The 144,179-nt window shown below is 39.9% G+C and overlaps 2 protein-coding genes across 4 annotated transcripts; both read right to left on the bottom strand.

The window, feature by feature from the left end:
• Nucleotides 1–14,667: 14,667 nt before the first annotated feature.
• SPATA48 (spermatogenesis associated 48) lies at nucleotides 14,668–47,664 on the bottom strand. The gene is given in 9 exon segments (XM_032106511.1): nucleotides 14,668–14,775; nucleotides 29,582–29,663; nucleotides 29,933–30,040; nucleotides 39,999–40,184; nucleotides 46,911–46,940; nucleotides 46,942–46,983; nucleotides 46,985–47,174; nucleotides 47,177–47,278; nucleotides 47,281–47,664. Coding segments are annotated over 9 exon segments (921 nt in total). The 5' UTR covers nucleotides 47,354–47,664.
• Nucleotides 47,665–82,604: 34,940 nt separating this feature from the next.
• Nucleotides 82,605–140,056, bottom strand: VWC2 (von Willebrand factor C domain containing 2). 3 transcript variants are annotated; one of them, XM_032118455.1, is made up of 4 exons: nucleotides 139,978–140,056; nucleotides 138,087–138,868; nucleotides 131,256–131,385; nucleotides 82,605–83,154 (listed from the first exon to the last, which is right to left on the bottom strand). In XM_032118455.1, the coding sequence occupies exons 2-4, from the start codon at nucleotides 138,798–138,800 to the stop codon at nucleotides 83,003–83,005; spliced, it is 996 nt and encodes a 331-aa protein (XP_031974346.1). In that variant the 5' UTR covers nucleotides 138,801–138,868; nucleotides 139,978–140,056; the 3' UTR covers nucleotides 82,605–83,002. The 3 variants fall into 3 exon arrangements, with proteins under 3 accessions (XP_031974346.1, XP_031974352.1, XP_031974362.1); XM_032118461.1 differs by lacking the exon at nucleotides 139,978–140,056 and adding an exon at nucleotides 139,619–139,715; XM_032118471.1 differs by lacking the exon at nucleotides 139,978–140,056 and adding an exon at nucleotides 139,067–139,307.
• Nucleotides 140,057–144,179: the final 4,123 nt, after the last annotated feature.

Raw genomic sequence — 144,179 nt, 5'->3', positions numbered from 1 at the left:
AGCCCAGTAGAGCTTGATTCATATACAGACTCACAAATGTTCCTTGAATTCTAAAGCCACCAAAGGAAGGGTTTTTTCACCTAAGAAAAATTTGTGTCCAATTCCTCACTTAGCTCTACTTCTGTGAACAAAAGCATTTTCCCTTTGCAAAATTAGATGATGAACATTCCTTCCTCACAGAAGGAATCTCTGCTTGAGAAAAAACTTTGAAAAGTGCATGCCAAGTTACATAGAAGCTGCTCTAGTCCTTGTTCAGTGGTCATGGTTAGCCCTCAGACTTAACATATCATCTAAGGGGAAAATAAATTGTAGGTCCCATTCAAAGCTGTGTGAGATTTCCCCTGCAATTTCTCTGTTTAATGTCTTTAATTTAAACTCCCTATCTAAAAAAAATATTAACACACCACTCATTTTCCCCCAAAATAGATAATTTTTCCCTGAGCTTCCAAGGCTGAGAGATGCTTGGAGCAGGCTCTCCTTTGCACCTCTTTATGGAGCACTCAGCCCTACAAGCTAGATCTCAGCGCAAGTAAGAGTCAATCATTAGTGCAGATAAACACTTCCAATTAAAAAAACCCCAACTTTGTTAAAAAAACCCCAAACCCCCAAAAACCAATCCACCAAACTGTTAAAAAAAAAAAAAGGTCACTTGAAATTTGTGTCTTTCTCCATTACCAGATTTCAATTTGAGGGGAGGAAAGTTCTGAGTGTTGAGGAATATTGTCTGGTTGACTATATAGATTATAACAACAATACCTACTACGAGAGACAGACAAATCCAGTAATGACAAAGTTTTCAGCCATGGGAAATTTCCTATCATAAATCACTGGAATATATAACTCTTCCTACATCATTTCTGCGCAGCCTATTTGGAGATTGTCCCAGTACACACTCTGCCAGCTCACAAACGGGATCTGCAAACATATTCACAATTTCCTCTATCTGGCATCTTTCAGTCCCACCTTTCCCCTCAGCTTCATTTAGACAGCTCAAGCTTCTCATTTAAAGCAAAAGCCCCACTCCACCTCCACATGAGTATTAACAACACTTATTTTTGCCACCAACTCTTTCCCTTGCGCCACCACTGAGACGTTTTGCTGGATGTGACGGCCGAAGCCGACCCATCTCTTCCCAGTGCCTCCCAGGTTCAGGATGCACCAGCTCACTCCCACACAAGCTCATTTCCTCCCCCATCACAGTTTCAGCACCTCCCACTGACCTCGGCAGGAGAGGTAAGAAGCCTTGACTATATATAGTAAGGTGCTGAACGTTTCTCACATAATCTGTGTGGGCAGGAGGTGGGAGAAGAGAACATTGAGAATTGCACCCTGCTTGGAAGGAAGCACATTCAGACTTGCCTCAAAAGAGTTGCTCTTCCTAAACATCAACAGTTTTAATGTAAATACTTTGGAATATACCCTCACTTACTGGGGTGACTTGTAAACTTGAGCCATTATGCATCTCTGAATGGTCTTTTCGCTATGGACACAATGTTTTAGTATCTCCACAGGGAAAAGGCAGTAAAAACAAAAACTACATATTACTCTAAATTTGAAGTTGACCTTAAACATCAATTACTGTAAGTGTCATATAACTAATGCCAATTCTCATTGTACCACTCATCTTCAAACCTTACTGAGAAACTGTTTTCCTTCTGAGGAACTAACAAAAAAAATCCAAAACAACCAGCCAATAAATGCCCACCACAAAGTAAAAGGTTTTTAATAACATTTCAAAACTTGAAATTTTTCATCTGTCTTGTGTTTCCTTTTTCAGCCATTCTCTCTCACCTACTCCATGCTCCAAATATTCACCAGACATGAACAATTTGCATATAATTATAATTCTTAATAATTCAGCAACAGAAATCCATGGGGTTTTTTCTTTTTTTAAACTACTTTCTCCAAAATGATTTTTTATCATTTTTGTAAATCCTCCAGCTGCACTGGAAACAGCCTTGGCTGACAGAGACCACTCCTAAACTGCCCTTCTCATACACCGCATACATTGCCAAAAAATGGACTTCAAGTGGTTGTTTGCAGCAACCCTGGCACATATATGTGGCAGTGCTGGAGTTAGTTTCTCACCTTAGCTAATGCAGCAATAGTGGTAATTTTGGAAGTGACGGCCTTCCTCAGCTCAAAAATGCTCCCATTGAAGCAGACTTCTGCACAAACTTGGCTGAGTCCTTTTCCCATTTTAGAGTCTTGCTCTCTACATTACACATGGATCTTTAAGCCCCTACGTCATCCATACAGACTTGAGTGAGGTGACACTAAGGAATAAGCAGCCTTAGGCTTGGATTCTGAGAGTACCCAACCACTGGTCCTATGTAGCTTGGAGACTACACCTTTGCCTCTGAATTCCACCCTCTTTCCTGAAAGCAAAAGCCTATAAAGTGTCCTGCAGCCTGGAGGCATTCAGGCACAGACTTTGTCTGGGGCACAGCTACAGTCTGAGTATGAGAACAAGCACCTTGGCAGCATCACCTCAGTGAGCTGTGTGACAAAGGTGAGCTAATACATAGGTTATGAAGACTCATCCTTTAAAATCCAACCCTTCCAACTGTGACTGCAATAGCATTCTGGCTTCTCTAGGGAAATAATGCAAGCTGTAAAAATAGCACTCTGGGTCAAAAATAACTTTTGAAAGAAATAAAAGAAAAAAATCTAATCAGAAATCATGATCAGCTATCCTCTCATAAGCTGATCTTATCAGGGTTGAGTCACACCAACTATAAACTAATCTCCAGGAAACAAGCAACCCCCTTTACTCTTGCTCTGGAAAGTCTTTGCGAACAACACCTATTTTTCGCTTGTGTAAGTGCCACACACGAGGACCATGTGAAACAGTAGGAAAGCAAAACAACAACAGTGAGGCATCAGCCAAAGTGATGTTCTGAATTACTACCACATTATTCTTCAAACAGATATTCCTCCAACAAGATAAAATTTGCTTGAGTTCCCCATCAATCCTTTAATTCTGCTAGTGCAGCACAGGTGGAGCCACGAGAGCTCTATCTCCCATTTTTTCCCTCAGAGAATTCCCCTCCTCGTGAGGATCCTCCGCAGCTGGGGAACTGGCATCATCTTTTCCTGTTTCCTGTTTCTACAGCAGCTTTAGTACCTCCTGCACTGGATTGAATGCTACAAGGCATAGTGGGAAATCATGGATGAGAGAGGTGGAGAGGAAGCACCTTTAGGAGGAAGCAGAAGCAGAAGCTTTTCAAAGGATGAGAGAATGAAAAGGCCAGGTAGCAGACCACTAGAGGAGAAAATACACTCTATCTTTAGGCCTTTAGATGATAAAAACAATGTGCAAGAAGCCACACAGCTGTAACTAACAGTTTTTCAAGCACAGACACACAAGAAAAAAAAAAGAAATTAAAAAACTTCAGGCTTATAGCTGATGTTCAGAGCGGTTCCTGGAAGCTAGCAGAATTAGAAGCACTGCAAGAACCTCAACAGACTCACATATTTAAAGAGATAATACTGAAATGCTACATGATGGGCAAAGAACTAAATAAAAAAGTAAATGTGCCATAAGACGAGAAGACCAAGGGCGTGATGCAATAAACTCCATTATAGACATACACCTGAGGAATTAGCTACAGGTCAGATTTGAAAATCAGTGCTTATTAAGTTTTCTCAAAATAAATTATGGTAAGAGAACATGGATGTTACCTACAAATCAATCTTACTCCCCTCCTGAACAGAAAACCCCAAATATTAAATCACTATGATACAGATTTTTCATACTAGATTAATATTTCTGTGTTTCTGGAGAGGAGGGCTATGATTCCCTATTGTCTTGTTTCTTGTAGACCCCATGAAAACCAAATGCAGAGGAGACTGGGTGCACTGCTGTATCTGTATTACCAAATATCCAAGTGTGAAATATTTCCAGTGGAGACTGTCCTCTGTGTATTTCCTGATGGGGATTATGTATAGTATCCTGCAGTTCTCTAGTGTCATAAGGATATACTACAATTATATATTGTACGCACACTCATGGGAAAGTATGCATTTTTTATTTTGGATTAAAACCCTGCTCCAATGAATTTTCTGTCCAAGTTTCTTCCAGTTTCAATGGAGATATTTTTTAATGCAATACATTGTGGCCCTTGTCATTTCTAGCGAGTACAAGTCTTCAGGAATGTGCAGTATAGGCTAATTTTAATTCTTGAGTTCCAAAGTCAGACTTTGGGCGCATGTGCAAAGAAAAGTCAATACACAAAACTAAGCTGCCTAGATGTGTGAATTTGGGCAAATATCTTCTTTTTTGCCTTAGTTTCCCTAATGTAAAACTAATGCTGGGCTCTACTGATGAAAAGTCCTGTAAAAAGAACAAGGAGTTATTATCGCTATATACTAATTAACCCTTCAGGGAACTGTAAGAAAAAGCATAAAAAGTGGCCTAGCTTCTGATCTCCCAGCTGGACTGACCTGAGGCACTTTGGCAGGGCAACATAGGAAAGCTTTGGATAGATTCACAGGAAGCACTGGGGTACACAAATCCAGCATGTATGTGCTACTGGTATCCATTCCATTCAACACCAAACTAACCCTACTGATACTTTTGTTTCTTCCAGGCAAACCCCTGATCTCCAGGCACATCTTACAACTGCTAGAGTCCAAATCCCTCTGAGCATCTATGCACTTCATTCCTGCTAGTCCATGGTGGGATTCATATTACTTTATGTCAGCAGTGTTTAGTACAGCCAGTCCTATACAAAAGGAGAAATGGCAGTAGTAGGCTCAATTTACACACTGAATTTTTTAAATAAATTAAATAAATTACTCAGCTAGAATACAGAAAATACAAGTTTAGATCCTACCCTGAGAGCTGCAGAGCAAGCACTTTGAATCCATTGCCCCAGTCTGCTGAGGAGACAGTTTCCTGGGCGTGATCTAGAGGAAGATTGAGAGTGACATTTGCAAATTGATCGTTGCTCATGGTTTCCATACCTGCCCTGCCATTGGTTTAACTTACAAGAAGAGAAGTGATTTTGAGGTAAATATTATTTAAACTCTTGAAGAAGGAGCATGGGGTAGTTTCACCATCTGTTTCCATCTGACAGATTTGAGAAGTTTGACCTGTGTTTTCTTTGCTACAGTGCTGCTCTGGCATCCATTTCAGTAAATTCCCCTAGTAAAAAGACATGGAGACTACAGGAGAGCTTCAAAATGACTGAAAGCTATTTAATGTATGAGGAGGTGTGAGGAGGTGTGAAATCAGGAAGCAAGGCACAGGTGATGGAGGACTCCATAGCACTGCCTTTCAACTTGGACACAGCTCAAACTTCTAGGCACATTGTGTGTTCATTCAATGCAGTATTTTTCCATATGACATCTCACATTACTGAAGCTGGAGTCAATTTGGACATGCGTGGAAGCAACTGGAAGTTTGCAGTATGGGTGGTCATATGCTGTTATCACTTCTGTTGGATAAAGTCTGAGAGCAGTGTTGAATGCCACATCAACCAGGATTGACTATCCAGGTATTAATGACTTTAATGGCATTTCTTAGATTTTTAGTGCATTCACTGTTAGGAAATCTGAAAGAAATTAACTTTCAGTTAGCATGTTATTTCTTATAAAAAAAGCTTCACAATAAAAACCTTACCAAATAAATTGTTATAGACATTTACCAAATTCTTTGCAGGGATAGTCTTTATCTCTTTGCTGCTGTGAAGAATTAAAGAAGAAAAAAAAAGACCTGGTCATTGACCTAACCTGCCAGTTTGCCTTAAAAAGCATGAAACTGCCTCTATTGGTTCCTTTGACAATATTCAAAGTTTGATCAATCCCTTTCCTTCCTCATGCCACCACGAGAGAATAAGTTTCTAGAACCAGAGATGAACAAGCACCCCTCTTGTGACCAGTGATCAGATTCGGTCCTGAAATTTGTCAATAATAACAACAAATAGACATGGGCTGATCAGCTTTGGCAAGTATAGAATCATTTGCCTCCCCAAAAGGCCGTCCTTTGCTCATGATTGTAATTGATGGCAGTCCTCTGCCACGTGTTCTGGGATGACCCTGCTAGGGCAGGGAGGCTGGACCAGATGATCCACTGTGGTCCATTCCAACCTGACCCACTCTGTGATTCTGTGATTGCTGCTGATAGTAATGTCTAAATTTTTCTGGAGAAAAAGAGTGGCACTTCTAGATTGTTTTGCATACAGTTAGTAAATGAGTCAGCACCTTCTTGTAAAACAGTAGTAACTTCAAGTGTGCTGAATCACAGTTTCAAAGATACTCTAAGGTTCTCTTATCTGCACAGGCAATACATTTTCTGTTTGCTTCAGCAGGGAGGCTATTATTCTGAGACTGAAATAAAAGGGGTTGTGGTCTCATGTCTTATTCTGAGATCAGCATTTAACTCTTTCAGTGCATTGCATCTGCATCTTCTCTTGAGAGTTTTAATATATTCTTCTAAGTGATGGCTAAAATCTTCCAGAGGCAAATGTACAGCCCACCAAAACTGCAAACTACATGTTGTCTCAGGCTTTGTTAATGAGTGTGGGCAGGGAAAAAAAGAAATTGTGAAAAAGAAACTGAATATTTAGTATAGATTTAAAAAAAAAAAAATCTTTGAACACGAAGCATTATTTCTTCTGGAATGAAATTTCCCATTCTTCAAATGTTCTAGTCCTACAAAAGCCAGCCCCTCCTATGCCACCTTGACCTTCCCGTGTGTCTCTCTGACACTGTCCCCTCCTCTTGCTCTCTTTCCACATTCCTTGCACACTTAGCTGAGACAGAGGCAGTGTGCTCAGTGGCTGCCTCTGGGTGACGCAGCCTGGCAATAAGCACACGTTGCCTGGTCAGCTCTGCCACTGGTTTGGACTCTTTTCTATGTACAGGCAAGTATTCCCTAAAATGGCTGGTAGGAACTTAATATATCTTGTGATCCCTACATCACATCAACTTTAGCTGAAAGTCACCAACCAGTTTGCCTGCTGCCTAAGGTGGTGTAGGAGCACAGCCCCATAACCATCATGCTCTTAAGAAAGAGGCCAAGAATAAAGGAAGATAACTATAAACTCACTGCAGATGAGGAACATGGTAAACTTAGGTACTATAAAAATGAAATTAAAATTCAGCAAATGTGTTAATCCTACATTGGCTAAACCTTCACTTCACAATCTTTCTTCATTTCCCTGATTTTCCTGACAAGATAGGGGCAGCATAGTTCTAGAGGAACCAAGAGCAGAAAGTGCTTTGGCTGTTTTTTTCTCCCTCTCTACAAACTATCCTGTTCCAGATGAAAACAAATCCAGGGTTTTTTTCACCCCATGGTGGGACTTCATTATATCACAATTTGTCCTTTATGAGCCAAACCCTCTTTGTGTTGTAACCACTGGCAGGAGTGACTTCACTGGGAGAAAGAGGTTCCTACATCCATGCTGCCAAGTGAGTTCAGAGCTGGGGCTGTGAAGTTGTTCTCAACACCAGGGCTCTTTTCCAAACTTGGGAAATCAATCCCATGCAATTTTCCCACACGTGTGGAAAGCACAAACGTATTTCCCTCGAGAGGTAAAAGTATGCAATCACCCTATCTACTTCAAAGATGTGATAAAGTCTGCACTTTAGCATTCATTCTATAGTCCAGTGCTTTGGTATTAATCATTTTGTTGCTTGCTTTTTACTCAGGGATTACTTTGGTAAAATCTTTCCTTCATATCCTCAAAGGAAATCAGAATAAACGATTGCCAAATGCCACATTTCCCATTGGGAAACAGCATTCTCAGCCATCTGAACACTTGGTGTACCACTGAACAGCAAGGCTGTCCTGCAGATAGTATTTATAGTACATTTTATGAGACCAAAAGTTGTCAGTTAAACCACTAGAAACTAATAAATGGGCCTAGTGTCATTTGAGTTGTCAACAGGATATAAGCTGATGTAAGAGGAACACCTACATTTTGTAGGCTTCTTTTCATGAATAAATGTACCGTTGATAGTCATGCTTGACTTTGTAGGAATGTTTTGAGTAAGGAATATAGTAATTTCCTCCATTGCAAAAATAATGATCATCAGACCGCTAAAAGACACTCACTCTATAGGCATGCCTAATTCTAGAATATGATCTTGCTCAGAAATCTCTGTTTTACCGTAAGAGTTCTCACATACTCTAGGGTTTTTTTCAGTGAGAGAGCTAGCAATAGAGGAATCAAAACATCAAAAACTGTGTCTGTGGTGGAAAGGGTGAATGCTAAAACACACAGAAGAGGGAAATATTATTTCATTTAAATAAACAGAAAACACCTTTGAATTAACTCACATTTTTTCAATGCATTAAAGCCAATGAACACATTGTCTAAAGTGTTGTGAAATTGCATTTTTGTATACATATATATATATACATATTTGTATATAATGTATATGTATGTATGACAATAGCAAATCCTTCTTTCAATAAAATAAATCAAATTCTCAATTGATGTGATTCCATTCTTTGTCCCTTCACCCCTCCCTAAATCATGTGCTGTGACTTTATGCAGCTGCTTTGAAGAGGCAGGTAAGTGTCCAGAGGCAGAGGTTCTCATCTCCCTTCTATCATAAATACAGAGCACCAAGAAACAATGGATGAAATAAAAGTCCACAAGGTTTGAATCTGCCAGTTTCAGATCAAGTACTCTGAGAATAGATATGAATCTATTTCTTTGTTGGTTTTACTTCTGGTTATCATTAATACTTATCTGCATGATCAAAGAAAATCAAACTGATTACAGATCCCTAGCATAAAATGCAGTTGAGTCAGTTTCTGTAAGTTGAAAAATTTCAAATTTTCACTGGCAGAACAGCCTGATGCTCTTATAAGTTAGTTTTGAAAGTTTAACACAAACATTTAAGTGTACTTCATCCCATCCTAGAATTACAAGATAAAGTGCAGATGGCATCCTGAAAATGTAAATTACTATCTGCTCAGAGAACATGTGCTTTTAAACAAAGGCAGAGATTTCCCTGAAAGGGGAGGCTAAGGAACTTGCCTGTGCACACACTTATCAAAAAGAAATCTGTGCCGTGTTCTTTTCTGTTTGGAATAGGAAGTATATGTGAAAAATATGGTGGGAAAGAAATATATCAGCCTGTTTGAAAAAAGGAAGTAGTGAGACTTTCAATAAGTAGCAGAATTTTTAATGATTTCTGCTATTAAAATTTAGATAGGTTTCCGATAAAAGTTCCAGTGAGCCTTTTAGCTATGCTTTTCCTCATTAATTCTCTCTTCTTCAACAGAGAGAAAACATTGCACTGTTCAGTATGCACTCTGAACTTATGTTAAGTTGATCTTAAAAAAGACAGGCATTTTGAAGAAACTTATGTTTAAAGCTAGGAAGGACGAGTTCATCGTCAAGAGCCTCTATTCCTATGATTTGCCAAAATAAAACACACTGACAAAGAAGAAAGACAAATCTCAGACATAAAACAGAAATTTTAGATTTCTTCCACACTGGACTTGAGATATTAAAGAAAATAATAAAAAAAGAAAACGTGAAGAGTACACTTCTTTCTGATATGGCAGTGTTTCCAGCATACCTGAGATTTCTCAATGGTATTTATCAAATCATGAGAGAGTATGGCTGGGAGCAACAGCTGACATTAAGTCAGAATTCCTGGTAGGATAGAGCTCCTCTAAAAATTCACAGGTCATGTTTGCATTTGCATAGGGAGATAGAGCCCTCTAGCATGGACTGACTTAGCCAAGACAGCTTCAGCCCAGCAGTGCTGCAACAACAGCAGAGACTCCAGCACAGGCTTGCCCTGGCTGCCCTTGGGGCTCCAGGCAGATTGGTACAGCCCACGGCGATGGATGTTTTGCTGACTTAGTTACAGTGGGCAGAGCTGGAGCTGTGATCATGCACAGCACGCTCCAGCTGCTGTGCACAGAGTCCATACAGCTTGTTCTGGGCTCGATGGATTCTGCTGGTAGGGAGAATCTTCTTTATGAAGAACATCTCTGGCCAAGGCGCCTCTTTGACCAGACAGACAGCACAACACAGCTACTATGCTGGCTTCAATCCAATCTAGGACTCCTCTGATGTGACGGGAACTGCTGAGTTTCAGGCTTTCTTTGGTAGTCTGGTTTGCAGGGATGCAAACTCGATTCCGTGTGATCGCTTCCTCCATCCCATGTTAAGGCAAGGTGCTTATTAAACACCTTTATGGGAAGCCCTGCCAGTTTAGGTCTGTGAAGCTGGGTGGCCCATCTGTGCTTTGCATAAATATGTAATTTTTTCACAGGCAAATGTACACAATGAGTCATCACTAAATATATTTTTTCTTGTCCTTTTATATTTCTGGGATTCTCTTTGCAATAAAATGAAACACAGATGCCTTTATGATAGTAATCTTGAAACTGGAAATGCTCATTTCTAGACACAAATGACTGATATTTAAAACTGCGTGCTATTTCTTATTGTGTACCAAACTGGAATGAGTCACTATCTGGGACATTTATCCTACATCGACAGTCTAGTTCCCACTTGAAAGTACGTAGTAGGAATCAGGATCTGCAAAAAGTACCTGATACCAGAAGGTACTTCTGTCCCTAGATGAGGAATTAGGATATACAGGCAGAAAGCTACATTTGCAGAACAAAGGGACTGACACGTTTCCCGTGTTACCTAGCAGAGCCCACCGCTCTGACTGGGGCACTCACATCCTTACGCCATGCATGCAGAGAAGCCCGTGCATAGCACAGCACCCCACAGGAATCGCTGGCTCTCCAGAGCGCACAAAAACTGCCAAGGAGGGGAGTGCAGCTGCAGGCCCAGCTAGGAGAGCAGGAGGCGTTTTTCCTACAAGGAGAAACCTCTCCCCCTGCCCCAAGAACACACTGCGGAGATGTGGACTGGGGATTTGAGACAAGCACCTTGTCATTAGGTGTGCAACCTCGCTTGTAACTGAATGCTTACAGGGCTCTTTCAGAATGCAAGTTTTCTTCATCTGTGAGGACTCAGAATGGGTAAGGGAAAAGGACTACAGTGAGTAATCCTGTCCAACCTCCCTCCTTAAGCAGGGTCATCCTACGGCACATTTCACAGGATTCCATCCAGACAGTTCTCGAAATATCTCCAGATATTCAACTCAAACCTGCTTCTCTGGAGAAAGTCCCTTGCTGGTCAGACATATGTCAATTTGTATCTAAAGCTGTCTTAATTCCATGTTCTATTTTCAATGGGCTAGGGAAATATTTGTGGGTCAGAAGATGTCTCCCTAACTTGGAGCCTCTGTCTCCCAGCTGGAGAGAAATCTCAGTGGCTATTCAATATTAAATGTGTAAACATACATCTACTAGATCTTCGCTTATCAAGCTTTAAACTATCCACTTGACTTCACAACAGAAACATTTTCATGTGCTTTTAGATATCTTCAAACTGAAGACTACGATGATTCATTTTTATTTCTTCACTTGTGGGAAATTTCTTTGAAATTTAGGCATAGAAGAACAGGTCACTGGTACATCAAATTGCTGCCATAAGAGGAAGAAAGTGAATCTAATTGTGAGTGAATTGCCATATAAAAGGGAAGTAGTAGGAAAAATAGAAAGCAAAGACGATTTCAGCAATTTTTAAAGTATTTTCCTTTATTTGGTTACAAGGTTGGATTTACTTTAAAAATAAGTAAGTTTTCAATGAAATAACTATCCTAAGCAGTTATCTATCTACTCTCTAGCATCTAGCTACCAATCCATTAGTTTGATTCTTTTTCACTTACTTGCACAGCTTGCAGCAGACTGACTGCTCCAGGGATTTCACTGCCTAAATTCTGTGACTTTAGTGAGAAACTAGCTCGGCAGTCTTCTTTATCAATTGATATCACAGTGTGATACTACACCCTTGGCTCTGCTTTCAGTGCAGACATGGTTCAAGTACATGATCTATCTGCCAGCAAAAGGGCATGTTCCAAGCCCACAGAAGTCAGGAACAGCTTTTCTGCTGGTTGGCCGCATCACAATTAAATAAAATTCTAACGCAAATAAATCAGAATATTTAACAGGATGTAAGAACGCTAAATTAAGACAGAACTCTCTTGAGGAGGCTTTTTTTGTCATCATTTTAAAGTCATGTCTTTGGAAGAAGGGGTCAGGCTTTTAGGCCATGGCATTGTAAGTCTACCTTGCATCCAAGTAAGTTATACATTAGTCACACGGTTTATCTGAACAATTATTTTTCCAGCTCCTAACTACAGTACACATCTGAAAGAAAAGACTACTCAGTTCATTATAGAATTTAATGAAAAAGAATACTTAGAAATACCAAGGTGGTACTCAACCCACTGCTCATTCCAGCTGTCAGAGTTCAGAACACAGTAAGCATGCAAGTTACTCCAGATGTTCACACTAAACAGTATGGTTGTGACTGGGCCAGATGTATTCTCTTCCAGTTTTAGTTCTTATATGTATGATACCCTTTTCCTCCACCTCTTGAAGCTAATGTCCAAAGTACAAACAAAAACCAAAACTCCAAACCAGTTCCTGTGTTTTGCCTCATAGCATTTCAGACAGCTTAGCGAGGTTGAGTTTTCCTTTTCTTCCTTCTCTGTTTCAGTTTGTGGAACGGGGGTGATGGGCAACACATCTTAAATTTTTCAGTAGAGCTGTCTCTAGATAATGTGTGTGGGATTTTCAGGTGGTCAGTACTTGCTTGACTCTGCAATCAAAGGTTGTCAATGAATTCAGCAGTAGCAAAATTTCTCCAGAGATTTTCTTGGTTTTCTGACAACCCAAGACCATCTCTTTATAAAGCCATGGGAATTTTGCCTTTGCCCTTAGCAGAAAGAAACTTTTACATAATATGCCTATACACCTAGCCTTTTCTAGCTGTTTACACACCCAGGCACTTGCCTCTTCTCTTTGACAAAGTGATATTTGTGGTCTGCCCTTTAACTCACACTCACCTCTACACCCCTTCCCTTTACCTTCCTCTGCTGTCACCAGTCATTTTTCCCTCATCTTCACTTCTTCCCCCAGTCATTGTATTTTCCAACCACATCTCCCTCTTTCTCAAAGTTGTCAAGGTTCACCACTTTGGTTGCAGTCTTTCCCACACTGTCACCATGCTCATTTCCTGTCCTTCAAACCTTGATCATCCCTTACTGCTTCTTCCTTGAGTAAGGAATTTACAGATAAGTAGTTATGATTCATGGCTGTGTCAAATGTGGGCCCTGATGAATATTCCGCTTTGACAGGTTTTGTTGGAGTGACTGTGTGGCATGGAAAGGCTTGTCAGCCTGGCTGTGGTGATAATGTCATGAAGGAAAGCAACAATACGTGCCAGTCTTGAGCTTCCCCAGCACTTGGGAAAGCTCCCTTTCCTCAGGCAACCCTGCAGCCTCACTGAGGCAACCCCTCTGTCTTACTTCTTCCTCTCCAGCAAAGTCAAAATATCTGGAAAAGAGATAGCCATTTGGTAGGCCTGCTTATGTGCATATTTAGTGGGATAAGCAATTAACAGAAACTTCTAGTGTGATGAAGTTAAGTGCATGTGTAATTATTCACAGAGTGAGGCCCAGCGACTGCTGCCACGCTGGAAAATGGCGGCGCTGCCTGACACTTCCTGGTCAAGACTACCGTGGGAGGCTCCAGGGAACACACGGGGTTCACAGCCAAACAGAAAAACTCAACCCATCCTCCACTATATTAGATATCCTCAGTTGTAACAAAACATAATTATTAAATCAAACTTGTTTACTTAATGACAAGAAAACCAGAATTGAAATGAATTTAACTCGGAGAAAGCCTTAAGGAAGAATCCGTTACGTGGTAATTTTTTTAAGACTAACTTAATATAAATTTTCAAGCAAGCTTTCCACAAGCCCATACTTTAAAAAAAACCCACCGAACCAAATCAATATAAAGCACATACCTTCGGGCACCTGGGAGGGCTGTGTTGCTTGGGACAAAGCCTCTGGCCCGCTGCTTTCCAGAGGCACCGCGCCTCAGCACAGACCAGCCGGGGCTCACCTGCTGCCCCTCAGGGCCTGCTGGCAGCTGGGGCTGCCTGGGTGCCTGCAGCGGAGCCCTGGCCTGTGGGTGCAGGGGTGAACAAATCCCATAAAGACCCGTCAGTGGTCTGACATCATTTTATGGGAGCTCCCTGAGGGAGGAAAAGAATTACCAGCGCAGGGTTTGTCAGCGCTGCAAAATGGCTGCCCCCAGGACAACGGGAGAGCCCAGGCAGGGCTGCAGTGCCCGGTCGGGTACTGCCCCCGAGGTGGCGAAATGTCACTGTCAGGGCTGTGTGCTTGTCCCAACACCTTCCCAGGAGCCATAGCCCTGTGGGGTTGGATGTGTGCCTACGGCATGGCAGACAGGCAGGGAGGCCCGCCATTTCCAGGTGCTTTTCCTAGAGTCAGTGTATTTGCTGTCTCCTCATAAAGAAGCAAGATGAGACGCTGTCTGCCCTTCTCTCCTGAGTGAGAGGCAACTCTCTCGTAGTTTCCAAATCTGCTTTAAAATCCATTTTCCATGCAAAATGGTGCTTCCTTCAGACATGTTCATGGCTGCCCGCAGTGTGCAGTGACAGTCATGTGCAGCTCTAGCCAAAGAGCATCCTGAACCACATGTTTTTATTTTGTGGGGTTGTTTTGTGAACTATATCCTGATGTCTTCTAAACACTTCAGATCTTCAAAGACCTCAGGCAGAAAGGTGAGGCTCAGGTCTCCCAGGGAAATCTCTGCTGGTCTGGTCCCAGCTCTGCAGAGGTGTAGGGGATGTCATCTTTCCTTCTCTGACTAAAAAGAGTGACATCAAACTGCTCGCTCTTTAAGAAAAACAAAAACAAAAACAAATACAAAGGAAGAAAAGAGACAAGAGCATCTACCACTTTAAAAAATTGTCTCTGATGGTGTTTCAATGGAAGTTAGGTTTTTTGCTAGATGACAAAAGGATACAGCATAGCCTGCTACATGCTCTCATTAATAAACTAATCTATGACAGAAGTGGCATCCCCCTACGTGTCTCTGTCAATGTTGTGCAATAATTTCCACTCTAACCCACTTTTCTCGGTCACCCACCTAAACTGATCATGAAAATTTTACCCTTCAGGGTAAAAATTTCCATGCCTGCTCTCTGCATGAAGCTACAATTTTTTGGAATTTTGAGGTAAAACTGTCTTCTGAGAATAAGAGAAAAGGAAAACACACTCCTCTGCATAAAGAAACCGAACGAACCCCACTTCAAAACAGAATAAAAAAAATTTCACTGCTTTTTCACAGCTCTGGGGATGGTGTAAAACAATCATTATGAAAAGAATCTTGTAAAAGAGAATAATATTGCCTATGCTTGATGGCTGCTGTGTTGGATTTCACAGCAACATGAATGTATCTGCATGCTTTGGTAAACAGCTGAAGTGTGGGTTTATATGCTCGCGTATATATGTAGTGTACAAAGTACATACTTTAGACACTAAGTATCCTTTTAAATATCTGTTTATACATGCATACATACAGTAAAAACGTTCATGATTATGCACAAGAGTGTGTTCTCCGTACAGATACTGTATATGTAAGTTTGCAAGGTACCTACTGAGAATCAGGTTTTTTGAGGGGAGGCAATGCAGTGCCTGGCAAAGGCACAGCTGGGATGTCTGTCACACACCAGCCAAATTCCTGTCTAGACTGCCTAAGGTAGGCAATGGTTCAGAAAGTACAGTCAGGGTCACTGACTGAAGGCCCATTGAATTTTATAATTTTTCCTCTACTTATTTTGAAAGTTTTAGGACTGTGATTTTTTAAAGACTGCAAACACCTATGGGAGGAAGGCCTTGTTATTTTGGCACAGATGCTGAATGTAGCTTGCCCAGCTGCTCATCTACTCAGACGCCAAGGCCCCGCCCTAATCACAGACAAGCCAAGCTCAGGCAAATATCTAGCAGGCAAGATCTTTTCTTTCTTTTCTCAGAGCAAGGAATTTTTATGCAAGGTGGTGAATCTTTGGCAAGCTTCAGAAAGAGAAATAATTCCTTTTAAACTACCGTTTTTCTAATTTCCTAAGAATTTCTGTAGAAAGATTTTGCTAGCAGAAGATTGATTATGGTTAAAAACTCAGAAAATATTTTCCATTGTAAGTGGACCTAATCACTTGGAATAGAAATTGCTCAAGACAGCATGCCAGCAGGCAATGTCTGCTATAGCCACTGCTACTCCCTCTTACTTCCCTCCTGTCATCCCCAGGTAAGCTATGACCTGGGAGAGATGTTGGCTTCAGTGACATGCAGTCCCTTCAGATTCATCATATCCGCTTACTTCCGGTGTTATTGACTGGCTCTTCTCTGCATTTTGGGGCATTCTTATGAGCACAGTTCTTCTTAAAAACAACTAATTTGGAGTTAGCACTGATGTCATTACTGACATAGTGCTCTTTCCATTTTACGTCGTGTATCTCTGGTTTTAACTAAAAATGGCACAATTTTACATTTAATTTTAGAAATAATACTGAGTCACATAATTCCCTCCTTCTATTTGCAGTCTCTTAGCTTCTCTTCTGCAAATACAAAAAACATGCCTTTTACAGAGCTGTTTCAAAAAAGACAGAGAAGTTATTTTCGAGTAGATTATCTGAAGCACCAATAATTGGTCTTATTCTATCCATACTAAAATAATTCTTTCTTTGGCTTTAGTGTCTTTTATTTAAATAATAAAGAATAAGAGAAAATGCTATCTGAGCAGAAGTCCTCTGTACCATGCCATCAGACCATGGATGGTTAGTAGCCCGTGAATTTTCTCCAGTTTCAGGCTGAAGCGAAGATCCGCTGTCCTGACTGTGCCCCTAGTGGGTATCAGTCAAGGTTCTGACCAGCATAATTCCTAGAACATCATGTGATAGGAGCTTCCCATCTTTGGAGAGGGCACTTCAATCCAGAATGAAAAGTGAGTCATAAGAGAATATTTTAAATCAGCATTAGCTCTGTTTGTACAACAGTTGGGCACATGCTATTCAAATTCTATTGACAGATCTGGCATCTTACAAGTATTTGTCACACACTCTTGACAGTTTTGTATTTTTTGTTCTCTGACTGTACAAACCTCATGAAAAAATGAAACATGGAAAAGTTGTCTTAAAATATTTAGCAAAACTTCAAACAAGCAAATGAGAAAAAAGAGAAGGCTTATAAAATTCCATTGCTCTAGTTCTCTGGTTCAACTATTACTAATAAGGAAGTTTAGTGAACAAGCAAAGCTTCTGGACTTTATATGAGAAGGCTTTTCAAGATTAAAAAATTTTATTTTTCAAAAGACCCAGCCTTTTGGGCCTTCCTGGTTGTGCTTTGTGTGTTCTGCTTGCAAGGTACACATGCTGTATGTTAGAAATAATGCCTTCTCATGGAGGGTAAACAGTTTTATAGAGATTAATTAAATTAATCCAATTCTAAATCACAAAGATTTCAATTAAAGTAATCAAATGGACCGAATTAAACATAAATTAATCACCTTGTTTAATTGGGATATCCACAACTCTTTCATGGTTCTATCATTTTGAAACATTATAGGCAATTTGTATTTGTGAATAGGACTAAAGAGTTTCCTGACCGCTGGAGTTGAGGTGGAATGGGCTGATAACAAAGTATCTATTAAAACATCATTGGAAAAAGCTCTACAGTTCGTACATTGGCTCAGTTAATCTCTATAGATTTTTTAATGCTGTTGCTGGAAGGCTGGTGTTGGAGAGGGAGAGAGAAAGAATGCAACCTTTTCTGTACTTCATGGATCCTTAACCCTTATTTAAAGATGACTTTGGATTTTAGACCAAATAACTGTTCTTGTAATTATATCAAACAGTTAAAAAAAAAGCTAGTTAATGATGTTCAACATAAGTAATCATGTTAAATAGTGAAATTTAATTTCTTAAAAACTTAAATCCTCATATCTTTTGGAATGCATTGTACTGTAGGATGTCTGAGTAAATTAAATTCTCCCCTGCACACTAAAACATCAATTTCCTTATGGTAATTATCTGCTAGATTGGATCTGTCAGTCGCAGGGAAGCATGCCTGACATTATACCCTTTTTACAAAAAATGATTACAAAAAATTAAGACGAATGAGTAAAATTAAGGCTGCGGCTGGTAAGCCTATATAAAGCTCTCATAGATCACTTTACATAAGCTACCATTGTACTGGATACTAAGCTTTTAATGACTAGTTGCATAATGAGGTGAAGGCCATTAAAGAACAGCAGGGGTAACCGATCACAGAGATAAGAGCTAAAAATGATTTTCAGCCAACTAGAAGCAATTTATTATACACAAAAACACAGGTCTAAATGAAATGTCTGGATAGATGAGGAACTTTTGAAAATTGACAGGATTTCCTTCCTAGGAAAGTTTTACAAATATGATGGGAGCCTGTCTCTGTCATATTAGGTTCTTTTTCTCTGCTATTCTGTACTGCAGAATTGGGGTAGTGGGTTGGGTTTTTATTTTTAAAGACAGACGGACTGTAGCAATGCATTTCATTAGCCCACTTGAAAGGTAAATTAGAGTGAGGAGTAGTTGATATAAAAGCAATTCACAGCACTCTGCCAGCAAGTGTTATATGGAGGCAGGTTAGTTGTTGCAAGTCAACTCACACCCTGTCTGGGATAAAAATCTCATCCATGTTACCAAGCTGCCTCTAAGAAAGGAGGGTTAGGGTTGTAAAGTACCATATTGCTCTCAGAGCAGGGCAAAAACAAGTATGTAAGTAAATTCTCTTATAATATATTGCTTGGGGGCAAAACAGAAAAAGCCTAAGTACCTTGAAGGTAGCGCAAGGTCAAATTTTGAGGTAACCTTCTCTCATAGGGAAAGCCACATCCCTAATATAAACAGAGGGAATGTGGGGAAGGGTGCCTAAACAGAGGCAGGAACAGCAGGTGCAGGTGAAAACCTGAAGCTGGGCTGTCTGAAGCACTTGGTGTGTAGCCACTTTAACCCAGACAGTGGGAGATAAACACATACACATCTGTACATAAGCACACACACGCATACATATATGTGCACTAGCAGATTTACCATGTCTGTATAAAACCCTATTTATACTAGGAGCATATACTTCACAACAACAACAAAAAAAAAACATCTACAAGAGTCTTTCTAATCAAAAAGAACTTGGGAAACTACTTCCCCTTCTTTCCTCCTGCTTCCCACGTCTCCTTTATGTGGTATGGAAGTTCATTAATCTCCTGGCTTAAAGGATTCAGCTAGGTTGGATAAACCATACGATGCCTGGAGATAGGGGAGGTTACTACTGACAACCAGGGGTGTCCAGAGGAGGGCCACAGAGGTGGTTGTGGGGCTGGATCACATCATCTAAGAACTTGGGAACTGGGTTACTTTACCCTGAAGGAAAGGAGACAGATGGGAGGGTGTAGTAGGTTACAGAATAGACAACGCCAGATGTTTCTGTGAGATGTTTCAATGCCAAGTGACAGGAGGCAATGGTCACAAACTGTAACAAAGGCACTAAGAGGAAAATGCACTCAAAAGTAGAGTTGGGAAGAATTGGGGCATGTTGCCCAGACAGGTTGTGGAGTATCCATTCTTGGAGAATTTTCATAATCCAGCTGGGCAAGGCCTGAGCAAAATGCTTTGTCTTCACCATTGGCCTCATTGCAAATTTGGGGTTTATGCAGATGACCTCCAGAGTTCCTCTCCAAACTACATTTTTTTATGATGCCATGATTCTTTTCTGAGACTTATGGCCATCTTATTCCCGTTGCACTTTTGAGTCCTATCCATATCTCTTCTTTCCAAGGACATATCCTAGTCCTCAGGGGACAGGCTCCTTGGGAAAACAGCTTCTTTATCATTGTTCGTTTCTGGAACTTCATCTGGCTTATGTATGCACATTATCAGGTAACTGTGCAAGATCTGAAGCAAATTTCTGCAATTTTGTCTATGTGAGCTAATTAAACGCCACTGGAGACTGTTCCTGGCTATACAACAGGACCAGCTCTACCATTCGATTTTTAGCCTTCATGCTATATTTGCTTCATGCTAAACAGCATTCTTCTTCACACACTGAAAAATATCTCAGACATAAATTTCAAAATTGGCAGAAACTATCAATTCTTCTTATCTGTGGCACCCTTGCTTTGGAGTCTTGTCAACAGTATGGATATTTGCCATTCTTGACCCAAGTGCCATCAAATGGCTCTTGATGTATTTTAATTCAGCAGTATGGTCACAGCCTCAGTGTCTAGGCAACTTTCAGGCCAAAGTAGCAGCCTCAGGATGTGCTGGAAGTTGTGCAGCTTCATGCATATCGTGGGGAGGAGAATTAACCTCAGGCTTTTATCTGAATAATTAAATCCCATCTGATTTCTGGTTTAGGCATATATTGCCTTCCTTGCACTGAATCTTTAGCCATTGGAAAGCTGCAGCCTGATTTACATAGCACTGAAGTCATTGGACATTGTCATTAAAGCTTTTCTTTTTAATCACTTGCATTTGTGTTGTGGCTTGCCTTCTACAAAATCTTCAGTAATTTCAATCATTTCTCCTTTATTCTTTAATTATTTTAAGTGTAAATTAATTTGATCTACAGCCTGCTGGTTTTGTCATTATCTGAGATGTGTACATACTAGAATATTTACTCTTTCAAACTGATAGTGGCTAATACAATTATATGCTTTTTTTCACTGATATCTAATCTGTTAATTAACTGGAAAATATTTTGATTGGGGTGACTGCTTACCCAAATTATTTAATTGTTTCATGCAAGGCTGTCAGAAAAAAAAATGTAAATGAGCCTAGGAAGTTCTATGAGATTTCACAGTAATAGGTCTTCAGGTTAGTGTTAGAATTAGACAGAGAAATAGCAAGAGCAACTTGGAGCCTGTGGGAAAAGAAACTAGCTCACATTTTAATTTCAATAAAAATAATAGGAGGCGCACTTAGGTTTTGTCTATCCCTTTTCCTCCTTGATATTATTACTTTTTTTACAAAGCAAGGATCTCTTATCCTGTACTAAAGGAGTGTGTGTGTAGCAGACAAAGGTTAAGAGAACTGAGAGCATGATGTAGGTAAATTGGAAATTAGGTCTGTACCTGGTTAACTGAACAGGACTTTTTTCTGATCTTGGGTAGGCTTTTTATCTTGAATTGACTGGCTGTGACTGGTGAACTGAACATGACAGAAAGCTGTAAGGAGTGTTTTCAGCTGAGAGCTTTACTTTTACTTCATGCAGAATACACTGGACATTCTTTCTTTGAAAATATAGAGGTCCTGTAAGAAACTTGGTTCAGTTTTTAAGGAGAAAGTCTAAGAATAATTTTTCAACTTAAAGTAGTGGATTCACTGAATACTCAAAGGCTCTTGTTGAAGGAAATTAATGGGTTTAATAAATGCATTCTTACTTTATTGAAAAACTGCAATATTTATTGAATAAGTGCAGTATTTGCACATTAGATTTCATACCAGAAATGAAACAGTTAACTAGCTTAAGTGATGTTGAGGGAGTGCTCTACGGGGTTTTTAGAGGACATAAATATCAATGAGAAGGTTTATACTACAGGATTCAGCAAGGCTATGCTGTTCTAAAACTGAGAGCCAGCAATAAGCTGAGAGACATTCATTGTTTATTCCAGTTCTGAGAATGCTGGAGTTCATGACAAAATCCTAAGGTAATGAGTGTACATGTAATTTACACATACAGGTTTGTTTCATGCAGGATGACAACAAGGAGCCATACAATGCCTTTTATCTGAAGATGGAAGCTGATTATTATCTTTTTAATGGCAGCAGATATCTCTATCTATAAATAAGATAGATATGGATACATACTGCCAAGAGGCTTGCAGCATAAACAGGAGCACCTCTCATGACATTCCAGTGTGACCAGCTGCTGAATCAGTGATGCTCCAAAGTTGCCCTCGCAGGCTAGCAAAACTACCAGTCAGTGGAATGGGGATGCCTAAAGGCCTTCGACTTTTAGGGCCTATATGTGATAAACTTACTATGTATGCTCATTTCTAGACTAAGTAATTAGGACAGAGCAGCTGCAATGGTTTTGTCTGGTTCCATAAGCAACTACACTTAGGTTTGCTTCCTATTTCTCTGAGAAGCCCCCAATGAAAATCACATTTTGTAAATGAGGGATGATTTGGGCACTTACTTCCCTTCTCAGCCTTTACAGACTATTTCCTAAGGCTGCTCTCAGAGCTGGTGTTTTTCAGAGAAGATATGAGGCAAGGTCTTGACTTACCACCATTAAATGTCACACGCTGGTATTTGCACAAGAAGGGGTGAAGGAGTGTCCTCAATCCTTACTGCAAAGCCAGCAATTACATGTTCTAAGTGCAAATGGACATGGAGGAGGGGATAAGCAGCCATCCTGTCTCAGTGCTCAGGTCAGTGTTGTGGGAGTAATCTCCTCTGGGAGGGCTTGATACATACTTTGAAGGGCTGCTTTGTGTTTCTGCACACTGAGGAAAACATAGACTCCTGTTCTAAAGTGTAAGTCAGGCCTCTTGAGTCCCACATTGCTGGGGAGGCAGAAAAGACAGCAAGGGCTAAGAGATGCTGAGACCCAAAACAAGGAGATTTTAGCCACCAGTGAAGGGGAATACTCCAATTAAACGTTGTTTTCTCCTCTGCTTTGCCAGGCATCGCCATGTAAATCATACTCAATGTCTCAATTTCTAAAAGCAACACGAATTCTCTACTTGCTTACGATATTTTTCTGGTTTTAATTGCACTTTATCAAATAAAAGAGGCTCCCATCTACAGTAAAACAAAACAAAGTTTCCAGTTATCAAATGCATTTGGTTTCTGACTTCTCTATAAGCATCATATTTTCTCCAGTCATTTTCAAGATTTCAGGGTAGGATCACCACTGCCTCTTATATTATTTTCCTACCATGAAGTTGTTTATGTGTATTGTTTATCCAACAGACATTTCTCTTTCACTTGGTATATTCATTACTAAATAATTCTGTGAGAAGATACAGGCCACTGATTTTTTGCAATTTGCATCCCCATACTCTAAGCTATGTTGAAAGCAAAGCTTTTTCGTCCTCTTGCTTTGGAAGTACATTAATATTTCTATGACCTTTACTAGATGGCAGATGAGAAGCATTAGGAATAAAATAACAAACAAACCAAAGGAAACCAATTTTTTAAAATGTGTATTTCTGAAAGAAGCAAGAGGAAAAAGAATCTAGTCTAAAAAATATGAACTTTAGCTGGAGTCATGATAATTGCTCTATTGTACCTATTTTTCCATATCAAAATTCTTCTTTATGATCAATCCACTCAGCATAATGCATAAATGTATTTGAAAGGGTTTAGTAGCTATGCATACAAAAGTATATAGATACTATTTAGAGATATTTAGAAAGAAATAGAATAGTTTAAGTCATGATTATTTACTGTGCACATCAAATTAAAAGCATGGTCACTATACCAACGACCACTTTACACAAAACAACTTCAAGTCATTTAACTTCCAAAGCCTCCTGGTTATAAAGAGAAATTCTGTGAAACAAGATGCAAATGTAGTGACTTGTGCATGGTGTAAATTCTCTGCTTTAGAGGACTATACTTTCAGAAAGCTTTAGACAACTGTAGGAGGAAAATCAACTAAATTCTACCCAGGAAACCATTTCTCTCACAGCAGCATTGTTTTTCAGTGGTTTGACTACACACCGGAAGCCAACTCTGTTCCTGTTCGTCTAGCTGTCGATTTTTGGATCTGTTCTCAAAGGAACAGTTCCAAAAATCATTGCTAGTGACTTGAAATTTGACTGCTTTATGAACCCCACAAGCAGATTAACACCACCTATTCAGCAAGGCATTTAACACATGGAAAGCAAAAGTTGCCCATGAACTAAAGTATTTGTTCACTGGTTTCCACTTGAGGGAAAACAGGTTATTTAATAACAACTGTCTTTCATAAAATTTCTAACATATACTTTATATCATATGCTATTGCATCAAGTGAAAGGATATTCGGGGCAGGGGAGGAGGTGTGGGTTAGTTCTCTTTAGGGTAGTGCGGAAGAGTCAGAAAATTTTGAAATAGCAGTAACCAGATCATCATACCATCAATCACATGAATCTAGAAGGGTTCAGATTAAATCAACTGGTACTAGTTACAGGATGGACATGGTGGCAGGAATCCCCTTCCATCCTTACTATCAAGAGTAATGCCATTGCATCCAGTAGAATTGGGCTAGACCTTATTTTGAGCGTGTCGCATACCTATTTTTTAATTACTACTTTTTAAGTTCTTCTACATGAAAATTTTCCCTCCTTGAGATTTCATTTTAGGGAAAAAAAATAGATTTTTGTAATCATAAGAACTTCTTAATGGGAAGCAAGTGTTTGAAAATATGATTATTGTTGTTTTATTTTATTTTAGGTGAAATTTTGGATACCCATTTCCCTTGCACTTGGTCTTTAAGTCCTAGAGATTGTTATTCTTTACTCAAACTTTCAGAGAAATGGAAAGTAACTAGAAACCAACTTTAAAAATGCTTTTCCTCCTCATTGTTTAGTTCTGTTTTTTTCTTAATAAATGTTATCAGATTGATCCACCAGTATGAAGAAGTGTACAACATCCTTATATTTTTTCACAATTTGGATTTATCTAGAGGATTTCTAAGACACAACCATCCCTCATTAGAGCCAGAGATTCTGGCTCTTAAGCAATCTGTAAAGTTAGAGGAAACTATGCTGAGTTATCCCACTGAGAACCCACCTATTTAAAATATAGCTCCCATATTCTTAGATTACCATGCATTAATTATGCCATGTGTTAAATATTTTTATACATAAAGCAACCAATCCGAACTTACTTGAGCAATGGCATCTGTCTTTGCAGTCAACGTTCTCAGCCCGCTGCTGGTTTAAAATGTAATCTGTTTTCATCTGCTAGTTTGAATGGAATTTAAGCTTCTGTTCAAGATATAGCAGTGATACTGCATTGCATTGCACAAAGAGAACTTCTACCTTTGTACCTAATGTCACATCTCTCTTTGCACTACACAACTGGGGCTCTGAAAGATTTCATTGGAATCTTTCTCAAGCATAGAACAACATAGCCTTTGTAACCAGTAGCAAATCTGCAAATATTTTTACATGGTGCATAATAATTTGGTAGGACATAATAAGCCAAATTTGCAGAAGTGGCTCTTTTCATCTGAAATATTCACTGGCTTGTATACGTGTGTAGCTCCAAGTAGACAAGAAAAAAAAGCAAAAGCCAGTTGCAACCTTCCTCTACATCTACATATGATTTCATTTTGCACATGTATAGGTATAAATTTAATGTATACAGAGAAAGTGATTGCATGAAAGCTTCTCTTAAAAAAACTGGGACTGCTGATTTGTGCACATGGAAAATACTGAAAGCTAGAAGTGTAGTAGTTTCTGTGTAGGTCAGACATTTCAAGCATTGGTATCTTTCTGCCCCACTTTGGGAAAAACAGCCTGCTATAGTCTTATTAGGAGAAATGGTATACCCTAGCGTCTTGCTTAGCTGTCATCTTTACATTCCCTAGGGGCTTGTATATCCTCTGTGACTGAGATTTGCACAGCAATGACAGGGATTTGGAGGCTTAGTTCCCATTATTGTTGCTGAAGATCTAATCCCTTTGTTAAGGGATGTTAGTTTTTTCTGAGGATTTTGTGTCTTTTGGCTCTGTGGTTTATTTTCCCTACCTTTCAATATTTCCAATAAGTCTTCAGTCTACTCTTGAAAGGGTCTTTCACCATTGGTGCACTTTGTAATCCTTCACAGAAAGCCCTTAAGTGGCTGCGAAAAAGCTACTTCTTACAAACATTTTGACACATGTACGTGCCTTAAAAGCCTGGAGAGGGCTATACTGGAGAAAAGGAAGCATTAGAGGTAACAGAGTAGGAATATAGAGTATTCAGATAATACCAGAGACCTCAGGACAAAATTCTGAGGAATCTGCAAGGCTGTCCATATTAGAATAACTATTTGGACTATTTTGGCACCTGGAGCACAGTAGAACTTCCTGACTGACAAATTTGCATTTGATCTTCTCTTTCTCTGGCATTCTCCTTCCTCATATTGTCTACACCAACACCAGAAAATAAACAGTAGAGGTCCTCTATTTGCTCTGTCTAGATTTTCCCTATTCAGATTAAGCATAAAATAATTTAAGCATGGGTGTAAGGCACACAGTCTTAATTAGCCTCCAAAGCAGGGAACGTAACATGGCTCCTTTTATTCACTACACACATAAAGCCAGTAGAGGTAAAGGTTAAAATCTCATTCTGTGACATTTAAGCACCTTTGAAAGGCACAATCAGAATAGCTTGAGAAGGGCTGCTGCCCTGTAATGATTTCATAGTTGATAATACATTCACATATGTGTGTCCAGGTTTGTGTGTCTGTGTACACAAAATGTTTTTGTCAATGTATGGAACAGCTACAGCATCATTATCAACCTTACTTAACAAAGCAATCTAGTACAGACAAGTTTCAAGACTTTGAATTACGTCTCTTCTTGTTCTTAATATGGTTTTAACTGTCAGTGTTGGTAAGTCATAAATATGAGAATAATGCAATAAGGACTACCACAAATACATACTTCTGTATTATTTTTTGTTCCGTATTTAAAGTGTCTGCACATCTTCATACATTTCCTTCCTCCTCACTGTCAGACAGCGAGGCTCGCAGTTATCCAGGTAAAAAGGACTGACGTTTTCTAAATTATAATAGTTTTTTATTCTGCCTTGAAAGAAATCTGAGGACCAACTGGAGTTGAGAAGAAAGTCCTTGGTGCTTATACGAGTCAAATTCCATGTTTTTCTATGTATCTGCAGTCACATGAAGACAGTAAAAAGACTTCTAAAACAAGTTCTCATATTCCTAAACATTATTTTTCCCTCTCACTGCTTTCTTCACAAACATGCCCATTTGCCACAGAGAATATTAACCATTTGCAATATTCCATAGTATTAGAATCAGCCCCCTTAAGAACAGTGGGGTAAATCTTCCTGAAGAGCTTCTTCAGCCTTTCTTGAGCACGCACACACACACACACACACAGAGCTGTTTCACACCTAACCTGCACAGTACACGTGCAGAACTGTCATGACCATGCCAAATGTTTTCAAGCATGTAAGACCCTGTGGTGCCTGAAGATCATGCTGGAGATTTGGCTTTCAAGCCTTCTAAAAAGACTTTGTTAGCACTGTCACATGTCTGCTTTAGATGCCCAGTTCTCATGGTTGACACAGAACTGACCACAGAGATTTATGTTCCCTCACTCCCCATATAAAAAATATTTTTTGACCTAGAGATACCTTTTGGAATCTTCAAAGCAACTTGCTGAAGAGTGAAACTCTTCTCTCAATAATCAAACGAAATCTAGCACTATATTAGATTAACTCTGGTGAAACCAGTAGATTTTCATGCAACCTAAGGCACAATTGGATTTGTATTTTCCGGGTAGCAATGGACACAAGACAAAACAACACATAAAACATTCCTTCTTATGCAAAAGCTAAGCAAATTTGCCAGAATTCAATTTCTCTAGGGGACTTCAAACATAATTTTCTGTCTTCACCTTGAGATTACCTGCCTGGAAATAAAAATACAGTAAAAATGTATCAATAAAGCTTGACATATAAAAACGCTACTCATATTCAAAGATGAAAAAAAACTTATTTCTACTGTTTCATGTCCTATACAATCCTGTTGACTTCAGAGTGCTTGACACTGGTGTACAGGATTTTGCTGCATGTCCTGTGAGAGCACTGTGCAATAGAAATACAGTGCAGAAGTGGTTGCATGCTGCCTGGTCTATCTGACATTGCTGATACTTTTGACAGGAATATTTATTAGATCAGGTTAGCAGTAGACAAGAGACTCCCTTTGATACCTGTAGTTGTCTTCAGGACACTGACCATATGATGTAGACAGCAGCTATAAACATCCACCACATGCAATCGCTACTTTCTGAGAAATTATTACAATCATTGCTTGAGAATGAGCAAAGAGACAAAAAAAGGGGCCACCATTGCAAAAATGGTGAGGATGGGATCACGTCCTACATCAAAAGCACATGGAGGCAAATGTCTGACTCCAAATTACAGGAATAATTTCTCTTCTCTTCACCCCTCCACTATAGTCTAGCTTGACCTGTGACCCCTGAAATCAGTGGGAATTTTTATAATTTATTTTATAAAGGGAAGGAATCAAATGTTAAGCATCTCTCTTTTATGGGCATCAGTAACTAATGTTGAGGGGAGATTCTCAGCATCCATCATAGTTTTATATAGCAGTTTCATGAAGGACTAGAACCTTCCATCTTAGCTCAGTGAACACTAACAAGTAAGACCATAGAACTATTATAGTTTTGCTATCAGAGATACACCTCCTCAGGGAAATGTACCATACACCTCAGGCAAAGGGTGGCAAAACCTGCTCTGCAATCTCTGGATATGATTATGCTTGCTAGTTTATTTCTACACAACCTTCTTCGAAAATGTCAGGAGATTCTGTCCTAGTTCTGGAAAGTGTCCATTAGCACAGCATGAGGACCCTGTTCTTGCTATCCACTAAAAATGAAGAAAATTCCTCCACTGTGAACTGCACCCACAGTGATATCTGTGTAAAGTAAAAGGAAGTAACTGATGTGTTTTCTTCATATCACAGTGGCACCTGTCATTTTTGCTCTTGAATTTTGGTACCTGAATGAAGTGTCTCAATGATTTTTGCTAAGATGCCTTTGCCTGTTTTATTTGTCTGTGACATTTCCAAGCATATTAGTGTTGCATCAGGTTGCTTTGAGTTCAGCTTTATTAGACTGTGGGGACTCAGGACTTTGTTGCATCTTTCCATTCCCTGTCAACAGCAGCCCATGACTACAGGTGACTGCCTATTTTCCGAGTATAACCACAAGAGAAAAAGAGCAGAGGTGACTGGATGGAGGGCAGCAGAAAAGTAAGTCAGTCAGGGCATTCATCAGAATGGTGAAACTCTTGACAAGGTGAATTCTTAAAAAGCCATGCAGCTCCTTAAATCTCCTCGAGCCTTTTCTTCATACTTTTCACTGACAGTGCTGAAAAAGAATGTGTTGTGTTGTGAACAGAATGCTAAGGCCAATTAAAAGTTCAATGAGAAGATAAATTTCTAAGAAAACTCAGGATAGTGTCACCATATCCTAGATCATTACAGATAACAAGAAAGCAGAATCTAAAGCACAAAATCCTAAAGGAGAGAGGTGAAACAAAGTTACTAAGCTGTTTTGAAGCTACTGTGAGAAAGGCTAGGTTAGTCCTTTGCCAGCATCAGAAGCTCTTCATGCTAACAAAAGGAAAAGGATTTTTCAGCAGTCTTGAAGTGTCCAGGTCTTTTGAAATCAACAAGTTAGACATCTAAATACTTATATTGGCCCACAGTTTTAACCAGCCTTGTATGGAAGAGCAAGAGAGAATAAAGATGACTAATTCACTTCATGAGGCAGCCATGACAGTGATGGGGAGCTATGATGATTTCATGGTCACAGGGTCCCAGGCTGCATCAGTCTGCTGGCATGGCATGACTTTGCTTCTCACTGCCTTTTAAGTCAACCCAGCCATTTTTAACAACCATTTTTTCATAGCAAATACCTGTTTCATAAGTCTGCCAAGACTAACTGAGAAACTCCGCATAGCTTTCTTTTGGGAATTGATAACTTTGACATTCATGGGCCTTTTTGAAAAAACAGAGAGATTTGCCATTAAAAAAAAAGGTCACCTCCCCAACACATAACTTACCACGTTCCAGAAAATTCTAAAACCTCAAAAGGACTTCAGATATGCATGATAATAATGTGGTGGGATCCAACCCCAACTGTTCTGTATTTTTTAAGCCAATAAAATGTCATGTCTTACATTTAATTGTTCTTTAACTAAATAAATGCAATTACAATTTTTCCTGTAATTTTTCTGAACAAGCTGAGAAATATAACTCATACCTACCCATGCATTCCTGCAATTACTGGTGGGGCTGTTGATGGAAGATTAGAATTTGCCGGGTGAGTTGCTAACCAATGAACCTTGCCAGTGTATCTAGGAATATTTGGAGTGCTAAAGGAAACAGTTAAAAGGTGGATGGGGGTGGAGAAAGGGTAAACTAAATGACTATAGGATTGAAATTTGACTTATAGGTAAGTACTAGAAAGAATAGGGTTTTTCAAAGATGGATGGGGTAAAATCTCTTCATAATAAAATGAGAAGTTCTTAGAATGTATAAACTGTCATAGCTTCTTTAAGGTCAGGGAAACAACTTTATGATGATCTAGCTGATGATTTGGGCCAAAATCTCTGGTTAGACATTGTAAAGGTGAGCTCTTTAGAGACTTTTTTTTCAATTTGTTTAGGTTTAGTATCTGTATGATATTCATGATTAGAAGCAACATTTAATCACAAAGAAGAAATGAAGTCAAAGAGTTTGCATAGAGAGCAAAATCAAGGAAGTATTCTTTTAAAATGTTATACAGATTTAGCTCATGTTTAGTTTCCAGCTTCAAATATAGAATTTACATAACAGACTTTAGGGCAACAGGTGTAATTTCTCATGGGCTAAAACATAAGTGATTTCCCAAATTATTCTAAGGTGCTCTAAATTTCCCCTAGAATATATTAAGGGGTAGTATTAACAACGCTGCTTAGACACACCAACTTAAATTCTAGTGTGAGTGCACCAGGGAACTGAGACAGTATGTGCCACATCTTGGAAAACTAAAGCCTTTTGTTAATTCCAATGCTGTTTTAATGTGAAAATGAAAAACAGAGTTCCTTAAAGAGATGGAGTAAAAAAACTACTTATCTGAAGCAGCACAAAGAAAATTTTGATGACAGTTGCTGCAAGAGGAAGCAGAGATGGACAAAATTAAAGGAAAAAATAGGTACTAATATGAATTCAGATAATCCATGAGTATTAGAAATAAAACAATATAAACCCCCAATATAGTACCTTTTTTTTGCAACTCAAAGTTTTTCAGAGAATATCATCAATATTGTTCTGTATTGACATCTCAAAGTAGGACACTGTTGAATTATACAATTATACATAAGACACACATGAATTATACATAAACATCCAGACTGCCCATACACATGGAAATAAAGGCTCACAACAAGCTGTTTCATCTGCTGAATCAACTAAATATTTGGGATTATACACCTTGCCTCCATTAGCCCTTTGCGGGTCTTCACACCATGTAACTGATAAAAGTGCCTCTTTTCAAACAATTTCTGGGGTACTCTTTGTTTCCCCTGTATTCTGTGTAAAATAAACAGTTTCTTCAATTATAAAGTGCATAAATTTACTAGTATCATGCAGCTGATGAGCTCCTTCTCCACAACTAAGTTCAGCACAGGATGCAAAAATGGACACATGTGAGACATGCAGTTTATCAGACTTTGTGTATCTCTGACTTTTGTAGTGGGAAACTTGGCTCTGAAATTCCTCACCAGAATAGCAGAGGTAATAACAAAATGCTGTATCTACCTACCAGAGTTATAACACAGGACCCTGAGTAAACTGTATTTGCCATGGGAGCATTGTACCCACAGTTAGCAGAAGGACCATCTAATTCTCTTAGTTTGGAGTAACCTTGCACTTACCTGTACGTTCATCCACTGCTACACTCCCTGGGCCATGCTCCAGTCTACGACTCTCCAGAGAAGATGGCTTTGTAGAGCCAGTACAGAGATTTTATAGCACTTGGGAAGCTGTTGCCTACAGAGAATCACTAAGTAGTTGGTTGGGCAAGGAACAAATTTGCTCTCTGTCCTGACAGCAGCTGTGCAGGGGCAACAAGTAGGCTTGAAAATCTTTTACGGTTATAGAACATGTTTTCAGAATTGGCCAAAATGGCTTGCATTCAAATTTGCTTTTTCATGTCAAAGTAGACAACTGTTAGGTTACGTGCACATTAGGTGACTGTAGAAAATTCTATCTGTATCTCAAGATCCCCCCAAGGATCCACCAATGGATATTGGGTGGTTGTGACTGTAAGCACATGCATTCATCCAAAACTGAAAATATACATGATGCCACTTTGAAGGACTCAGTAAAACTGTGAACCAGTTTTATTACCCTGGTGATAGGCTACATACCAAGATACATCTCTCACATGTCGTGAAATTCCAGTGATTTCCTTGGAAGTGTATAGGCATCACAAAGAGAAGTAGATGACAACAAGAAGTACAATATTAGCTTGCAACATTTTATAAGTCTATTTGAAGTTAAATTGCTCAATAACTATACAACTGTGAGGTGTCTCATTGATAAAATCTCCTAACCTTTAAAACTTGCAAAAGTAGAAGAAAAGACAAAAGCATCATAAATGGGCAAACATGACCCAAAAGTCGATCTGAGAGATGACCCAAGATGAAGACTTATTCTAGACTGTTTGTTAGAAACGACTGACAGAAGTTTTTACGTTCATAATATGTGGGGTGGAAGTGGATCTGAAAAAGAAGAGAAGTGAGCAGAGAGAAGCTAAAGGTACCAGGAAAGTAAGCAAGGTTACACTACAGTAAAGCAGCTGCTCTCCTGGGAACCGGCAGAGAAGATGCAAAACTGTGCTGCGGTTATGTAGGTGATAAAGCAGAAGAAGCTGAGGTTAAAAAAGTACCCCTTTGTGTTTTTGTTTTTTTGGATCATGCTGTCTAGCTCTTGTGTGCTTTCTCTGATGAGCTGCTAACCCGTGTTGAAGAAGAAAACAACTAAGTGCCAGCCTACCACTGGGCAACACACAAAACTACAAAACTCCTCAGTGGTTATGCTGCCGTCATCAAGCTTTCTTTCTGTAACCATGACATCTTTCTTGTTCTTACACTTCCTTGTTATCATCCTAGCAGCTCTTAGGCCCAACAGTAACAAACATATAGTGCTGATAGTTTAATCTGTGCAGACACTAAGATTTTTCGAGTGAATTGTACTGATTCTGAGTGCCTCTGCTTTGTATGTCCAAAGAATCGCTGAGGTTGGAAAGGACCTCTAAGAATCATCAAGTTCATTGTTAACCCAGGACTTCCAAGCCCACCACTAAACCGTGTCCCCATGTGCCACATCTACACATCTTTCAAATGCCTCCAGGGATGGTGACTCCACCACTGCCCTGGGTGGCCATTTTGTCTTGTCCTATTGCTTGTTACCTGGGAGAAGAGACTGACCCCGACGTGGCTTTTGGGTAGCTGTAGAGAGTCATAAGGTCCCCCCTGAGCCTCGTTTTCTCCAGGCTAAACAACTCCATCTCCCTCAGCTGCTCCTCATTAGACTTGGTGCTCCAGACCATTCACCAGCTCCGTTGCCCTTCTCTGGACATGCTCCAGCACCTCAATGTCCTCATGTAGTGAGGGGTACAGAACTGGACAGTGGATTTGCGGTGCAGCCTCACAATATTGAGATATCTTTGTAGATTTTTATTTCCTGGTAATGTTCAGGAAGATCAGTGTGGACTTAATTTAGGAGGCCCTCCATACTGATATTTAGATCTATTTGAGATGCCTTAAGGTATCTGAGATATTGGCTATAATATATTGTTCAAAAGCAGCAGCTGGAAGGGATGATCTAGAGTGCCTCCAGGGTATTGGATGCCCAGGTTTGCCACGTAAATTCCACATCACCTGTTTATATGGGAGTGAAATCTAGATTCCCCCAAGTAATCTGTAATTATTGAAAACTTGGATCTAGCACTTCAGCTTGAGCAATGGAGGTATCCAAGATTTTTGTGCAAAAATTCTGTCTAGTGAAAGCTACCTGGTAGATTCTTACCTTGCATTTACAAGCAAAGAGTTCCAAACATCTTACTTTCTTATAAACACTCCTGTATAAATGCAATAGAACTAAATCACCATATGAAGTCATTATCTAGCTCTTTTCATTATTGCAATTATAAAATAGGCCTCTCATATCTCACTCACAGCATATAAGGTTTGCAGCCAGCTTCCACCTCAAAATCCCTTCCAGGAAGACTGACATGTAACACGTTTGTGGCCTTCTACATCCCTTTTGCCTCCATGATCCTATTAGTCAAACAGAACAACCTGTGGTAAAAATGCCTAAGGAATGATCCTATGCCAGGCAATTCATGCATACACTCCCTTGTGCTGTAAAAGAATATACTTAAGAATACTTATGAAGACAAAACAACATGCTTTATGCAGAGCAGAGAATGGGACCGACAGCATTCTGAGTTTCATTTCATACCCATCTCCCTCAGCCATCAAAGCAGGATAGGGAATGGGTACTTATAAATGGATTCAGGGTTCCTGAAAGGATAAAACCATCAAAATGGCAAGTCCCCAAAATATTTTGAATCATGTTGAACTGGAAAATTTTGTTTCTACCATTTCCAACAATTTTTTTCTTCTTTCAAATTTTTCAGTCCCCCTTTGTAGTATGGGGTAATATTTTTCAGACACAATGAAGCATTTCAAGCCAGCAATAAAACCTCATTTGGAAAATGTCAAAGTAGGATATTTCAACACACACTTCCCTCCACAACCCCATGAATGAGTCAAACTGGAGAACCACTAAACAGGCATACATGGTAGACAAGCTGTCAGTTTCTGAAGAAAGAATACTTCGTGAGAAAGCTCTTTGGCAGCCCATGGAAATGACTGTGTAAGGTGAAAGACAGCAGAGGGTCCTGTTCCCAGTTATTTGTGGCCTGTGAGGTTTCTGTTAACTTGAATTTACAAGGGAATCATGCACGCAGTCAGTTGGAAAATGACTACACTGAAGAAATATGCGAAGTCACTACAGATATACTGTGATAGTAGCATTTTGCTCAACGTGCTTGAGAAACCATGAATAAAGGGTGGTTTCAGAGAATAGCTCTGTGCAAGAACTGCAGGACTTGAAGCAGTTAGGACTTTGTCTTCCTAGAAACTGCATGTTCCCCATTTCAATTGAGTGGTTTTGATCAGATCCTGTTGTCTTCCTCATACACACAACCCCTCTGGCCTTGGACAGGTCACTGTAGCCTTGTCAGTATGAATCTGTCAAAAACCAATATTGTAACTTATTTTACCAGTGTTCTGGCAATGCATTAGTTGATGTTTCAAAAGTGCTACTGAGTAACTCTTCGCAAGAATGCACATGCATTGTGTAAGCACTGCCCTCTACTGTGGACTAGGAACGCTGAGGAATGAGTAGCAAGTTTTGAAAAGCCGACGACTGTCAAAATTTTTACTCAATTGTTGAGGAAGAGGCTTTTATTGTGAAACAAGAAAACATAATCACTGTCCTAACTGCTTTTGTCAAGTGTCAGGAGGCAGGTTGCAATAAGCACCACAGTGAAATCAGGACGTTTTTCTGCTGTAATACAAAAGACACGCTAAAGAGAAAAGCACAAGTCAGACATAGGAGATGAACCTGGATTAGTATGAACTGTTGCTTTGTAGTCTGCAATGCACTAAGTGTGCTACTGTTACTGCACTAAGTTCTGCCAGCTCACTAAAGGTGTAAGCAAGCTCTAACAATACCAGGGAGAAGAGTTATTTGTGCCTATCAGACCAGAGCCCTGCCCATGAATGCTACAGAGGAAATCCCCATCACCAGCGTGGGAGGCTTTTTTCCATTGACCCTTAAAACACCTGCAGAATCTAAAATACCACATAGAACATAACCTTTTTTCAGTAGCTTATTGGGGAAGAAGTCAACAACAGAAAAAACTTGGTGGCCATGGGTGAAGTAGAATTATACAAAATAAAATATACAAATAAAGATTTTAAAGAAAAAAAGAACAGAGGATGATTATGTTGGAAATCCATATGATCCAGTAAAAACATTTTATCTACAGTTTTCAGAATTGTTGAGTTCAAAATGCACTTCTGAATAAGAAAGACAATTTTTCAAAGCAGTTGTTAATAACAAGAAACAATGATTTGGGTCATTACTTATTTTCACTTTTTAATAACATGGAACCTCTCAAAAGTACCCAGAGAATTTATCAGTCTGAGCCTTCCTGGAAGTCACTGTAGCTCTGCTGCAAAATTTCCTCTCCTGTGTAACTTACCCAAGGGAGATGAAAACACAATGTTTTTCCAGAATTTGGACTGTCCTCCTCTTTCTTGGTACATATTTGACTTGGAGCAGCAGTTAGACACAGGAGATCAGATTGTGGTGTTTGTGGCCAGATTTTCGCAGGAGCTTAGCGATCAACGTGCACCCAGAATGCGAGTTCTTTCAGAATTCTGGTTTTCATGTGTGGTTGCTGAGCTATTTTTGAAAGCCTGGCTGGCTGCACAAAACATACTCGTTAGCACTCTGTTGCTTACCTACCTAATATATGGGTAGTTATGTGACATATAAAGCCAAATGCTGTATTAATCTCCCACAAATAAACAAATATTACAAGGAAATAATTAATAATCAAACCACTAAGAACAAAGAAAAAATAACCAAGAAAAACAGACACAACCAATTCCGAGTTTAAAGTCTTGTAAAAGAAATCCCAGAGGTCTCAGTTCTGCAAAATATGTGAACAGATTCTCAATCCTATCCCTGTTCAGGAAATCTTGTTAAGCAGATACCTTTAACTCACTGATTCCAATGGAATTTACACTTTGTGGGTTTGAAAAACAAGAATGCAAATACAAGAGAGTTTACAGTCGGCAGACAAGTAGAGAAAGTAGGAAAACAAAACTGAAGAAAAAGAAAATATGCACAAAAAATCGGTACATTTCAAAATACCACAAAAGCCATTAGAGCCACTGGGCAAATGTTATCCATTAAACCTAAAACAATCACACAAGCAACACACATTGAAAATTTAAAAAAAGCATCAATACATTCAACTTGGAACCTCATTCATTAGTGGTGTAAAAAGAAAAGATTCAAGCCTACACCATGTGTGTTCTGACAATGTAGTCCACTCAGCGAAGCACTGAGCTGTAAATTGAGGTCATAAGTTTCATAAAAAAATTTATAAGATCTGTTGGTGAAAGAGGACTGCATCAGAGAGAGATTTTCACAGTGCTCTTTCACAACAGCTTCCTAATTTTTTGACTATCACTTTCTAAAAAAAAGTTATTTCTATGTTACCCTTGGCAAAGAAATGGTAGAAGATTCCAGCCTTTAGGCATACATTGCAACATATCTGGGGATGAAAGAGAGCAACAAGCTCATTCTAAAGCAAATTCAGGAGTGCATATACAAACCATGGATATTAAGAATGATCCTACATTCCAGGGATGCAACAGACCTCAAGAGATTATGCCATTCATGACCTTCTCCAAAGACAGGTTTTAACGAAAGCCTGGAAGAAAATGAGAAAAACTGAATTATGATCCAGGATTTTTGGTCAAGTGCAAAGATGAAGAGTCTGATCTGAATAGTACATCCATAGCTCTCTTTGGGCAATTCTCACTGATCATCCTAGACTGCCACCAGATTACAAACATAGTTATTAAAAAATTCATATTAATAAATTTAGCACTTCTAGGTGAATCACAACATTTATGACATGGCTTTTTACATGTGCTGAAGGCTCCCATACATATTCCATGTCTGAACCACTGAGAAAAATGGGATAACACATGACTAAGATTCCTAATTTTTCACTTGCCTTTCAGCCAAATTTTTAAGAACTATGACCACCACTGTGTCCTAATTAATATTATATGAAACCGAGTTTGAGCACAGCACCGTTTTAAAGACAAGAGTCGAGTTAAAAAAATAGCACATGTTTGGGCTCAGGATATATGAAGTTTCATTCCTAACTATGCTACAGATTCCCAATGGGAATTTGGTGAATGACCTTATCACACTGCACCTGGATTTATGTCTGTAAAGCTTCCAAATTGCATCGTAAGAACTTCAGAATACTATCTAGAGTGCTGGATATATGCACAGCAGCTCTTCACAATGCTGATCTTATATTAGGGGCTTTTAGGCTCAAATACAGCACAGGTCAAGACTTTTATCTTTTTTCTAATTCCTTAAGAAAAAAAGAAGAAAAACAGAAGATGGTTTCCTGTTCTGCCAAAAGGAAGAGAGGGTGGGTGCAAGGCTAACATACAAAACATGCCCAGGTTCACCACTCTTCCTGTTTGTCTCTGCAGCTACATGACAGATGACTCTTAGTTACTTTCACCTTTGCTAATAATTTGAATGGCAACCACTTTCTTGCATGCTTTGGGGAAGAACAGTGTCTCACTCTGGAGTAATGCCCGGGCACTGATGCTGTTGCCCAAGTGCTACAGGCAGGAAGTGCAGCTGCTGCTCCATGAGAGTGAAAGTAACTATTTACAAAGAGATTTTTACACTTTATAGTTACAAATCATATTTAGGCTTCTCAATCCAAAGTATGTATCTGACTTTTCAAGGATTTTGGTGTGAGTTTAAAGGCCATTATACCTTTACATATCTTTCCGAAACTACTGTCAAACACACAAAGTGAGAAAAACAAATTATAGGCCAAGTTTTATGCCTTCTGACTTTCTTCTTTCTTCTTCTCAAAATCATAGCAACCTTGATGCCTGACAGTCATGGACAGACAATAAGTGTGAAAAACTTAATAAAATTTTCCAGATGGAATTGAGTTTTTCACAATTGACTTTTTGAGCTTTGAGATGTAAGAATCTTTTAAATCTCAGAGATCTGGATCTCCTTGTTGCCAGAAATCAATGAAACCCATAGCCTCACTCACTAAAACCCAGAAAAATGAGATGCAGCATTCCAGAGAAGGCAGTACAGAAGCAGTTGCTCAAACTTATAAATCCTCCACATGATGCAAATAGTCCCAGATAGGATGTCTGCCTGCAGCAGAGTGCACACATCTGCATCTCTTCTTCGAAGCTCCACCATAACAGCAGTATAACCTAGCAGAACTAAGGGTTAACAACTCTCTAATTTCACTGCAACTCAGACATCTCTGTTCAGCACTATGTTGTATTTTGTATATGCTGTATTTTGAAAGCACATTCATTTCTCAATAACCATTTTATAATATTTTATGTTATTATTCAAGCAGAAAAGTTAGATGCAGACTCTGAGAAACCAGATCACTTATGCAGAAGGTGGAATAAAACAATCAGAATGGTGCATTATGTCATAAAAGCTTGGCATTAATAGGCTCAGCTGCAGTAATATGAGTCAAATGTGATGACCTTACAATCCTTATTAGCACCTTACTTTGCCTGTGAACCTGCTGCTGTGTGAAGAATGATGTGCTGTTCCCCATACGTGTGACAGCATGTGATGCACTGCAAAAGGATATACATTCACCCTAGAATGGAAGTAAGAAACATAAATTAACAGATCGAAGCTGTAGCTCAGAAATTCCAGCTACTCACAAGGCAGCTCCCAACAACCAGGAATGTTTAGCACATACTCCAACGTAAGTGAGTAAGGCCCAGCATCACGTTTTTTCTTTAGAACAGAGAGGACAAAATTTCTACAGCTTCTGACCCTCCTCTTTACTCAGTGAAATATCCTTTCTGTAGTTTCCTCACAAATGCAAACTGAGCAAGACCATTCCAAGGACACACAGGAAAGGCTGATGCAAAGAGAAATTCTGGTTGAAATAAACAGAACTTTTTTTCCTCTTTTGTTTTATTATTTTAATTCTTACTATTAACCTGTTACTTTTACCATTTTCCTTTCTCAAAAGTTTGCAAATAAACACTTAATATCAGCTCAAGCTACTAAAGACTGGTTTAGGAAAGGCTTAAAGTGAAAACCTTCAAATTTCAAAGTTCGTGATCTAGCTAAAAGTATAGTGTTCCTAATAGCATTCAGGGAACTTTTGCATGCACACTCAAAGGCCATCTAGTGACAAATGTTAACAATCACACCCTTTTAACATGGAAATATTCAAGTCATACTACCCATCAAACATGCAACAGACCTGTTCATTAATACTTAAGAACAGGAAGCATTTGAAGAATGAAAGTATGGTATAGTTTGAAAATAAACACATTTCCATTCTTTTCACCCAAGATCAGATTTTTAACTGTTTTGTCCCCTTTTCGAGAAACAAGAACTCCAGAGGCAGTACCACAACCATGCTAATAAGTGAAACACTCTGCCATGCTTGTGTAGTGAGGCTTTGAAGTTAGCACATGGTTAAGTGGGACAAAGTCTACACTGGCACTGTCTTCAAAATTTACTGCACCAACACAGCAGATAGAAAGTAAATCAAAGATATGTACATTATTCATAAGACAGCTGGTGGAGGCAGCTGAACCGTACACTGCACGCTCCAAAGTTCTAGTTATTTATTAAAATGGTTCACAAGAAAAAACCTCAGAGATGAATGGCCCTGTGTGCTTGGCATGTCCCAAGATGAAAACAATCATCTGCTAAACTTGCAGCACATAGCAAATGACAGCTCTAATACATATGTGCTGAGAGGAGGCTTGGGAAAAAAGGGAAATAAGATAGAAATGTGTCATCTCTCATCCTTTTGGCTATACTTATGATCAGACTGGGATACTCTTACAAAGAGGACATAATAGATTCTGATTTTTAGTTTACAGGTAAAAAGTTGAAGATACCCACAAGCAAAGGAGACTCAGCATATGCTCTCCTTTGGCACCAGAAAATGCCTTAATATTAGATACCATAGTCCAGCTACAATTCTTGTTTCAGAAAATGAGAGAGGAACTGCTTGAGCTTAATCAAAAATGCAGAAAGTTGAAACAACCCAGGGACATCGTACTTACATGTACAAAGGGATATGACAGGTTTGAGAGATTTGTCTTACACTGTTAAAGCCAAAATGGATCAATAATTTTTTTTTTTTTTTTTTGGCCAGACAGAACAGACTGATAGAATATTTATGAGGTCCCAAAAGACAGGTGGTGACAGGTCAAAGTTTTGCTCTTGCAATAATGCAGTGCTCATTTGAATTTGGTAAAAGACCATGGCAAATGATTAGTTTGGCATATATGCTAAATGAACCAGCTCAGCAAGCAGAATCCTATCTTTTAATCTCTTCTGATACTAGGACTTCAGTAAATTTCATAGGACAGCATAAGCAAGCCTTCTTTAAAAATTAACTACTTCCCTTCTTGCAATACTTATTTAATTCAGTTCTTGAGAACTCAGGAAAATTTAACATCAGGTCTGAGTTTCTCTCTTGGTCTGTCCCTGCAAGCAACTCTCACCATCCGCAACTGTATATTCCCTTGAAAGAGCGTCATTCAAGAAACCATGATAGCATTTTCTATCTATCTATCTATCTATCTATCTTGCTTTTCTTCCACCCTGCTGAGGTATCTGTCTCTCCCATTGTATGCCTGACTGTGCCCAGTAACTCACCTACCCACTGAGTTTGCCTGAGAAAACCTTCTGGCTCATGATCTGGAAAGAAGACATGTTCTTATTTCTCTATCCTACTTTAACCAACTTTTCTTTTCTTGTCTCAACTTGGCTCTTGTTTGACCCCTTTTAACACTTCTGTGGCCCTTTACTGGACTCATCCAAAATGCTCCACTCTGAGATAGATTTGAACAGGTGAAATACAGAGTAAATAAAAGACACCAATGCAGAAGTGATTGTTTTGGACAGGCAGCAAAAAAACCCCTTGAGTTTGTGCGTGGGTATGATTACTGTGGTGTTTTCATAAATGTCATGTCTTAACACAAACATCAGATGTACGGAATCATGACAGTCATTCCCTTTACAGGTTTCTTCTGTTCTGCTTTTTATATTTAACTCTCTCACGGGAGAAGCATGCAGAACATATTTTTCATGTATGTATTAACTGAATATCTTAACTTCTATAGTTATAGAATGCTACCAAATTTAGTATTTTGAAATATTTAACTGTACACAGACTTCATAAAGGAAATGTTCAGACAACTCCAGTATTCACAAAACCTGAAATTTACAAATCACCAGATCTCCGGGGAGAGGTAAAAGATCCTGTCTGAAATCTGTCCCAGAAGCCTCCAACAACCTAAAATCATAATTACATGCTCCTTGTAGGAAACATTGGCTAATTAATCTGACTTAATAGTTTTTTCATGCAGCAATCAAAACCAATTGCAGGACTGAATTTTAGTTTATTAAAAATAATAATTATTACAGTTAATAATCACAAGTAAACTAACTTAATGTGAGCCCAGCAGCTGTTTATGCCAAATACAAGATTTTCAGATAACTCTTCCAGATGCTTTCACTTGATTCCTTGGTTACTTATTCAATTTCTCTTTGTATGTGGAAGTTAAATATAACCTATTACCATTATTTCTTGCCTCTCTTTTAGTCTTTTGAAAGAAAAGGCTACTAATGACCCCCTGAAAACTACTTGTAACTAAGCATAAACCCCACCAGTTTGTGTTGGAGAGGACATGCATAATAAGCAACAGAAAAAAACCTAAGTTGTTGAATAAAGAAAGAATCACTCTGCTGTTGGGCAAGTGAAAAGCAAATGCAAAGTGAAATATAACTGTAGGGATGATGAATAATCTAACCCTTAGTGAAACCACCGTTGTTTTGTTCAATGGCACTCAACCTTAACGGGATTATTTCAAGTTTTTTACATTATTTCCAGATAACCTATTAGCTTATTAGGCAGATTGCTATTTCACATGTCATTGTTTTATGAGTATTTAATAGCACATATATTTTTGAGCACACTGTAGGCTATTTTTTCACAGAATCACAGAATAATCTGAGTTGGAAGGGACCCACAAGGATCACTGAGTCCAACTCCTGGCCCTGCACAGGACCATCCTCAGGAGTCACACCCTGTGCCTGAGAGCATTGTCCAAACACTTCTTGAACTGTGTCAGGCTGGTGCTGTGACCACTTCCCTGGGGAGCTGTTCCAGTGCCCAAACACCCTCTGGGTGAAGAACCTTTATCTAATTATCCAACCTAAACCACCCCTGATGCAACTTCCCTGAGGTCCTGTCCCTGGTCACCACAGAGAAGAGATCAGTGTCTGCCACTCCTCTTCCCCTCACACTTTGTAGACTACAATGAGGTCTCCCCTCAGTCTCTTCCAGGCTGAATAGACCAAGTGACCTCAGCTACTCTTCATACATCTTCCCCTCCAGGCTCTTCACCATCTTTGGATGCTCTCCAATAGTTTAATGTCTTTTTTATATTGTGGTGCCCAAAACTGCCCCCAGCACTCGAGGTGAGGCTGCCCCAGTGCAGAGCAGAGCAGGACAATCCCCTCCCTTGCCTGGCTGGTGATGCTGTGCCTGATGCCCCCAGGACACACTTGGCCCTCCTGGCTGCCAGGGCGCTGCTGACTCATGTTCAACTTGCCATTGACCAGGACCCCCATGTCACTTTCCATGGCACTGCTCTCCAGATTCTCATTCCCCAGGCTGTCCGTACAACCAGAGGGCAGAATCCATCACTTCCCCCTTTTGAACTTCATATGGCTGGTGATTGTCCAGCCCTCTAATTTGTCAAGGTCTGAATGTCCTTAAATAGTTCATTTGTTGTTGTTCAAGTTGCACTTTTTTTTTGTTTTACTTTATATGTTGTTGCCTCTGATTAAACTTTCTTCTTTCTCTTTCTACACGCAGGTCAAAAGTTTTAACTCACTAAGTACCTAAGCACTGCCTATGGTAATTTTCTATCATTATTTGAAATGTAGAAGAAGCTGAAATCCTTCCTTGATATACCTCTCACTCAATGTGCTGCTTAACACTGCATTACTCCTCGATGATTACTTCTCCAGAGTAGTGATTACTCCGGAGAAAACGCTACTGCTTCAGCCTTTCAGCAGGAACTCTTCCTGCACAGAGGCTACAGGGAAATTAGTATAATCTGACCACAATTATTTCAGTAAATTCTGCATAAAATTCTTCAACTGAGCCTCTTAAAGAAACAGTAGAAGAAAGATAAGACCTTCACATGGATAAATAATTGGTTAGATGATCAGAGATCAAAGGAAGGGACAAATTATCAGATTTCCAGGTGGATAGAGATCACTGGTAGCGAGACCTTCAGATAACCCATCTGGGCCTAGGACATTTTTGCCTAACATATTCACAAATTACCTGGAAGTAGAGAGTTGGAGTGTAAGTGATGTGCTCAAAGAGCAAATGTATATATTCATAAAGGCAAATCTGTGAATCCATGACTATTAATTAGAAACACATCATCTCCTGGACACGAATCCCTGATCAACAAATCATCACATGATAGGAAAATATTTGGAGGAAGGATGATGACGTTATTAACTATCCACAGTCTTGGATGAAATAGTGGACTAGGTGGGCTTTTGGAGAAATCCAAAAATCTAGTACTCGCATGAGTTAACTACTTATTTATTTAAAAAATGGTTACAAGAAGTCTATAAGTAAACTCTATAGTATTCCCCATTTTCCAGCTTTGGAGAAAACTGTGTCTACAGATGTATTAGCTCCCAGCAGGGACAAGAAGTCATCTCTGTTCCTTATCAGACTTGTCAGACAACCTGGTTAGTTCTGCAATCCCCATAAACTTTGTGTTAAGGCCTACGAATAGAATAATATCTACAAACTGGACAGGGGGACTTCATCACCAGGACCCGAGTACAAATACACCTGTATGGTCAAATTCTGAGGTCCTCCTCCTCCTAACCACTGCAAAGAAAACTTGAGACCACAGAGAAAAGGGTAGAAAATTCTGTTGTCATGTGAGTGAGAGAAGCGGACTCCACAGGCAAACACTGTCAAGGCCTGGTCTTGTAGCACAGAGCACCTCCCCTATACAGACTGAGAACACATGGAGAATAGCTCCTCAGCTGTCATCCTTTCTCTGGCAGGCTCTGATTCTCCAGTCTTAGAACGACCTTCATCATCAGCTCCTCACATTTGCTTTGCTATTACAGAGCTTCACTGAGTTTGCTTCGGTCAGCAGATGCAAAGGACTGCTAGAGAAGTTCAAAGTTGTGGACTGCCAAAGCCATGGTGTTATATCTTCTCACAATAGAGAAGTTCCTGTCTGCTGCAGATTTTTATACACCACAGCTCATCTGTCTCAAAGGCTGCTTCTGTCTCTTTTTTTTTACATTCATCCCAGACACAGTGGAGAAAGTGACTGTAGAATTTGCTTGCAAAATGCTTGACTGATGTCTCTTTCAGCACAGCTTCCCCAAACAACTTAGCTGTGGAATGTCTTGGGACTGGTATCTAGAAAGGTTAGCAACTTACATCACATGCCTGCGGGCTGGTGGCTGGGCTCTGAATCATACAGCTAAAATCTGGAATTTGTTTATGCAGTCTCATTAAAAATAGTACCTAAAAACTCATCTGCTTTTTATATTGATATTTACACACTTGTAGTTAATACCTCAGCATCATAGGAAAACTTGTAAATGCATTCTAGGTTTGGAAGAGCACTTACACCACTTCCTTAAGAAATTTATGCTGAACTATATCTGTTTCAAGGTTTGTCCCTAGATTCAGTTTGACTTTCCCTGACAACTTCAGTGGAGTCAGCATTTCAGTCTAACAGTGAACTTTCCCCAACAGAATAACACAAGAAAGCCATCAGACAGTTTCTATCTGCCTCTTGGAACTACTGTCCATTTCAGATCACTTTCTTCACTGTAACCCAGATTACTGACTTGATGGCATTCAGTTTCAGATTTTGTCTGTGTTCTTTTCAAGTGTGTCTCTATGTGCCAGAGTATCTCTGTCTCTGCCTGCTTTTCTTTGCATTGGGAAAATTAATGGGCAGATAGAATTGCTTATCTCAAATCTTCTTTCTCCTTCACTTTCCCAGAGGCTTGCAGAAAAAACCAGCTGAACAGTTCTGACTGATGTCTGGGGTCTAATTTTCATATGTAAATGAAGAACACAGTAAATGAGAAAGAAGAGTGAAAATTACATGGTATGGGCAAGAAAAAAAAAAGGAAAAATATGTATTCTATTAGTCTATATTTATTCCTTGTGGTTTCTTGGGTTCTTTAGGGTTCTATCACATGGCTGCAGTAAGCAGAAAGTGATTTAAAATGCAAAGTCTGAAGACAGAAACTGGGAACTAAAACCACTGCCAGAATTTATGGCTCTTAGAGACTTTTTGGTGACAATAACGTGTAAAATATTGCTAACTGTGCAGTAACTGCTCTACTTAATAGCAAAATGGAACTAGGAGTTTATTTACATTTCTCTGTCATCTTCTAAGAAATGCCTCCCCTCATCTATGAGTGTGTAGCATGAGATACCATAAAATTTCATTCTAGCTGTAATCAGCATTTCTCTACGAAAATCACTGAAATTAACATCAAACATATTGCTTATTGCTAATTATGTCTATCCTTAGAAGCCCTGGGCAGGTATTTCTGCTTCCCACAATTTTTATGAGAAAATTTTGAAACAATCAAGCCAATTTTACTTCATGTTATAAGGAGTGAATTTCCATTTTAATGCTACAATCATAACAAAATGATCAGACTTAAATTTATGTGTAAGACATTGACATAAAATAAGAGGGTAATATGGTACTTTGACCAATATGTGATGGCAGTATTGAAGAATTTCTGTTCTCTGATCAACTAGACACTGGAACAGGTGTCTAAATGTGCTGCACCACAACTTGTCAGGAAATGCTAAAATACACAGAAATATCCAGGGGATTTCCTGACTTTGGAGTGATTTGGGTTTCTTGGTTTGCATTAAAGTAGGTGTTCATTAGAACTATGATAAATAACTTCACAATTTACATAAATAAAATTTTAAAAAACATTTAGTACCTTCACAGTTGTTTTGGGGTTTTTTTAGCATTAGAATTCTCATTGGAATCTTATGACTGGTACCTCTTTGCTACAGCAGGGACAATGACTCATACAAACACTCTACTGCAGTTGTTATTTTCAGTTCAAATATCTGGGACAAATATACTTTAAAAGGTCGTTCCTTTAGGACCCTGGGGAATGGAGTTCAGAAACTCATTTTATTTATTTGTTAAGCACCACCAATTTCTTTGGTGATTAAAAAAAAACTAATTTGCTTTATGTCTGAGTCATACCCTGGACTTCCACTTTCTGTCCTGGCTGGTTTCCTCCAGGAGGTCTCCCGTGGCCAGGCTGGGCTCTCTCTTCTGTGATGGGGACACTGGTGAGGCTTCCTATCGCTGTAGTCTACCTGAGATTCAGTAGCTCTTCCAACACTTGGCTGCTGTTCAGCATCTGCTGCTGGACTCACAAAACCTGAGCAGGGATCTACTAAAGACACAACATCCTGGTGTGGAAATAAAGGGTAATTTGCCACTACTGGAGGAGTGAATAGATAGAATTTAAGGAAATATTTACTGTTTTCTCTTCAAAGCTGACAAAACCATGATTGCTCTCAAGACCCCTCAAAACAGGCATGCATATCTTCTTCAACAGGCTTGGGTACTGTTGGTGATCATGTTGTAAACTGGTTCAACTGACGAGGCAGACTTTTCAAAGGCACTTGCCTGCCTTTCAGGTCCATCAGTCATTCTCTTCTATTGTCCTTTTTGCGGCAGTAAACTTAAAAGATGCAACTTGCTTCTGTTTTTCCAAGATTCTGAAGTTCCAGCCAATAAATCACAGTAAAACTAGAGGTCATTCTCCAGAAAAAACAGTGCATAGCACTGCATTGCAGCCGTTTATCTGCTGAATTCTTTCCTGAAAAAAGACATATCAAGTATGGTACAAAAAGAAGAGGGCCACTGAATGCTCAGATTTTTTCTGTTGCTTGGTAATGATGGGAAACACCTCATAATGAAATTTCTCCTGATATGAAACTTAGTTCATGCCTACCACTGTAATGTAGTCCTTCGAGTGGACACACATAACAAATTGTAGTGACAGCTGAGAATGTCTTATATGCAGTATGGGCACTGCAAGGCTAAGGCAACACACTGAAAACAGAGAATCCAGTCTGATACATCCTGTGCCTGCTTTCTATCATAACTGTACATTCATCTGAGTGAAAAGAAACTTCCAAAATTTGGCTCCTACCAGTAACAAGCCTTTAAAATGACATACTGGTGTCTAAGTCTATTGACACTCAGTAATTTCCATACCAAATATAATCAGTTTAACACTAGAAATTACATTCAGTGGTGCAGATTGACTTTTTCCTGCATGCCTTCTTACCTCCTCCTGGAAAGCTTTAGAAAGAGATGACAGGAGAGGTAAAGACATGGGACCCAGGTAAGGCACAGGATGGAAGACATCACAAGAATGACTCATGTTTTGTTGCATTCATTTTGTAAAGTGAAATGCAATTTAAACTGTCTTGGATTTTGTTGACAGGGTTCTATCCAGTTTATCCTGGTAAGTGAATCTGCCAAGGAAGGCTGAATTATTTCTACTGTCAACATTCTGAAGCGATCTGTGCCTAAAGAAGCACACGGATGAGTTGGTCATGTGTCCAAGCTAGTCCTCTCTGCTACCTCTGCCTTTTAATTTGCTTCAGGATTCCTGTGGATCATTCTTCTTGATTCTTTTGACATAAACAGCTGCTTTCATTCTCTGGAAAAGCAACAATATCCCAAATCTTCCAATAAAGTGATATTTTTCTGTCAGACTTTATTTGCTTCCCAGCTAACTGCTCATGTCTCACCCCTCTTCCCCCTCCCTCCACCTTTCAAAAAAACCCCTTCTCTTCTCCACTACAGATTCTAAATACTCGAATGCCACAGGAACATACAAATGTCCTCGGATTCCAGGCATCAATTGCCTTTTTTTTTGTAGCAGCGCAATGAGAACGGAGCAGCAGAGCTGTGGGTGCCCACGGCAGTGTCTGGTCCAGCACAGCTCTTTAGCTCTGCAGCCGAAACTTCCTTGGTCGCTTGTTTTTTTTCGGAACAGCTGCAGGGAGCACGAGGCCGGCTCCCCGTGCCTGCGGCCGGGTGCAGTCGGCGCTGCCGCAAGCCCGGCTGCTTCAGAGGAGCTGCCCCTGGAGCGGGCGGGGATTGGGATTAAACCCAGCCGCGGGACGATTTCGGATGGCGCCGCGGCAGCAGCAGCAGCAGATGTTTCCCTGGGGTTTGAGGATGTGAAAGCCTCTTCTCCCCTCCCCTCCCTTCCCTGCTTTCGCCAGAGATGCAAGCGCAGAGCTGGGCACGGCGGCCGGGAAAGCCCCACCGCCGCCTCCGCCTCGGCAGCTCCAGGGCAGGGAACCACGACGTGCCCCGAGGTGCCACCTCTCGGCCCACCGCCGCCTCCTCCTCCTCCTCTTCCTCCTCCTCGTCCTCCTCGTCCTCCCCGTCCTCGTCGTCCTCCTCCTTCGCCTCCCCACCCTCCTGCAAACAGCCCAAGCAACCTGTTCCAATGCGTGACCGCCCCTTAGTGAAGACATTCTTCCTGGCATCCGATCTAAACCTCCCTGGCGCCGCTTGAGGCCGTTTCCTCTGCTCCTGTCGCTGGTTCCTTGGGAGCGCCCTCTCTGCAGCCCGGCAGTTTTGTGCTGCTGTCTGGGACATGCTGTTCCACAGAGCGGGAGCTTTCCCCCTGGAGGTTTTGTGTTACACCTGCCAGTGCTTTCTTTACCCATCTACGCTCACCCAGTGGGATCAGACTTCCTTTCCATGTGTGAATTTGCAGATAGATGCAGGAAAAGGAAAGGATTATATAATTTGACTCTTTTTTTCCCCCCCAAAAAATGAGCAGTGAGTGCTAGAGAGAGGGGTGTTTCTCGTTCCCATGTGCCAAGGAAGCTTCATGCTGGGGGTAGGGGGAAGAGTCTCTGCCTCCTAGTGAGGTTTTGAAATTTGAACATAGCAAGTTGCTTAGGCTGTCTGGTAGTATTAAGTTAGGTTATTTAATTTGTACATTAGTGTACATATGTGCTGGATTTATTCTATGGTCTGGTTGTGATCAAAGAGGAAGTTCAAAGTTCTGCTCTCTGACGAAAAAGGGAAACCCATATGCAGTATTTTAGTACATAGTCACTAAAACATCAGAGTATTTCTTCTGTCTTTGCATAATAGACATTGTCTGCTCCAAAAAGACACTTCAATTTTATTGCACTGGAGTGTTATTAATATAATCTGAGTTTCAGACTGATGTAAAGAAGATGACACTTTTTAATTTTGTTTGGTTGGTTTGTTTAGTTGTTGGTTTAGTTAGTTAGTTAGTTTGTTTTTTGTTGTTGTTATTTATTTACCAATGCTGACAGTTGTAGCATATATATTTTACCTTAAGTGATTAATTAAACTTTTTGAGGACAATGTGGAGCATATTTCCTGAAGTGTCTTAGTTACATTTGAGTTTTCTGAGCCATCTGAAGGAAGTTTCCATCTTGCTGAAAGGACATTACATTTTTAAGTTCTGCATGCTATATGATAAGGAAAAGTTTCTTTTTGAACTTATGAAACACGAGTGGCATAATTGTCAGAAAGAAAATAGAAAGAGCCACTTGCAAAACATAATATAGTTTGTATCTTGCAGGCTTTTTGTCTAAAGTATTGCACTTTAATGAGACAGATTAGAAACTGGAGTTGTTTCTCCTGTATGACTTTAACAAAACAAGTAATAGAAATGGTAATATTTCTGCACAGTACTTACCCTGAATAGGCAGTTTAGAAATGCCAGATGTAATTAAAATACTTGGATCTAGAAAACCACTTGACTATTAGCATGACTGAGAAAAGGAATTTAACTAAGTAGAATTGCTATTTACATAATCTTTTGGTACAGAAATCTCTTTACAAAAACTCTCTCTATAATTACTATAATTACTTTGAAAAAACTTTTAGCAGTTAACATAACTTAAATCTTTTTCTATCACTTCGTAGATTTTTCATTTCTAAATAAGTGAATTGAAACTATGCCAATTGAACATTATAATAATACAGTATTTTATTAATTAATAAATTGACTGTTTAATTATTTAAGGCTCATCCTAAACTGTTTCCTGCCAATGCAAGATTCAGATTAGATTTAATTTTCTGATAAATTACGGTGAAGATGCTTGATTTTGCAACTCTAATGCTGATTTTAAGGCTAAAAGGTCAGAATAAAATATTTTATGGAACAGTAGAATGTACTTGATGTGAGACTTTAAGGGGGGGAATGGCATTTCCTTTCAACTCAATGGGCATAGGAATAATGTTAATTTGGTCTAATGTACCCTGATTCCTCCTTTGGACAAGAAGTGGGAAGAGACCCCTCTTTACCTGAGGCTGTTGTAACTTCCTCCTCAGGTTTGTTTTTCTGTGAGGGTACAATCCACCTACTATTTCTTATCTTGAATTCAGACTATTCTCCGATATGCAGAACCCCTTAGAAATACAAGAGATCAATTTCCCTGTGTTTTCTGTACTGCTGCCCAAGTCGATTTTAAATGCATTGAACAGGATGTTAGCATTTTACACTCGAATTTAACTCTTTTGGCCCTTTTGGCCTGTTTCTGTGTCATAAATTAGTAGTAAAGCTGTTGAATTAACTCAGTCTGATTTTAAAGCTGCACAAGGAATCATCAAACAGCAGACATTTTATATGTCAAATGTCCCTTTTGGGGGCATGTTCATATAAAACTGGGAGGTTTGAGCTTACCCTGGACATGGGAGGGGAATTGCCCCAAAGTTCTATGTGTCTGATAGTGATGTAAACTATATTTCTTCCTTTGTGTTCTTCTGCAAAAAGAACTGTTGTTCAGCCTTTGTATAATATCTGTAAGAAGTGCAAGCCAATGAGGAATCAGACCCTATGTATTTCTGTGTATTTGGCTGATTAAAAAACTTATTTAGGGAATTAATTCAGAAATTCATTCTTTTTTTTTCTCAGAAAGTACTGAAACAAAGGATTCTTCCCACTGCTTGTTAAGTACAGGTTCAGACAGAAGAGATGGAATAACATATTTAATGACTTTAAAATGTGGTTTAAGCAGTTCCCTTGTATTTTATTTTCTGTGGCTCTTTCTGTGGGACTTACTGACTTCTTGATACTTTTTTTTTTTTCCCTATGGAAAGGGTGTCTTTAACCTGGTCATATGTACTCTTTAAGCAGAGAGGAGGAATGGGAAAATCATTTATACTAGACAATTCTGCAGGAAGTACCATTTCAATTCCAAACGAGTTCCAGTAAGAAATCTAAAAGAAAGTTTTGAAAAAATTTTGAAAGACTGCCTCAAATGTGAGGAAAGGAGTGTTTGAGAGTTGGGATTCGTATGTGGACAGGAAGATTTGCCAGGTGAAATGGCTGCTTTGCAAGTGAAATGTGTATGCACATGAAAGAGCATTTAGCCCGACTTTCTCACAATCCAGCACGCAATGCCATTGAAGATCCTAAGAAAGTAAATCCAGAAGTTCTACAGTATCTTCCTCTGGTAACTGTATTGCTTTCACTTTTTCTAGTTCTTTTAAAATAAACAGTTCAAGAGCTCCATCTTCGGGTTTAAGGTGTTACTGTAAAAAAATATTTCTTCTTCCATTAAGTAGTACCTAAACATCCTGCAAGTTATGTACATCTGCTCATACCTTGTCAGTTTGCAGCGCTTAACATTTCTAGATAACATTTATTCCATTGCCTTTTGGTGAACTTTGAATACTCTCTTTTTAATATAGTTGTTTTCAGTTCTTCTTTCATTAACTTACTTGGTTTTGGTGGATTATGTTTTTCCCTTTCAATTATGATACATAAATCAATTTGACAGTTCATAAAATATTTATGGACCATGACAGAAAATAATGGCAGATGGAATTTTAAAACGAGCTGTTTTTCAGGTAGGCTTTGTTATTTGTTAGAAATTACTATGCTTTTATTAAAATCAGAACATATGCTGATTTTTGTCAATGGGGAATCTGTTCATTTTCTTTTGGGAGCATCATTTTAGTGAAAAATTGTGTTTGTGCCAGTGCAGCAGAGTTCTAAAAGACTTAAATATTACAGTGAAAAGATTTTAATCCATTTTATTTTTCAATTAAAAGCCTCTAATTATTCCAGGAAGTATTTGGGGGAAATAAAACATTTGAAAAATTTTGCTCCTCAAACACAGTTGAGAAAGTGGTACATAACAAAAAAATATTATGAAGTTAATTAAACTGTTAATCACAGAAATCCACCATCTATGAGATACTCTTATGAATATCTTCTGTCTCCTTTTTTTTTTTCGCTTCTCAAGTAAAGTTTTATTTCTTCCTCCTTTCTAAGTACTTTCAGTGGCATACTCTGTTGACATTCTGAAATCACAAGTACAGGCAGTCCTTTTACCCCAATTTTCTTGTCCTTGGAGCTGGAGAATTTGCCTTGCTTCTGCTTTCCATAACAACACTGTAGAGAGGTACAACTGCAATTTTTATAATAGAAGGGGTGACTTGATGATTACCCATTATTGCTTAAATTATTGCTTCAATCAAGATAAATCAAACTCAAGTTGTGACTCAACACCATCTTTCTTGTTGTCCCCAGAAAATATCTCAATTTATAATCAGTTCATGTGACTATTGTTGCTTTTAGTTTTTGCCCACTGAATCTGAATTAGCAACAAGCACCAATCTGGTGCCACATAATTATTTAGCCTGTCTTCACAAAATAATTGCTACTGATGGTACGTTCAGTATTTTATTGTTGCCTCTTGCATTTGAGACTTTTTCCTCCATTATTATTTACTTTCTTTCTCAGATTTCTTCAAATGAATTAGAAATAACAATGCCTTAATTCCATATAACTCACATTCTTTCCAAGCAGAAGGTGGAGACAAAGAACACAAAATGCTCAGAGGCTAAAAGCTGTCCTCATCTTCCTGCTGGCTTCAGTTCTGTGCCCCTGAAAAGTCTGTCAGAGAACCTCAGATCTGACTTGAACATGAATGCCACCTGAATGAGACTTTGGTTTTCTTCCAGAAATCTTGAATGTCTCACAAAGCTTTGCAATCTTTATACATGTTTTTAATTTCTATTTAAAATAAATGAAATGCAAACTAAAATAGAAAATACCTTATACTTTATTTAATGAAGTAATTAAGAAGGTCACAGTAATGACAGAACCCAAGTTTATTGCTTCATTGATGGTTTATGCATATATTGATTGACATAGGATATTGTAACAAGGCAGCTAAATTGTATCTGCATTTTAGACAGTGCCTATTCCCATTTTTCCCAATATGAACACTCTTAATGTAAAATGTGACAGATCTTTAGTAAAACATTACTATATTTAAAACTAAATCTAAAATTAAATGCTATTTAGAATAAGGGTGTTCTTCAATATCAGACCGTTGGCGTTTTTTGTTGCCATAGTGACTCATAGTTGTAAAGATATTAAGCAGATATTAACTGAATACCTACTAAAAAACCCCAATTATTAAAGAGTGTAGCTTAACCTAAAGTTTGCTGATTGCTTTTTCTTATAAATTAAGTAGTTGTATTAATATCGTTGTTCTATCTTCCAAGTTCAACTCGCAAAGAGTTTTTAAGTGTGGCACCAAGACAAAACAGCTTAAAAATAGTGGGATGCGTTGTATTCCCACTGTTCTTCTTTAAGTATAAAGTAACAAATTCAGTAAAAATATTTTTAAAAGAAAAGGCCCTTCTTTATCAAATCCCTTGTTGCTGAATGGTTTTAAATGGTTTTAAGTGTTTTGATTAATTACAATTCTGTACTGACTGACGTATGCTTAACAAGTCATCCCACAGCATTTTTAAGGGTTTTTTTTGTATTTTATTGGATTCTTGCTCATAATTTTCATGAAACCAAGATAATTCTTTTCTGTGATTGTTGTAACAATAACAACATTCTGTGTACTCTTCCACCTGTTTATTTTAAAATATTGCTTTCTTCCACTGTAGGTATTCCAACTCCATCTAACTTGTTATGCTCACAGAACCTGAAGCTTAAAGTTTATGCTATATTCTACAAAAAACAAAAAAAAACCAAAAAAGGAAGAGTTAAGAATGTATTGCTTCCTAAGCTGCATGTATCTAACTTTAGAATACAAAGTTATCACTTTATTTTCTCATTAAACAAAACAATTGCTGGAAAATCTGACAGTTAAATTTTTCTCTAAAGGTGAAACAATTATGGGAAATAATTTAAAGATTTCTTTTAGTATTTTATAACATTATTTAACGTTCAATTATGGCTCTGAATGGTATAAAGCTTCATCCTACTGGTGTATTTTTTCTCTCTTCTGACTCTGGCGCCTATAAATGTGACTACTACTTGAATGGCTCAGCACAATTTGAAAGTTAAAAGGTAAGATTTAAATGTTTATCCCAATTCTGTTTCTAAACAATTTAGTACTAAGAAAGAATATTTTCACTATCTCTGTGACAGACCATTGTGAGTATACTAGGCTTGGGTCCAGTGTTCTTTTGAGATGCAGGGCAACGTCTTTATTTTCAGGTGTGTTTTAATTTTTTCCCCACCAAAATTTGGTTAAATTCAATCCTGCACTTTTTAAATCCTGCAGTTTTAAAATACCTGACATAAATGCTCTTTTTTTTGAACAGTATCTAATCTAAGGTAAGTATTTTTATGATGGAGAAAATATGAAAAAATAAGAACAATAGCAAAGAACTTTAATTAAAGAGTAAGATTTTATTTTGAAAGGAGGAAGAAAAGGTTGTACATATTTTTTTCAGCCTTCATTTTCTATCAGATGCCCTTCTGCATCCTATGATACATGCTTACAAAACAGTCATGGAAATTTACAGTGGTATGATAGAATTTACCACCTTGGCAGGTTATGGTGATAATGACACAATAATCTTGTTACTTATGGATACATAGGGGTTTTTTTCCTATTGCTCTAAGAAAGAACAAAGAGAGCTTGATGAAATAAAAAGAGAGGTGCAACATATACAATTTTATGCCAATAAACTACTAATTAACCTGCTGGTTAGTAAACTTTGAGAAAAAGTATTAAAGATTTGCAATGGAAAATGACTTGGTAAATGCATTAAAATGTAGAATTCATAATTTTCATGCTTCGTGGTTAAAAACTGAAACCTGTAAATGGCATTTATTTCCATAGTATAGTACTGTACAATTGAAAATGTAGTTTGCTGTTTTCTGCATTATATAGTGCTGTAAAAAATCTGACTACTAGATGGGATGGACATACCTGTTGATCTTAAGGGTATCAAAATTCTTTTTCAGAAAGATGCCTCTAATGATGTCATTGTCTGTATATGCTAGCACGGCATGAAAACCCGTGTCTGCTTTTGTTTGATTGCTCATTTTTAGTAGTTGCATAATTATTATGTCAGAAGGATAGAATGGATGCAGATGAGCTGAGTCACTGTTTTAGAGTCACCAGCAACCACATCCTGGTAAATCTGGTAAAAGTCATGTTTCTTCCTGGAGTATGTTGGGTTACTTGTACATACGTTGTTTTTCTCAAATAATAAGGAGTGCTTAGAGATAATGACTGGGTCACCAACAGTATTTTTTGAAGTCTGAACATGGAACCCAAGTTCTGCTTTTTTGTTTCCTTCTATGTCTCACCCTTTAGTGTAATTTCAATTTTAAAAAGAATAACAAGAGTTATGATTGAATTATAAGCCTGTTTAAACTCTTATTAATTTTACAATTTAGACTGTGAACCATTCATCCTTTTACAAGGCAAATCCTATTCTATTTGCTTTCCTCATAGTCTATACTAGTGTCCATCAGAACTCTGTCCTTGATCTGATATTTTCCTACTACACAATCTGAAATACCATTTATATCATAGTGATTCTTCATTCTTAATCCTCTACGTGCCGACCTTCATGGTAGAGCATCTCTCATTTATGTGATTTCTGTTTAACACTGCCCTGTGTTTTTGCTCTCAATCTGATAATGGACTTTGCCCTCTGAAGTTTTAGCATTCTTTGCCTCAAAGTGGTTTCATTTGTATTTAAGGCTGCAGGCAGTGTTGTAGTTCAAGCTGTTAATCTCCCTTTGGATTAATGTATTCTGGTTATCTGAGCACCCTGCACTGTAACTGAGATATTTTGATGCCCAGTCTGTGATGCATGACAGACACAGTACCAGGAGTATTGTCATGTGTCTAAGTACTGAGCCTAATCTGATCTGACAGAAGAAAACCTCTGATTCACAATTAACAAAAATTGCCTGTTTCACTCCTCTGGCTTCTGTTTACTCAAACTGCAGTTTCATCTGTGTAGAACAGAAAACCATGGCGACCTCAGACTTCTTCCAGGGTTAAATCCCTTAGGGCAGATTGCTTGAGTAGTATCCCAAGTTGCTATGCCAACCTTGGTTCACTAGCAAAAAAAACATGGTGGCAAGGATTCTTGGCTCTGTGGCAACTTCAGGTGTACTGCAATCAGCAGCAGGAGGGCAAAAACCTCTTCAGTAAGAGAACTTATGAATTCCTGATTGTATTCCTTTGTATAGGGATGAGATAGGTTTGGGAAAAAATATTTTTGAAAAGTGTTAATCAAAGGACTTCAGCTTCAGCCACCACAATTTGGTAAATACCACTGAGACACTCCTTATTTTAGAGCTGTGATACTTTTTTTTTTTTAATTCAAAGAAAAATAAACAGACAAAAAACCATTTAAAGTTTCTAGCTCATTAAATATTTGCTGTGTAAAAAGAAGAATTTGATCACTTTGCCTCCTTTTAGAATGGGTGTAATCCTCTGCAGGTGGTAAAATATCTGGGGTTTTGTGTGACTACTGAGTCTTCTAATATCTGTCATAGCAAATCTCCATAGCAGTGGGAAACTAAGATTCATAACCCTTGCTTGATTCATAATTTCATACTTTTTCAGTATGGTTGTAGGAAAGAAAAAATGGAAATGTTGAATTGTGAATCAAGTTTTAGGAAAGACTAATAAAATACCTCTTCTTGTGATGTTTTAAAATAAATAAGTGCAATTGTTTAAGCATAAAATCTGCAGGAAGAGAGCCTATCTTTCATTGCACTGTCAGAGTTAGAAAAAGCAGATTCTCTTTCAGACACACTAGCTCTTGACACATAAACAGCCTAAGAAGCTGTTTTGTGCCCCAAAAGTCCTTCTAGCTAAATGCATTCAAACATCATGACTACAATAAAAGCCCACAAAGTGCAGTAAGAACTTTCCTTTCTGTAGCGTTAAAACCCAGTTGCTTTTAAGCAAGCCGCTTTGTTCACAGATTGTTCCAGTCCACATATAGAGTAATGAAAAATTAAATACTGCATAAAATTTAATTTAAAATCACTACAACTTTAAAATTAGCAAGTAATTTTTCTTCAGTTGGCATAGTGGCTCTTTTGTACTGAGATCTGGAAATTGAAGTTTTTGAGCAGCTGTTGGGCTGGCTGAGAATAAGAGGTTTTTAAAATATACTTTGAATGGAGGAAAAAACTCTTCAAAATAATTGCTTCTTAAGTTCAGAATTTTAGAGTTTTACTGCATAAACCAGAATTTTTGATGTTCTTCTAAGCAGCCAAATAGAACAAATAAAAAGATAGTGTTTCAATTTTTATTTCCAAATGCAAACATTGGAATAGGCCTGTTCTAGTTGGGTGAAAATGAACATAGGAATTTGGATTTACAGGAAAGTAACTGCTTTTCAGACATACCACCCTCTAATATATGCATGGAAGAGGGGCAGAAGATATATGCATATATGTGTGGCAAAATTGTGACTGTCCTTTCATAGGACTGAACAAAGAGCATCCTAGAATTTTGTAAAACAAAGCAACTGAGAAATTAGATACCTGCACTCAGCCTCTCAAGTACAAGCTAAACCCCAGATATTCTAAAACCTTCTATTGGTATATCAAGCAGTTCTTCTGTGTATAGGAAAGAAAAAAGAATCAGAAGAAATATGTGGAAGAAGCTTTTAGTGGATATGCCTGTCTGTATACTAACTTTATCTTTATAACTGATACATGAGTTATTTCCTGATAAGACTGTCAGAGTCCTACAAAACAGAGCATGTGCCATTCCTAAGAAGCTTTTCAGTGAACTCAAGTTTATTATATAAGTACACATGTACATATATATACACACTTATGTGTTTTATATGTACATATATAACTATTATATATGTTAGCTTTTGCTTCTGTGCATGAATAATCACTGAATTTCCCTATTCATTATTATTCATTATAATATTCCCTATTCCCTTTATATGTTGCTTATTTAAATTTGAGCATGCCCAGTAGTTTCATCCGAATTTATGGTTTGGACTGATAGCTGTTTCTAAACCTGTTTCTGAAAAGCCCATTGGCATGATTCTGCTGTCATTTAATTTTGTTCTTATGGTATAATTTCAAAATACAAAAGTTGATCTGCTGTAAAACTGGTCCGAATAAGAGATGGGGTGAAAGAATGGGGAGTAACTTCATTTTTTACACTGAAAGAACTGGAAGAAGAATCAATCTGTTGGTTCTAAGTTTAATAAACAGAGAAACTAAAATACAGGAACATTAGCTTTAAATACAATTATACAAAATTAAGGGATACATAAACCTTGCTTGATACATGATTTCATACTTTTTCAGTGGGATTTAGAATCTGTAACATAGTTCTCACAGAAATAGCTCTGCTTTGCATCCTTCTAATTCCAGAGGGTCCTAGAAAATGGTCTAGCTTCCTCTCTTATCATTAATTTTAAAGTACACTTCAGTTTTAAAACACACCAATTTCCACTGACTCCAAGGAACCTCTGAATTTGCTTTTGTGAAAAGCATCCTGTATAATAGAGACATATTCACAGAATCACAGAATCACAGAATAAGCTGAGTTGGAAGGGACCCACAAGGATCACTGAGTCCAGCTCCAGGCCCTGCACAAGACCATCCTCAGGAGTCACACCCTGTGCCTGAGAGCATTGTCCAAACACTTCCTGAACTCTGTCAGGCTGGTGCTGTGACCACTTTCCTGGGGAGCTGTTCCAGTGCCCAACCAGCCTCTGGGTGAAGAACCTTTTCCTGATACCTACAGCAAATGAGAGGCTACATGTAATCCCAAAGACAGGTTTACCTAAGAGGTCCATTTTTAGTTTTGTTTTTCTGTCTCTTACAGTAACATATAAAGAAAGGATTGCTAGGGGAAAAATATAAAAACAGGCCAAAAATGGAATAAAGATTTCATGGTGCTGACTCTTGCTCTTGGCAGTCTGCAGGTTAGAGACACCCTGAACCAGAGGTTGCATCAGGACCATCCCATTTAATAGTCTCTGACATTACTTCTATAATTTTTAACTGTTCTTTAAAAACAAAACTCTGACCCAAAAAAAAAAAAACCCCAAAAAAAAAAACCCAACCAAAAAACCCAAAAAACCAACAAAACAAAACCCCCACCATTTAAATACGTCTAATATTAAAAACAGGGACCTTGGTTTGGTCTACAATTTTTTACTTTTCAATGGGTACCCCTACTTTCTATATCACACCAAATGCTGAAAAATTGTTCCCTTAACTCCCTTCCTCATTTAGTTTTGCAGTTGACAGTATCACAGAATCACAGAATAAGCTCAGCTGGAACTGACCCACAAGGATCATTGAGTCCAGCTCCTGGTCCTGCACAGGATACCCCAAGAGTCACACCATGTGCCTGAGAGCATTGTCCAAACACTTCCTGAACTCTGTCAGGCTGGTGCTGTGACCCCTTCCCTGGGGAGCTGTTCCAGTGCCCAAACACCCTCTGGGTGAAGAACCTTTCTCTACCATCCAACCTAAACCTCCCCTGACACAACTTCAGGCCGTTCCTTCGGGTCCTGTCGTGGTCACCACAGAGAAGAGATCAGTGCCTGCCCCTCCTCTTCCCCTCATGAGGAAGTTGTAACTGCAATGAGGTCTCCCCTCAGTCTCCTCTTCTCCAGGCTGAACAGAACAAGTGATCTCAGCCATTCTTCATACAACTTCTCCTCGAGGCTCTTCACTGTCCTCATGGCCCTCCTTTGGACACTCTCCAATAGTTTAATGCCTTTTTTATATTGCGGCACCCAGACCTGCCCCCAGCACTCGAGGTGAGGCTGCCCCAGTGCAGAGCAGAGTGGGACAATCCCCTCCCTTGCCCGGCTGGCGATGCTGTGCCTGATGCACCCCAGGACACACTTGGCCCTCCTGGCTGCCAGGGCACTGCTGACTCATGTTCAACTTGCCATCAAACATGTTGAATAATATATAATGTGATTCACATCACAAACCTGCTCACTTGTCTTACTGAACCTGCTGCAGAGAAGTAACATGGAAAAAATGTTAGATTTCAGGGAAGGGTGGATATTTTAGCCACTTTAAAAATTTTCCTTTAAAAATAATTCTGTATGTGAACCCAAATTAAGCTGAGTAGGCAGTATTCATTTAGATAATCCCATGGAACAAGGCATTTTAATTTTGGTTTCTTTTATACAACTTTTTCTTTTTTAGAAACCAACAGTATAACAGGCTCATGATTACATGATTGGAAAGGAGATTCCTTACACACAGACAAACCATTAAAATAATTAGTTGTTCCCATGTAGAAATTCTGATCTTTTCTGGTATATGAAGCATTCACCCTTACAGGTAGGATAAAAATCTATAATAAAGTCAGTGACTTTATCAGAAGAACACTTTACTTTTCCACTGCTGCTAATGTACTTTGAAAAAAAAATATTTCTGATCAGATCTCTTCACTGGATTTCCAAGCTTTGTCTTTTGCAGATACTTGTCATTTTTGTAGTTCAGTAACATATAAGTATAGCAAAACTGTCCTTGATACATCTTAAAGGTGTTTCAGCCATCAGTCAACTAACAGTGTTGTTGCTTTTGGCCCACACCGGACAGTCGCATATATCAAAGCTCAGAACTCCAGGTCTCAAATCTCTGAAGTTTTTCTGACAATGTTAATCTGTTAGCTATTGCAGTGTACAAGAGAAAATGACATCTAGTTCGTAGACTGAAAACCTTTTCATCATCCAAAAAATGAAGGACAGTGTACCATTATTGTAAGAGCCTAGGCAAATAAGGAATCCCAAACCATTCTTATCAAAGAAATTGCATTTTATTTTTAATATTGCTCCTTTTTACTAGCACTTATTTTTTTTTTTTAAAACACTGTCATGTATACAACAAAACTAATTAAAAGCTTAAATAGTTTCTTGTAGAAAAAAGTTGTCCTATATCCTCCTGCAAAGTAGGATTGTGTTATTTTTATTCCTCAATATCTTTCTTAAAATCACAAATCAAGAAAACCAGCATGTGTCTACAGTAAGTAACATGTTTTTTTGAATAGAGTGTGACTTTGAAGTGAATTGCTTGATCATACCCACTTACCACATTTTTTTTGGATCATTGTCTGGTTTCTTGAGTGCACAAACTGAGTTCATTTTGGATTAAGCTTATTGGAGAGGTTTGCTTCAGGAAATATGTGCTCTGCCTGTAAAACCAGATTAGGACTGGTCTGAAGTAAAAGACCTAAGATGTGTGTAATACAGATATTTCATTGATTTTTTTCAGTCTGAAAATATGCTGCTTTTGCACCACACTGTCTAACCTTGCATTGTCTACATAGAAGGCCTGAATTATGTTAATGAATGTTAAAAGTTAAGAATGTTAAAAGTCTTGGGGGCTTTTTGGTCTGAAAATGGAAACAAATATTTTCTAAAAATATTTTATCAAAGTGAGAATTTTACCTTGAATTCTATTACAATTGACTCTAATATAGAGGTTCCCAAGGCTTTTTTTGACAGCAAGATAAGCTGCATGTCATTATTATTAAACCCGTACCTTTATCGTTACTGCGTGAAGACCTTTGAGGGAAGGACTCAACAACTGGCACCAAGTGACCCTGATGCAGAATTCCTGGGACGACTCTGGCTCATGCTCAGTGCCCAACCCAGACCTTGAGCAGCGCTTCCCTTTCAGTTTAAGAACTTAGTTTAAGAGCTGTGCTCATGACCTGTCCTTTCAAGCAGGACCCTACTTCCACTCTGCCTTGAACTAAGGAGTTCTGTTAAGACTTTGGCCACCATAATAACGCATATCTTCCCATGCAGAAGGATTATTTTATGGTATTAAACACATTTCTCATGTTGGCATAGAAATATAATTTTTGAAGGCCCATTGTGCAGTACTTGCTTAACATAAACTTCCTGTCTTGCTTACTTTGAGGTTTACTGCAGGTTAAACTCTACCAGCAGCTAGCTCATGAAGTATCTCTGAAGACTGAAAGGTTGTTAGTCTGTTTGACTATATAGAGGTATAAAAAGAGATTGTTTACCCACTTTGTGTAGATACAAAAATGCTGCTAGAAAGGATTTTCTTGCTATTTTCTAAGTCAGTGAGAGACTTTTCTCTCTCACAGAAGAGGTAGCAGAGTTATGTAAACAACTAAACACCTGCAGCCTTGAAAAGTCTTGTTTATGGTATAGTAGAAAATATTTTGATAATGGATGTTTTAGGATTTTAGCCAATCATCCCCAAGGGGTGGCTGATCCCTTGTCCAATTAGACTATGAAGAAAAAAGTCTATAAAAGAGTTTGTAAAATAATTAAATAAATCAATCTTGCTGCACAATTCCTGCCTGCTGGATCTTCTCTCCTCCTCCCTACGGCTGCAGGACACGGTGATATACCCTAGGGCCTAGGGCTGCAGTAATACCTTTGTCCTTTTTTTCTGGGAAGTTTTTTGAGTGGAATCTCCATTTTCCCCCGTTATTTATAAACTAACAGCAGCGAAACCTGATAGAACCCTCATAATAAGGTACTTTGCTTATTTTGAGTTATCAGTCCATGTAAGTGTGGTGCTATTGCCTGGAAGAAGTTTTACTTTTTAAAATATATCTTGCCAATTTTAAATAAATAAGTTTATTTAGAATTTAATATGCAGAGATAAGAATATTCTGTTTCTCTGGGAAATAGTTTTTAATATTATTTACTACCAGGCAGTTCATTTAATATAATTTACAGAGCCTTAAGTGAAGCTCAGTGGCTAACTGAGAAACTTATGATACAGTTCTTGACTAAAAAAATAAAAATAACCCACTAAATGTAATAACTTGAATAGGCAGTAATCCTTAATCACATTAAAGTACTATAATTTTAAACTGAATTATTCTTTAGATTAATTTTAGTACAGCCATATGAATTTATTTTACACATGTTAATGCCTTGGTTATCTTGATTGTGTTTTTAAAGAACATATAATTTAATGATGTAATACTTGTAGCTTATTTTTTCCTGCTCTGATTACATTTTCTTCTGTCAGCAGGTAAAAAGTCTTTGACAAAGTGAAAGATTGTAAAGGCAACATTATTCATTAATAACTAGCTCTTCTTTTCTTCTTTAAACGGTATTTTTTTCTTGGAGAGATGCAGGCCGGAGCTCCTATTGCCCTCAGCAGGAACTACCTCTGTTCTCAAATTTACAATGCATACCAGTGCTCATTTAGAAACAAGGTACAGCCCAATAGCTGAAGTTAACCTCGGACAGTTTAAAAATTGGTAGTGTAGCCTTCATTCAGAATAACCATGACTTTTAGCACCTCTCTTCCCTGATAGAATAGGAAAGAAAAAGGTTTCTTTGAAACAGTTTTGACAGAAAAGTTACAGTTTACATATACACAAAAATTTTCGAAATATGCAGCAGCACATTTCAGATACAGTTTCTCATGAGCTGCCTTGATTTGGTACTATATTTTTGGGGTTCTGCTTCTCCTCTCAGCTGGTTTGGTTTCTATTGCTTCTTTTTTCCTTGCCACCCCTTCTAATTTTTGTGATTGTACCCACACCATGGCACCTCCTCTTCATTTCTTTATTCCTATTTCCTATTTAACATTGTGCTCTGTTGATTTTCAGCTTTGGATAAGTAGAGTGAAGAACTAGAAACACATACATGGTACATTGGATTGTTTGTAAAAGATGCTCAGGTGTGCACTTAGCTTCACAGTAAATGTGAAATAGCCGACCCATCCATAGAAGTAAATTTCTTACCTATACAGAAACTTTTTCACTTGCCTCTGCTGACAGAGAAGGAATGCCTGTTCATCTATTAGTTCATCTTGTAGTTCATCTTCTTGATCCCTGGGGAAGAGGGTTCAGTTTTTATGCCCTTGAAAACACTTTTGTGATAGTTGACTAAAAATATGTACTGTAACTGGCCAAAATATGTGAGATGAAATATTGTGCCACATACTAAAGGGTATTTTGTATGCTTCTTAATCTTAGAGTTCATATTCCTGATTCCCTTACTGTAATCTTCTGTTAGTTTAAAAGCTATAAAAAAAATTACAGTAAGAAAGAGTAAGACTTACTTCTGGATGCAAATAAGAATGTTGAATTGTAAAAATCTCTTTAGTGTTTCCAACTGGCCCAGCATATGCTATTTTATCATTTAAAATTCTGTATGGGGGCAAAATGAGTTTCGTTTATACACTGAGGACTTAAATTGGAAATTTTATTTTCAAACATGCAAATACTTTTCTTCTTTTGATTTCATATATGTTCCCCATTATCTTCCACATTTTTTCCCACAGCTTATTCTCATTCTAAAAATTACCATGAGTTCATAGCCTGGTATCAAACAGCCCCCCACAACAGTTCCCGAAACACTTCTGAGGAAGTATTGCTTCTGATACTAAGGAGAGTAGTTTCTGACCTTTGTGAGTGTCCATTAATTAAGTCAACTTGCCATCATGTAAAAATGCAGAGAGGAGGTCTACAGAATTTTATCTTTTCAGGTAAAAATCTGCCTTGCTTTAAAAGCCCAATTGGAATTTTTATATTTAACGGTATTTACTGCTTACATGCAGAAAGTATTGCAAGGGTTCAGTAATAAAGTTTCTTGATTTTAAAAGTGCGTCCAAGTATTGAATGTGAAATTCATATCAATAGCAAAAGGATAGTTGATCTGCTCAAAAATGCATATTTGACATTACTTCAAATAGCTTTAGAACATTTTATAGCTGTGGATAGATCAAGATGTTTTTAATTTTGTATCATAAACCATTATAATGTCCCTTGTTGCACAGTATCATAGGAAGGAAAGTGATACGGGGCATTCTTTGACTGCCCCAATAACCTTCACCCAGCCATGCACAACAGGCGTATAAATCACTCCATGGATGTGCCTCGGTCTTTATAAACAGCTTCCAAATGACAGTCTAAGGGTGGATGTCTGATTTTCAAGAACTGAAGCTGAATGAGATGAACGTAAATACCTTTCCTTCTTTAAGTGGCAGCAGTCAAAGAGAGAGATTTTGTAATTTTTCATTTCTTTAAAACAGAAGGAGCCTAAAGGAGACTTGGATAAAACTGAGTTGCCAGAAATATTGAGTTGGCTTGATTTATAGCAAGTGATTATGTGTCTTGGGAAGATGTCACCAAATTACAGGATATTTAAGGATTCTTAGTGAGTGTGATTGTGTATTGTAATAGTTTATACACAAATGAAGACCATTTAGTGTCTCAGTTACTCATTTTCCTTTGATAAAGTTGTTAAAAATACATTTTTGCTTCAACATGAATTTGTTTTTATAAAATATTTTCACTACCAGATTTTCACTAAAGGCATTAAGTGTGGAAGTCGGAAATCTTGTGGATACTAAAAAGCTAGGAGCAGAGGAATTTTCCAGCTGCTGCAGCTTCCTGTGAAGTTTTTCTTTCTCATGCAAGCTAGCTGAGAAACAGTTTGAGATTTTTGTAAACCAAGACTTTATCTCACAGCTGCAAACTTGTTTTCCAACTATTGTTTTTAGTACACTGGAGAAAATATTTTGAATGGGTGTTGTGGAACCTCCACCTGTCATTCTAGAGGGTGGTTGATGAAGGGACCAATCATATCATGCTCTCTTGCAGACCATATATAACCCAGCTTGTAATCAATAAAATAATTCCATTTCTCCTTGGACCTCTGTTGTGATTCTTGCCGTTTCTTGGTACAACAGCAACAAAATCTCAGTGTCATGTCAATCCAAAAGAGATTTTTTTTTACCTGAGATCTGCTCTTAAAACCTTCATTCTGAACACTGAAGCCACATGAAAAAAAAGTCTCATTTACGCTGTGAGTTCAGAATGAGCCTATAAAAGAGTCCCAATATACAATCAGTTCACTTGAAGTGTTTTGTTATTACAAGAGGTGTCTAAACACCAAAGAGGTGCTACTCATAATTGTCGAGCTGAATGTACACAAGAATATCTGCAGTATTTTATTGGACTTACTGTTTCTAATTATTTCATTTCTAAAAAGACCATTGTTTCTCTATGTTGTATTAGATTAGTCACTACGTATCAAGATATGTAATTTGAAAAGGTCCCTTTCTGAACAAAGTATACCAATTATGCTTCATTTTTTTTCATAAAAGCAATGAAATCTTTAGTCAGTTGTGTTTCTCTGAAAACTGTAGTTGTAGTGGATGGCACTGACGTACCCGAAAAGTCTCTTTCCTCGCAAATGTAGTTAGTTAAGGTTAATTCTAAGGTTATTGAGACTACATAAATGAGATTTGGCCAATGTGTAGGCTTTATAGAATACTGGAACATTAGTAGGAGAAATTCTTCAGTGAGAGATTTAGATGAACATAAACTTTGATATGAGCCAGTCGTAAAATATGTGGTCTTAAGTAGCTTCAAGTCCTGGAAAGTACTTTTTGATTTCTATGTAGCATCTGGTGTTTCAGAACAACTTCCACGACAGAGGCAGGTAAAGCTTGTAATATAAAGAGTTAAAATCAAATGCTAACAGTTTATTTCATGCTTAATATGGCAGATTACTCTAATGTCAGTCCTGGAGAGAAGTCCAGCAGCTTAGTTAATAATTCCCCAGTCTTGACCACAACATGTTGGTACTAGTCAGCTGATAAGGAGTGTGGACCCATGCAAATGGATTACTAAAACATAATTATGCTTCTTCTTCAGTCTGTACTTGAAATCTTCCTTTGTTCCTATGTGTCAGAGACATTCCAGGGAAAATGCAAAGGGTTGACCGCAGGAGGCTCAAGAACTGATATGTTTGTGTAGGGGGCTGGAGTAGTGAAAGTTTTTAAAAGCACTAGATGTTAACGTGATTAATTGTTCTTGAGGTAAAAGTGGAGTCCATAACAGAAACAGCCAGGAGCTTGAACTGTTATGGTTCCTGTACAACTGTATTATAAAGCTGAATCCTCATAAAACCACAACAGCAGGGAAGTTGAGAGGGAGTAGCTTATTTTGTTTAAGTGATTCTGATTACGTAAATCTGGGAAGAGTCCAGAATTATACATTTCCTTGCCATTAGAATTTGCAAATAAATGACAGTTCCCATGAAATATTTAAGTATACTGAAAATTAGGTGTAGCTGTGTGGTATCTATTAGAGGGATAAATTTCCTAAATACTTGCATCAAAGCTGACTCAAATCTTAAACAAGTAAATTAAAAAATAAATTATTTCATTGGCTTTGTTCTTCTATAATCAGATTATGTTTTGTTACAGTTGCTTCCTTAGACAGAGACAAAAAATCACCTTATGTTAGCAAAGTGCTTGTGATGCACCTCAGAGACTGAACAAGGTATGGTAGATGGAAGAATAAAAAGGCACCTAACAAAATAAGCTACTCTCACAATAAAGAATAACAGCACTAAAAAATGAAACTTACTTTGTTTAGTAAATTAATAAATCGATAGAAAAGTCCTAGTGGATATAGAATTTTATCAGTTACAATTGCTAATATTGTATTGCCATTATGGGTAAGGCAGATCACACTATCAGTCTATATTAAGAGTATGAAAAGTGGCAAGACAACCAGGAAATTTTGAACATGTGCTATCTTATAAATAACAAACATGCTGTTCTGCAATGGGAGTGCCTTTCCATCACTTCAAAGTGATTTTATTATTGATTGGGCAGCATTTTAGCTGCTTGAGGGCATTTGGCTGTTACACTCAAGAGCCAGAAGCCGGAGTCCTGCTTACCAAGTTAACTGTTAATTCAAAGGTTTTTAGAGGGGAAAAGATAAAGGGGAAGGGAAGTACAGGGGAACACCAAGAAAGAGGTATACTTTTGTATACCTACTGTGCTTTGGGATTCCAACAGAGGGATGAGGGATTCTGAAATAACATCGTATTCATTGAGTAGCTTCCATCCCGTCCACTGAAAAAAGTCTAAATTCATAGGGAAAGCTCATGACCAAAGTGCATCTTTTTGATACAAGGGGATCAAGTTAAGAGAGCATGAATAAATTTGTTTTTGCCAATTTGTGTGTGTACTGAACCATGTAAGTATTATAAAGACTTTTTTTTTTCTTTTTCCTCTTAGCTTTCTCTCTATATAACTAGTCCCTTTACACAAAAAAAGCACTGTCTGGATGTGAAGCATGGACACCTTTTAATGCTACATTTTCTCAGATTGCTAATGGGTCTATTTTTTTTTTAATGTGTTCTATGTATTTTAGTCAGTTAGAAGTCACATCTTTAAATTTAACTGCTGTGACTTAAATCCTTTAATATTCAAATGGAAAACAGTGTATAAAAAGTAGTCCAAAATTCATAAGAAAATAAAGCGTTCTTAAAAACGAACGTTGTCTTTGGCTAGGGAGATGAAATACACGTGATGGAACAGAGCTCCTTTGCATCCTAACATTTCTGTGATTCTGTGCTGCAGGTTCTGCTCTGATTGAAATTAATGTTTTTCCTATCTAGGACTGTATTTGTAGAAATACTTCTGAGTAAGGGAATTAGTCTTCCATGATTATACTTGATTGATTCTTTCTTATCATCATCATCACCATCATCATCATCTTCACCATCATCATCACCTTCATTTAACTTGGATTCAGGAGGCTTTTGGCATTTTCTCTTTATTGAACAGAAACAGCTAATAAAGATGGAAAGCATTTCTGAAATATAAGTGGACATAAACAATAGTACCTAGGCAGATGGGAAAGCTGCAAGTCTATTGATAGTGGGCTGCAGCTGTCTAATGTAGGCAAAGTTGCCATAGATTAGCTTTAAAAGTTCTATTTGTATAATCCTGAACACTTTCAAAGGCATTGAACTAATGGATCAAGGTTTATCTAAATTAAACCAAACATATCTAAGAATATCCGTTGTCTTGTTTCTATTTAGCTACAGCTCAAAGATTTAGTGGTACATCCTTTACCTTTATCTTAATCCTAACTCAGATGTTTTTGTCTTTTCTTGTATTCTGACCTCTTTAAATCAAAGATTCTGAAAAAAATATTGTTCGCTTCGATTTAGGCAAAACACTGTATGGAGGTGTTTTCTTTGTGGAACTACTTGAAGTGAGAAGGGAAAGCCCTGATTTATTCCCTGCAGTACACCACATTGAAGGTACTCTGCAAATGGTACGAGTTCATTGCTTCTGTCCCAGGAGCATCCAGGCAATATCCATGGAATGAATGCTCTAATACATCCATACTCTTGCCTTAAGAGGCAAATTCATTTATCATAAGAATTGAATACTGTTACAATGCTTTTTGCTCTGATTGAACTCAGTACTTTCATATTTCACCTTATAAGATTATTATGCCAGACCATTTTGGAACAAGTCTGTCAAGGTAACAAGGACCAGATCAGGTTAGTACTTAGCTAGAACTTTCATAAGGCCTTGTTGATTTAGTTTTTAAGCTAGACCCTAAATTTCTATTTAGGCCTGATTCAAATTAAAACCAATCAGATTGAGTTCAGACCTCTAAGTAGCAATGATGGTGTTTTTGTAATTAGGATATAAAATCTGTAATCTGACAAGGTAGGTTTCAAGGGCCCTTTTACAGTGAGACAAATAAGACAATTATTTTTGTCCTTAAATTGATAATGGGGATCATCATAATGCAATGCTTTCATCTAATTACAAACTCAAATGCTCAATTCCAAGTCTAAATATAATAAGAATAATAGGTAAAATAATTTCTCTGTATAAATTTGCAAAATAAATCTAAATTTGAAAATCAAGTTTAGAAAAGCAGGGGTTTTTTAGGATCACTTGCTTTGCATGGACTGCAGTTTTGTTTTGGCCTTTCCCTCAGAATATTTTACTTGATACTAAACTAATTTGTATTTCTTTTTTTCTTCAAAACATAACTTTCATATTAGCTCTGGTGGCCTTTTAATGTCAGTAGTAAAAACTAATACTCTCTTCTTAGCTTCCATGCTCCATTACCTCCTGCACTAGACAGAAATATTACATAGCCTTATGTCAGTGTCAACCCAAGGAGCTGATCCCTGCTCAGCAGGGACTGCAACAGACACCTCTTTGGCAGAGGCTTTGGCAAGCTTCCACATGTGAAGGACCCAAGAAGCTGAAACTGCCCGTCCTGAAACTTGACTGACTCCTACTTCCCATAGCTGAGGATGTCCCATAGTTTGAGTGCCAGCATGCTCAAAAATACTCTCTTTTCCCTGGTTTACCTGTTGGTAAAATCATGAATTTCCTTTCCCAGAATCCAAATCACACTGCTTATCATCCTCTGCTTATCATTCTACCTCAAGGCAAGATATGAGTTTCAGTTATACCGGAGAGATGTATCCCCTATAATCTTTAAAAATCCCAGGTGGCTACACAGACTCCCAAGGAAATAAAACTCTATACTGCACATCCTCACCACTGAAAAGCAAACCTGTATCCTACGTGTTGTGTTTGATTTTAATATCCTTACAAAGGGGTCACTAGATTATAACATGGTATTTCAGATGAGCTTTCACCAGTGCCTTTTACATCATTAGTTCTTTTCTTTTGCTCCAAAGAACCTCTTTCTCAAATCATGTAACAGCACATGCCTCCCCCTTTCCATTGTTACTGTTTGTGCTCACAGTCCTCTTTAACCAAGCAAATATACAGGCCACTCTCATTCTTCTGTTTCTTCTTGCCTATTTCCACATTGCCTTTATTCACAGCTTCTCACATTTTATTGTCAGCATTGTCCATCGGGACTTTTTCTGATAATCTTGTTAATGGAAATAGTAAAGTCTGTCTAAATGCAAGCTCCTGAGTAACCCCTTTAGCAATTTCTTTCCAACTCTCATTTCCCTTTAAGGATCATTCAGTACTCTTTTTAAAATTCCATTCTAAACATTGTCTTTTGTAGTTAATTACATTTGTATGTGCTGCCATATCAGGTGCTTTCAAATTAATTACATGTTTAACTTAATTCAAAAAACACATCAGATTGTATTGCTTTACACTTAACTGCATGGTTTTCAGTATTCATGAAATCTTTACATATTATACATGTTTGATCAGGTGGTCTGTGATTTCTTGGATTTCTTTTTCCCTTTTCTGAAAAATTTATGGTACATTTCTTACCCGTCATAGGTTATCACCACAGACATGTTGAAAACCTCATATTATCATCCGTGGGCCAGTTCTATTTTGGAACAGATGTCACTCAGACTTTTAAAATTCTTTTAAATAACATTAAACTTTGAATAGTGCATCTGTTTCTAGTCTCCATGTCTTGATAAGGATATGACCGAATGAAAGAGGTTATGGAGTAGGCCCAAGAGCATGGAAAAATTAAAAAACCTCTGCATAGTCTCTGCAGGTTTCATAACCAAGCCTGCTCTATTTTTACTTCTTATTACAGCAAAATAGCTGGGTGTTCAGTTACACCTGTTCTTTCCTCTATTATTTTTAGAATATCTCTTTCCACATGGTGTTCCAGTAGTTCTGTTCCTGCACACTGTTGTGCAGGGCTCTGTTGTGCAATGCATCATTTATTTCTCACTGCCATCACACAATCTGTGCACTAAGCATAAACTCCTTTCACTTATTGCATTATCTGCCAGTCTGAATCTCTGTATCTGAACTTGCATTCATTTTCTCCTCCACACATCAGTCTCATGCTCTTCAATATCAAACTATTGTGATTTGTTTTTCCACCTCTGCTTTTCTATTAAAATGGCAGGAAACATTGAGCTATTGTCTCAACTTCTCCCATTTTCTAGTCTGAATCTCTTTCTGAATTAGTCAGTGAAACTTGTTATCCTGATTAGCCATTGTGTGCTGTATCTATCTACTGAGAAATCTTTTTGGCTGAAAACACAGGTGGTAAAACATATCAAAGTTTTGTTTATCAGGTACTAGATAAGCCTCAGGCCAATCCTTTACTGAGCAATTTTGTAGAGGCAACGCCTTAAAGACACAGAGTTAATGATGATTAGTAATTCCATTTAGTCTTCTGCTTTCTTTAAAGCAATCTTGGATGAACAGAATTGATAAGTGCAAACATATCAGAACTTATTTCATATAATTTTGTATTAATTTTAATGCTTTTTGGCTTTTAAAATCCTGTTTTATGTTAAATAAAGCATGTTATTCCAGAATAAGTTAATTAAATATTTTGGCAATATGTGTTTGATCCACCATTAAATTTTACTTAACATAAGCAATAGAGTCACTTTCATGTCAACAAAACTTTTAAATATAATTTGTATGCTTTATATATATATTAATCATATGCAGCTGTGAGATTAATACAGTACAAAATGTCATGTTTCTTAGGCCTTCTCTGGAGAGACAATTTGATATGAGATGCTGTAGTAACTTAATGAAATATTTTTATTCTGCAGAGCTTGATTTCTGTGGTATTTTTAGTAGGCTAGATACTGAATAGTCAGTTCTAATTTGGTTTTCTTCACCTCTTTCTCACAGTATAGTGGTTATTTATATTACAGAAACATAGTAACTTGAAAGTTCAAAAGGAAAAGCATTATCCAAAGAATATTGAAATAGTCCTAAAAATCAAAAGGAAAGTGCAAATACTATTTAGTTTGTACAAGAACAAATTAGGACGTCTCCATTTTGGTTTGTGAGGTGTGATGTAGCAAGTGTGTAAAATACGCTGTAAAGAGTATTTTGCTAAGATCTTTATACTTTCAATGTGAATATAGAGAAATAGGAGTTTTCCATTAGTGAAAAGACTGAAACAATTTAACAGTTAGAGAAACTTTCCAGTAGCTGGCTAAATATGCTACTGGTCCTTACTTCAGATTCCCTTCTGTTTTTCATGCTTTCTGCTAGATAGCAAGCAGATGACACTTCTGAGAAATAGAGTTTTTATCCCATTGTAAGAAAAGTCTACCTTCCTACAATTAAATAAACTGAAAGTTCTGAAGAATTGACTAGAAATATGCCTATAATCTTCAATAAAAAGAGAAGAATTATTCCTTTGGTGCACTAGATGATGGATTTTCCAGACAGAAAGTTTGGAAAACGCTTTTAGTTACTGGTAAAGCTTTCTCTTTCCAATGAAGCCATCTTGGTCTGCCTGTACTACTGTACAGTAAAAGGAAAGGCTACATCACCTGCAGAGGACTCCTTCTCTCTTACATTTCATAACCTCTGAAACCCCTTCCATCAATAGCAGTGGCAAAAAATGCTCGGTGAGCTGCTAACAGCCACTGGGGATCCAGGGAATCCTGCCAGCCTCAACAAACAAAGATAACCCAAACCAAGTACTGAAAATCCTGCTGGAAGTTTGTGCAGCAGTGGCTATGATGTCAACATTGAGACAGGCAGAACCCACCAACAAGGGAAATGCCAACTCTACAAAAGGGAAGAAAGCCTTAAACACCTTTGCATACTGAATGCTAATGCTGTGACTTAAAGGTCTATCCCAAAGAAAGGCTACCATTGCCAGCTCAAAGTATGATTCAGGATAGTCATAACCAAGTAGCTCAAATCCTGCTTTTTTCTGCCAAGAGCATAATGCTGAGTCTGTCTTTTGGAATGAAGTCATTCTGCAGTCTGTGCAGACTTTGTCAAATGGTGTAACGTGAGCCAACAGGAGAAGATGATTTCATTCAGAACACTTGTTCTGCATCATACATGGATTTCTGGTTTGATGTATTAGTTTTGCACTACTTCTTAATAATGACGGGAGCTTAAATTCCAGCTTTGTCTTGTAATACTTACACAAGGAGCTGTAGAAGTATAGAAGTATAGAAATATAGAAGTAGATATAGAAGAATATTTAAAATATTACTGCATATAGGACATGTTATATTGTAATTGATGGACATATCCCCTACATGTAAATGCAGTAAAAAGTGATGGAAAGTATGGTGTAAGAAATGGATGATGTATAAAATATATACAATTTTTTCATCCTCAACATAGAATGCTGAAGAAATTTCCTTTTTCAAATAAAGAAGCATTTTAAACATTTTGAATGTGAATATTATTTATTAATGCCACTTAAATTCCACATTTTTTCCTTTTTTTTTTTGGCCATAGTTGTATGCAGTAATGGAATTCACTGTCTTTGGTGCAACAGTGGTTTGACATATGTAGTAAGAAAGTGCTAACAACTGAGGGATTTTCACTCTTGCAATAGGTCTTATGTAAGTTGACGTAGTAATATTAATATTTTTAAAATGTGTACAGTTTGTTTTGTTTACATAAATAGAACACGTATGTTTTTAAGAAATAATGATTTATCATCATATTGGTAAAATATTTTAGGTCATACCACTTAGGACTACTTGATTTTTAAGGTCTTTAGAATATCTGCTAGGCTAATATTATTATACAAGTATTTGAATCACAAAGCTATTTGAATACAAAAGTAGAGGTATTTTGCATACTTAGTCCTTTGCTGACAGAGCTCAGTTCTCTCCACAAGGGCTGATGTAAGGAGCCTGTACTGGAGTTTTCATCCACCTGCCCATTCAGTCCTTGGTTAAGAGGATTAGAGTGAGCAGCTCCCAGTGTACCTGAAAGGTCACAAATGATGCCATGTAGCCTCCGACGCAAAAACATCCTTAAGACTTTCTTTCAAGGTTAATTTCAATATCACTACTGACCAACTGTTAACTTCTTCCCAAAGAATGTAACATTCCACTTGGGTCAGTCATCCGTCCATCTTTAAGAGACCATGTTGAGCACAAGACTTTTGGTCTTACCTGAAGAAAATAGTCACACACCACGATACTTTTCTTGACACTCATCTTCTTTACTTTTGTAAGACTGCTCAGAATTACTAAGCGGTTGACTCAATGCATTCCTTGTCATCATCATTCACCAAGGGCCTTATTTAAGTTGGTATTCACTAGTGGCCTCATGTTTAAAATCCTATTTGTTTAGTATTCACAAATTGCTTAGTTTTTAATAAATATTACAGAGTTTGTAATCTTTTTCCACCTCTTTCCTTTTTTTTCCATTGAGTTCATATGTAACAATGAGCTAGGTGTGAAAGTCATTTGTGCTGGTTTTGGCTGGGGTAGAATTAATTTTCTTCACAGTGGCAGTTATGGGCCTATGTTGTAGATTTGTGCTGAAGGGTTGACAATATAGAGATGTTTTTGTTGTTGCTGAGCACGGTTTACACAGAGCCAAGATCTTCTCTGCTTTTTGTACTGCCATGCTGGGGAGGAGACTGGGAGTGCTTGGGAGGTTGGGAGGAGACACAGCCAGGACAGCTGACCCCAACTGACCAAAGGGATGTTCCAGACTGTATGACATCATGCTCAGATATAAAGTGGGGGAAGAAGTGGGGGGGACATTTGGAGTGAATGGTGTTTGTGTTCCCAAGTCACCATTATGTGTGATGGGGCTCAGCTCTCCCGGAGATGGCTGAACAGCTGCCCGACCATGGGAAGGAGTGAATTAATTCCTTGTTTTGCTTTGCCTGTGCGTGTGGTTTTTGCTTTCCCTATTAAATTGTCTTTATCTCAACCCACATGTTTTCTAGCTTTTACTCTTCTGATTCTCTTCCTGATCCTGCTGGTGGGGCAGTGAGCACATGGCTGCACAGGCCTTGGTTGCTGGCTGGGGTGAAACCATGACACCATTTTCACCTCTTTGTCCAATCTGGAAAATGAGGTTTTCAGGTATTTGTTTTTTCAAGCACAAATATGGACCACAGAGGTAAATATGTGTCTTCAGAAACTCTACTCTGACAAAAGGACTAAAAAGAAATACTGTCCTACATCTAAGAAATAATTTCTCAATATGATGCATTATCTTAGGATACTATACTGTAAGATTCCCACTAATATCTTGTTAACGTGACACAGCCTGTCAAGCTCCAAAGATATCTCGATTTGAAGGATACCAAACTGAAAACAGTACATTTGAAAGTAACTACCTAGACTGTATTATTTGCCTTTCCGGTTTGAATTAAGTATATATGAAGCTTTGTGTATAACACATATGCAACTAAGGCACTTGGAAGAAAATGGAAAGCAGGCATCATTAGCATTCTCCAGAGTTACACTGTTAACTGCTCAAACATCAGTACAAATGGCATAACTAGCAGAATATATAAAATAGCTCTTTCTATGAAATGCCATTTGAAAATAAAGAGCTGGGAAAGAAGCTTACAAAATGTGTGGCAGTTAAGAAATTGAACTCTCTTTTACTGCAACCCTTAGAACGACTAAAGGCCACCTATTCCTAATTCTCTTGTGGTAACCAGCATTAAAGAGCCCACTGGGTTTTTAGGTTAGGCTGAAGCACTGCATGCCTACGTTATCTCCACGACTTCCCACTCACGACAGCATTAAATTAGCTAGCATTCATTTCAATTAGCAGTGGCTAACGCAACAGCACAATATGCAGTACTGCTTTTGTGAAAATACAGACTTTGATTTTGTTAAAACCTGTACCAATACAGTACACGGACCTTACTGTGGCAGGGATAGCAAACTACTTTGAGAATTACCCTCTAAAAGGGATGTAGCTTTTTAAGGAAATACCCACCCAGGTTAAGCAACATTTGGACATTTTTATAATTTGCCTTCCTTTACATCAGAAATGGAAAGCTCTGGTTGTCAGACGATTTCATCCATTAAAGGCATTTATAGATTTGCATCTATACTTTGAGGGACAATAACAAAGCTAGTATATTTTTCCCTGGGGTATTATACACACCAGAATGTTGCATTTTTCTCCATGCACACATTTACAGATTTTAGCAGAGTATAGAAACAGTGGGATTTGGTCCTCCTGATAGGTGAAATTCACTTTGTTTCACAAAGTTTGCACACCTTTCAGGACTTACTGGAAAAAGTAAAGTAAATGATTATAAAGGTTTGTCTTTAATACTGCCTACTATGAACAAAGGCACTTTACACCAGGATTTGTGAATGTTCCCTCTCATTCACTGACCGTAGTCAAGTACAAAGACTTAATTACTTCTACCTGTGGAAGAAATCCTGATCTCAGTTAACAATATTAACCCGGGTTTCTGAAATACTCTTGGTTTATGCTGAATTAGCCAAGAAAAGAATTTTTTCCTATTACTGATAATTTAATATTCCATATCATTATTTCCACTTCTCTGTAACTAATAGTTTGGAGTTTTCCGGCATATCTTTTAAAGGCATATAAAATTAATAAATAAATAAATAAATAACACACTAGGCTGTGCTTATTTTTTTGTCTGCTACGGAAGCTGTTTAATGTGACATTTCAACAGACTGAAAATTTTCATTTTCAGTGTGGTTGAGCCTAAATATATTTTCAAAGGAAAGAAGATTTTGGGAAGGAGTGGCAGCCATCTCAAAACTGAACAAGTTATGTACTTTCTGAACTAGTACTTACTTTAACCAAAAAGTGATGAAAAATTTGAATTCTTGGATAGTCAGAAAATAGTTTGTGATATTCAGTTCAGTGCTGTCTCCCCAGTTTGAGTTTGGTTTTTAGTGCAGCAGGAGGTAGTATTTTTGCAGAGAGAAACCCCGAGTTGACACAGGCTGTGAAGAAAACTCATTGCCTGATAAGGGGAATAAATGCAGCATTTAATTGGATTGCATTACATTCTTAAATAATGTGTGCCTTTAAAAGCCTCCTATGTATCACAAAGCTATCATAATTTAGGTATTAAAAGTTACTGTCAAAAGTCACATCAAATACTTTACAAGCATGACAGTACAGTTCCCCATTAGAAGAGGTGTTTTCCAAAGTGAGGGAACCTTTCATCATATCTTTTTCTTTCTTAGTTGTATTAAAGACTTTAATTCAGTGTCATTTGAACCTGGCTTTCAATTTTGCACTTCTGGAGATCATCCTGTCCAACACCTTGTTGAATGCAAGTTCAGCTACAGCAGGCTGCTAAGGGCTGTGTCCAGTTGGAATTTGGCCATCCTCAAAGATGGAGACTCCAAAACATCTCTGGGCAACATCCTCCAGTATTCATTCACCTTTACTGTATGATTTTTTTTTTCATCACCAACTAGAATTTCCTGTATTTCAATTTGTGCCCAAATACTTTTCTCATTTACTTTTCTTATCATATTCTGTGAAAATCTATGTTTTTCTTTTTTTGAACATTCCTATTGTAATGCTCAGCTCATCTGTCTCTCATATTTCCTCTTTTTCCCCTTTTCCCTTTTAAAACCCACATAATATTTAAGTGAATATCAGCTGCTCCATTTTTGTGGCTTAAATGAGTAGTATAGAGAAGCCTACTGCACACTAACTGGGCAATTTTATAATTACCTGAAACCATCTAGAATGTAATCTCTTCAGGCACCTGCTTACCCAGGTTGGAAGACAAATTCATGTATAATGCACTCCTACAGAAACAGACTGTTTTGATTTCAACTGGGAAATAAGCAGAAGCAAGTGAAGCAGAAGCAGAAATCTCATATTCATGCCAATGCAGCTACATGTGAACATCTGAGAAGAATATTCATTATCCAAGCAACAGACCTTCGAATACAAAATTATTCATGAGCTATCAGTGTGTCTGGAAATACAGCTTTAATAGACACAACCCACCTGCAAAGCTGAAGGACTCCTCATGTGCAGGATGAATAATCCTGTTTGCACTGAAGCAAAAACCAGCTGAGTATCTAGGCTTCAGTAGGGAAGACAATATTCTCTGGAGTTCAGTTCACTGGAAGTGATGCAGAAAGCTTTTGCCTTATTTTTTAAGGTTACATATGAACAGGTATATTACATAACCAAAGCGTAACATTTAGATTAGTACATGTGGCCACCACAGCAGTTCTGCGGTTGTTTTTTATTGCTTTGAGATTAAATTAGTTTAAAGGCAAATGGTTCCCAAATGCATTCCATAATGGCTAACTTTAAATATTTTAATTTCCACATTTTCATTATCAACTCCAATTACAAGAAAGTTTTAAGCCTGTCTGTGTGAAGTGACATTACGCATCAGGCTGCAAACATCAGCACCCCAGCTCTGCTGCCAAAGGCCCACATGCTGCTTGGTCCAGTCACTGGTTGGAGTCTGGCTTTTGGGGTCTTTTGGTGTGTTTGCCTCTGTGCCTGTGTGGGGTTGCTGGTGGAATCACCGTGTGCTGGGATGGAGTTACTCTCCATAATAGGCAGTAGGGTGCTGTGGTTTAGACTTGTGACCAAAGCAATGCTGAGACACGTGTTATGGCTGTTGCTGAATAGGGTGGGCACAGTGTCAAGGTCTTCTCTGCTTTTCACTCATCCCCTTCGAGTAGAACGGGGGCACTAAAGAGCTTGGCAGGGCTCACAACCAGCAGGTGACCTGAACTAAATAACCAAAGAGATGTTCCATGCCATATAGTGCTCTGCTCAGCAGTAAAAAGGAGAGGAACGAGGTTAAGTTGGCTATCTTTCGCTTGGGAACTGGCCATCCACTGGCCTGCCCATGGGAGGTGGTGAGTGACAGCCACTGCCACACTTCGTTTCTTCTTTCTTCTTTCCTGTCTCTCTTTATTGAATTCTTTTCACCTTGACCTGTGAGTTCTCTTGCTTTTACTCTTCCTTTCTTTTCCCTTGTTCCACTTGTGTGGGTAGCTGGGGCGTGAGTGGCTGTGGGGTGCTTAGCTCCCTACTGGGGCTATCCCACAGCACACTGTATACAAACTGGGCAAGACTGGCGAGATCTGCCCTGAAAGATCACTCAGTCCATGTCCCCATCTCAGAGATAACCAAAGAGCTCTCATGTGATAATACTACAGGACAAAGTTGAATGTGGCCAGTGATCTAAGCATAAAGAAGGTCAAAAACTCTGCATAACTTCTACATCACTCCATAAAAATAAAAAAAAAAATCTAAAAATATCTGAAGTTTGCTTCTCAAAAAAAAAAAAATCTCAAAATATAATCTCTTTAAGAAACCACCCACAGTGCTGAATGTCAAGATGAACATGCCTGGGCAATTTCACATGCAATTGAAAGGACCATCCTATTACTAGAGTAAAAATGGCACTAATACATTGGTACCAGGACTGAAAGACAGAAAAATATTTTTGTAAAAATGTGCAATAGAAAATATTTATAAAAGCTACACTACAAGCTAACCCTTTGATTTTGTACTCACTACTTCAACAAAAAGAACTGCCTAAGAGAGCAGAAATTCGCCTAGGAAACGGCATAAGGCTTAACAAGAGCCTTCAGTGAGGGAGAAGCAAAGTGTGACTAGTCTGAGGTGAGATTTCCAAAAACGGACTCATTATGGCCATACACTGAAAGACACAAACGGTGAGTTTCTCACCATTCACTGAAAACACACGCGTCTCTTAGAGACACCAAGCAGCCTACCCAGAAAGCCAATCCCACGCTGAGTTGCAAGTTCACCTTCCCTTCTCAAGTTTCATGGCTGATTCCTACATGGGTACTTCCACTTGTCTGAGAAGCCAGGCATGGAAGACCACTGGCACTCATGGCACTCTCTCAGAGCTGTGCAGACACTTGATTTCAGTAAGCAGATGCCCATGTAGCCATGAGGCACGGGTCTGATTGACTTAGGAGTTAGCTTTCTGCCATATGACTACGATTCTTATAAAATGGATATATATACTTTATCGCAAGTTTTAGACAAAACATACATCCTTTACTCCCAAATAACTCACAGGGATAGAAATATGCTCAAAATAAGGACATGAGGTGATAACTGGGATCCACTGAAGTCACTGGCAAAAGTCCCTTAGTGTTCAGAAGCAGCAGAAAGTCTTATTTTGTATGGATGTAAAGCTGGTAACCAGGTTACACCACAGGAGAAATTAGCAAAGAGTAAGTGGGAATTTAAGCAACAGTCTTTTGGTTTCAGATATTGATTCATCAAATCTTCCCTCCAGCAAAAGCTTAAAAGCAAATCCATGTTTCTTGAGCCGCTGCCCTAACAGGTATTCAAAGCTGACGTATTGTTGGATTTGGTGATAAACTAAACTAAAACTGAAATGAATTTAAGCAAAGGCTGTGGGTGGCTGAAGCAGGGAGATGTGATTCACCTCAGATGTAGTCAGGCTCAGACTATGTACTAGAAATCCTCTGATGGATTCAAAGATGGAGTTTTAAACCTTTCACTTTATTAAAGTGTCACAGACCCTGTACACACTGCCAAACAAATGCTGAGCCACGTTCAAACAAGGTGGCAGGAGCAGGGTCTAGGGAATGGTGCAGCTACTAACCAGCTCTCCTACCCACAATTTAGCAATGTGGAGCCACATCACTGAAGGCTTGTTTGGCTGCTGTAGCCCTCCCAAGCTGCACTTCTCCATATCCATTATGCATCACATTAATGATGCTCTGCGGTTATTTACCATCATTTCCACCAGCTTGGTGATGCCATATTATATCAAAGAGATATTTGTCCCTCTGATAAATTTATGTCTGAAATGAATATTAAGAATCAAATTTGTCTCAATAAATATCTATAGCAGCAGCTATGAGAGACCAGTTTCATAACACTGCTCCAAGTTGTCTTGGCTGTGGAGCAGGAGACAGGAGCACAAATAAAACTAAGATATGGAGCTGACCCACCTCTACATTACAGCAAATTTATGTTCATAAAAGAACACATGTTCTCTGAAAGCAAATTCTACTTCTCTTTTTTCCAAAACTGAGAATGTCAAAGTTTTGTCATGTGCTATCTCTTGCCTGCCCCAATAAACTCAAAATAAGCAAAAAACCCCAAACCCAAAACAGAACAAAAAAAAAACACACAAGAAAACCCTCGTATAGTGAAACTGGAACAGAAATGTAATGTTTTAGCCATGGCACATGTATACAAGAAGAGAGGCAATGATACTTTAATCTGTAATGTCTATATAAAACATTTATTTTTAAGCTCTATAATGGTATTATAGAAATACATAGAATATTTTATAGTGTATTTTAGTGTACTCACTGTGAAAATAACACATTTAAGACAGGTATTCTTATGTCCAAACGTTTTAAATATATGCACTTCTTTGCTTTGCAGTATTATGTTACTCTGAAAAACAAAATATCAGTATTTTATTCTTTGCTCCTTGACAGAATCTTCTCATTAGGATTTCCCTGGGTCATCTCGGGTGCTCTCTGCTGTGGGATATTTTATAAAAACCACGAGAAGTCCGTAGATTTGTAGATTTCCTATATTTGCTTGCATTCATGTCTAGTGCACATCGCTTGCCGTTCAATCCTCCAAGTGCCTTCTTCGTAAGTACAGTGACATATAGTGCATTCATCAGTTTTCACCTCCCGGCCTGCTGGAATGACAAGGGTTTCTGCAAAGCAGTTCGGGCCTAAAAGAAGGAGAGAGTTCATTATGTGACACTCACAGCACACTGCAATCCATCCTAGCACAATCCTAGACCTGGGCATGGAAAACCTCCCACAGAGTGAGTAACGCTGGGCACACTGAACAAACACGGGCATCGTGTACGAGGCATAAAAGCAGCCAAGAATGCAAGGACCCTGCCCTCCAAAGTGGCTGGAGGTTTCTGGTACGGATTGTCCCTGCCTTCCACATGGGAAGGTGCAATAAAACCTTTTGCAACCTGCAACAGTGCCAGAGACCTGGGCACACACTGATGGTGCAGATGAACACAGATTGAAGCTAGAGAAAATGCCAGCTGTTGATAATTCAACAGTCCTACTGTAAGCTACTAGAGAACGACTTACACATTTTATTACTTTTTTCCCACAGGAAACAAGCATTTTAGTTTTTGTAGTAATCATAGTATCACATTAGCTCCCTTTCTTTTTCCAGCAGAGTGGAATAGCTTTAGCCTCTTCTGAGTGAGCACACTTTTCATGTATAAAATGAAATATTCCATTTTATGTAAGTCAGTAAGTCTACAAACGCCCCTTTTCATAGTACACTGAAATCACTTCATTTCCAAGGATGAAACAGGAGAAAAACCCACCAGCACAACATTCTGAAGACCAGTCTGGTTCTTTCAAAAAGCAGAAGGCTGTGAGGGCTGTTTTATCTATATTTATGTCAAAAAAGAAGTCTATTTCTGCCTTGAAAATCCACATGCACTTGCGGAGCAGCATTAAACCCTCCAACCATGTATCTATCTGCTGATATGCCCCCAGTGGAACTCGGCCCTTCCATTTAATGAGCACACACAGCAGCTGCTCAGGCACAGCCTAGCCACTCCACAGCACTTTGACACCACTGTCATCAGGGCAGGATTTGTAGCAGGGGCCAGGATACACTGATCTGATACTGCTGAAATTCTTCAAGGCTATGGATGCACAAAGCACTTGTTGACTGCCTGCCTGTTTACCATACGAATAAATATATCCCACATAGGCTCAGTCTTCCACTGCTAAGGGTTTACTCCAAGACCAGCACCAAAGAGCATGGCTGCTTCTTCTACAGAAATGTAGCCCACCTCCTGGGCCACGCATTTTAAAGCACAAACCAAATAGTTCAGAAATCAGTTTCAATAGTTGTCTCTTTGAAACAGGTTATGTCTTTGTGTGCACACAACAGCCTGAGAATTAGATGCCAAATTCGCCATAAAGAAAGCCTTTCCTCACTGAAGAGTTATCTCTAGAAGAGACCTGCAAGACTTGCAGAAATTTGCTTCCCCAAGTGGTACCCCTTAATGCTCTGAATATTTAAGCCCATACTTTGTTTTCATAGAATCACAGACTGTACAATCATTAAGGTCGGAAAAGACCTCTAAGGGCATTGAGTCCAACTGTTAACCCAGCACCACCATGTTCACCACTAAACCATATCCCCATGTGCCACATCCACATACCTTTTCAACACTTCCAGGGATAGTGATTCCACCATTTCCCTGGGCAGACTATTCCAGTTTTGGAACTGACTTGACAATTATCTTCAACACGTGGCTTCTTGCACAATTTTGGGTGACTTCCTGCCCATTTGGATACAGAATGTACAGCAAAATAGAGCATATCTCGTAAAATCACCGACTTTACTGTCCTAATGTTACTGTGATACTACTGTGTTTTCAGTCCCTCCATCTGTCCATGCAAAGTATTACTGAGCTGGAAACACTGGAAGGAGGACTTTTGGGGTGGAAGCAATGCTCCTGAGTCCCCACTGCACACTGGGAGGTGCCCTGGGTTTCAACTAAGATAAAGCAGAGCTCACTATGCTGTCCGCAGTGTTTAAAATATTTGAATGTTGATCTCTATAGTTCTGTTTCAGTGAAATACATATTCTTCTTGCACCTAATAAAGTTTTATCCCAAGATGAGTTCACCTGCACATTAGGTAAAGATACCTGGATGTTTTGCATGCTGGACTGTAAACAGCCCCATGATTTACAAAGCTATATGATACAAAGAGTTAAAATATTAAAAGCAGAATCTACTTTCCATAGAAAATTTGTATGAAACCTGCAAGACCACTTGAAATTTAAACACTATTTGAAAGAAACCGGAGGAACAAAAGTGATGTCAATCTCCTGTACAGGATTTATTTCATTCTGGAAAAGCAAATGTTATAGGTTATACTTGGTTATAAAAACCAACCAGGGAATGAAGTAAAAAGGGTGCAACACACATAATATAATTCACTCGGATTCAGCATGTAAATGCCTCCAGTCACAATTAGCAACACTTTAATGTCATGCGTGACGAGTCCTTTTTACATCAGATAATTATTTAATATAAAGATTCAACAAGTTAGACCTCAACTGCTAAACTATTTTATATGGGGGAAAGTCATTGCTTTGGTAAATCCACAGAAGAGCAATAACCATCTACCTGGGAAAGGGGCCTGAAAAAAATAAATGGCAGCAACGAATGCTGTTTTAGTACCATGGAACTTTTCCTTAGAAAATTGCCCATTTTCTGGTTCTGCTTTTGCACCCATCATTACAGTAACTGCAAATCTTGCATCGTACTTAAGCTGACAACAGTCAAGTGGCATCCTTGCCCTCACCTTTTTCTCTGCAATATCATGCACAACATTGTGGGTAATGTTACAGAAAAGGTCATCAATGAAAAGGCTGAACTGACTGGATTACTGCAACATCATGCACATAAATGTCAGTGCAATATAGTGTCCAAACACGGGAAAATAATTCCACAACTCTCCTTTTATTATTTCTCCAAACTCTCAGACTTCTAGGGAAAATAGCTCTGAGCTTCACCCCAAACCCTCATTCGATTTTGAAGCTGCATGAGCTTGTCCTGGCTCTTGGTGTCCTGTGCCTCCCTTCCCACCAGGCAGGGAATGCTTGTCCCTTTCCTCTTCCTCTGAGGAGCAGTCACAGAACCCAGACTTACATGGCTGGACTGATGTGCAGTGATGGGGTATATGTGGGACAGCACTGGTGGGACCCTTGGTGAAGGGCTGCTCTGGCTCCCCTGTGCCTCCAGCAGCCCTGCCCTGGCCCCTGCCTGTCACACAGTCACAGAATACTCTCAGCTGGAAGAGACCCACAAGGATCATCAAGTCCAGTTGGAGGGACAGTGATGATGAAGCTGCTAATGATTCTCTGCCAGTCTAAAAGGACAGTAGGGAAACTGAGGAATGGATGATTTTGAACAGACAGTGGGAAGGCCAGGAGGCACAGCAGGCACACAAAGCCTGGTTCTGAAAGCCACTGAATGCCATTTCCTCAGTCTCCCTTAGAAGAGAGAGGCAGAAATGTGTTTCCTCCACATTCAGAGTGGACGAGTTGCCCCAATGGCAAGGCATTTGCTGAAACTACTGCTTTACTTAAAACTGGGCATTTTATATTGATATAGCAAGATTTTCAAAAGGTGAGCCATTTTTGAGTTTCCAAGTTTGCAAAATGACCTGGCTTAGCACATGAAAAGCATTTCCAAGTGAATCGTGGCTGTTCCAACCCCGCAGCAGCAGTGGCCTTTCTCACTAGATGCTGCTGCTGCAGGAGCAGTGAATTTGTTCACCTTAGTCTACAAAGGAGGTTGCCTGCTTTCTGAGCTCCTTCTTGACAACATCACTACTCTGCCCAACTTCAGCACCTGGTACTTGCTCAGTGCAGCACTGGCTTGTTTGCTGTGCAGTATAAAACTCCTGGCCCCATCCCCAACTGTGTACACTTATATAGCTCTAAGGCAGTCAGTGGTGCTGCACTTCTTCACAGCAGATGAAGATCTTGCTCTATCACTCTTAAACCTGGCAGAAAATTCATTATGACATATTGTATCAATTCTGAGTACAGCTTGAAATTTACCACGACATCGTTTGTTTTCCTGAAGTATACAACTGGTGCTGTCAGACTCCACTCGAGCCATACCATGCTGGTATCAGCACAGATTTCTTTCCCAGGGCTAAGGCACAGTTGCTGCCATTGCAGCGATGTCTCAAAGCAGCAAGTTCAGTGCAAATCTTCGGTTCTCACACTGAGCACCAGACTGGCATGCAGCTCTTGGCTTCCCTGCATCTGAAACACTGAATCCTAGCTTCCAAAAGCAATGTTTTTACTGGGATCTAAAGAAGGAGGAAGGCAGATTGAATGGTTAATTCACTGAGCAATTATAAAGAGATCCTCATCTTAGAAACACTTAAGAAATGAAAAAAGTTTCAAAATATTATTGGGGTAAACACTGCTGTTGTAATTTTTTTTTTTTTTAAATACTTACACTGGTCCTGTGGAAAGTTTCCAACAACTTATACACTATGCTTCAGTGTTGACAAAGGCAACAATCTAATTAAAATGCAAATTTTGTTATCTCAGAAGGAAACAGCTGATGCCAATTCTCAGTAGAGAATGCCCAAGCCACTCACCTACAGAAGCACCTGTAACCTTGACAACCTCAGAAGCACCTCTCTGAAACTCCTCCTCCCCTCCTTCCACAAAATCACAGCTGTATGTCACGGAGCTGTTCCTGTTTCCTCTTCCTCCTGCCCTTGCTTTTGTATGGGCACATGTTCTAATCAGTTAAAAAAATATGAGATACAGCAATTTGGTAAATCACAATTTAATCAACTGTTTTCATCATGCGTTAAACCAAATCATGGACAAAGAAATCTGTTCAACTGCAAGTTAATGTGCTTGCCTGGAGAATAAGTCACAGCAGATTTTTGCCAATTAAAACTACAGTGACAACCTCTGTAATTCAACACTTTGATGTAAGACTGCTTTGGGCTCTAGTTTGTACTAAACTTCCTCACAGCTGCCCCTCTAATAGCTCCTTGCAGCAGTCAAACAGGCCACTTCCAAGGCACCTGACAGCAGCCCCATCTACCCTGACAGTTTTCTGGCACTCATCACTGGCATCACTCATTCTGGCATCATTCATGTGGTATTAGAGCACTTTGTAAACTGCATAACTTCAATATTTAGCTTACCCCCCTGGCTTTATTTACACTTTTTTTTCATTTTTCATGGAGACAGTTCCAACAGTTAAAATGTGGAAAGACAGATTTCCACTTTGCCCTGGAAGTGTTGAGAACCGTGACAATATACAAGAAGGAGCTGTGCTGGGTGAGATCAGAGGTCCACCTGCAACAGCAGCAGCCAGAAGGAGATGCAGGGGGAGGTATACAGGGACAGAGCAAGCACACATAACCAGCTTCCAGCACTGTCTGAATCAGAAATTTGGTAAATGGCTCCTCCTTGCTGAGTTAGTGGAGTTAATGGATGGAGTTAAAACGTTACTTTATGATTAACCTCTCCTGTACAGTAGCACAGTGATATTTCCTGTTTCCCTTCCTATTTTCCTCCTACTTCCTGACATTCACTTTTCTGTTGTGACCACAGATGAAAAAGTTGAGTTGATGTTTTCATTACAGTTACGAGTTTTACATCAGATAGAAATTTTATAGAAAAAAACGTATCACTGCACTCAAGTAAAATCTGCTGCTGCCTCTGTTACATAAAAGTTTCGCTGTCCAGAAATGCTACTTGACAGTCTTCCATGTACAGCCAGAGTGTTTCTGTTGCTCAGTAATTCCAGGAACATGCTGGGGAAAGCAAAGCCTTCCCTCCCATCTCTCAGATCTTTCTTCTTTCTGATGTTTCAAGACTTCCTCCATTGCAGATGCCAGGGAGACTAATGAAACACTGAGCTGGAAAACGTAGCCAAGCTACCTGCCTTCATTTCAAGCTGTCTACTGCTGCCAGTGACCTGGGATGCCACAATACAAAGCCAAGGACATTTTGGCAGTTACACTGGGGAGCTAGGACAGCCAAGGGCCAAACCATGGACAGATGTTGGCTGTGCCTGCTTCCCAGTGCACAGGGACACAAAGCCCCTTCTCACCTGCTTAGATATTTGAGATAGGTTTTTGAAACATTCTAACGTGGCATGGTGAGACACTAAAACAAGGCTGCTGTGCCACGTAGCACCACAACAGAAAGATTTTTGAGATACAGGCATTATCTCCTCGTCCCTCTCAAATCTAATCACTTTCTCCAGAGATGGTATCGGTACCTACTTTGTGTCCTGTCAATCTCTAATCTCTTCTAAAGAGTCTGTATCTCCCTGACTTGATTTTGTTTCCCTCTCACATGGATGTGTGTATGTACATAATACATCTAGCTCCTGCGAAATGTCAGGTCAGAAGATAAAGCACAAAGAACAGCTGGCAAAAGGAGTCTGTGACCAGGATTACAGCAGACTCTCATTCTCTCACAAAAGTAAGTTCATCATCCCTGCTACTGTCATGATTGCTGGTTTCTCCCAGTCTATCCCAAACTTTTACTTGCCTCAGTACCTCTGAACACAACTGAACCAAGTCCAGTTTCAATTTTCAATTACAGAAGAAGGATTCAGGTAGACCCAATTTTAAAAGCAATTTGAGACCCTGAAAAACCATGTAATATTTCCATAGTTTATCAATGCTTTAAGATACTGGCAGCCAAAGAACCATGGCAGATATCCTAACAGACTTCCAATAAATGTATGTGTATATGACAAGGAAAAGCAAAATAAAAGTATTCATCTGTTTTGTGATATTTCCTAGCTGCTTTGGGAAGTAACGAAAAAACAGTGGGTGCAATATGCAACCTTCCATGAAAGCATCATATTTTTCATTCTATACAGAACTTTGGTGATTTTAAGAATAATAAAACACCTCCCTCTGTTAGGGCCATATTTTTTAGATGCATAGGGAGCTGACAGATTGGAAGAAACAATCAGCATTTTGCCATCTAATTTAGAAGGATGTGTATAGCAGTGTCTGCTGTGAGTGGACAGACAGAAGAGAGCCCAAGGAAGCTCTTCCGTAACTAAAGAGGGTGACCATGTCATCAGTGGCACTGCTGTGACAAAGTGGGTATCAAAGCTATGGCACTTGCTGTAGCCTACGTGTGCCTCTGTGCGTGCATGTGCTTTAATCCAGAACATAAACCAGCTCTAATCTACTTAAGAGCTGGGTTTTAATGTTCTGCTGATGAGACTCGCAAGCCCTGTTTACAACCATGTTCCGTTGTTTTACTTTTTCATTTACCATGTGTGACAGCAGTACTGATGAGTGTTTTATTCTGCCTCCAGTCCTAGAAATTGGAGTAGTGTCCAAAAAGACCCACAGAACATGAAACAATGCCACCACAGCCACTGGACTGGTCCTTTTCACTACTGCTTCTTCCCAGCTCTGATTCTCCATCACCTTGCACTTGGTGGTGATGTTAGCATCCCTGGAATGACAATGCCAAATTCTACCGAAACCACTGACAACGCCAGTGCTACCACTACCAAAAAGGGCTGCAGAGTTTTGCACAGATAGAAATGGCCTGCAGGAAGGGAACAGTCTGCAACCTGCCACTGCTGCTGTCTCCTTAGATTTTCAGGTGTATCCAGTGAGCTGCATTTCAGATATCTGCTTTTTGTGTACTGAATACAAAGAAGCAAAGGAGCATCGAACACTACACAATCCAATACCACATGAGCCAAATAGAAAGCCTTGAAGCATAAAGGGCTCAATTAAACATGAAGCTTGACTGCCATAAAAATAAACTGCATCAAACAACGTCCTTTATCAGAGAAAATACAGAAATACTCAAATAGGCTATTTAAAATGGTTTTCAAGGTTCCTGGGACTTGTAAAGGGACACTGTATTCTATCCAGAAATGGCAACAATTAGACATGAGCTGAACACTGTGGATATCTCACAGAAAATTACACAAGCACTTAGAAGCCAGCAAGCTGTGCATCGATTTTAGGCTCAGCTTTCTTGCAGATCTGTCACAACCCTGATGATTAGGAAATTAGAGACATCAGGCTTGAATGTATGGAGAAAAACCATGTCAGATGCCTGAGATAGCAAAGAATCACAGAATTTTTTATGTTGGAGAAGATCTTTAAGATCATTGAGTCCATACGTTAACCCAGTACTGCCAAGTCTGCCACTAAACCGTGTCCCCAAGTGCCACATCCACAGGCCTATTGAATGCTTTCAGGCATGGTGACTCCCCTGTTTCCCTGGGCAGCCTGTTCCAATGCCTGACCACCCTTTCATTAAGAAATTTTTCTTAATATCCGATCTAAACCCCCCCTTACACAACTTGAGGCCACTTCCTCTCATCCTGTCACTTGTTACTTGGGAGAAGTGACCCGCACCTGGCTACAGGCTCCTTTCAGGTAGTTTTAGAGAGTAATAAGGTCACCCCTGAGCCTCCTTCTCCCCAGACTAAGCAACCCCATCTCCCTCAGCTGCTCTTCATAGGACATGCACTCTATACACCAGCTCCATTGCCCTTCTCTGGACACACTCCAGCACATCAATGTCCTTGTAGTGAGGGGCCCAGAACTGGACACAGGATTTGAGGTGTGGCCCCAATGCTGAGCCCTGGGGAACACCAGTAGTGACCGGCTGCCAGCTGGATGGAACTCCATTCACCACCACTCGCTGGGTCCAGTCATCCAGATGCTTTTTTACCAAGTGAACAGTGAACCAGTCCAAGCCATGAGCAGCCAATTTCTCCAGCAGAATGCTGTGGGAGAAACAGTAAATCTTGAGGGCTGGCACTCCTTACCCTGCTTAGCACCGTCCCTGCCTGCTGGGACCAGGTTACACTTGCAGAAAGCTGCCTGCCTGCACTCCCTGCAGCTCTCTCTCTGCTCCACCCTGCACCATCCAGACTGGACTGTGAACCAGCCTGGGCTAAAGCCAGTCTGGAAGAGAGCCTGGTGGTTTGGTCTGGGACATGACCTGTGTGCAGCATTCTGCAGAGGTGCTTGCAATGGAGTGGGGCCCAGGGAGTGCATGGGAGTAGCACTGGCTACTTGGAAATTACTTCTGAAGCCCAGAGAGGGCAGTCACATCTAAGAAAACAAACCGAATCATTGCTGGTTTTTCCCCCTGTTACAGAAACTGCAGAAGAACTGCCACGCACTGTGGTGACTGGCAACAGTGATGGGGCAGTCTGTGGCTGCAGCAGGGTGAGACGCCTGCCTCCCCCAGCACTTCTAGCATTGGAGCTTGAAAACCCTGCTGTTGAGGTTAATGGGGCTAATCCTTCCCTTTCTTAAGCTGTTTATTCATCCCAGTGACCCTGCTGTGCTTGGCAGGATAACTGCGGACCTGCTCAGCACTAAGACATCTTTGCACTGGGAACATCAGCTTACTCTTCAGATTAAGCAAGCCATGCCTTTGTTGAAAGATCCTCCACAAGTTATCCTAAAAAACTGTTATGCAAGTTTAAACAGATTCTGCTCTTCTAAAAGCACATGATACAGGCCAGTAACTGAATGCCTCCGAGATTTGCTGCAAACACTGTAACTAAAAGCACATTTTAATTAGCCAAAACACTGCAGCACTGGTGGGCTGTAGTGTCTATCAGACAGGTTAATTAGGTCGCTGAGAAGCGGTCAGTAACTTAGGCAAAAATGCACATACAGTCAGGATTTTATATGTCCTGAAACACAGGCTAAATGCATGATAATGAAGGATAAGATTTAGAGAATTATTTTTGGAAAATCCCTAAAGACTTCAACTAAATCAAAAGCTAAAGTGGTACCAAAGTACAGTAGGAAGAAGAATCTAAATCAGTATATTTTTTAGTCACTATAAATCACTGGCTAGCAAGAATACAATATGAGAGGATGGCCAGTGGCTACCTACTACTACAAGGAATTATTCAATCAAACCAACAAAACATCATCAGTCAAGCATCAGCCATTTTTCACTACATTTTAGAATAAACACACTGAATACAGTTAAACCAGAGGTTATCTTTCTTACTGAGAATGATTTATAACAAAATCCTGAATGTAGTATCCTTCAAGTCCTGATACACTGTCACAGCAGACAGTGACAACTCTCCCAATTAAACAGTCCCCTTGCAAGTTTAGGTGTTGTATAAAAGCTTGGTTTGGCTTTTTTGTTGTTATTTTAGGTTTTGTGTCATCATTACTGATCCTTTCGGGCTTCTTTGTTTTAGTTGTGATCTTAGGGGCTTGTATGCACAGACAGATTTCTAGCCTCTCTTCACTAGAGCTGGTTTGCTCTGGTTGTAGGGGTACAGATGTACCTAACGTGCCTCCCTCTAGGTAATCTGCTGCTGAAGTGATACATGCCAACGAGCAAGAGGTGTCATCACTGAAGGAGCTGCAGTTTGGGATCTCAGACACCTGTGTAACCCTCTCATACAGGCGAGCTGTGAGCAAAGCTGACAGCTGCAGAAAGAGGAAGCAGAGGTTAAGACTCTTAAAGGGAATAAAGTTTGTGTAGTAACAGAAATAAGTGGTCTGTCCCATCTGAACTGCTCAGCTTTCTACTTGAAGACTTTGGCCCTGTGGCAGTTTCTTGACTGTATCTGTGATTTTTGTGCTTATTTTATCCATTTCCTTTAAGTTATAAAAGGTAAATACCCAGCCAAGATGAACCCCAGCAACTGTTATTTAAAACATTAAAAAACCCAAACAGTTCCACAAAGGACTTTCTTCAGTATGGTCAGAAGACTGACCACCTTCTTTCCCTCTTCTACCTTTCTCATTTAGAATGTTTCCAGTAATCTTCCTCCTAAAACCAGAAAAACAGAACCCTTTCTTACAGGAATAGAAGTGTCAGGGATTGGTGCCAAAGAATGAATTACAACTGTTGGCATGTCACGCATCGTTTTAAAATACAATGAATTCTAACAATGTCCTTTGCTGTGCATTGTTAGCTCCATTGACTGAAATAAAAAACTGTCCTTGTATAAAACAGCTGTAATGCATGGGAACCAGAACAGGAAAATGAAGAACCTGTTTAGTCACCAGTATTAACAAATTATTTCTATCTTTGGGTGTGAAAATTTACAAAATATACAGTTGTAATTGCTAGTTGTTTTAATGTCATATTTTTACTGTGTGAATATACCTGTAAAGAACTGAGTTTTTAAGGAAAAATTCCGTATCGGCTAGTTTTAATATGTACCTAAGTTACTCGACAACAGAGAAAAATCACAGTATTTTTATGAGCAAAAGAAAGGTTATACTTTGCCCTCCATGCTACTCAATCAATAATTCTACCTTTTCATCCCCTGTAACGATTTTCCCCTGGTGGTTATGAAACACAGCCCTGACACAGCTTGCTTTGGAAAGACTGCATTTTGTACCTGTGGAGGAAGCTGAATTTAAAATCACAGGAAAATCTCTCTGTGAGAACACACTCTTCCTGCCCCTGGTAGCCCAAGCAGGGTACCCTGAGCAGCCCTGCTCCCACAGCTCCATGGCCCGGATGCGATCTGGGAAAAGTCTGGCAGTGGTCCCTGCTCCAGCACACTGCTTCTGGACAGACACAGTTCTGGGGATAGGCACCCAGCTTTGCCACCTAAAAAACAGGGATCTGGTGCAAGCCAGCCACCTACAGACCCCATACATGGAGGAAAAGGAAGAGGCAAGTCCTTGCTCAATCCTGCAGACAGATGCTGCCACAGCTGCTCACTAGTCTGGTCTGCAGGTTGAGCCCTTCACCAGCACACAGGCATCCTCCTCACATTTCAGCCCCGTTTCTCACATGGGCTCCTAGTACCACTCCCTTACCTCGTTAAGGTCTTGCACAGCATACTGAGTGAGATGCTAAAACACCACCATTTGGATGAAAGAAATACTCTGGATGGGAAGGGGTGCATTAAATAATAGTTATTTTTCTGTTGATCAGAAACTCAACAAGTCAGAGCTGAAAATTTGAGACATCATTCCTGAGGAGACTTCACATACTCCACTTAGGACCGTGTCTAAAGCCAGCTTTTTAGAAGTACAACCAGGTACTATGCAAATCTAAATATATTAAGTTGCAACATGAAAATCCATCACTACCTGAAGTTGATTTCCTCTTATTTCCATTTGCATCACCCTCACACAACTCATCAATCAAAAACTAGCATACAGGGATGCTTTGGAGAAGGAAGAGTGGGAAACCAGAAGACGGAAGGGTGATTCATTGCAAAAGAAAAAGATTAGGAAGCCACTGGTGTTGAAGAAACCAAATTAGTGGGATTTCAAGCAGGAAGGAAAAAGGCAAGAAAGCAGGCAAGGTGACTGGCAAAATTATTTTAAGGAATCACCTTTTTATTGAGATGGAAAGACAGATGGTTTGAAGTGAGAGACATGAATCATAAAAGATACGAGAACCGGCTTTGTTAAATGTAAGGATTGCCTCTGTGAGTTATACAAATCCTTTCATCCAAAAGAAGTGCAGCCACACAGAAATTGCATGTCACTCACAGGGGCACGCATAAAAGGGCACGTACTACCCAAAAGAAATCTTCCACGTAACATCACTCAACTTCTTCACTTTTAGAGTCTTAAAGAGCATTTATTTTCCCATGTGCTGCAAAGCCAGGAGCATCATTTGATAGCGCAGTGCTCTTCTCCCATGATGATGTTAGTGCAGGCTCTTTCATTCCATTGCACAGATGTGAGAAATTGGGCAGAGCCCAGTGGAGAGCACAACCCCCTTGGAGCAGCCAGATCTCTGGCTACCTGGACAGATTACAGCTGGACCAGGGGCTAGTCAAAGAAACACAAAGTGAGGATAACAAGCTCATTCCCTTCAACATTCCCATGGCAACTTGTTAAGAGGTATCAATAGATCGAGTCTGCATATTTAGCCACCAACACTAACATCACAGGGTGGGCTATTTTGGCTAGGAAGATTCAGCAGTTCATCCCAGTCACACAGCAGGATACAGACACCTTCAAAAAACACCAGGGCTCATGTAGAGCCCTCTGGTTTTATCCAGTGCAAACTCACAATCTAAGAAGCCAAAATTCATATGATGGAGGTTGCAAAGATGTCTGCTCTTCTAAGGAGAGACAAGATATTCCCAGTGAGGGGCTGAGCTATGTAAATACCCTACCACTAAGTCAAGGCACTAAGCCCAAGAGGAGACATGCACTACCAATATTACTGGAGTTCCTGTTCACAGAAGTAGCCATCAAGCTCCTGCAAAGATGCTCAGGGAAAAGCAAGAAATCAGATCAGGCCTTCCATTAAATTAGTAGTCCAGAAAACTCTGAAAAAAACCAAATTGTCTTCCAGAAATGGTCCCCAAGATGGCCAAGTTGGCACTGGGAAGCTGGGCTGCTTCCTAGAGCTTTCTTTTTCTTTTTTTCCCCCTAACATGTAAGACCTCTGGAGCAGTTACTGAGGCATGAAAACCAGTCTTTGTATTTACAGCAATAGAATTATTGTAAACCTATTCTTAAATATTTCCACATATTATATGCTTCTTCTTGTAAAATTATCTCCAAAAGCAATTATTATGGAAATAAAAGTTCTGGGGGAAAACAGCTGGAGCTTTTATGTTTATCTGAAAGTTACATTTGTTTTTTCCTAGGCAGAACCAAAGCATTATGAAACTGTAAATAATTCCCAAGACATTTTGAACTGATTTTCTTAAAACTCAGATTAGTGCACTAGAAAAAGAGTAATAAAATAATACAAAAGTGGTGAAACTAAAAATTAAATTTTAGTTTCTAATGAAGTTATTACTCTAGAATGTCCTACAGCCAATTACAACCTACAACAATTAAACACTTGATGCATGATTACAGTGATAGCTACTCAATCTGTCTTTGGGGTATTCTTCTACTCTCTGGTGATAAAAATGATCACTGCTCACCTGCTGCGTACACAGCGTAAGTATAAAGAAGACTTGGGAAATTTGTGTTGAATAGAAGTTACTATTTTCAAGAACCTCCCTAGAAGACAAAATTAAATTAAAATGAGAAGCTCTTAATTACAGAGTAGATTGGAGTGTCGCAAAACATGTGAGATTCAGAGATGTGGAAAGGGGATGTTTCCTGCAGGAGAACTGATGTCCTAGCAAAGGGGGATATCAGCCCAAGTGGAAGAACCAGCAGATCCTCTAATTTGCTCCCTTTTGCAAGGTGAGGCTCATTCCTGTCTTGCTCTGGGGTTTACTTTGCAATTACTCCCTTTGCACTTGATACCATAACCATTAATAACACAATATGTACTTGTAAAGTCTACAACCATTACCGGATTAGTAATTTATTTTCTGATTCTTTATTCCAAGTCTATATGTAGGTTATGCATGTGCAATTGCAATCCATGTATTAACGTGCATAAAGAATGAATACTGTAAGGAATCTTTGTGGATCGAAAGCTGTAGATGGGTTTTCAAGAGAGGAGAGACAATTGGTCAGAACAGAAGGAAAATCACAAAGTAACTCCAAACCAAAAACCAAAACCAAAACTCTGCAACGGTTTTTAAGGGAAGTCTTGACCACAACACTGAATAAGACCATGTAAATGCTTTAAAATAAACTAAAGCACTTTGGAATGGAAACTTTTATATAGAATTTGTATAATTCCAGGCACATTACATCAAGGAATAAAATACATCAAGGGGTCTCTTTCCTCAAGCATGATTGTCAGCTGATTTCTACTGTATTAGGAGCACTGCTCCAGGTAAAAGCATCTAGTAGCAGGGCAAAATAATATAGTTGCAAACATGGGATTCCATGAGGGAATCATATGCAAACAGATCTCTTTCAAACACCTCTTCAAAATGCCAGCAATAAAAACCATGGTTAAACACATCTTCATCTTTGGCTAGGGCTGCAAACACCTGAAATGCCAAAGGATACTGGAACTAAATCAAAATACCCTAATCATGGTTAAATAATCAGATTGATACATTTAGATTTCAGATTTTAAGCCTTCTTGGCATATTATGCAATTTTTTCCTCTGGGCACAAAGTCTTAGCAAATAAAACACCTCTATACCTGTCATTATGAGACTCATCTTTCAGCTAATTATGGCATATTTATTCTTAGTGAATAAAATTGTGTGACTGAATACAGATGCTGACAAGCCAGAGAGGGGAAAAGTCTTAAAATAGGATGAAATTGCAGCTATAACGGAAGGCAAGAAGAAAAACTTTGCTTTTTGGCACTTCCTCTCCTTAACTTTCACTTCTTTTCAAAGTGGAACTCATAAAAGCCGCACTAAGTCACTTATTTTTCCCCAATAACTAATCTGTCGTGGGTTCTTCCTGCAGATGACATTGCTTTTAAAAGATCACTTCTAACACAGGTTTCTGGTTGAAGGACAGATTCCACTTCCAGGCTGTTAGAAAGTGAGAAAAAATGTCCAAAGGAGAGGGCTAGCCTGCCTAGCCATATCTGATCACATTTGACTCCCATTGCAGACAGAATGCCTGTGGCTTTGTTTCTTACTTAGTGTTCAGAGAAAGATTTTAAGAAAAGCTTCGACCCTCACCACATTTATTTTCCCCCGCTTAAGTTCTGCCCTATGTTCAGTTTCCAAATGTGAGCTGTGTGAAAAGATTGTAGGAAGATTGTGGAGGGCATTTAAGCATATAGACTTAGGAGAAGAGAGCACCTTGGCCATACTGCAGTAGAGGAGTAATAGGGATGATAAAAAAACAAACCAACCAAACAAAACAAACAAAAAAACCAAAAAGCAACAAACAAACAAATAAAAGTGAAAAATAAGAAAGCGAGGAAATGAAAGAATCTGCAAGGTTCCCATGCAGAAATGTGCAAGTAGTCTACATGTTAAGGAAACCAGGCCCAAGGCATTAAAAAGATTTTAAAAGCACTTTCTCCTCCTCCAGCTATCAGGGCATGAGCACCTCACATCTAAGCAAGTTTTCTCAAATCTACCCCACTGCCAAGTCTATAGGTGCTGCAGTCCCCAGCATTACCCTCAGCACATTACTTTTCTTACTACCTAAGTGCCTCACCTGCCATGTACACACAGGTAACATCTGTAAGAAATTTTCCTACCTTTTAAAAAAGTTTAGAGTTCTATAAAATAAAATTACTGTAAGCAAAGATCTCCAAGTTCTCATTTCATTTATCTTCCTTTGTCTTCGCCTCTAGTCTTTCCATCTCCTTCTGCTACAGTCAGATTTACCACCTTGCCTTCTTTCTTGCCCTTAACCCCTCCTGATTTCTGAGAACGCTGCAGGACCCCGTCTGCTGTGCAGTAGCAAGCACAGACAGCAGACCTGACCAGAAAGGTGCACTGCATCATGTTTTCACAGACAGGCACCACAAGTATTCTGAGCTGCACGTTCACTTCACCCTGGTGAGGGATTTGCTTTCTCCTCGCAAGTACTACGGCTTTCACTATAGTAATTCATGTTGCATGAATTCACCCATGTATCTCCTCAGCTCCTGCAGAATATGGATAAAAAAGCTGGTCCTGACATCTTGGCTGTCCCTAAAATTCTGAGGTATGTTCAAGGCAGATCAAAAATACTGCAATGACTTTGGTGCTTTTGAACAGCTACTGTAAGTTTGCATGTCTCAGAGGGGCATTTTTTGGACTTTTTTACCCAGCAGAAATCAAAGAGTTTGATTAAGATCCCAGTAGAAATCAATAAAAATAATTGCCTATTTTTTTTTTTTTTATGACAGGCTCAGGTTCTTGAAAATTTCTCTGTTTCTAATTCAGGCTAGTCATTGGCTTCAGTTGATAGCACTGGGGTAATAAAGAGCTTCTTCATATAATTTCTTTTCAATCAGTAACATTTTTTTAAAGATTTACCCAATATTAGCATATTGAATACCTTAACAAAGTTCAAATTATTTCTTTTTCTCCATCCAGTATGCTGTGTCACTTCACAGTTGTGGGAGTCCCTTGCTGGATGACTTTTTGCCCTATGGTTATTACATTGCAAGTTTGAGCACTGAATGCTGCTGACCATCCACATCTTTTCTCATTTTTTTACTCTGCATTTTGATAGACTTTTCTAAACCATCCAAAACCTAAAGATTCCCCACAGAGTTTAAGAAAAAAAGTTGCACATGCAACTCCAGACAAAACTCTGATGTCACATTGCTGGAAACTGCTGTCTTCATGCACCTGTGCACACACTCATATAAACAATTGTCATGGGTTAGCATAACTCCAGAAGTGATTTTCTTGCAAAGAGGTGCTTACAGCTTCCTCTATGATCTGACAGAACCTATCAAGTGCCTAGTTTGAATATTGGCAATTTTTTAAGCCACTTAAAAGTTTGACCGCCTCTGTGGTCCACATTTAAGAATAGACAAACCTTGGGAAAGCCCTCTCTTGCTTCCAGCTGGGGGACAGGTCACTGGGCTGGGCCTGTACGGGGCCCCAGTGGGGCTGGGCTGGGCCCTGCTTGGCCAGGCCCAGGTCGGGACACAGCCATCCTGGAGCTGATGGGCCCTGTTCCACCCGCAGCCCCCCCCACATCCCTGCTACGTGCAGACAGCATAGCCCGGCTCCCCCCTCTCCAGTGCGGCCGAAGATTCAGCTGAAGCTGCCCGCTGCCCGGCAAAGATCATGTGACCAACAGAGATAAGCGAATTCCAGCTGCAAGGCCCGAGTGAGATTAACCCTTTTAGTGCTGTAAATTTCCTCCAGAACAGATGGAGCCTGCAGACATCAAGTAAAGAAAGAAGAGCTGAAATCCTGAGGGAGGAGAAAGAGGAGATGCTTAGAAGCTGAAATTCTGTTGTAAAGCTATGGTGGTGATGGACTATGATATATCAGAGTACCCGTTGTAATTTCATGACAGCATGGGGGGTGGAGCGTTCAACTTGTAAGCAAAAGCACCTGTGCTGTAATAAGCAAATGCTGAAGCAGCTGTAATTTGATGAGAAGTTTGAACAGGGAGAGATGGAAAGTGATAAGGACTCTGGCTCCAAATGGGAAGGAGAAGACCTCTGTTCCTAGAGATGCTCCCAGAGATAGTCCTAGAGATGAAGATGATGGGGACCCTTTGCTCCCAGGGAAGGGGGAGGGCCTCTATTCCTAGAGATGAAGATGCTCCCAGAGATGGGTGAAGAGAACCTTTGTTTTTTGAACAGCTCAACCTTAAAATGGTACCCCAGTAGCTCAAGATTGGACCCTCAAAAGCAGTTGTGGGAAAAGCTGTAAATCGGGGAAAGGACTCTCACATGCGAGCAGAGAACCAACCCGGGCGGCTGTCTCGCTGTGATACTGAAGCCATGAGAGAACTTCTTGTGGAGATGTCTCCATAGCATGAGCAAGAGAGACTCCTCTCCCTAAGTGAACTGAACAAGGTTATTATGGAAGTGGTAAACAGACTGAACATCTCAAGCGTTGTCTTTTTACAGTGGGAGATAGGGGAAAGGTGTGGTATGATTTTTCTGATTTTTTTTTCCCCTTCCTTTTAGGTCTGTTAATAAACTTCTTTATCTTCTTTTAAGTTTTGTGCCTGCTTTGCTTTCTCCTAATTCTTATCTCACAGAAGGTAAATAAGTAAGTCATGAGTATTTTGGACCAAACCACTACAACGATTAACTCCAAAGAAGTTCAGTGATTTGAGGAGGACTCAAATCTCCTTTCCCAAAAAGAATGAAACTAAGGAGACACAGTGAATAATTATGGGCACTTGGACACTTATAATCTATGCTTTTAGTATATTATAAATATATGTGTTTGGATGTTCCCTAATTCATGCTTTTAGAGTAATATACTTGCAGAAGTCACAGGCCAAGCAGACTGCAAAACACCTTTCAGAGCATTAATAGCAGCCTGTGAACTTTTAAGGAGGGGACAAATAGACACCTGTCATCTTCTGATAGATATACTTCAAGGTTTTTTTTGGTATAGATTTAATGCACATAAGAAATCAAAATACATGATCAGTCAGAGCCCCAAGACCACATGGCTAAAGCAGCCTATCCTCCTGCAGACCCTGGTGCAGCATGGGCAGTGCTGATCATTCCAAAGACCAAAAGAGATGTCAGACTGTCAGGCTTAGAAAGAATCTACACATTCAGCCAAATAAGACCCAGGACAAATGGAGGGAAGGTGTTTCTTTTAAAGAGCTTGGGAAGAAGGGGAGAACAGAATAAACTGGCTTCCCAAACTCACATCATGAGTTTGGTCATTTTTACTTCACTAAAATGTTATACATGGCTAAGGTAATTCAAAGCCTCATCAATTTCAAATAGGAACACACACTGGTGCTTGTTATGATAATTTCTATATGCATTTGAAACTTTCATTTGCAATGAACATATCAAATCAATGAAATTCTACCAAGGCTTTGCAAAGTAAGAATATATTGGAGTAACAATCAAAGTGCCACTCTGAAGAAAGACCACCATCCTCCCTCCAACATCTGTTCAATAAATAGATTAGTTTTAGATAACACAAATAACTTCTGCTGTTGATTCTGTGTTCGGGTGGCACACACACAGACACACACGCTCAAATTACTATGAAATTTAGTATTACCTGTCTGTGCAATATGAAATGAAGCACCTATGCACACACATAAACAGAGGACCAGCATGGAAGGCAATGGAAGAGCAAGAACAGTTGCTTAAATGAAAATTATATAGAATAGTAATATTTAATGCTCCAGCAGAGACCCTAATCATGATACAATGTACTACTGTATAAGAAAACTTGTTCTGCTATAATTCATATTCAAGCAAGAAAGAGCAGATGAGGGAAGAGAGATTTTCATTCTCATAATTTTCAGCACAAGAAAGTTCTAAAATCTTTTTTTCAAGGTCATGAGGAAACTCTGTGGCAAAGCAAAGGTTTGTATGTATATGTTTAGTGGCGTTCACAGCATGTGAAAAATGAGCCAGATCCATGGCTGTTATACACCAGATTACCTCCATGGTCTTTGAAGTATGAGCTTGAATGACTTGCATTAACAGGGCCTTGCCGAGAAAGCAGACCAGTGCTACTTTGCTGCAGAGTAGTTAACTATGTGATTATGAATAAGGGCAAGAATTTAAGCATTTTCTTTTGAAGACAAAACTAATGTTTCAGCATATAGCCAGCACCTTTGCAAATGGAAAGGAAGCAAAGCTGTGTCCAGCCTGAGGGAGATAAACCTACCTGGTGCAGTGATGCCTAACTGGTACAGGGAGTGCGGCACAGACACACAGCCTGGCACAGCGGGAAATGTCCGATGCAGAGAGACTTTCTGTGTTATGAGATAACTTTGGGAGAACAATTGGATGAGGCTTTGAAATGGATCAGGGTAAGACACATGGTGGCCAGGTCTGTGATTGAAAACATTTCTGGAATATCTTCTGAAATGGACTCAAACATGAATCTGCACCAGACCCAGCTGCAAGCTCTTCAGAGACCTGTGTGTGCCAAGAATGTGCTCCAGTCCTTCCCAGTGACCAGTGCTCTTGAAAGGGAAGAGCCAGAGTGGGACTCATGGTAGGCACACAGCTAGAGGAATCTGAACTAAAACATGGAAACATGCAGGGGCCTCAGAGAGCTCCCCCAGGGCAGAGGGGTGGTTGATGACACAGAGATTACACAGAGACCTGCTTTTGCACACCCCAGAAGAACAGCACAGGATAAGCACGGAGCCTTCCAAACCATCCTAGTGCTGGGGAAGCATTTGGACAATTTGGACCACCCACAGAAACGAGCATGGCTTGCAGGCTGACTAACCTCAGCTCTGCCCTCAGCAGCTGTAGACAGGATTTGCAGATAATTCTTCTAGCATGTACAGCTGACAATTCTCATCTGAGATGTTTGTCTCACTAGTATATATGTTCCAAGATAGTAAACTCTGAGGCCCTGGTTTTATTATTAGAATAATTTTCTGCAAACCCCCCAAACATATACTAGTTGATTTTTTTAAGAAATCCCCCCAAAAATTACTCCCCTCTCCCCATCAGACCTTTACATTGCCTGCAGAAATTACATTAATTCTATAAAGACAGACAAGAGTTTAGTGGAAAAGCAGTCATCACTCAGAACTTATCACTGGACATGTTGGACTAGGATTTTTCTCTCAGTTCCTGCTCCCTTGATAGATGATGCCAAATCATTTTAGCAGTTGACTATAAAGAAAAAAAAAAGGCTTTTGAAAATATGTTTGTTTGAAGGATTTAAGGATTAGAAGACAAATAGTAGGAAGTCTGGAACAGTGTCACATACCTTAAGCTGCATGAGTCCAGATACAGGCCAGGGACTTTTAAAACTTGTGGGAAGTTTTACCCAGCTAGAGGTGTAATTAAACACAGCTGGAGAGCACACTTAAAAAGTGCTGCAAGGACTGCTGTTGGATGTATGTGTTTTGTCCATCTTGCTCACAACATGGAACTTGTCCAAGCACTTTGAGGAAAACACAACCAGGGATCATGCTGCTCCTCAGGCCCAGCTGGCACTCCTCGGTCTCCTCAGCGTGCCAGCTTGTAACTCCTCGAATTGCTGCTCTGTGCTGATCATGCTCTCACAACAACAATAGACAGAATGAAGTGCCTTGCAATGGAAAAGAACTGTACTGAGAGCCAGTGTCCTTCGGACTCATGCTCTTCTAATGATACCTAGGGACTTGCTAAAAAAGAAGGATTTTGTGCTATAAAGGAAAAAAAAAAGAGCTGCTTGAAGTGTGTCACATATTATTCCACAGCTACATTCTCAATAAAGTTTTCCAAACATGTGGGACGCTACAAGAAGACCCAAGTTTCAGCTCATCACAGGACATAAATTCATGACATATTCTTAAGTAAGTTGCACAGATCTGCATGCAAAGTGCAATTCCAGCTCCTGACAATACTTTGAATTAAGGTGACATACTAGTGAATAAGAATGCTGGTATCGCTTTGGGAATTTACACAGATATGCCACAGTTTTTTGGCAGTCAAAGCACTTGCCAAAGACTGCTGTGGGACATGTTGCACTGAACAATCCAAAGCACAGATGCATATTGGCCCTATATTTAATATATGAAAAGATCACTGAGATGCTGATTTTCATTACTATTATTATTCTTTCTTCTTATTATTTTACTTTATTTCAATTATTAAACTCTTTTAATCTCAACCTACAGGTTTTACCTTTTTTTTCTGATTCTCCTCCCCATCCCACTGGGGGCAGGGAGGGAAGGAAGTCAGTGAGCAGCTGCATGGTACTTACTACCAGCTGGGTTAAACTATGACAGAAGCAAACAGCTGCAGCTTACAACAGCAGAGGTCAAAAACTATCATCTCATCAACATTTACTGAAGGCTCATGAACCTGTGGGTCAAGGAAAGTTAGCTCAACCTATCTAACAACAGAGAGGAGCTGCAAAAAATGTTTCTCCATGTCTTTGATGAGTTCTTCTTCCAGCTAATCAAAGACAAAAGAATCCTTCTCAAAACCCCTGTACACCACAAAAGACTTTGCTTGTGCTTCATCCTACACCTAGCAGACCCAATTCAGTCCCCATATTAGTGCACACAGTGCTTGGGCTCCTTGGTGATCTAAAATGTCCACGATACCAGAAATTCAGAACATGCAACACAAATTAACTGAAAATTAATCATGTTAATACATGGGCTCAAAATCTTCACAGCACTGACAGATCAAAATGCCTTTTTGGTATGATAATCAATTAGTGCACTTGCAGGCAAAGAAAACTGGGCAATCTACACATTTGGACAAATATTTGTTGGGGAATGTAGTCCTTTCTATATGTGTGAAAAGTTCCTGTTCATGAACAGTGCTTCTACTGTTCTCTTGAAGAAACCAGCAATTCATGTGCCACCTCCACATCCCTAAAAGCACAATGACTGTTACCAATTTACACTGCTGCAAACTCCCCTGCCAAAAGAAAACCTGATTCATTATCTACTGGCCCAGCAGATAGGAGAACAAAGTAGCAGCCGGAGAGAGCTCCTGCGCAAAAACTTCCTGGCAGCACCAACAAAGTATATGGATGGAGCCCAGGGCTTTTGAAATGAATTTCCATCCTTTCTTACAAAATCAGTCATAGGAATAATTTAGTTCACATTTGGTACTTCAGGGTTATCCATGGATACTTACATTAAACTTACTCTTTTTTTTTTTATAATTAATTTAAGTAAGGTTGTCTCTAGCAAGCATATATATACACACATATCTCTATATATATATTTGTAAGTATGCCATCAGTAAGAATGTATTCATCACTTCTAGGCTACCACTGAGACGTGGTCATCAGGGCCAAATCAGAACCTACAAACAGCCACAATCCAAAAAACACCCCAAATATTTATCACTCCAGGCTGTAACAAGCTGAAATGTCTCAGTACAGCTCAATGACTAAAACAGATTGGTGGAGACACCTGCCCTGTTAGAAGCATGGACTGAAATATATTTTCCATGTACTATGGCAGCCTTTCAGTGGCATTTTCTGCTCAGGAAAGCTAGGAGAGAGACCAGTTAAAGCAATTACAGAATATGTACCAGGGGAAATTCACTAATGGGACTAAGATGTGATCCTGCCATTAACTTATTGTAAGTGGGTGATTCTATACACAACTCTCTCCTGGTCAATAAGATGCTGTAATTACACCTAAACCCAGTACTCCTGCAGGAGCAGGGTTTTCAAAATTAAGAATACATGTGTGCACACATACACTTATGTATACACACACACAGAGAATTAACTGTATGTTGTGTGTACTATATAGTACATTACTGTAGCATGTACTGTACATATAATTATTATATACTACACCATCTGTATGCATTGCATAAAGTGTAAAAGGAAAGATAGTATTCTACTTCGCATTGTAAATCAGAGAAAAAAATGCCATGTATTTGGTTAAAATATTAAAATATAGCAGCAAACACGACTGTCCGTGACAATAATTTCTTCTTTTGTAAGATCTGGACTTCCTGAACCATGCTGCTTTAGAAACAACTGATTTTTTTTCTAACACTAAAGTAGCATACAAAGTGCAGGGATATGCACGTGCTTTAGCTGCCTGCCAACCAGCTCCAGAAGAGGAACACCAGACTCTGTGGGAAGGGTGCTGAGGCCACTGGCTCAGCATGATTCATTTAAAGCTGTTGCTGAAGAGAGCTCAGCTCTGTCAGCGTTCACCTGCCCACAGTGCAAGATGAACTGATCCTGGGAGTAAACAGCTTTGGTTCATCTGGCATGAAAACTGAGAGCAAAGGAAAGCACAAAAAGACTGACAAAGTCTTTGTTCTGCAAGATGAAATTTGAAACTGTAGGCTTAATTGTGAATCATTGTTTGTTTGTTTTTTAAAACCAAGACTATGCTATCCAAAAACCACAAAAACTGTGCTCAGCCTCCCTTAGCAAATATAAATGAGTGCACAAGAACAGACTTCTTTCTCCACACAGCTAGCACAGCCCTCTCTCATCCACACTGCGAGAGGTGCCTCTGTTTTGAGTGCTGTGCTGGAACAAAAAACAACAGCACACAAGGGAAGTAATTCAGATGAACTCGGTCTTAGTTCTTTTGCCACTTCTCTTGAACCTTTGCCTAAAGGAGAAACTGCAGTTGTTTTACGGAGCTGGTTCAAGAGAATATCTTAAAGGTGGGATCAAGGCTCAGGACTTAGGCTGTTGTGCCAGGAAGCCAAGAGCAGCAGCAGAGTCTGATCCCTGCAGTGAACAGAGCTGGTTGCTCCACAAAGCTCAAAAACAAGGGTAAATTACTTCAGAGTATAATTACTATTAGGCATGTATTTATGTAATTATTACAGAGGTGGTATCTGTAATATCACCTGTCCAGAATCACTATTATCCCCAAAAGATTATTAGCAGATCCTGTGCTCATCATCCACTAACTGTACTATAACCATTTTAATTCTTTCTTCCACTTTTAAGGAAGTACTTAAAAACTCTAATAATAAAAGAAAACAAAGAATAGTGCAACTGTGACAGCATACTGTATAGGAAAACACCAGTTTGTGGTTCCTCACCTCTGAAATACTCAAACTATTCACTGATGTTGAAAACATCCTCAACCACGACACCCATGCAGGATTTGAACATAATAAGGCCATTCAGAGAAAATAGCAAGGAAAGAAAGAATTACTCGCAGGCTTCCAATTTTGATTAATGTTTTGTAATGTAGATGGAATAGGGTATGATTAAAGGGTGCCCAGCCAATGGAATTTCAGACCGTGTGCCTATTTCTTACAATAGCTTTTACCAAGTTGTAAAACTGAAATCATTAATTTAAACCCTTAAAATATCGACATGAAGTGTTTACTACCAAGTCTTAAAAATAATTAGATCATTATCATTAAAAGCTCCTAAACTGACTGCAACTTGAAAGCGCTGGCAGTGGTAGAGATATGATGTATAAAACAAGCATGTTTTTAATCTTGTTTTTAATCTAATTTTTAATGCTATGTGATCTAAACAACCGAGACATCAAAGACTGCATTTTCTAACAGGTGGAGTTTTTTTGTAGTTAAATGACATCCAGTTTTCCTTTGCACTTTCCTCTTTGTGTCACACCTTTCAATTTTCCCATTTATTTAAAATCACATTAAACCTACAGCAAAGAAGAGATGTGCAATCCTAAATGCCTGGCTGCATGATTCTCACAGTGGCAACCCCCAGTTCAGAGCAGTCAGCACCACCTCTCTCAGAGGTCACTTTATTTCCTCTTCAAATAATTGTCAGCTTCACAGCACAGGCAAATGAGCCAAGATATCCTCTAATTATCAGTAATCCAAAGATGACTTGAAGAGATCATGACTGACAACTCTGACGCACCAACTCTCTGCTGCTGGTTTTGTCCTGATTTCTACTGCTTAACAGAGTTGCTCTGACCATGTGAGAGGACACCTGACTATGACACTGCCACATACTAAAGCATATCCTTTAAACAACAAGGTGGTTTAGAGATGATTCGCTTCTATCCTGTCCTGAATGACAGCAGCTTCCTGGTGCCACAGAAGTTCCTTCCTGAGCACTGCTGGCCAGCTCAGCTTCCCGAGGCACTGCAGCACTCATTCCTTCAGCTTCAGCCATATGTGCAACCTCCCTCTGCAGTCACACTAGAAAATCTCCTGGTCTCTCCACTGCCAGTTGTTTGATGCTACATGAGCTGCTGAGTCTCAGGTTTAACCCTCTCTTGCTTGCTGGGACACCTGGAAGCCAGAAGACGACGTAGCAGCAATCCACATGTGAAGAGCTGAGGGGGAAGGGGTTCCTGCCCCTTTGCAGGTGAGCAGGAACTTGAAAAGTGCAGAAAACTGCTGGCCAAAGATAGCAGAAACAGAGAGGCCTAAATGTCTTGGAGAAGACTAGGAAGCACTGCAGGTAACCTGAAACCTTGATCAAAGGAAGAGTGGAGAGACCTCTCCTCAGTCAAACCTTTCCAAGCCATCCACATCACAGCTTGGGAGACACAGGAATGCCGTGGACAGTCTCCTATGGTCAGACACACTCCAAGTCATCTGTTGACACAGAGGTCAACAGCTCAAGAGAGAGTTAAACTCACGGGCTGCAGAGGGGAAAAAGAGATCTGAATAGTTCAACACCTTGAACACTTTCAGCACTGAGAAGTACTGGGTTACAGGACATCTTCACACACCATGACGGTGTGTGCACAAACTCACCCTCCTCCTTCTCCTGCTCTCCTCGTGCTTCCACAATCATTTATTTAAGATGTAAATTGTTCAGAGGAAGGACCATCTGCTTTCTCACCTCACAACTGCTCTTCTGTTACCAAAAATCTTAAAATAACCAAATTCTGACTTTACCGTAAAGCACATGTAATATAGATACGAGGGTCACTTGATTGGTTTTCTTTCTGTGGTGAAACTCAACTGTTGGTGTTTATTGCAGGGAGCAACAAAAGACCTTGTCCTAGATCAGGATGCTGCGGAAGTGCTGTCATCCTGTTATTTTCTTCTTTGGCTTTTCTCTTTTGTTTGTTTGTTTCCTTTTTCTCCAGAGATAAGGTTAGAGCACAGTGTATCCTAGTTTCAGTCTGTTAGGACTGCATGACCACAAGCCCTGCAACACAGCCAAATCAGACTGGGTAACTCGAAGGGCTCAGTCACTGTCTCTAGGTGTCTGTATCTAGGACAAGGAACTCCTTCCTTGCAGTTGTGCTAAATAAAATCTGTAAAATTGTTGCAATGGCAATTTGAATTCTCCTGTTTTGCACAACTGCAAACAGCAGAAGCTCATAGGAAACACTCATAAGAGGGCACACAAATCAATACCGGCACTGTCTATTTTGAAAACACTATAAATAGGCAATGACCCGAATGTGACCTGGCTATGGTCCAAACCAGTGAATCTGAAGGTTGGCAATTGTATTAATCCAAGAAAACTACCTGAGGGACACTACACCTTCATTCTGACTTAAGTCCTTATCTAAGAATGCCTCTTATACTTTTTTTTTTCCAAATGAACTGGGCAACATGGCAGTATTGATGGCACTAATAAACACCTGAGTACACATACTCTTAATAAATGGTTGGAATGTGGAAGTGGAAAGTTCCCCATTTACTTAGACATGTACACCTTCTTTGTGGTTTAATAAAAGCAATTAAAGAAACTGAAGTCAGGGTTAAACAAACAAGCTTATTAAACTGGAACAAGCATGTTTATGAATAATAATTACTTTTAAAGGTGTCCTGAAGGTTCCTTGCTTCCTTCAATGGCCAAGCTTTGAAATCAATGACTGACACCATTTTCTGTTTTTTCAATACTTTCAAACTTCACGTTGGCACAGGTTTATCAGTCCAATGTACTGAATTGTTCCACTCATTAGTAATAATAATGATCAGATTTTTTTCCCTCCATACTTATTACATATTCTTCAGTTCTGTCCAAATCCCCTATGTTGTGTGGCTATAATAGATGATGTGTCAGGGTGAGGAAACCACCCTGTGTATAGGATAGGCAATTGATAGTTTAAGAAATGATAGTGTGGGGACTATGGCATTAACAACTGTATTAATGAAAATAACAACATACTCCTTACAAGAAATGTACATTTAGACTGTGTACTGGTTAAAGCAGGGATTTACTTATTATTTTCCACTCATAAAATGCTCAGGGATTTAGAACCTTTACTGCTATTTCCAAGATAAGCCAACTGCAAATGTAGTGAATGCTGCCCCAAGACTAGAAGCCTCTCTAAGCAAGAGACTTTTCTGATCATGTGGTGTGAGGAAGGAGGCATTGAGATGCTGAGACACATTGCTTGATCTGGTCAAGAAATCTGTGCTAGAAATCCTTTCTGAGTTATGCAAGTAAACATAAAACCACCCGAAGGCAGCTGAGAGGGAGTAATTTTATCCAAGTAACGAATTCATTACCATCACCAAAAAAGTCACGTGAGCTGCAGGTGTCACCAGACATCAGAAATGCTTATTTCAGAACTTCCTGTTTGAAACAGATGGCATGTTCTTAAAATGAAAGGGGAAGAAAAAGCAAGTCATTCCCCAAACCTCAAATATTTTTTTCCAGCCGACACCAGCTTTGATGGCTTCATGGGCTTCCCTCAAACAACACAGCAGAGGGATATCATGAACTCATACTGAATGAGGTCCTCATTCCGAGTTTCTCATGCTCAGGATGCTTGCCCTAGACACTGAAAATCTGGGAGTCCCTAAAGTATCTAACACAGAATTTGCATAGGATATTGACCTTAGAACAAAAGGGGACCTTCTCACCTTTCCTACACTCTCTTAAAAGACCCAAAACAATTTCCTTGTGATTTTTGTACTTGAAAAAGACAAAATGGTATCTTACAATCTGCAGCACTGAAAGATTTTGCCAACAAGGAAAAGCATCATGCCTGTTCACCCAGAAAAAAAAAAACAACTCAGAAGTGAAATCATTCAATCTTTCCTCAAGTTCCTCTGTTGTTCACAATTACTTTCAAGGTCATGAAAAATCTATTGTGACTAAAGGCAGTAACTAATTAAAAAAATCAAATCACCAACAAAAAAACCCTATCAATTTTTTTGAACATCCCAGTGCCTCTACTGACTACAGATCTCTACCACCACATTCCCTTTTATTTTTAATAAGCATTTATCTGTGCCAAGGTCCTGCTATGTTTCATACATTTAAAAAAAAAAAAAGAAAAAGAAAAAAATCTCCTGCCAAAGGAACAGAACTGTGCTTTGATGAAAGCCACACTGTCAGACACATAAAATCTCAATAATCTCATCAGTAAAATGGCTGCTTAGCTCCTATGCTGGGAGGAAAGTTTTAAGATGGTGATGGATGACTTTGTTGAAGATGATTACAACAATGAAATAAATCTGGTGCTGGTGACGGATGGATTCAGGGAAGACAGAGACACATGCACCACACAGTTTGCTCCCATCTGCCTTGCAGGGTTATGACCAGCCAAGCAGATGCAAGCTGGGTCTGTGCAGAATATATGGCCACCACAGCTCTGCTTTCCATGCCTCACACTCCCTAATTCTTCACTAGACAAACATTTGGACTTGACCCTATGGCTGGGTATATTCTTCTTCCCCAAACACAGATAACAACATACACCAGACTGCAATAAAAGCACCTCTTGCCTACCTCACTATGGCTACACAATCTTTTTCTTAAGTGTGTGTGCCTAATTCTCCCTCTCTTGTCTTCTTTGACTCCTTCTCTGCTCTTTCTTCCTCTTCATTCTTCTCTCTCATTTTTTCCTCATTCCCATACCTTCCATCTCCTTTCCATAAATCACTTAAGCACTATTTGAACAGAGATGTTGGCAGAATTAAAGACCAGCTTAGAGGACCAAGAAATATTCACACCAGACAGGTGTCACAGAATAACTTCCTCAGGAAAAGAAAAAAATATTACTTTGTTCCATATTGCCAAGGTACCCCAGACTTCTTCTGAGCTATATTCCAAACAAATGAATGATAAGCTTTTCATTGAAGCATTTCACATTTCAATGATTATATCAGAAAAAGTGCCCACATTTTCACTACAACACCAGAAGAGATGAGTTTACTCTCTTTACAAGTCTGCACGTGTACGAGGACATAACAAGGGCTAGCACACTCTTGTTTTATTCATTTTTTAAATTCTTCTGACAGAGGTGGAGAAAAAAAAAAAAAAGGCAAGCTTTCCCTCCCTTATTACATATTTTTCAAACCTCCTCATATCAGCGTGTTCCTGGGATACAATAATATTTTGTATCCTTTTGTCATTCCTATGCACATAATCTTTATCACAGTTTGGCACGGCTTTGCTCGGTGCCTCTGCAAATAGGTATAGCTCATACCATGGGAAAATGGCCAGTGACAGAATTGAAGCTGCAAACCTCATAGCTACAGACCTATCTCAATCCTGCCAGCGGTCTCAAGGCTCACAGAGAAACTACATAGACTGCACACCTGTTTCTGGTTAAACAAAGAAAATTGGATTTTTATCAGTTTCACTGCCACCTTTTACACAGCACAGTTTTGTCAAGAGCCACTAATGAAAGAGCTTAGCAGCAGATAAAGAACATACAGTTTTTACTGAATTCATGGATTTATCTAAAACATTTTCCAGCCAGAATTATATTACATTCTTTTCAGATGTGAAATAGGATTACAAAGCATGGAAATTAATGTCTTAAAACATATATCTATATTATTGCATATGACTGGGCAGCTTCATTAATAAAGATGTCTCTAAGGATTTTGTGTTTGCACAAAGTCTTGGTGAAGGTTTAAATATAGCGACAGTATATGTCAGTAATCTATATTCATTTCAGCTGGCATTTTGAATGGATGCCCTAGGAAAGAACAGAGGGATTTAACAGTTCATAGGCTAAGACATAACCCAAGAGTTAACATGTAATTTCCTTTTTCGTCCATGTCTCATGTGCCCATGACCAATGATGTGGTACTTGCCCCACCAGGATTCTTCTCCAACACTCGTTCTGTTTGTTACAGAGGCTGTTACAGGTGTTACTGTGAGGCTGAACTGCCCTGGAGATGGTTGGGCTGACTACATCCTGTGCTTGCAGAAGTCTGTATCAACACTTAAAATAGACAATGCTAGCTGTAAGATGATGCAGCTTGAAGACCTGGAGATCCTTCTGTAAAGTCCACTTAATGTTTCATGGTGCAAGAAGAATGAAAGAAACTTCTGAAACACTGAAGAGAAGTTCTGAACCAACACACAGCTTTTAACTGAGACCAATAAAACAATGTGTTAAAAAAAATAAATTACGGGATCAAAGCGAAGAGCAGTAGAGCAAGCTCTCCCGATAAAACTGGAGAGGCAAAGTCTTTTCCAGAGTCACATGTAAGGCTACCCTGGGCAAGGCAGCTGCCAGCAGACACCTTCCTGTGCAGCCAAAGAGTCAGAGCTGACTAAATAATGTGGTAACCACAGCATTTCTTTGTGCACACAAACTGCCAGGAAACTTGTGTGCCTCAAGCGCACTCGCCAGATGGGATAATTAGGCTCAGACAGCTCACTGACCTTCCTAATAAAAATAACCCAGAAATAGAGGTTGACTGAAGAAATCTGTGTCATGTTACCAAACTCCTAAATAGTCCGTGGAAAGCCATCTATACTGACTCACCCAGCAGCTTAGTGCATCTTGTGAGGGCACAAATCATTTGGTTTGGTGCATTCCTAAGTATTTCTTGAATCTTCTTTATGGAAAACATGCACCGAGATTTCACTGCTGGGAACTACTCAGTTGTCTTTCTATGAAAATGATGAAAGCACATACACATGCATTTATGCTAAGCTATTCTCTCTGTAATTATCACTGAGGCTGGTTTCTCACACTAAAGCAATTTTGGAGAAGTCAAGGCTTTCAAACAGCTCAGAATGCAAATGCCATTTTCACCTTCCATAAATGGAAGGCATGACACCCATTTAAATAACATCATTTTATCTGGAATTAGAAATGTAAATATAATCAAATAATCTGATGCTTGAAAATAAATTCATTAGAGTTTCAAAGGCCATATGAGACACCACACTCTCCCTGAAGTCAGGGAGGTTTCCATCCTTCCCCCATCAAGTCTATTTTCCCTTCCTTGATGTGTACCACTACGTTTAAACCCATGTTGATGAGTAACCACATTCACACAAGGCTACTCTTATTTTCCAGGCATTGTCATGTCATCTAATTCTCTTCCATGTCCTAAACCAGAAAGGATTAGACACAGTGCCAATTATTGCTAAGCACAATCTGCTATGACCAAAGCACACAGTGCAAGCCCAAACACAAGCAATTTTGCAAGTTCACGGGCAGAAGATAACTGCAACTCCTCAAGAGGCCCATCACTCCCATGGAGATTAGGGCTGGCTCAGTGAGCTGCAGCAACTGGAAGCATCTTTTCTTGTACACCCATGGCCTGGCATTCTCAAGCAGCCAAAAATTTAATGTATCCAGAAGCTTTCTATGGGCACAGCCTACAAACACATTTCATACCCCAACACAGACAGGCAGCTCCTCTTGGCCATGTCCTGGACGTCTTGGCACGGATGGATCATTGTGCTGTTTTAGACTTAGATCTGTATATATTATTTCCACAAGGAAAAATTAGGCATCAATGGCTAGTCCTCATTTTAATAAAACACATATATTCAAAAAATCAAAATAACTAAATATTCTAATTCAACTCAGAGCAGCATCTGCCTTTTACAAACAGTGCTTCTTTGGCTGGGGTATTTAGATGAGATTGAAGGGACCTACACCGAAGTTGGAGGCAGGGCTTTGGTAAGCAAGTTTTATGTCTCTGATTCCAAACAAGATGCACTCATACACATGGACACCACTTCCTATATATATATATATATATCCAGCTACTGATGTGCAAAAACCAGGGAATTACAACAGAATTGTAACAGGATCTGTACATTTAACTTCTGATTCCAACCCCTGACTGAAAATTATGTTAACAGCTATTTGATTTGAACTCTGCTAAAGAAATAACCCACAAATTTGAAAAGGAACATGGATTTTTTATTATAAAGCAGGCAAGTAAGCAGGGATGGGAAAAGAGAAGATAGTAAGGAAAATCATCTTGTTACTTATCTTGAGGTAAATAAGCAGTCACTCCATCAAAACAAGAGATAACAAGAATGTATGAAATGACTCAACCCAACTATTTAAGCTCCATATTTTACTCATTTTATGCACATCCCACCTGTGTCACAATCATCCACAGCTCGAATTTACAGATGATTCGCTACACGGTAAGAAGAGATTTGATCTTAAAATTACTTTAACGCTGACCTCTAGCGACAACTGATGGGAATTTACCTTTTTTATGGGCCTGCCCATTTGGGAACGCATCTTTGGGCTTCTCTCTAAGGACAGAGCTTGCCCCAATTCACAGCTACCGCCACTGCAAGATGTGTGCAGTCAAGAAGAGATCTTGAACTCACATTTATTAGCTACAGTCACAGGTGAATTAAGGGTAATTCACCACAGAGTGTAGAAATTTTATAATGAAATCCAAACCTCTGTTTTCACTTATTAAAAAGAGGAAAAGGCAACGAAATACAAATGCTAGATTTTGAGCCTCATAATTGTAACAAATGCATTACAGTATAAGCTAGGCACAACTAATGACAGACAACTGCCCACATCTTCAGGCAGCCAACCAAAATGTCATCTTTCATCTCAGGGATCATAATAACAAGGCAACCTCTTGTCCTCTAGTGCTCTGTAGCAAAAGCAGCCCTGCAGCTTCAGCAGTACTGCTGCAGCTCTCTCTGCAAAACAAGTGTGTGATGCTCTGTGGGCCCTTGGGTGCAGGCATTTCGCCCACACACCCATTGCAACATAGTCCAGATGGAAGAACATGCAGATTATAGCAAGTTACCAACCACCTCATCTCATGAAAGCAGGGAGGAAATGACAGCTGCCACTCCAGAATGCAGCCCATCTTACTGTCTTTGCATGCAGAATCATAGAATAGTTTGGGTTGGAAGGAACCTTTAATGCTCATCTAGACTAATCCCCCTGCTATGGACATCTTAACTAGGTCAGGTTGCTCATAGCCCCATCCAACCTGACCTTGAACGCTTCCAGTGATGGAGCATCAACAACATCCTCATCATAAAAAATTTCTTCTTTATATCGAGTCTAAATCTATCTTCTTTTAGTTTAAAACCATTACCCCTTGTCCTATCACAAGAGCCCCAAGTAAAAAGTTTGCCCCAGTGTCTGGAAGGCAAAGTAAGAGGGTGATGGCCATGGACCACTGTAGACAACTGTTTCGAGAGGGTTTCAAAAGTGGGAAATGCTTTCATTAAGAATGGTGTTTGATGACCCTTGCAGCACGTGTTTGCGTATATATATCTGTGTATACACACACACACTTTGAAAGAGCATGCTTAGCCAGGAGGCTAGAAATCTGCCAGCTGGACCTCAGAGGATGAGGAACACCTTTTGGAGCTGATCCCTGCTTGGGATGAATATAAGTGGGTTTTATCTTATCTGAAGCTATGAAGTTCCCTTTCACATTGTCCAGATGTTGTAACCTGTGTATGTCATTTATATCGACATGACTGGTGTCAGAGGAGATTTTCACATTCTGTCAGCTGTCTGTCCCAAATATTTGTCTCTGGTAGAGTCCTCAAAACCAGAGTTGAGAAAACTTCTGCCTTCCTGAAAGCTTGCTTAAAGGACTGTAAAAAGTTTCCAGACTGCCCTTCCACTTAGCTGATAACACAGGGATTTTTATGGAAGCATCTTCTGGTGCACAGCCATGGCCAGGTGACAGCACAGACAGCAGCACAGTCAGGGAGAAAGCCCCATGGTCCTGAGGGAGGGTGCATCACAACAGAATGTGGAGCCAAAGACTAATCAGTCATACCTAGGCACAAATACAAACCCATGTATTTCAAGATAATTGACTTGACTCTTCAGTCATTTTGACTGGAAAGAATCAGCTGTCACAACAAACTTAACTAAGAAGACTGAAGATTAAACACTCAGCTGATGTGAAATTAAAAAGTCCTCTCATGCTGACAAATACATCACCTTCTCATAATGAAGACTGCACGATGGTTAAAACCTCTCTGCTGAACAAGCTGCCAGCAAGAAAATCCAAAGAAGTATTTATTTTTCAGCTCCACAGGCATATAAACAGTACACTCAACACCTGCTTGCCAGCAAGCCAGGCAGCCTTTGGCAGCAAACCTAGATCTTCCTTCCCCCAACACTTGGACCTCATGATTCTTCCATGTCTTAGCAGCTTATCTCATCACAGCAAAACACAACAGTCACATGGGAAGGAAAGCATACCTTATTTAAACACACTGAAATCAAACCCTAACTTGCAGATTTAATGTTGAGGTTACAAACTAAATAAATGAAGCTTCCTCATGTATTCCAGCTGCATGTAGGAGTGCTTAAAGATGTACATGTATAATTAGATTTAATTATCTAAGGGGGTTGGGGCGGAAGAGTGGAGGGGAGAGAGAAAGGGGGGCAGGGGCTAAATAATGGATACAGAATTGTCTCTAAGTTGTCATAATCACCATCTAGCTTGGGCATCAGCACAAAGTGGTCTTAAAAACAATCATTCGCTCATGTTAGTGGCTGTCAAAGCTCCATCTAATCAATTCATTAATAAAATACCAGGTTAGCAAGCTGTCATGGCCAGAAGATAATTAGTTTTCATTGTGGGGTGGCACATTCTGTATCACATTGACATAATAAATAATTCCATAAACTGCTATAATTTATTTGCTTCTGAGCCTTTTTTTTCCCCATTAGTTCTTCAGCAGATTGTATTAAAGACGCACAAACTATAAATACAGAGAGTCCTTTAACCAGGCTCAGAAACCTTAGGAAGCATGGATAGCTATTATACAAGCAGTTCATGGGTGACTTGCCTTTAGGTCATTTAAAGAAAGGTTGACAGAAGAGCTGAAAGCAGACCATGCCAAAAGGCACCCTCATTAGATCTCATCTCCATCACCTACATGTACTGAGTAAGGTTCTACTGTGGCCCAGCACGCAATACCAGGGTTGCGCAAGGGTTGTGTGGGAAAAGGATTGCTGCTGTTTTAACATCCCTTCACTAGGTCTGTCTTCTTGCCTTAACATGGAAGTACCCATCCAGGATGGGTTTGGCTGGGCTGAAGTCAAGATAGCCCAATTCTTTTTCTGCAAAGTACTCTAAAAACAAGCAGTTCAAAAAGTGGTGCCTTAAGAGGCCTCCTAGAAACAGAGACTAGACAGGAGTAAAGGATCAAAAGAGGTATTTATTTAAAAGGCCTTCAAAGGTACCCCCTGGGGACTCTGAAGCTATTCTCAAAAATGGACCCCAAGATGGACCCCAGGTCACAAGTCCTTCACTTTTTTATAGGTTTGGTTCATTTGCATATCACGGTTAATTCTCCAATTAAAGCTTCAGTTTTCCCCTCAGCTTGCTCCCCCTTAGAGGCTCTTTGGTTTATACTTTTGGCCTAGGACAGTCTTGGGGTCCTTGGAAAGCAGGGCCGGAGAGGCTTTGTTATGTCTACCTAGCATGAGAGAGCAGAAATTAACAGGCTACAAGAAACTTCAGAGTTACACACCAAGCAGTACAGAATTTGAAAAATAAAGAAGTTAAAACCTAAGGCATCAAAAGGGAATTGTAAGATGTGGACAGTAGAAAACAATGTTACCTTTCTGTTCATGTGAAAATGAGGTTTCTGGGAGGCTCTACAGCATGTCACCCCAGGCAGTTTCACTGTAGCTAGGTTAAGGTACTTTTATTCCTTCTATCAAAGACAACATCTTTATTCTAATCCTAGGAAACTGTTTCAGCACTATCTTCTGCAGTGAGTTCATGGGTTAATCACATGGTGCTTTAATGACCTTATGCACAATGCCTTTGGTTTTCTTGCTTCTCCCTTGACTTGTGATCACAGGGAAGATTTTCATTGGTGCTATCCCTCTCCCCTGGTACCACACTTTATCACATGATTTTTAATTCATGTGCTATCACTACTAGAGACCTTATCTGTTCTCACAAGGGAATATTCAGCTTTCCTGCTGCTCTTCTCTGTACTTCTGCAAGCTCTTCTTGCTGAGTGCTCAGCAAACACACATTATACAAACCAGGTAGGAGGAACCAGTCTTTAAATAATAGTGTACTTTTAATAAATGCAAGCCTTTCTTAATGAAGCCTGACAGATTTTACAGATATGCAAATAAAACCACTTGGCAGAAATCTTAAAAAAAGGTCATCAAAATACCCCAAAAAATTCTTTCACTACTTAACGTGGTTTTGCCGAATTTCATTTACTATTGTGCTGCCTCGTTGCTTGGCTCTGTAAGATATTATTCATGGTCACTACTCCTTCTTTCTTTTCTGTCTTTAACAGGACTCATTATTTGCATATCTCCCCCCAAACTGTCCAGCTTAACCTGTGATTTCCCTTTTGAATTCAGAATGTTTGAGAAGGTCTGACATCATACTATCAGAAAGGAATGGGAACTGTTTTTGGAGCATAACAAGCAACAACATCACTTTTTCTGGAAAAAGGAATAAACATCACACTTCAGTGAAACTACTTCTGAGAAAGGAGATAACACTGCAAGTATTTGAAACACAGGAGGCCCAAAAGCAATTGTTTGGATATGGATCTTCTTTATTCAATGCTATTCACCAAACAGTGTTTTGAATCCTGTTACAATGCATTGCTTGTTCTTTTCTTCTTGCCACTGCCTCATCTGATCAATTCCACTTAAAAAGCAAAAAAAAATTAAATAACTCGTTGGATGAGCACACAGTGAAGATACAGTTATCTTTTCCATGGGTAATAAAAATTATGTGTGACTTGCTGCTTGCAAGTGCTTCACAGAAAGGTGGTCAGTAACCAGTGTGCAATAGTGAGAAGAAATGATGCAGGAGGAGAAAAACTCATCATCTACAAGACTGTAAGGTAAGTAGAATTTATGCATGCAGTTTTTTAATGGGCCCCTATCCAAGGGCTAGCAGCACAGAATTAAGCAAACAGAGCTGAAGACTCAGCAAAAGAACAGGGCATTTAGAAAAAAGTGATGTTTACCAGTAGAAAGTCATTCCTCTAATGAAAATTTAACAAGCACTAGTGTAGGCAGAAAAAAAAAAAATTACAGTTTTCCTAAATGAAAACAGCAATCAAAGTTTTTGATTGCCTATCAGCTTTGAAATGCTAATCATTATGGTAGCTGTGTTGGTGAAGGTAAGGAATTACTTAAAGTGTGTTATTTTCTTTTTTAGTTTTGGGGTTTTTTTTTGTTTTTGTGGGGTTTTTTTGTTGTTTTGTTTTTTTTTTAATCACTGCTCCTCTACAGCTGCACATGCTCAAGGAAACAAAACTGTATGGTTAATTACCCCTATGGAAGCAATCCAAACATTCACAAAGTAAAAGCTCCTTCCACCTTAAAGATCAAGGTTTTAAATTAGGAAAGTACTTAAGTCTCCAGCTGATAAAGATGTTTGACCTGCTGGGCAAAGGTAATCGCCAGGGATCTAATTCAGGACTCTCAGAGCACACAGCGCAGGGGGGATCCTCAGTGCAGAAGTTTGAAACAGTAAGATGCTACTTAGAGCAACAAGAAAAACAAGCACCGCAATTTTACAAACATTAATAAAAAATAACAGAAGCTTTTAGCCTTTTCCCTAAGAACTTATCATTCCTTTTCCTTCAAAACCCTTTTCCAAACACTGGCAGAGGTGTCCAAGTCAGCCCCTGGTCAAACTCATGTCAGGAAAGGAAACAGGTTTTCCTGTTCTTGATCAGATTTTGAGTTCATTTACAAATACAGTTTAAGCAGGACTAGAAGAAAACTTCTGAGACTGCTGTCATGCTCATGGTAAGACCAACAACAGACTGAAAAGAAAGAGGAGTTATGTTCAGCTAAGACAAACCTGGCATTAGCAATCCTGCACTGCGTGGAAAGGCCATTGCCATTGCAAAGCTCAACCACAGAAAAGCAAAGTGGTAAGGAAATCAAATTTAATGAAACCAGCTAATTCCTCGTTTCCATCAACCAGTAAGTCACTTGGATCAATTCACATCTTCCTTAATGCCTAAACCTCAACTTCCTATGAAAAAATAAGCAAAGAAAATTACACTGCACTTAGAAGTAAAGGAGATTTTGATTTTATCATTTATCATCAGAGGGAGAGTGTTCTTATATGAGAAAGATATACTAACATGCCACAGCACTTTAATATAAGCCTCCATTTCCCCTCAAAGCCAAGCAAACTCTTGGATGCCTCACTGAACATAATGAAATAGCAATGAAAAAATGCAAAAGAACGTAAAGTAAAATGCACAAGGTGTGTATCGTTCTTCATTGCTCCTTTTGATCACACCACAAAATACTAATCAGCCATGCAGACCTACTACTGTAGCACCTAGCTAGTAAACAGCTTGTATTTACAAGCAGGATTATCTGCAAAGAACACAACTAAGAGCTCACATGGACAGTGACAGTAGCTCAGCTAATGCTGGATAATGAATTAAACGATAGTAACTCAGTCTGGGCCAAGACAGGGTTTCAGAATCTAAGAGCTCACAATTTAATCAAATAGTTTTGTGTTCTACTCATAGGAAATATTATTCCAACGATGTAGGATACAGCAAGATGCACACAAGTATTTCAGACCTTGGAATCCTACATGCCCTCCAAATGTTTGCCACAATTTCAGCTAGAGACACATACAAAATTAAAACAGACATCCAATAGCAGAATGGAGGAACAGAATTAACACTGGGAATATTTTCTCTAAGGAACAGCATATAAAGACATACTGGATGTAGGATAAAAAGCAACTCCCTTAATGTTTGTTTTCTTTGAACAGCAAAGGAATAGCACTGGGGGCAGTGTACAGAACAGGAGTGGGCCGCAAGGTGAGATCGGGGATCTAATTTTTTCTTTTCACATCTTACCTATCTGTGTGTGTGTAAATAAAACTGCAATATAAACTCAGAAAATTCTTATATGAAGAACTTAAAAATACAAAATAAACAGGCAAACAAAACCCCAAAGCAATTGGTGACTTCATTTTGGGGAGCATGAGCTAGCTGTTCTGCTAGAAACCAAGTAAATGCCCAAATGCAGCTCTGTGTAACAGGGAAAGTGTCAGTAAAGACAAATCAAGCAATAGCCCACTCCTTACTCTAATTTCTTATGGCTATTGTCATGAAGGCACTTTCCTGTCTGAACCCTAACCAGCATCCAGAACTACACAGGATGACAGATACATGAAACTGCCATCACAAACACTATAAGGTACATCAGACACATGAAAGTTGCTAGAAAATTATTTTCTCTTCCCATCCCAGGATTTCAGTGTTTGTTCTTTTTCTATCAGCACAAGTAAGCCTTTTCATTTTTCTGCTCCTGAGGCTGACACAAAACACCCTTTAAGAAGCCAGGTAGCTGTGACACATGGAAGTTCTGACCACCATGAGGAACTGGTGGCTTGTTTCCCACACTCACCTGGGAGTATCACCACTAAACAACAGTTTGGGGCACATCATAATTGACTTTTGCTTCAACCTACAGTAAAATGACAATCCCTGCAAGTAGCTGCCATGAAAGTAGACTGATACAGCAGAATTTAGCTTTGATATATGACTTAAGCCTGCAGTATCCGGTAAGAGGCAAAAAACTGACTGCTGAATGCTTTTTAGACTCACTGTAGCAGCCTACAATGAAAAAATATTGCAAAGTGAGTTCTGAAAACCTTATAGGATACACTGCTTTTATAGCTTAATAGGCTTTTCTACATCCTTCTACTTAAGTATAAAGTACCACTTTAAATACCAAGGCTAGTAAAATTTCGGATTATCCTCATGTGTCTGAACAAAATGATGGGACATTATATACTCGGGGGCAGTTACAGCTGCCTCTTGACAGCAGAACTCCCAACTGAGAGCATTTTGGCCTCTGGGTGCAAAAAAAATGCACACAATATTTATTTGCAACAGATACACTATATAAACTGATTTATCCTTGTAACTGACCTAGGCTTAGTATAACTGGGTACTTTTGCCATGTCTTCAGACAGATCCTTTTCATCCTCTGATGGGTTTCTATAGTTAGGAAAATAATTGTATACCCTGGAAGCCAACATAACTTGTATGCTAAAGAAACACCCTTAGAGGAGATAACAGCACCTACCACTGCTTAGCCAGCTGAACAGGAACAATGCCAACAGTGGATCACATATCCACGTGCATGCGTGCACGCACATGGATGTGAGCTGGAAACAACAAGGCCTGTATGGTTGTGGCAGAAGGTTTTGCTCAGCCCACTCTGCAGTGCTGATCCATGTGCATTTAAGCAGCTTTGGATCTAAGTGGAAAAAATGGCACAAGAATAAAATTCTGTGATTTCTGCCCAGGAAGCACACATGGCTTATGGAGCCACCAACTTTCCCACAGTAGAGAGAGAAAGTGAGCAGAGAGATTAAAGGAGTTTAAAGGAATTCCTTGAATTAAGACAATATAGACCAAACTTATTCTCAACTTCATCAACAGCAGAAACAAAAAATAAAAACTACTGCAACTAGTTTACCAACTTCACCTACCAGATTTGGAAGCCACTTTCAATGCCCAATGCAGACAAAAAGAAGCACGTCTGTTGTTTTCAATACATGGCTGCCAAAATATCTGCTACAGTTTCTCAGTCTACCTGCATAATCTCTAGGCAATTTTAATCACATACAGCTGTTCGTGCAATTTTAATGGTGTTTTTCTCCCTGAAACATTCATCCCCCCTAGAACATTAATATTTCTTGGTTAAGAGTCCCACATTAAAAATCATTTTGTGAAATACAGTCTACTAAAGTGGAGAGTCTATGCAGAAGTTTTTGCTAAGCGACTTATGTGCACAGAAACATGGAGCAAATGTTACCCTGCATACACAAGCATTCAAATGCCTGAAGTAAACACATTAGAAGGGAGCAAATCACATTGGTGCATACTATGTGGGTGGAACTGGGAATAGTTTGAAAAGATTTCTTGTTCATTCGGTTATTACTTTTTAATGTACATTTCATTTTTTAAATAAATGGAATACTGTTTCAATCTTATCAACTAGAATTTACAATCATTTTATGGTACCTACATTTTACATCTAGAAGAGACCACCTTGACCATCTGATTTGATCCCCTCCTTAAAATGCAGACTGAAGCAACCACTCTGGCTTTAAAACTTCTGGATCTCATTTGCTATATATAAATCAGGTGCCAAAGCATGACTGAAAAAGTATTTAAAGTGACAATAGAAAGAGGAAGAGAGGACAATCAAAGGCGCTGCTTACTTAAATTTTACAGTGTGACACTCCTGATGTTTGTGATAGTCCTGCCTTGACCTCTACCTGGACAGCAGCATGATGATACTTCCTTCATTGCTGAGATTAAGACATTTATGGTCAGGGCCATATCATATTTTATTTAAACACACTGCAGAAGGACATGAAATTTTACAGTTCAGATTCTCCATGGTACTTGAGCTAAGCTTGGGCTTCAGGGAAGAGCAAACAGCCAGCTCACGTGAGAGCTGCCAAGGTGCAGCTTCCCTTTATCAGCCCAGAATAAACATCTTCCTCTTTCTTATGGCCAGACAGGCCTCTCAGCCCAACCACTCTCCAAGCCCTCTCTCCACCTGGATTTTTAGAGGGATGACAGGGGCAACAGTACTGCATCAACCAGCACCATTTTTTAACAGATTTGAGTCCTGAAGTGAGACAAATTCCTGTTGTATGAACGGTAGCAAAAGGGGACAGCAGCTCTGCCAGCCATGACCAGGGTTTTGCTCCCTTGAGAGCCCCTTCTCACAGATGGAGGTCCCACTTGCCATTCAGCAGCAGTCTCAGGTCACCTTGGGCCTAAATCCTGCAACTGTACACAAAGGTCCTAAAGCAAGTTTCAGCGAGTCAACCTCACAGCACAGAGATACAAAACCATCACCACTCACCCTCCCCAGCCACAGCACATTAGGCCTGCACTTCACTAGCAGCAATCATTTCAACCAAATGATGCATGTATTTCAACCATAACTATGAATACAAATACCAAGTAAGGTCCTGACTCATTCCACCCAATGTACCTGAAATGACTACAATCAGAGTAAAGTCTCCCTAGTGCACAGCCAGTAAGAATAGACATCTTCTGCAAATGTTACAGCCCTGAGAACAGACTTGATCCTCCAGGCATCAATGTTTTTATTTTTGACTGTACAGCTATGAGCCTTTGCCGAAAGGAGAAGTTCTTCCTGCTGTAGACAGAGAAACAACACTGACACACAGATAGATAAATGATAGGAAGACAACAGGATCCGCTTCATTTTATCTGGGGCAATCTTTCAGCCATATAATGAAATAAAAATCTCTTGGGGACCTTAGATCAAAACGTTTTTTGGTCTAGCAACCGCAACTCCCCCTCAGGCTCCACGTGGGTTACAGGTTTAATCTCATCTTCCTGCAAAGGCACCGGCAGGAGTGGGGCCACCCTTGACTCCATCGGCTGCTCCATGGCTGCAGGCTTCAGGCAAAACAGACAGACTTCAGCTGTGTATGCCTATTAGGGCTCTAATGCTGGGAATAGCAGCAGAACACACAACCAAGGCAATTCAATCTAGAGCAAGATAATTCACTACCAGTCTTACCCCCCACCCCTTTCCACAGCACCAAATGCATCAGTGACAAGTACCCCACCTTTTCTCAATGTAAGGGCAATTGTATGCCCATTATCTCTACCCTTAACTCTGCACAAACTGTAGAAGTGACTGTACCTGAATCTGAGGTTATTGAGATCACTGTGAACAAGGATGGCTTCTGCAAAAGTAACCACAATGCTAATACTGTAAAGCAGGATGGAGGTCTGAACTAGGCACCTGTTAGCTAAAGCAACTTTCTGAAATCAGATTTAACTTTCTGGATGTTTTTTCTTGTGGCTGGTGCTGATGTTTAGCAAAAGCATGGAACTCAATGTGTCAATCCACATGGGAAGGAAGCCTCTTTTCCATCCCACTCTGTCCTCACCCTGTTTCCTTTCAGGGCATTTATAAACACAAAACAGCTCCCACAGTTACAGTGACTTGAGACATAAAAAGCAGAAAAATTCCCATAACCCCAAGATCTTCTCAGTGAGGTGTTATCTTTTGTCCCTTCTATATGCTACTTTTCAGAGTAAATGTTCTTTTAAAGCACCTTGCTGTCCCTGCCCACAAAGGAGGAAATAATATCTTCAGCTATGGAAGTATCCAGGCCTCTTTTTGAAAGTCAGGATGCGATATAGATTATTAAATACTACACATACAACTATTCTTTAATTCCACAAGTCTTCCATTTACCACTTCTTACATTCAAAGCAAGTCTGCACCTACACGTGCACAGTTGTGTAAGCCCTACGTGCAGTTACACATCCACCCCTCCTCGTAAGGGTTGCCAGCAATTTTGTGAAAATAGGTCAGAGAGGTCAGCTACATACCCTCCTTCCCACAAGAGATAAGGTGCAGTGTCTCACACCTGTCAAGACAGTGAATTCATTAATTTCTAACAATCACAGGCTTCTTAACTGGGCATTTGTGCATATTCTTACCAGTGAGAGGTAGTTGCTCAGTTCTCACTGTCGGGTCACTGCTAGCAATCTGCAGACCAGGTAAGTTGGGAAGGTGTTGTATGTTAAGAAGTGTCAGGAAAGGGAGAGAAATCAGTTTGATTGTGTACATTTTTAACACAAAAATGCTAGTAAATGTAGTGAACCCAAACGTCACCTCCCAGCCCTTCTTGCTCTACTGCAGATCATGACAGCAGTTACCTCACTCGGATCCTTTCTGTGGTTCCAGCTTTCCCACCGTTCAGGTTATATGGCTGAGCTCCCTGTACATCTCCCAGAGCTCTTTTGTGTCACTAACATGATGTCACTGATGTCATCGCTGTAACAATCAACCCTGAAGCACAACATGATGATTGTTTCTTCAACTCACATTCACAGCACATTTGTTCCAGCAGGCTTGAAAATGAGAGGATGAGGCAGGCTAGGTTTTCCTGCTCAGTAGGTTTTTGCTCCAATCTAATTAAAAACATTCAGCAATTCACTGAAGTTCCTAGAGAACTGCACGTGTACCACACTTTAAAATAAGCTCTAAGTCCTTTATTTTTTTAAATGCACTCCCCAGATGGAGACGTTTCCTCAGAAGTTTTTTTGTGATATTATACTGAAGCTGCTGAACCAGAGAAGTTAAGCTGCTTCTGAGCTATCTTGGTCTTGTTGTTATTGCTAATGGTTTTCTTCTTCATCTAAAAGCTAACAAGGAAAGCCACTGTTGGTTCTCTGACATGCAGAGAAGTGACAGTACAGCTCACTAGAAACAGGTAGCTGTGGTCACCTTGGTCTGAAACTGGGTCAGAGATGCCAGCTCATGGTTATACGGGAGAAATATGCAAGTAATATTAGGGATTCAGAGGCTGAGGACAAGACCATCCTTTTCTTGCTGGCAGAAGTCAAGCAGGTTTAACAGCTCTGAGAAAAGGCAGCTTCCTCACAACAAAAGGTATGTTTCATGTACAATTTTTGGTAACTTTTCCTCATTTCTGGAAAAAGTGTCAAGGAATCTATGTGAACAGCCTGTCAGAGACTGAAATATTACAGTTTATGACTTAAACATTTTCATGAAGGACTTTTAAAGCTGTATTACAAAAGCTGTAGTGAAGACTACCGAACCCTGGATGGGGCCCTGACTGAGGCCTTACACCGCTCGCTGATGAAGATAAAGTAACAACTCAGGTCTGGGGACATTCACAAAGCACAGGCTTAACACCTCCAAAGGTGGAGACCACAGCCCCAGGGCTATCAGCTGCCAGGCTTGATCAGACCCTCCACCTGTTGGGGGGGTGGAGGGAGGAGAGGCTTTGGGTATCTGGGAAAAGCCTCTTGTCAGAGGCACAGTGACTGCCCATCCTCCACTGTGCAGAGGAGCCCAGCTGAGGGGTCCTCACCGGGGGGGGGGAACCTTATCCACAGCAGAAGGGGGTGACATGGCCCATCACAGGGGCCCCCTCAAAGGGGTCCCCAGACCCTGCACCAGAGCCCCAGAGATGATGCAACAGACCCTCAGTGTTGCAGGGGACAGTGTGTCAAGCCAGCCCCTGCAAGGGAGATGTGGGTGTTCCACCTGGCCCAAAGTGTACATTAATCCACAGGATTCTGCACTCTTCGGCGTGTGGCGGCGTGGTGTAGCATGTGGTGACCACGGTGGCGACGGGGGACCCTCACCACCAGCAGACCAGATTGAGGGGAGCAATGAGACGTCGTTGGGACCCTCGGATGGGTGATATGCTTCCACCTTAACCCCTGTCACCTCTCCCTGTTCCCCCACCCACACTTCTTTTTCTTTCTTTCCTCTTTCTTTCTCTTTGCCTCTTTTATTATTAAATACAACACATCAATTTTTTGGCACCAACATCTAACTTCATTTGGTTTTAATCTCGTTTTGGGGTATATTTTGAACCTTCTAAGTTCTTCCTGAGACATAATTTTCTTTACTCTTCTGGGTTTAAACAGGATCGTAACACAGCCAAGCCAAGCCCTGCACTGCTACACCACCTTAAGCCAAAAGAGAGCCATCACTGGGAGACTGCCACTACTGTGCTTTATGTTGCTGCTTGTGGGAGAATGTGTGCTGATGGAAAGTCCATCCAGCTCCAAACACTGTTAAGATAACTGGACAAATTCAGTAGGAAAGACTACAGCGTCTTGACGTATTCTGCTTATAACTCCATCCCTGATACTGGAAACAGACCTTTTGCCAGCTAAAGTCACTTCGACCTGGGGAACTGTAGCATGTCACATACAACGCCAGCAACATTCTTGCCATCAAACAAGTGCTAAAGGATCCTTCTGACTAGCTAGCTATGATATCACCAGCTTCCAAATTCAGACTTTCTCAGGAACTGTCCCTAAATGCCTCAAAAAATGCCTGTCCTCATCTCCAGAAACAAGAGTGCCCTTAAGCTGTACAGCCAAGAACAAATTCCTTCAGGGTTGTAACAACCAATTAAGGGATGTGAAGCAATTACTTTTATATCCATACAAATGAAACTCCTCCAATGCAATTAACAATCCCTTATCATCTACTATTGAATTTGCGGAAACCATATGCTGTACATTCACTCCTCCCCCAACTTTTCCACAATTTTAATCAGTTTGTTTTAGCTAATGTAATGAAACCTACCTATTCAAGAGAAATAATAGATGTCTGCACATTATCTGAGTATTTCTAAATGTCCTTTTAAATTTTAAATATAATTTCATTTGAGATTTTGCAGCTTTCATTTCTATTAATAAATTATCATTTCTTCTATATAAGTGAAGAGCTAGTATGTCATGTAATTTTTTTCCTCTAAATAGACTAAGACTTTGATCTAATGCAAGCCCTTGCTGGGAGTAGAGAGACTTTCTGTCTAATTTAGTTATGAAAAATATTCAATTAAACTTCGGAGTTTAATTCATTTAGTTATGAAAATTAGATGAGCTCAATAAGGTACATTTGATTTGCCTTAAGAAAAAAAACCAAACCAAAAAAAGGAGAAGAATATCTGAAAGGGAAACAAATATGAATGGAGAACAAAAGTAGCTTTCCCTGTTCATGTTGAAAGGTGGATAACATGAAGAGTCTGAGTTCCATTTTTGTGCCTACATAAAACACAGCCACAATGAGTTCATGCAAATTTTATATCCAAGAGATACATGAACAGCTGGTATTAACATCTTAATTGTCTCTTGGGTAACAAAAATCCCCATAGATCATAACTGAGTCCATCCCAGTCAAGGGAGATCTGTTTCCTCACAACAGGATTACACCATCCACACAAAACTCTTCTCCATCTCCACTCGAGGAAAAAGAAAAATATCTGAATTATTTTTCAAAACCAGAACAGAACAATATGTGTCACAGTATCCCGCAGTGGTAGGGAGGAGAAGAGAGATCCAGCAGGCAAGAACTGTGCAGCAAGATTGATTTATTTAATTATTTTACAAACTCTTTTATAGACTTTTTTCTTCATAGTCTAATTGGTCAAAGGATCAGCCACCCCTTGGGGTGATTGGCTAAAATCCTAAACATCCATTGTCAAAATATTTTTCTACTGTACCATAAACAAAGGTTTGCAAGGTCGCAGGTGTTCATAGTTTATAGAACTCTACAAGTATCTTCCGTGAGAGAGAAAAGTATCTCACGGGACTGGGAAGAAGCAAGAAAAATTCTTGCTAGCAGCAATATTTGTATCCACAAACATGGATCTCTCCGACAGAGGCCTCCTCCTACTTTTGCAGCCATCACTCACCATTTTTGCAGATGGGACAGCACTGGTCGGGCTCATACACCGGATCCACACACTCGGTCTGGGGACAGGCTGAGACCGTGCACAGCACTTCACCATTGCCTTCACAGCGACACCTTTCACACGGAGAAACCTGAAACACAAACCCAGTCACCCTTTAACTCCTTCACTTAATGCACTCCTGGAGTGTGCAATGCCCACCTTCTCATCTGCAATGTTCTTTCCTTCACATCTTTTTCCTCCCCACTCTAAAACAAATGGGTTTTGTGGCCTAAATAATGCAGAGAGCAAGACTGGGCTCCTGCAAAATTACAGAACTACAGCAGGAAAAAAAACCCAAAACAAAGCAGGTTCTTCTCTGTACCTACACAGCAAATGGGAAAGTCAGAGGGATGTTGAAAACAAGAACAGTGAAGACTTTTAATACAAATAAAACAACAATTATCTTATTGAATCTCTAATGAACTTCCTGAAAATTAAGTTCATAATCTGGTTTAGTTCTATTAGAGGTTCAAAATATACTTTAGAGAAAAATATTCTATTTTAAGAAGAAAAGTTTTGCTAAATGAAGTTAGAAGCTTCATTTAATGGAAAACCTTATCAATTTTTTCAGGTTTGAAAGTATTGTGATAGCAGGAAGTTAAATTTTATTGAAAACTATATTTTTCAAAGAGAATTCAGGAAAAAAACACATCCTTTTGAATTCAGGTGTTTCCCATAGGTTAACTGTATTTGGACCACTCTTCTAATACTCGTAACTTTCTGAAAGGAAGTTGAAATTCAAAGAAAGGGGTGAAGGAAAATACCGGTAATCCTTTATACCTAGTGAAATGTTACTGGCTTTGAAGAACTCTTACAGAATAGGAATACCATGAAATAGTTACTTGAAAGACCTACTTCAAAGAAATTAATTCTGAACAAAACAGTAGCAAGACTCTCTTTAGTAAAAAATGGACTTTGAAATGTCTGCAGTTCCCACATATACAATTCCAGCTGTCCTCTTCAGCATTCCTGACCAGGCGCATCACACTGCACTGCTGACATCCTCATACCACACAAGATAGAGGGAAGCAAGGATGTGAAGAGCAACAAATGCCATACTGTAAATCTCATTGCTGCACTCCAAAAAACCACATGGGTACCCATGCTCAGAACACAGGATGAAAACGCAGCTGAACGTTATTAGTGATCCTCTAAATCTATAATCTGTGCAGATTACTGGTTTACTTAAGGAGGAGGTTGTTCTTTTTATGGACCCTTTTTCATTCCAGATTCTAGCTGATGCAGACAACCCCCTCTGCATTTCTCCAATAAGAGCAGAAAAAAATAAAATCTAAAAAAGAAAATAATTATTTGCTGTGAAGAATCACCCAGATGCCTGACTTGGAGATCATCTGCTTCTTCTCCCTATTTTTTAGGCAGCCTATCACATTTTTTCCTCAAATCCATTCTCTTCTTACTTGCCTCTCACATCCTTCTCACTTCCAAAGTTCAAACATGTGGATGCTTGCACAGCATCATCTCCAACTAAATGCTCATTCATGCTTTGCTACTTCCCTTCCCACCTGCCAAAGCTGCTATTTGCTTATGCACATATCTTTCACGCCCTCCCCTCTGCTTAGAAAGCCTAAATAGGGTCTCTTGCTGTGTTGCTTTCTGCTTTTATTACTATTATTTATTTCAGATTTCCTTTGCTACCTACTCACTTTGTGTTTTCTCTTTGCTTTACACTCTACCAAGCATAACACCACAGTGTATGTTTATAAAATCCTACACAGAGGCTGACAGCCCAGTGCAGCAGATCTTTGTTACAGACTTTGGGACAACTTTGTCCTGTAATTGGTTTTAAACTGCCACATTCACTTCCAGAGCTGGAGTGTCAGCAGATGAGGAGGTTCCTGATCCAGTGCTCAGAGTTGAAAGGCTCAGGTATTTTAAGTAATCACTTGAACCACATGTGAAGTTTTGAGTGTCAGCAAACCTGAGATCCTAAGTATTAAGTCAACAATAAGACTCCTTCCTTCTAGAGTTACATCCAGAAACAATACTTACTAAATTATAAAAACATAGTTTTTAAGGAGGACTAATTTTTTTTTATATTATTTTTAAGTAATCCTACTTGATCAAAGATACCAGAACTCAGTTCCAAGGATCAGGATCAACAAGCCAAACCTACAGCTTTCAATCGATTTTAACACTTTTTGCCATGACTTGGAAAAGATGCAAATTCACCAACCATCAAAAGTTCAATAAGACCAGTAGCTACGACAACAGAGGTTCCTTAGCCCAGGACACTGCTTAGTAGCTGTGTCATTCAATATTGGAAGTGGTGTAAAAACTAAAGTATCTGATTGCAATCAGGAAACAAGACAAGCACACAGATGCTATTCCTAAAATCTCTCCTCTGTAAAATTTAAGCATGTTCTAATTAAATAGGTTTGCTAGATTTCCAAATTTGACAAAGGCTGAAATTCTCAGAAAAGTCACTTGATGAAGCACTGAAAATACTATTGATTGAAAAATAAAGCTGATCTAATTCTTATCTAATAATGATGAGTTTTAATACACATTTCTGTCCTATACAGCACATACACCTGAAAACTATATCTTTCATGAACAGAGTGCACTGTTAATGTGATACTGCCATAATGAAGACACTTCTAGTGTCATAGATCATGGGATTTCAGGGGAATACTTACATTACACCCTTGGTAAGTACGGTCATCTGCACAACCCACCAATCTGAGTAATGGCAGCAGTGATAAGGAAGGTCCCCACGAGCTTATTTCTAGAGAGATCTTTTCAGGCATGTAAGTAAACCACAGTGGCTGCTAAAATGGTATCAGCGTCAGCCATTATCTGTTCGTCTTTGGACTAAACAGTGCATTCTTTTTATAGATGATCAGGATATAGCAGGAACTGTAGAAAACCCCCACTTTCCGCAACTTAATGGCAGCTCAGTACTTGGAGACGTAATCATCATGAGAGAGAGAGAGACAGACAGTAAGACAGCATGTGTATGTAACAGCAGCTAAATAAATCAGAATGAAAAGACCCATTTGGTCCTTCATTTCCCCTCTCTACTCATGCAATGCAAGCACCCTCCCTGCTGCACAGTTCCTAGTGGCAGTCAACGCAAGGAGCATCCCACTTGTTCTGGTGGGAAACGACCAGCCCAGCAGCACTCAACACTCAGCACTTCTGACATAACCAGGCCGGACTGGAAATAATATCACCTATCAACCTCTCTCTGAAGACTAATGATACCACGTCTGCATGGTCTACAGATGAAGCTGTTAACTCGATAGCAGCAGCAGTTCTGCCGCTGAAAAAACTGCAGGAAGGCAACAAGAGGCAACAGAAGTCTTGTGTATTCACCATGCAGCCATAAAACCTGTAGAAAATAGAGTGCAGATGGCAAAAAAACCTACTTCTTTAGAATTGTCTAAAGGGAAGTTTATGAGGAGAGGTACAAATGGAGTTGCAGACATTGTAAAAGAGCAAATGCACTATGGTATAAACCGCTAAGTTTTCCACTAGTGGGGCGTCAAGAAAGCTCTAGCTTAGTAGGTTTATCCAACAGCTTAGTGCAAATTTTCATAATTAGGAAGTGACAAATCATTCGTAGTCCAAGGGAATTTGAGGCTTTCCCCTACTCCCTTCCACATGTCAAACTTTAATTAGAAAATAAAAAGACATCTAAACCAAACCAACAAAAAAGCTGAATTAAAAAAATATATACAACCTACAGTCGGTTCCTTTAGCCTTGAAAACACCTAAATTAAAAAACAAATGCCCAAAACAATCATAATCCCAAACTTCCTTGCTTTTGCACTGGAATTTTTACTAATATTTTCTTGCCACTTACACAACTCAGGAGAACATGAATGGGGTTACACTGACAATAAACATACCAGCCATGCTTTTACTCCTCTCTGTCTTCAAAATACCTCAGCTCTTTCAAAACTCTTTTGGGCTTGTTGACTTCCAGATTTCCAAGTAATTTACCCACAAAAAACCCCAATTTGCTTCCTCATGGTAGCAAGAAAATTCTAAAAGACACAAAGCAACAACTTTCAAAAATATAGATCGTTTCCAAAACATTGCACTTCTGAAGATAATTTATGGCTCTGGTAAGACTTTCTATGCCAGCCCTCATTTTCAAATTTTACTTGAAAGATTTGGACCATGTGCTTTAGAAATCTCCAGCTTCAGTGCAGAACTTTATCCCCATTGCGTTTCACCAAACAGAGGTTTTGCTACCCGTTGCACTCATATGGATGCTGTGATCACACTGCTATTCTGCCTCACAAAGCCCACAGGGGACCAGAGTGGTGCTGATGGAAACAGCTTTATGAGACCTTGTCCTTTCCCTACACACAAGTTGTGTTTTGTGTTGACATCCATGTCCTTTTTGAAAACAGAAAAATGCATGCATACGTGCACACACAAGAAGAACAGACTGCAAATCAAAGAAGAAACACATGAAACCTCAAATTCCCTGGCACACTCAGCTTCTGGCTTCAGTCAGGGCAATTCTTTGCCATGCCAAGCCACATAGGAATTTTATATAAGCAGACTCACAAACTTGCACACATAATTACACATCTATACATAAATGTTTGTGCAAATAATGTCACTTAAATTCTAGGAGGTCACCTTTTTCTTCCTTCAGTGATGGCTGGCACTCTTTGCCACTAATAGTAGGTGCAGACACGGAGAAAAATCACACCGCTATCCATTTACAACTCCTTCCCTGACCTTGATCAAGAGATAGCATATTAGTAACCTCTCTAAGACCATCAACTTTAAACTCACGAAATTACGTTTGAAGCTGTGTGCAATTGCATTTTGCAATTGCTTCCACTGAGCAGCAGCAACCGGACTACATCTGCACCTCGTGTTGCCAGACAACTCCACTGATTGCCATGGCCTGGGCAAACAGCTGCATTTACAGCTTGTGCTCACAATATTGGAACCAACACTGAAGCTCAACTAAAAAACAAGGTTCTCACATAGGAAAATAATCAGGCTGCAGTTCCACTGCCTAATTGCATCAATAACTTGCTTGTCCTGAGCAGACATCCCTTCTCATTCATGTTTCCAAAGCTGAGTAAAAGAAGGCGGTAAGGGAACCGAAGTTTTGTTAGAGGAGGATACGAAGACAAGGGCCGAAAGCTGAATGGGGTTGAAAAGAAATCTGATAGCCAAGATCTTTTCAGAAAATTTCTGTAAATGTCACTGTTCAACACTCCATTTTTACCAAGGCTGCCAGCCGTATTCAAATGTACCAGGGAACATTAAGGTTCTACGCTCACTACACATTTAACACAGTATTTTAGGCTTGCTTTATAGCCATTAATACGACACCACTACATAAACAGGCTAGGAAATAGAACTCTGTAGAAGAATGTGAATGAAGAGCAGGGAGGAGCCTTTAAAATTCTTTAAGACTCATTAGTCTTTAAAACTCTGAGCTATGAAGAAGGTGTGGAGAAGCTTCATCTTTTGGCCATCCCCGAAGAATTAAGTACGCTGGGAAAGGAAGGATCTCACAAGCCATCTCTGAAAAGGTCACACCAACTAGCTGCTGTTAGGGCAGCTGCTCCCTCTTAAGTAGAAAACTGCCACCCTGAAGTTCAAGGCAGTCCTTGAGGGTGACATGGAAAAAAGGAGGATGATACAAGTTTTCTGCCGTACCACGCAATTCACCAGTGCTCTGCGCATCACTGCCTAAAAAGGGTAAAGGGCAACACTGTTATTCATTATGGAGAAAGTAGTTCTGCTCCGTTATTTAGTTTCCCTTAAATTGAAGAACATGGAAAGACATTATGAACCAAAGTTAAGTTTTCAGGAACATGCAAATACCACAGACAGCAAATGAGGCGACTTACTTTCAGCATTCACAAATACATTTTCTTTTTCTCCATCCTGAGAGGGGCTCAGCTTCCAGAACCTTGAACTGTATTTCATATTCCCCTCAACATATTCAGCATGAAACTCTCTGGCGTATTCAGAAATGGGTTTTGCACCAGCTCTGTATCTACCAGTCTTTCACAAGCAAATTCACAAGTCATTCTTAGAGCCTGGTCAGCCACAATAAAATACAAAATGGAAAAAGACAAGGTAAACAACCAGAAAACTGGGCCCAACTCCACAACTTTTGAGTGCACTGTAACATCTTGCATTTTCAATGATAATGACTTAGCACAACAATGCTTAAAAAGACCCTACTCTAAAAGGATTTCCCTGAACATAAAGCTTCTCAAGTCCTTTCTTTAAGTATCACTCCAACCTAGACTGCAGACCACACCGTTATTAAAAAGAAGGCCCATTCTCAGAAAGTAAACATTATGCAACCTTGGCAGCACCACTTAAATAGTTAAAAAGGAAAAAGAAACAACTGTTAGAAAGTAAGGGATCATCGCAGAGTGATTACTAGGAATAGAAGACAGCCCACAAAACCCTGCTTGATCCCTGCAGGGCAGAAGTTTACCAGTTAATAGTTAAATAAGGAAACAAATGTACTGCTGAAATTTTTCATAAAATCCGTAACACCACCGAGTAGCATCCTTCCAAGTAGCATTTTTTACTGTAAATACCAAAGGAATTAATAAAGATCAGCACCCTCATTCAAAAATGTTAGAGTATCATAGAGCAAGAAAGGTCATGTTTAAGGGGAATATTTTACAGGACTGCAGAAGTAATATTAACACAAAAATGAAAAAGAGGAGGGGGAGACCCAGAACACCCTCAGAGAAAGCAGTTAAAGAACATAATACCACTTTAAACAAGAGAAGAATTCACAAAATGACTTTTGGCTTCAGTCCTTACCATGAACTCCTCTAGGGTCTGGTAGGTTTTCCCTCGGAACTCGCAGTAGTTCTTCCTCTCCTTGCACTGCGGGCAGCACTGCGTGGTGTCCACATGGATGCAACGAGGGTGGAGCCTGGGGCACTCGGGCTGGATACATAGCGGGCCCTCCTCAGTGCAGAGGCAGGGGCAGGCAGAAGGGCCCGGCGCAAACTTCTCCCCGATGGCATAGACGAAGCCGCTCTCGTCCACGCAGCCTTTCCCACGGTAGTCCGGATAGGCGTACTCCTCCGGAGGCTCGGGAGTGACACTCGCAACAGATGCTGGGAGAGATGAATCTTCAGCCACCTGAGGTTCCTCAGGAGCAGCATCCCTTTGCTCCTGCACTTGAATGCTCCCAGATTTACTGCTTGTCCCCTGGCTGTTCCAAGCCTGCTTTTGCTTAGTCCAAGACTCCTTGTTCGAGTAGTTCCTGTTTCCTTTGCTCTTCCAGTCCCTGCCACTCTCCTCCCTCCCGCTCCTGCCGATCTCATTCATTTTCCCTGGACCTGTCTGGCTGTCCCTTGTAGATGTGTGATCCCTCTTTTCCTGGCTCGCCTTTATCTCCTGTTTGTCTTGAGCCTTGGCCAGTTTTTGTACAGGTACGGTGGAGCTACAGAGGGCAACCATGAGGCAGCAGGTTACGAGAAGAGAACTAGAGAGAGCTCCAATTGCCATTGCAGTAGAGCTGGGCATCACCTACTGCATCCCACAGGGGACACTGCATTCACATCGGAGGGAAGCACTTCATAGATCCACAATCCCTAGGAAAAGAAGGATTAGGAATACTTCAGCTTCTGCACTTCTTCCCCCCAGCACCCCGCCTCGCCTCCACCGATGCAACATCTCAAACAATGTGCAACCTGCCTCGGTAGTTTATGCAAAAGGCAAACAGCCTGCTGCTGCATCCCTCCCCCCCCGCTCTGCCAAGTCTTATAAATAGCAGGGCTCTGGACACGGACCGGGCGTCTTCGTCTCCAAGAGAGCACCACGCAGAACTCCGGGGAGTCAGCGTTTGCAGAGGCAGGTGCAGGCAAAACCCGGAGCACTTGGGAGTTATTTTTAACTTTCAGATGACAACATGTGAAGAGGACGGACGCCCGATGAATTAAACGGAGCTCCCCAAAATCCAGCAGGGTGCGGAATAGAAATTACCCAGTTGAGTGCTATTCACTATATATACACACGATGATTTTCATTAACCTCTTATTCAGTCTGAAGTACGCTAGTTGGGGTTTTGTTTAAATACCTACCAGTGAGCACGTTTCTGTTGCAGACAACTAAAAGCAAGCACACTAAAGCGAGCAAACTACCTGCCTTCCGAACTACCCAAACCAGCACACAAAACCTCCTCTTCCTCGCCCGTGTTCGAAAGGCAAGGGAGAGCCGCTCCGAGTTCCCGCAGCCGAGGCTCATTTAACACACATCCTCCAGGAGTTAACAGCGCTCCCGGCTCCTCTCCCTGAAACACTGCACGCCAAATCGGAAAAAAAACCCCAAACCAAAATACGTACACTACTCCGGCCACTCAAGCACTGCCGCTGCAGCCTGCCGGCACGACCCCAGCTCCGCGGTACCGCTTCCCAAAGCCATTCAAAAGCCTCTCTCTCTGCCCGCCCGCCTCCCCGGCCCTCGGCGGGGCACCGCGCTCCGCCCGCCCGGCAGCGCTGCCCGGCCCGGCCCGGCCCGGCCGCCGCGGGGGACCCGGGGCTCCGCGCTGCCCGCCCAAACTTTCCGGAGGGCCGGGCAGCGCCGCCCGATCCTCTCCCGGTGGGGCTGGGCGGGAGCCGGGCCAGCCCCTTCCCCAGCCCGGCCGCCTCCTCCGTGGCCCGGCGCGACGCCTCCCTCCCTCCCTGCCTCCCGCCGTCCGTACCTGCGCTGACGCCGCGCTCAGCCCCGGCGGCGGCTCGGGGCGGCGAGCCTCGCCCCGCGCCCGGCCCCCATGGCGGGGCCGCGGGCGGGCGGCCGGCGGCGGCTTGTTGCTGCCCGCTCGCCTCTGCAGACCTGCCGAGCCCGCAGCGCGGCACGGCGGCCACAGGCGGTCCGGCCCCGCCGCCCCGGGGACGGGCTCCGCCGCGGGCCCCGCTGCTCTCACATGGCGGCCGTGCGCCCCCGTCCCCGGGGGCGGCGGGGCAGGACGGGGCGCTCCCTGCCGCGCTCCCCGCCTCCCTCGGCGCCGCAGGTGCGGGCAGGGCGCGGCGCGGGGAGGGGACTCTGTGCCCGCCGGGGGGCGGCAGTGCTGCGGCCCTGCCCGCCCCTGCCGCCGCCGGAGGGTGTGCGGGGCGGGGGGGAGCCCGCTCCTGCCGCAGGGGCCCGCCGCGGCCGCGCTCCGGGGACGGCGAGCGGCTGTCGGGAGATAAAGCGGGGCAAGACGGGCATGGGGGGGGTCGGCCCCGCACGCCGGCGGCTGAAACTTTTGGCGGTGTGAGGAGCGTCGGTTCGGGACGCGAGCTGCGCGCTGCGGCGCGGTGCGGCGGGGATGGGCGCTCTCCCCGCGGTGCGGGACGCGCCCCCGCTGCCGGGGCCGGGCGGGCACCGCCGCGCACACCTGCGGATCCTGTGGCGGACCCGCCCCGGGCGCGGACAGGGGCGGCTGAGCAGCGTTTAGTCGGGACGGGCGGGCTGTGCCCGTCTGTAGCTGCCCGCGCCGCAGCATCCCGCAGGACTCTGCGTTAGCGCTAGCCTGCCATAGCAGCGAAGTGCTCCGTGGTTTACTAGTTGAAATACTTATACTTTTACATGGGTGATGGACAGTTCTGAAGTTAAATATAGTTGCATTTTTCTCCTTTTTACTTTCTTGATACCAAAAAAAAAAAAAAAAAAAAAAGGACGGAACGGTCTGTTAATGAAATGACTGCTGAAGGAGTGTCGGGGCACAAACGTACAAGGAAAGCTAGAGGTACTCTTGTTCAGGATCTAAGCAAGGGCTTGGAGCTCAAAAGGTTATTTATTTATGTAGTTATTTATTTTTATGCTGCATTAGATGACATACCAGTATAATCCTCTTTTCTGAATTTTGCTTTACAGATGTTCCAGAACAGTCCCAGCTGCACTAACCCTCTGCTGCAGTAGCACTTCAACATCTGCTGTGCCCTACTCATGACTAGGGCTGGATTTCCCAATGTATTTGGGAATCTGAAATTTTTAGGCTAGCTATAATTTTCAGGTTGGTTTTGGAATTTTTTTTTTCCCATTAAAATGGTAGCACTGCAATATTAGTACTCAGGAGAGCAATGAAAATCTGCTGGATACTAATGTTTCATTGTTAAGTACCTTCATGAGCGCCTGTTATTTGTGAAAACCCAGATACTTAAATTCCTCCACAGGAGGATGCAGGTGCTAAACTCTTTTGTCTGCTGGGTTGTTGCTATTAAAAACCATTGACTTCTGTCTAGTTTTCAAAAATATTTCTCTTGAAACCACCTCATATCTTCCAGTCAGATGTTTGCCAGCTAAATAATGCTTTAATTCTCTGAAACTTTAAAATACAATACTTAAGTTTTGAAAGATATGAAGAAGTCAAATTTTTCCATAGGTTGAACTAATAAAATGAAATCCCGTCTTGCTAGGGGGTTTCCAGACAAATTCCTAAGGAGTTAAGATAGACTTTTCTCCTTATCTGACTAATAAACATTAAGTACTTCCTTTCATCTCATTACCTCTGAATAAAGAATTTCATCTTTGCCATGTCTAAACCTATTAATTTTATGCCTTATATAGCTTAAACCCTGACATGGGGTGAGCAACCAGTACACCCCATTGCTAATTGTAGAAGAACGACTTGAATGAGGGACTTACCTTTGAGTTCAAAAGCCTGTTAACATTGCTGTTGAGCAGCATCTGCTTGTGGCTAGAGCAAGGCAGAAGAAAATAAGGGCCTTGAGAAGGCAATGCTATATCTGTGATAAAGAGCAGATAGAAGCCAAATTACGGTTCTGACATTTTCATGTGTTCCCATGTGAAACTTTGGTACAAAATTGAGATCTTCAGCATCCAGGACTCTCTTTGTAGGAGCTCTGCCTCTCCCACCCCTGGTTACATAACGCACAGATCATCAGCTGGGGCTGATGGTTCAAGATATTGTTCTGTAGCAAGAAGGGCAAAGCCTCAGAGAGCTTTCTTAACAATATCATCAGCTCATCCTAGCCTAGCGGACAAAGTAAGAAGTAAATACCCTCATTTATTTTTCTAAAGGATTTCTCATTGGACTTCAGTCTCTGTTTATTCAGATTTTTAGGTCTGTTAAGTGATGCATTGTATCTGACATTAGGACCCTTGCAGAACTGACACCTGACCACTTCATTAATGTCATAGAATCAATTTGCAATATGTTATAGTCCAAATGGTTAAATAACAGGTAAGAAATGTTTGGTGTTTTCTTCAGTGAAGTCTGAGCTTGAAGGAGAGAGAATAATGAAAATCTGTCACCTGAAGGCAGCTTCTAAAAACATTTATAATGAGAAGTTGTATACTTCTGCTATAACTCTTAAGGTCCTGGAGACTGAAATCCTGTTTATTCACAGGACAAACTCAGCATAAAAATACAGCTCCCAAGTTTCCCTACTCTGCTCTTTCCCTAGTCAAAAGTAGTGAGGACAGCCCTGTATCTGGGTGAGGATCAAATTCTGCATCTAATTCAAGACTTTCCCTTCCTCTGGGTCTTTTCTGCATGATGAGAACTGTGTATTAGCTAAATTAGAGCTGTCATGTGCACAAAACAGTCCTCATTCTTTTAGCTTAGTTTTACTAAGAATTAGCCTAATTTTACTAGGAAGCAGTTGAATGGAAAACAAAAGGGAACTTGGTAGTTGAAATAAAAATGGTGAGGAATAACTTAAGCTGACCATCTCCATTAGACCAGACTCAAGACACTGAGAGTGGACATCCATGCTGAAGATAGCTGGCTATTAGTCAAAAAGACTTAATTAAACATCTGCTCCATGTGATTAGGGGGACTGAAATTTTGATGAATATTTTTTAAGAGTGACCTTTTTATGAATAACAAGAACTCAGATGTAGAATCTTTTGCCAAGTTAAAATTGATTGTCTGGCTGGGTAATTACAACATAAAGTCAAAACCTTGCAGCTAGGCAGACAAGATCTGGACATCTGAGAGTACTGAAGACAACCACTTTCAGCCTCATATATGATAAAGTGAGTCTTGGATAAGCACATACTCACCCCAGTGGAGGCATGCAACCCTGCACACCAGGGAATCACCTAAAACATCCAATCCCTTCATGTGTTCTCATGCAGGCACCGTTTTATTGAAAGAAGTGTCCCCTACCTCCAGTCAGGAGACAGGGAGAGAAAAGAGGAGGAAGCTCCTTGGGACCCTGGGAAGCTGGGCAGGGTATGGGGAGCAGAAGAGGAGCCCCAGTGCAATTGGGGAGCGGGTGTGGGTGTTGGAAAACCCCACACAGTAGTGAGGTTGGCTTTGGTGACAGAGTATCTGCAGAGCCAAGGGGAGGACAGACGTGCTCAGGGGGAGCATTGTCACAGCCGCTGTGTGCTGCAGTGCCCATGTCAATGCAGCAGCTCTGAAGCTCTGGAAGGTGAGATGGGAGGAGATGTCCCCAAAGCATGGCTCTTCTAGGAAAAGGGATGATTGTGGCTTTTTATTTTGCTTTGTTTCGTTATTCCTCCTGAAAGGAAGAGAGTTGTTAATGAAAGGTATTTTTTATTGTGGTGCTAAAATGGCAGTTGTTCAGGCAGGTTCAAATCACAGCCTTCAAAAGGTGGCAATTTGTGCAATAGCATTAGTCCAGCCATATGAAATAAGGCCTTCAAATAGCAGTCAGTCTGAAGACAGAAAGAGAGAGACAAAGCTGAAGTACATATTACTCTAACAAATCATGTGTATTTGAAAGGCTCAATTATAAATAAGCAGTTTAAACAACTCTTGAAAAATAAATAAAGAAAAGCAAGCTTCCATAACTATTTTTAAAGTAGGTTAGCTTTCATCTTTTCATTTTTATTTCTTCTGTTTTCTTTATGCCACTTGTCAAAGGATACTCAAGACATATTCCTGTTCATTCTTTTTTCACTTTTCTGATGCCTGTTTAGTTCTGATAA

Source organism: Corvus moneduloides, chromosome 1 (genome assembly GCF_009650955.1).
Source record: "Corvus moneduloides isolate bCorMon1 chromosome 1, bCorMon1.pri, whole genome shotgun sequence".
Classification (NCBI taxonomy): Eukaryota; Metazoa; Chordata; class Aves; order Passeriformes; family Corvidae; genus Corvus; species Corvus moneduloides.
Note: the sequence above shows the minus strand (reverse complement) of the source record. Positions and strands in the feature narration are given on the sequence as shown.

Coding starts and splice junctions, on each gene's coding strand:
- VWC2 (XM_032118455.1), bottom strand. CDS start 138,800: ATGCCCAGCTCTACTGCAATGGCAATTGGAGCTCTCTCTAGTTCTCTT. Junction 131,386..138,086: donor AGACCCTAGAGGAGTTCATG/GTAAGGACTGAA, acceptor TTTGTGTTTCAG/GTTTCTCCGTGTGAAAGGTG. Junction 83,155..131,255: donor CTGTCCCATCTGCAAAAATG/GTGAGTGATGGC, acceptor TCCTTCTTTTAG/GCCCGAACTGCTTTGCAGAA.